This window comes from Panthera leo, chromosome F2, assembly GCF_018350215.1.
Source record: "Panthera leo isolate Ple1 chromosome F2, P.leo_Ple1_pat1.1, whole genome shotgun sequence".
Classification (NCBI taxonomy): Eukaryota; Metazoa; Chordata; class Mammalia; order Carnivora; family Felidae; genus Panthera; species Panthera leo.
The window spans coordinates 49,732,802-49,866,953 of record NC_056695.1 but is presented as its reverse complement, the minus strand read 5'-3'; the positions used below and the strand labels follow the sequence as shown (position 1 = coordinate 49,866,953).

Genomic DNA, 134,152 nt, shown 5'->3' with positions numbered 1-134,152 from the left:
TTTGTGGTTGTTTCCTTTAGACATGTTTCGCATTTTACTTTATAGAGATCATCTTCGTTCTTAAGAGTTTATTCTTAGGACTTTCAGTGTTTTTGTTATCAATATTAAGGAAGTCCTTTTTATAATTCAATCTGCGTTTAGTATATGTTAAGCCTAATGATTTCTTTACATTAATTTTCTCCACAGCTACCAGACTACCATTTTCTTATAGCTAGTAATATTTTTTTCTTTTGTGTTCTCTAGTTACACAATCATATTTTCCAGCTTGCATACCTCTTTACATTTTAATTGCATTGTCTAGTACTTCTAGAATAATGTTAAATATATCAGTCAATCACGTTAAGGAGAATCAATTGATCCACCGATCTCTATATTTAAAAAAAAACTTAACCAAGAATGCATGTTGAATTTTATCACATGCCTTTTCACTATGGAGATGATCATATGATTCTTCTCCTTTGATCTTTTAATACGTTGAATTTTATTAATATATTTTGTAATTTTGAACCATTCTTGCATTCCTGAAATGAACTACTTGGCCATGTGTATATTTTTAATATATTGCTACGTTATATTTTATTTAGCATATTTGCAACTGTATTCATCAGTGATATTAGTCTGTAGTTTTTATATGTGTGTGCTGTCTTTTAAGAAGTTTGGTTTTTAGTTTTATGCCGGTTAATTTGGAAACTTCCTTTTCCTTTGGTCCAGAACAGCTTACATTGCATTGGAATATTCTGTTCCTTAAAATTTCAGTGAAATGATCTGATGGATGTTTGGCTAGCAGCTCTTTAACAACTTTGTTGCTATCTTCTGTAGTAATTGGTCTGTGTAGTTTTTATATCTTAGCTGACATCATAAATCTTCCATTTCATCCAAGTTTACAAATTTAGTTGCATAGCGTTGAGCAAAGTTCTCTCTTTCTCTTTTGTGCATATGGCTCTCCCTTGTGTATTATGTTTGCCCTATTATCTTCTTAAATAAGATAGCTAACAGTTGACATTTTGAACTTTTTGTTTGTTTCTCCCAGAGTGGTATGTTTTGAATATCTCTGTTCTATAATTTTTCTGTTTTCCAATTAACTGACTTCCACTTTAATAAATTTCCTACTTTTTGCTCTCCTTAGTTCATTTGTTGTTTTTTCCCTGACTCCTTGAGTTAGCACTTCATTCATTCATTTTTATTTTCTAATTATTAATGTGAGATTTAAGGTGTAGACAATTCTAAGCACTGTTTAAACTGAATTACTTAGATGTATTGGTGTTGTCATGACTCTTATATTCTAGGTATTGTGATATTTCAGTGTTTATTTCTACTTTAATCCAAAAGTTGTTTTACAGAAGAAAATTTTTTTTCCTTTTTTCTTTTCTTTGTTCCTTTTTTCCTCAGATAATGGAATTTTGGTGTGAATAGTAGTTTTGTTTTCTGGTTCTTACATTAATTTTCATTTTTATGGCATCAAGATCAGAAAATGTTGTATGTATTATTTGGGGAGATTTGAGTTTCTTGTCCTTTCTCATTTTTTTTAAGTGTTCCAGGAACACTGTTAAGTACATTCTCTGTTTATGGATACAGATTTTAGTAGATATTACTCAGATTATCATGACATAGTACTTTGTCTTGCCTTATCAGTCCATCAGTCAGGGCTCCAGGATTAGTTTGGAAGAGACTAGAAACCAAGGAGGCTGTGTTAGGATTCTTTGGGCCAGCAGCCCTGCCTTAGCGCTTGTCATCAGCCGGGACTGAGAACATAAGCACAGGATGAAGGGGAGTCTTTCTACAAGCTCTGGAGTTTCAGTTTCTACCACTGCTACCCCCATCATCCACTGTTCAGCTGGAAATAAATGGGTGAGACAGGTTAAAAGGACAAGGAAAAAGGTACTATACATTCAATTTGCTAGGTATTTGTTGAGTACCTACCACAAACCCATTGATGATGACGGTGATGATAAGAGCTCCATTCTAGCTGCTTGCTGGTTCCTTCACGCCCTTGCCCCTGAACTTCAAGGGAGACAATGACAGCAACTTCATAGGACCTGTTTTACTTACCCTGTGTAACAATTGATAGGCAGTAGAGAGGTTGGTTCTTGGAGTAACTGCACCCTCGTTCAGAAATAGCACACAAATTACAAGTTGCATGTGGCTACTACCAGGGGCTGGAGGTTGGCTGATTGTATCTTTTTCTGAGGCCCTCAACATTCAAGGTAGAATGAGGCAAAGTAAAATTCACAGAATTTCAGAGCTGGAAGGAATCTTTTGAAGGGAAGTAACAGATGTAGCTGATTAATCAGGAATGTTTTCCAATTCAATGAAATCTGTATTTTTTCTATGCCTTGTAACATAAGCCATATATGCACACATGGTTTAACCATTATGTGATGTTATGGATTTTTTTTAAAGGTCATTCTTTTTGACATGTTTTAGCACATACCTGACCTAAATGAGTGTATCCCCATGTTCACACTATCAAAAACCATTTCTAAGAGTCCTTTACCACCAGCTGTTTTTTTGTCATAGGAAAGAATTCTCAAAGCACATACTTATTTACCCCTTGTTGAATGACTACCATCTGTCAAGCCCATTATATGGATCTTTGGATCCTCACAGCCCTGTGCCAATAGGGCAGAAGTCCTAGAAGGACTTAAACTAAGACAATGGGACAAAACTAAGAGTTGACCTTAGTCTTGTCTGCCTCAACAGTTGTCTTTTGAATAAGATGAACCATAGAATGAAGTAATATCAGTAAAGAAAAATACCCATATTCAAATTGGAGCTAACAAACCTGGATTATTATGCAAACTCACTGAGCCGCAGCTTCCTCATTTTAAAATAAGGATAATAGCAGTTACCCCATAAGATTATTGTGAGGAATAAATTAAGATAACATTTGTAAAGGCCTTAGCACATGTTCTAGTCATCTATTGCTGTGTAACAAACTTCTCCCAAACTTTATACTTAAAGCAACCACAAGTCATTCAGTTTGCTCACAAATCAGTAACTTGGGCAGAGCTCAGTACAATTGGTTCATCCTACTCCTTGCATCCACGGAGCTGTAGGATATACTCACAAAAAAAGCTCACCTATATGACTGACAAGTCTGCTGGCTGTTGGCTGGGAGCTCAGCCAGGACACTTGAATCCTGTCCACGTGGGCCTCTCCATGGGGCTGCTTGTGTTGCCTTAAATATGGAAACCGGGATCCAAGAATGAGTGTCCCAAGGCACCTGCAGAAGCTACAAGGCTTCTTATGACCTAGTCTCAGAAGGCCCAGGATGTCACTTCTGCCGTCTCCTATTGGCCAAACAAATCACTGAAGCCAAACCAGATCCAATAGAGAGAGTGCTAGACCCCACTCTCAATAGTGGACACAGCAAAGAATTCGTGGCATTTGCAATCTACCACAGGACCGGACACATAAACACTAACTTGCCAGTGAATATTTTAAGAATAACAGTGTTACAGTCCCAGGAAGAAGCTCATTTGCCAAAAGGATCAAATCAACTCAGCTCTCCTATCATATGTCAAGTACATCAATTGTCCACATATTGATTACAACTACGAAGGTAAGGGGCGTCAGGGTGGCTCGGTCAATTAAGCAACTGACTTGATTTTGGCTCAGGTTGTGATCTCACATATCATGAGATCAAGCCCCACTTTGGGCTCTGTGCTGACAGCACAGAGCCTGCTTGGGATTCTCTCTCTCTCTCTCTCTCTCTCTCTCTCTCTCCTTCTGAAATCTTTATTTTTAAATTTATTAGAGGTGAATGGTGGGTAATCTTTCTCTGACTTATTTTGCTTAGCATAATATACTCTAGTTCCATCCATGTTGTTTCAAACAGCAAGATTTCATTCTTTTTGATTGCCGAATATTCCATTACACACACACACACACGCACACACACACCCCACATCTTCTTTATCCATTCATCAGTCAATGGACATTTGGACTTTTTCCACACTTTGGCTATTGTTGATAGCACTATTATAAACATTGGGGTACATGTGCCCCTTTGAATCAGCACCACTATATCCTTTGATTGAAAACCTAGTAGTACAATTGCTAGGTCATAGGGTAGTTTTATTTTTTGAAGAACTTCCCCACCGTTTTCCAGAGTGGCTGCACCAGTTTGCATTTCCAACACCAGTGCAAAAGGAGGAGCCTCATTTTAAAGGTTTGGGGAAAGGAAGAGAAAAAGTCTCCTATCTCTGAGCAACGGCACAAGCCTTGGTTGGCTTGGCTACCTCGACTTCTGCTTGCATGATGCACCGGTCACAGGCTTCTCCATTACCCACAGAGTAATACCTTCCCAACTTGTCGACTGGTTCCTAAATTGGAAATAACAGTGGATTGGAGGATTAAATGAAATAATATATGTAAGCAAGTTAGACAGGAGAGGTTAAATGTAGTGTCATGCTCAATAAGCATAGTTATGGTTGATGGTCAGGTTATCAATAAACTGCTGGCCCTGTTCTCTGCCAAAAGTAACTAAGATTTCATTTAACAAAAGGTTTTCGGGATTAATAAATTTGGAAACCAGTGCTAGAACATTGTAGGACCAAGTCACCCTATGCTAACCTAGGGCACATACGGTTTATTTAAGATACTGAAATAAATATATTCGCAAAGAATTTACTAAGACTGACTTCAAGTGAAGTTACTGAGATGTCAACTAGGGTAGATCTTCCCATGTGCTGAAAGAAGGCTCAAGCCCTAAGAAGCTTAATGTTTTCCTAAAAGTGACATGGAAGCTTTACTAGGGACAAATAGAGTGAGCTGGAAAAGCATGGGCTTTGGAGTCTGACACATCACAGTCTGAATCCTGACTCTGCTGCTAAAGAGTTTTAGAACTGAATACATCATCTGATCTCAGCCAGCCGTGCTGTCTCATCTGGAACATGGGATAATACCTACCCTTAAGAGTTACTACTATAAGGATTAAACAAAAGAAAAAGAAAGAAAAAAAAAAACAGACTATGCAGAAGACTTTCCCAGAGCATAACAGGTTGAAAATACATTTTAGTTGTCAATATTACAGATTCATTTTCCAAATTAATACCTTTGTTTTGTTCTCCCCTCCACTATGTGTTATGTGTTATGTATATTAGTAGAGCTTCTCAAAAGAGCAGATTTACAACAGCCACGGTCCTATTTTCTTGATTACAGGGCCACTTATGTCTGCATCTCAATGAAAAGTGGTATCTTGGCAGAGACATCTATTTTACTTTACAAAGGCCAAAGTGAAGAATTTCCACAGGGCCCTGAACAGAAAAGATGTGGCTACATGCTATGGACTTAGTAACATGCATTGAGCTAATATAAATAGTATAAATAACAGGCTTTCAGGGAAATTATTTGTATCCAGAAACTATGGTAATAAGCAACATATAAATAATATTCTAAAACTTTTTTCACTTTCACTACAATAGGATCATGTATATTTCCCTTATCTGCTGAGCCCTGATTTTAAAGAACATAGAAGTTTCTCAGGCGCCCAAGTGGCTCAGTCAGTTAAGTGTCCCAACTCTTGGTATCAGCTCAGGTCATGATCTCACGGTTTTGTGGGTTTGAGTCCCATATTGGGCTCTGCGCTGGCCCCACAGAGCCTGCTTGGGATTCTCTGTCTCCCTCTCTCTCTACCCCTCTCCCACTCTCACTGTCTCTCTCTCTCAAAATAAATTTAAAAAAAAAGAACATTGAAATTTCTTTTGGCTTTTAGATTTAGTTTTTCCAAGTCTGACTTAAATACAGACTTTGTATTGGTTATTATGCATCGTATGAGTGTTAACATCATTGTGTTCCTATTAGTTTCCTTTGGCTGGATTTGCATTATTACTGTTTTTTATGGAGATTTCACCATACAATATAATTTCCATTCCTCTAGCTCATGAGTTGCCATTAGAATTGTTTGCCACGTGTGCAAAGTGATTCTTTGTAACCATTTTCTTGAATGGAGTGAGTGAAAATAAGCATCCATGTGTTGAGTACTTCCTGAGCACCAACAGTAGTACTAGATGCCTTATGTACATCATTTCTAATCCTCAGAACATGTCTGGGTGGTAGATATTGTCCTCTGAAGCAGCAGTATCGGCAGCAGCAGTAAGTGCCTTTGTCATTGATGTTGGAAGGAGTATAATTCTTGGAACATGAACTAATTCTTTACTACATGTTCGCACAGAGAATAATGGAGAAATTTTACTTTATATTTAAGATTTTATTACAGTCACATAGTGAGCATTTCTGTTTTCTTTGGAACCATATTTGCTTTATTAAAAAATAACAAAAAGATTAGGGGTTCCTGGGTGACTCAGTTGGTTAAGCATCCAACTCTTGGTTTCAGCTCAGGTCATGATGTCATGGTTTGTGAATCTGAGCCCTGCATCAGGCTCCACGCTGACAGCGCAGAGCTTGCTTAGGATTCTCTCTCTCTCTCCCCCTCTCTCTCTGCGTCCCCCCACCTCAAAATAAATAAATAAACTTTTTAAAAAATAACAAAAATTTTAAAACAACCACTTCACAATCTAGGATGGCTATTGTCAAGCAGAGAGGGAACTGCAAGCATTGGCAAGGATATAGAAAAACGACCTTCCATACATCACTGGCAGTAATATAAAATGGTGCAGTCACTTTGGAAAGCAGTTTCTCAGTACTTTAAAAGTTAACTATAAAGTTACCATCTGACCCTGAAATCTCACTCTTAGGTACATACCCAAAGAAATGAAAACATATGTCCACATAAAAACTTGTATGTGAATTATTATAGTAGCATTATTCATAATAACCCAAAAGTAGAAACAACCAAATGTACATGATTTGATAAATGGATGAAAGCATGATATATCCAGAAAATGAAATACTACTTGGCAATAAGAAGGAATGAAGTGGAAAACATCCTACAACATGAAGGAACTTGAAACCATCATGCCAAGTGAAAGAAGTCAGTAAGAAAAGACCACCAATTAATTGTATGATCCTATTTATATGAAATGTCCTGAAATCTGTAGAGACAAAAAGTAGATTATTGGTTACGTAGGGCTAGGGAATGGGGAGATGGGAGAGTTAGGATTGGCGACTTCTAATGGGTACAAGTTTCTTTTGGGGTTGATAAAAAACATTCTGAAGTTAGATTAGGTGAATATTTTTAAAATATTGTAAATATATTAAAAAACCATTGAATTGAACACTTCAATGTGGTGAACTTTGTGATGTATAATTTATCTCCATAAAGCAATTAACAATTAGAGAACAAAAACACAATATTCCCTTTCTCCTTTTGCTTTTAGAATTAGGTCTATGCTATTCGTGTACAAATATTCTTGCTTATTATTCTGCAAGATAAAAGTAATTGTTTTATCAAATTAAAGACAGAAAATACTGTCTTCATCTATTTAGCCATATAATATAGTGGTTGTCGGTTCCATTGGCCTTGAAATCTGATCAACTAACTGTGTGACTCTGGCAGTTAACCCCTCTGAACCATAGTTTTTACATCTGTAAAATGGAAGTAATGCTTTCTACCTCATGGAGTTCCTGTCAAGATGAGATAACATTTATAAGAACCTCAGCCCAGTACCTATTGGATTCAAGCTCAGCAATTAACTATTCCATAAATATTTATGGAGGGACTATGTTTGCTCACTCTATATGCTCTTTAAATCATAATGTGAAGACTTTATTTAATATGAAGCATATATTTTGTAAATCTAGAAAATCATAATTTTATAATATGAAATTATACTTATATATAAGTATATATATAAGTATATATATAATTTGAAATATATAATATGAATTTTGAATATATAATATGAAATTATTATATGAAATTATTATATAAATATGAATTTATATAATATAAAATTATATGAATGTGTACATTAACATGTCCACAAAAGGATTCATTAGTCCTATTCAAGGGAACAAGGAAACTATTTTCCTTTCCAACTTTAAAGAGAGGATAATAACTATATATAAATACAGATACAAGGTTACCAGGAGTGGCTTATCTGTTATTCACAAAAGTTTCTGAACCAAAGAACAGTTGGTCTTTTCGAGATGCCATCTAGTGGTGTATTCTAGCATTACAGTCATTTATTTTGGAACGCAATTAGTCGAATACTTGTTTTTAGTAACACTCCAATGAACTTCTTTGAAGGCAAATGTGTGAATGGAAAAGTAAATAAGGCTGAAGCTCAGTTTGGAGCTCCAAAGAAGTCTAAAAGAAACTTTTAACTGTGATCTAATTAATGTGGACCCAACGCTGAACATTTCCTCCATGTGCTGTGCTGTGATACTGACAAAGTGAACATGAAGTTAGTGAGCTCTTTTTATGTGCCATCGATAGGTTTTTGATTACACAGGTAAATAACATCACAGATTAGTGGCCATAAATACACAGTTACATAGTAGATGGGTAGTTAGGTATTATCCTTGACCTACAGCATTTTCACTGTGTTTGTCATGTCTAGTACTAAGTACCGCTTAACAGCAAAGGAATAATTTTTTCCCAAGAATTTAAGATGCACAACGTTTTTAATGAAGTAGGAAGAGCAACTCCACTACCTTATGTGAGAGAAGTAAGAGCATAAAATGAGATGGCATGGCCAGTGCAGAGGTCGAAAGTCTCTGCTTCAGAGGGCGTGGGTGTCGATGAGACCAGTGCATGTAAGAGGGACCGCACCCAGACTGTTGTGTCTGTATTTCATCTTCTTGCCTGTACACTGATTCCTCCCACACCTGGGGCATCAGAATCTCAACACTGTCATGTCTGCATAACTTTATACAGTGTTGGGAGGGTTCCAGCAGAGCGCCTGCTATCCCTGCCTCAGCCCCAGCTGGGGTCTGGACTAAATTCCAGTAAGGTCTGCCTTAAATCCCTTTTGCTTTGTATCTTGATGGCATCAAAGGGGAAGGGAGTGGGGTTGCTTTAGATGTACAGCACAGGAAGAACGCTACTAAGTTGAAGATGACTTTTAGAACCAAAGTAGGTAAACCCTGCAGATACTCTACACCTCACTTTGTATCCAAGTCGAAAGTCAACAAAATTCAAAGGACAGAAAGAAGATAGTGGTTGCCAGGGGCCAGAGCTGGGGGCAGAGAAGACTGACTGTAAAGAGGCACAAGGAAACTTTTGGGGCTGACGGAAATACTCTCCATTTTGATTGCGATGGTAGTTGCCTGCAAAAGATTGCATGTCTTTGTCAAAATTCATAGCACTATATACTTAAACAAGATGAATTTTACTGTATGTATTTTACTGTTTTTATTTTTTAAACTTTTAAATATAAAATACAGTATTCAAACCCTATTTTGGTCTATGCAACAAAAATCCAAGTGGCATTTTTTTTTAATGATTTGCTCTTGTTTAGAATGGCCAAGAAATTTAGCCAAGAATCCATAGGTGATAGGTGATAAGCCAGAACTCATATGCAGATCAGCTCATTTATTTACTCATTTATTTATTTTTTATACCCTTTGTAACCCAGGGTACACTTTCACTATTTCCTTACATATTATCATATTGCTGCAATAAGTTTTGCTAAGAAAGATTAAAATAACTCGGAAACCGTGGCACATTCTGAGTGAGTTAAAGGAGCAGGAGGGTTTCTGTAGGCACAAGCTAGTGAAGCTGGCAGATGGGCAGAAGAAACCTCTGAACCCAGCCTGGTGTTCCCAGCCCTTCGCTTGAGAAAGCAGTGTCTTTTTGTTCAGGGGAATGATGATAGGCACTATCTTAGGCTGAATTAGGGGCCCCGAAGATACCCGGATATCTTCCTAGACCCTGGAACTTGTGGATGTTGCCTTATAGGGCAAAAGGGACTCTGTAGATATGAAATCGAGGGGTTTGAAATGGGGGAAGTTATCCCGGGTTACCTAGCTGGGCCCTGACTGTAATCACAGTGTCCTTATAAGAGGGAGGCTGCGGAAGGCAATTGCAATCATGGACCAAGACTGGAGTGATGAGGCCACAGCCAAAGAATGCTGGCACCCACCAAAAGCTGGAAGAGGCTAGGAAGCAAATTCTCCCTCGGAGACCCCAGAAGGAAACAACACTGCCAAGAGCTTGACTACAGTCCAGGGAAACGGATTTTGGAGTTCTGGCTCCATGACCAAGAGAAAACAAAGTTGTGTTCTTTCAAGCTGTCACCTTTGTGGTGCTTTGTTCGAGCAGCCAGAGGAAATGCAGAAGGACTGTCCTACGTTTCCAAGACATGCCTGAACTTCCAGTTCAGCATCAGAATAGTTTAACAAACAAACCAGAAGCAGAACAAACAAAAATTATGTTAATACCAGACTGTATAGGAGACAAGAACGTTTGCAAAGTATTTTTCCTCGAGTTTCTTGGAATCACACCAGAACATGTCTGAAAGTTTTCCCCCAAGGCAGGTCGGTGTTGCCTGCTTTATAAATTGTTTTAACCACTCATGTCCTTGGTGACCTGAACAAGAACACAGAATCACTCCACAATACAGTCATCACAATCTAGGCGACTGTGCAGCAGCTTTGAAACAGCTCATCACGGGTGCTATAGGTCAGAAGTCACTGTCAGGGAGGTAGGATTTCATTTCTGGGTCATCATGTATCCATTTACGTCACCTGAGGCCCCAGTGCAGCCGGGATCTGAACCTGGCTTTGGAATCCGGAGTCACATAATGGGCAAATCACAGGTTCCAGAATGGCTTACTGCCAACATTTACTGCTAGGCGGCCTTGGGCAAATCATTTGACCTCAAAAAGGGAAAAACAGTACTCAGTTCAGAGAGTTGTGAGAGTGAAGTAAAATAAGGTGCATAAAGCATTTGGCCAGTCCTGACTTGACGTGAGTGCTGGATAAATCTTTGTTACCGGTGCTGGTATTGTTATCCAGGGCAAGCATCCTTCCTTCCGGCCAAGACTGGTGCTTCAGGGAAGGGTGCCCTCTGGAGTTGTCCAATGGCCAGTTCTCTCACTCTCTCTTTCTTTCTCTCTCTCTCTCTGGCCCTCCACAGGCAGGGGACCGTTCCCACCTGTCATGCATGTCATTGCTGAGCAGTGATAAACATGTTGCCCCTGGGCATCAGCACACAGACTTCAGGATCAGTTCCATCAAGCATCATTCCCTGATGATGACTGCAGGCTTCACACTCTGTATATGGCACCCTTTCCATGAAGGGCATCCAATGAAGTGGAGGGACCAGAAATAAAATAGTCCCGGATCTCAAAGGCAAGTCTTACTTTGTCTCCAATTCACACACCTTGACCCAAGAAGAGTTAAACTCGAAGACTCTGCCAGGCACTCTCTGAATGAGCTTCTGTCCCTGTTCCCAGAGTCACAAAACTCTAAAAGCCCAGAGGGTGGGTCTTACAAGCTCCTGTCAACCTCACTCCTTGTGTTTCAGTTGAGAAGATTCCTTCCCTCTGCCCATAAACAGTGGCTTGGAACCCTCTCAGGGCCACAGGGTCCTAGAGCAGGAGCCGGCCAGTTCAGGAGAATAGGGAAAGCAAACTCCTGGACTCTGGGCTTGCTGAGGACTTAAATACCCCTGGGTCTGATGGATTTGTTTTCCCAAAAACTCAAGCTACTCAGTGAAGGAAGTCGCCATTTTCTCCTCTACCTTGCTGCCCTTTGAAATCATCAGTCAGGGCTGATTTCTGTGGTTAAGCATCGATCTTTGTAATCTTCTGGGTGACAGTGAGTCCTCCACTCTTTGTTCTGTGAGTCAACCAACCCAACTCTTCCCCCAGCAAGAAAAAGGCAAAATGACAGTCTTGCTTCCCACCAGTATCGCGTCTCTCTCTCCCAAATCCTTGTTACTGCCCAGTGAGGCCTTAAGTAGACCTCTGGGTAAGGAGGAGGCTGAACAGGACAAAGCGAAGAGAGGAGGAGCTGTTCTGAGGACAAGCTTCCTCCAAGGATCACTTTTGTCCAGGCTCATCCCACCTGGTGAATCAGGGAGAGCTCTTTCTGTGAACTAACACTTCTCCTTGAACTTCCCCACTCTGTCTCGTGTTGCTGTCGGTGAATCTCCATGAGCCACTTCCTCCTGCTTCAGCGACATTCTACAAAGCCCTTTTTCTGATAAAAGTTTGAGTTAATTAAACATGGGAAGTTGGTTTGATGTAAAGTATCTAAAATAGGGGCACGTGGGTGGCTCAGTCGGTTAAGCGTCCGACTCTTGATTTTGACTCAGGTCATAATCTCACTGTATGTGAGCTCAACCCCCGCATCTGACTTCGGATCCTCTTTGTCTCTCTCTGCCCATCCCCCATGAGTGCTCTCTCTCTCTCTCTTTTCTCTCTCTCTCTCTCCCTCAAAAATTAATAAACATGGGGGGAAAAAGACTCTGTGGGGCGCCTGGGTGGCTCAGTCAGTTGAGCATCAGACTCTTGATTTCAGATCATGTCATGATCTCAGGGTTGTGGGATCGACTGACCCTATGTTGGCCTCCATGCTGAGCATGGAGCCTGCTTAAGATTCTCTCTCTCTCTCTGTGTTTCTCTATCCCTCTGCCTCTTTCCCCCACTCGTGATCAAGCTCTCTCTCTAAAATAAAATTAAAAGGGAAAAAAGGGGGGAAAAGACTCTACTAAAAAAAATAAAATAAAGAAACCTTTGAAGTCATTCACCTGGACAGTTTCAGAAAGGATGTCGCAACCACCCTGGCATCCCATCTTATTTTCCTACAGTGGTGTGTTATTTCGATAGCTTACAGGAGTTTCATTACATTTATAATTATTCCTTTCACCTTTACACAGCAGCCTTTTCACAATAATTGCATAACCTTCTTGGATTTCTTGTTTCTGGCTTGATGGCCAAATCAGGAATCTGAAATTACTGAGGCTTTCTAATTTTTTAATCACTTAGACGTATGTGTAATCTGAGAGATGAGGAAATTTGCAACGATACCGTCCATTCCACTATTGGAAACACCATCCCTGAGGTCACATGTGACCGCCTTGTCTTTAAACTCAAAAGATATCTTCCCAGTCTCTGTCAGTTGACTGCTGAAAGTGAAATCGGAAGAAGACCCGAAGTCAACCAACTGCCACAGAGTGGAAAGTCTAGAGGAGGGGGGACTTGAGGCACGGGTGGTTCCGGAAGTTCCAACCATGTTGTGAGAAACCAGCCTCTCTCCATCTCTCCTGCATGTCCTCTGTGTTGGCTCTGTTTACAAGACTGTTTCCCTGTGTTGTCTACACGGCTCCCAGAAGCCTCTTGTTTATAACCTTCCAGGTTCAAGTCCAGCAGGAAGGAATAAGGTCCCCATCTGCTCCATCTAACAAAAGTCTTGGAATCTGCTCTTACTAGGCACAGTCAGCTGGCCTGGGACATGTGCCCATCCCATCAATGTGAGGACTCCTGGGTGAAGGATTTCCCACAGAGAAACTCCAGGGCCTGTTAGCAGAATAAGGACAAGAACAGGTGCTGGAACAGCAGATGTCTACCACACTCTCCGACCCTTCTACAGCATTCAGCTCTGCTGCCCTTCTTGAAATTCTGTATTGCTGTCTTCCCTCACACGTTGCTTTCCCATACCCCTTCTGACTACCCCTCTTCTGTCTCTGCTTCCTCCTCCTCCCCTGTAGGGTGCAGGGCTGGTCCAAGGTTGTCTAGCTCTATCAGACTCAACTTTGCCATCCTTCCTCTGTGCCTTTACATACTCTGTTCCCATGGCCTAGCATGCCATTCCTTTCCCCACCCCTCATCTCTTTATGTCTGTGTCCTCTATATCCTGGTTCAAATACCTCTCTGTGAATCTTCTAGATCCAATTGTCTTCAAGACAGAAGTCGACCCTCCCTTTCCCCCAAACTCTTATCTTTATCCTCTCTCAAAGGTAGAATTTTCTGTTTTATATATTTTGTCATCTATTGAAGTATCGAATGTGTGTCACCATTGGCTGGCTCCTTGAGGACAAGATGATATTTATCTTTATCCCTTACCCCCACCCCCCACCCCCTTGCCCATCCAATCCCCTCCATGGTCAGTCCTTACAAAGCCAGTATTTGTTCATTAGGTTTCTATGGTATTTCCCATTTTATTAAGGTACATTCACATCCATCACCATATCCGCTTCTCAAAGAAGTCTGCAAGGGTGGAGGGGGAGAACAAATATCTCAGTTTTATGTATGAGAAAACTGAGGACCCAAGAGGGTGAAAGACTTAACAGAAGACCTCTAAACCAGTCTTGTGAAAAATCGGACTAAAACCCGGATCTTTAGAATTACATTACTTGCTATTTTCCAAGAAAAACTTGCTGGTACCTATTGCATTCTTAAAATCTGGAGAATCATTGATACCAAGCTGCTTTAGTTTCAAAGAGATTAAATATTTCACTCCGAACTTTCACTCCGTGTCTGCCAATTACTGGGGTTGTGTGATGGATGATTTGCTCCTCATAAAAAATATTTTTTTTTAATTTTTTTTTTTTAACGTTTATTTATTTTTGAGACAGAGAGAGACAGACCATGAACGGGGAGGGTCAGAGAGAGAGGGAGACACAGAATCGGAAGCAGGCTCCAGGCTCTGAGCCGTCAGCACAGAGCCCGACGCGGGGCTGGAACCCACGGACAGTGAGATCGTGACCTGAGCCGAAGTCGGACGCTTAGCCGACTGAGCCACCCAGGCGCCCCTAAAAAATATTTTTAAAAGGAAATCCAGATCAAGTATCAAGTGGTTCTTTCTGGCGTGGGTATTTTCATTGTTGCTGCTGCAGGTGATGTGTGTGTGTGTGTGTGTGTGTGTGTGTGTGTGTGTGTGTGTGAGAGAGAGAGAGAGAGAGAAAGAGAGAGAGAGAGAGAGTGTCTGCCTGTGTCTATGTGTTTTGGGACAGGCACGTTCTTCTTTAAGGGGCAGAATAAGGTGGATTTCTTTCCCCAAAGTGCCTTTTCTTACAAGGGAAAACAAACGCTTAAAACTCCAAGACTCTCGCTCCCAGTGACCCGGACCCCTAGACTCGGGACGACGGAACAGTCGGGGTGGTGACCGAGCGCAGCCGGCCTGCCCCAGCCTGCCAGCGCCAGCCTCGCCTCCCGGGGTGGAGCCCGCCCCGCGGCCAGCAAATAAACAGGCGGGCGGGTGCGCCCGGGCTGCGCGCTCCCCTGGGGTCCCGGAGCCAAGGCCGTCGGCCGCTCTCGGGGACCGCGAAGGAGGCCACCCCGCATGCGCGGTCGGCAGCCCTTGCCCCCCTCGCCATGGCGGCGCCGTCGCGGCTCCTGATCCGCGGGGGGCGCGTGGTCAACGACGACCTCTCGCAGGTGGCCGACGTGCTGGTGGAGGACGGCGTGGTGCGGGCGCTCGGCCGCGACCTGCTGCCGCCCGGGGGCGCGCCCGCCGGCCTGCGGGTCCTCGACGCCGCCGGCAAGCTGGTCCTGCCCGGCGGCATCGACACGCACACGCACATGCAGTTCCCCTTCATGGGCGCGCGGTCTGTGGACGACTTCCACCAGGGCACCAAGGTATCCGCGCCGCCGCGCCCTGCACCCCGGGTGCCCCGCCGAGCCCGCGGGCCTCCCCCAGCTGCCCCGGAGCCCCCGGGCCGCCGCCTGCGCCGCGCCGAGGGGCCCGCGGGGCCGGAGCGAGCCTTGCAGCCGCGACCGAGCGGCCGTAGGGCCGGGGTGGGCGGTCCCTTGCGAGCGCCCTTCTACCAGGCTCCCCTTCCCGCTGGCTTCCCCCCAGCTTAGGCCAAGCCACACGCCCGCTACTCCTCGCTTTGGGTAATTTGACACGTTTAAGTCAGCCTATCCTCTCGCCCTCAGTTCTCTGCACCCTATACTCCCCAACTACCCCCTTCCCTCCCCGCGCCTTCCCCATTGTCGCTGCTGTCCTATGGAAGTCCGCAAGTGTTCCATACTATCTCTACAATCTCTCTGTTTACCCGGCACCCCCAGCCATTTCTCCCCATCTTCCACCCCCAGCCAAAACCAAATGAAAAATCCGTTCCCCTAGTAGATACTGCCTGACTCCAAGTAGGCAGCGTATGCTGGGTAGTGGATGACAAGTCTGGGCAGGCTGGTAGCCTACTGGGTCCACAATCTTTGCCTCCACCCTCCAGTGGAAAAGACACAGCCCTGACAAGAATTTATTTATTTATTTTTAATGTTTATTTATGTATTTTGAGGAAGTAGGGAAAGGGCAGAGAGAAGGGGAGAGAGAGAATCCCAAGCAGGCTGTGAACTGTCAGCACAGAGCCGGAGGTGGGGGGCTTGAACTGAGGAACTGTGAGATCATGACTCAAGCTAAAATCCGGAGTCAGACATTGACCCGACTGAGGCCCCCAGGCGCCCCCTGACAAGAATTTAGAAGAGAAATATTCCAGGAATGGTCTCCCCAGCACTCACACGGGTGCCCAGGCAACCTGGCCCCATTTCTTCTTAATCAGCTGGCCCAGGAGATACAGAATATGGACCTCCTTCTTGATGCTTGAGCACCTGGGGCTTGGCTGATGGTGCAGGAGGATCAGATCATCAAACCAAGGTGGGAGAGGGTTGGGTTTCTCTAGACACAAAGGCCTAGAGGCTCTGCTCAATGAAAAGAACCTTGAACGTTTCTCCAAAGCTCCTGAAAATAAGATCTGGAGACAAACTGGGCTGCCTTACAGCTACATAAAGTTACAACCCCACTCAGCACTTTGGTTAAAGCTAAGCCCATGCCCTCCTTGAGGCTTGCATTTTGGGGTGAAGGTATTGATATCCTTAAGGCCTAAACTCTTGTGTGTGAAACAAATCAGGCTATTCGTCAAGATATTAATTGTACAGGCTTTCAAAGTAGTTTGAACTGTAGTTTGTTTACCTTACTAACTTCTTTCCAATAGTTTTATTCTCCTCACACACACTCTGTCCACATTTCTCAATCATCTATGATTGACCACACTGTTTAATAGAAAAAAAGAACAATTTGATCCAGAGAGAAGGGTCTGGGCAGGCTGTTCACATCGATGTTTGGAAAGCTTACTCCTAGTTACTGATTATTAACCTTTATCATCAGGGCAGTGGTCAAAGTGTTTTGTGGGACATATCATTTCTGTTGGGGAAAAGTGAACATTCATTGCCCTTTACTTTAAAAGTAAACTTTCCCAAACTTATTTTTTACGTTTTAAGTGAATCTTTCATATATAAAAGCAATACATGATTGTACAAAATTGGAAAAAAAGTATTAGGAAAGTAGAAAGAAAAATAGTACCCATAATCTCTAACTCCATTGACAACTCCTGTGTCCGTATATTGCTTTTGTGCTTTCTAATATGCTTTATTTTACATAATTGATGTGGTATTATGCATGTGTGTATGGGCCTGTGTGCATACCTGTCCATAATTTGCAACCTGTTGTTTTTGGTTACAGTACATACTCTTGCTGTTACCACAGGCTCATCATTAACAAAGTGCTTTGCTAAAGGCAGGGCATTCATTGACACCCCCATTTGCCAGGTGCAGAGCCTCTCTTTCTGGCCATCTGCCAGGACCACTAGTGTCATTACCCCACATCATCTCCCTTTTTCTCAGCAAGGTTCTAGAATGAGAAGCAGCCAGGATGCGGGGTTGGAATGCTGTTGGGGAGAAACATTCCTTCGCTTTCTCAAGATCATCCGTGTATGCCCCAAGGCCCTGGAAGGTGGTTCTTAGTCTTCTGTCTGTCGTTCTTTGGCCATTCAGGGATTCCTAGCATGGAGAGATGTGCAATTCTATTGTGAGAAGGAAGGTCTTTGAAGCATATCACAATATTATAGTCATCAACATCTGAAAGAACTTATCCACCAGCTGATTCTCTAGGCATCTCTGTATTTAAACGTTGTCAAGCTATTAAACAGACACATGTTCTTCATGAGCTTAGGATCTTAATTAAACCGAAAACAATATGGTCAGAGATGTTAAGGTCAAAGATTTAGTAAAGGCTAAATTCATGTTGAACACGAAAACAGTCCTCACAAAGACACTAAGTTACAGAAGTCTACTTCAAAATCAGTTGGATCCCAGGAGATCACCTCTCCTGCCCCCCAAAACAGAGGAGACTCCACATGGGTAAACACAGATACACAGGAGCATTAAAGCGTTGGCCTGAGTTCTGGAAGGACAACATTATTGACTCACTTTGCCCTCTTTTATAGAGTCTTTCATAATTCCCAAGGCAGTGTTGGTGGAGTTTCTGGTTTGGGGAAATAGGGGCAAAGAAATCTTTTGTAGATGTTGATTGGGCTGTATATTAATCTTGAAAAAATCTTATTAATACCATTACATAACGTTTATTTTATCAAGCACCTACCATGTGCTGGAACTGTGCTGAGTTGTCCACCATCTTCCAACAATCTCAGGGGTTGTTCTTTCATTTTGCAGCTGAGGAAATTGAAATTTAAGTCACTTGCCTAAGGCCACACACCAGTCAGTGACCAAGTGGCTCTTCAAATTCCTTACTGCCTGCCATTGCTAGAGCTCTTACCTACCTACTAGGCTCACTTCCTTTCTGAAACTATTGGGAAAATGTGTGATGTTTGTCCGTGTGGCAGGTGCTGGGATGAAAATGCTGGGTACGTCACATGCCGATGTGAGATGGCTTTTCTCAAAAACAGAGCAGGGTCATCCTTAAGAAATACAGGAGCTCTTCACTCTCCCAAAGCTGGAGGCAGTTAAGGTTATCAAAATAAATACATATTTCAGGAGTTAGGTTTGTGAGGCATTTGTACTTGAATTTATGGCTGCATCATTTCTAAGGGTAAGAAATGGGTACCTTGCATACAGAAAGCTATAAAGTAGAAATGATATATTATGCTTTCAGAGATGGGCCCCAAATGTTAAGACCAATAGCTTTTACTTTCTGCATGCACCAGGCAGATCATTTATAATATCTAACACATAGAAGGGATACTGTTCATGGTATTCTATTTATTGGTCACCAGATTGTGATGGGGCCCAATTTAAAAAATGAAATATAGGTCAACCAAAGGTTACATATTTTGTAAGTCTAATTTATGGCATAGGTTGGGTTTCAAGCCTAGAATTGATTTACTTAATTACAGGTAAAAGCTTTCTATCTGATGTAACTAATGGAAATAATTTTCTGCTTTAAAGAAATCATATTTCATTTTGTTGAAATATACTAGATGTACAGTGGTTTTCCAATATTCAATATCCATGAGGAAAAACAATGGGATTTTTTAAATGCAAATGGATATTGTGAGTTAGGTAAAGTTGAAGGAATTACGACTTTGCTTTTACTATATCCTGTGATAAGAGAGTAAATTATGAAAGCCTGGCCAGTTTCTAGATAGATAGATAGATAGATAGATAGATAGATAGATATAGATATAGATATTCAGACATATGCAGCTTGGAGTGGGTGGGCTCACATTAAAAATCTGGCAGCATCAGTAGCTGGTATAAGGATCTTTTTTTTTTTTTTTAATTGGGAAAACACACAGAACACTTTTTTCTTTTTCTTTTGTAGGACAAAAGTCTTCAAAACTGTCAAGAAAGGAAATTACGCTTTGCTCTGGGACTTTTTGGTAAATTGCCATCAAGATGATTGCTTATAATAAGGCAGTGGAAGGTGTATGATTAAGCATGCGTGTGTGGTGTATTTATAGAATTTCTTCACGTTGTAGAACTGCACTTCAGAAAACTTGGTCGCAAGTCAGATCCCTTTCTCTGTTGCTTGTGGGAGCTCCAGGCTGGGCTTTGGAAGCTGTGTGGGCTGACAGTGTGACCTTGGGCAAGTCACTTCTTCTCTCAGAGTTGTTAACATTTCCTTATCTATATTATGATGCCTTGGTTGGAAGAACAATCTCAATTTAAAAAAAAAAAAGTGAAAGTAATGAAAACAATATATATTATTCATTATCCAGCCCTCAGGAAAATGCTGGAGCGTTATAGTTGCTCAATATATATTGCTTGAATAACTGCCTTTTTTTAAAAAAAGGAAAATACAGTTGAACGTAAAGAAAAATAATATTTAAATCACCTATAATGTTTAACATCTTGCTTCCCGTATTTTCACGGTTTTCTCTTTGGGGCGCACATTTTTCCTTCTACTAAATTTTGTGTGCTCTCTGGAGACAGCCTCATTCATTACACATTTCCCCCAGAACCTTAACTGCCGTTGGAGAATGTGATTTCCAGGGCCCTGTTGTCCTCGCCAAGGCTAAGCCTCACAGGTTTCTCTCTGTGTTCTTGTCTCTGTGCATCAGGTTTCTATTTCGGCCTGTCTGAGGATATCACAACCTCAATGTCCCACAAGCACTTTGCACTCAGCATGTTCCGAACCAATTCATCCTTCCTTCAACTACGCTACCCGTTTTTCATCCTGTTTCATAAACTGTTAAAAGCTCCCTTCCTGTCTTCTCAGTGGTTGACATTTTGGTGGTTTCTGGGTTCTTGGGGGTTTTTTTGTTTGTTTTTTGTTTTTTGTTTTTTTGCTTGTGTAACAATGTTGGGACATAAATTATCATACGGATTCTTGATAATTGACTTAGAAATCACCCTTCAGAGTGAAATGACTGGACCAAAGAGTCTTAGATTGATCTTAAAGGAGTTTAATACATATTCCCAGATCAGTTCATGCTCCCATGAGCAACGCATACAATTCTCATTTCACTGAATCCTGGTTAATTGTAACTACTGCCTTAAACAAAAAAATCAATGCCAATTTAATAGGAAAAACAGAATTTCTTAATGTTTTTAAATGAGCTTTTTTTTCATTGCTGGTGAAGCTGAGCTTTGAATGCTCTTCCTGTGCTAATAGCTTGCATGCTCCAGCTCTAAGAGTTTATAATTCTGTGATTTTCTCGAGTAGCTCTTTACTGATTACAAAGTTAATCTTTGCACTAATCAGAGGAAGAAAAAAAAATCTCAAAGATTAATTAGAAACCGCTTGATGTTAAATAGGGCCCCATTAAGGGTGTTGTTTGTTAGGAATTCTTTCGCTGAACTTGACAGAATCTAGGACTTGCCTTCTTACAGTTTTCATACTTGAGTTCTCCCTGCTTTTCAGTTCCACTGCATGTTTCCTCCTCATTTGCCTGAGGGTTTTTAATGTCCAACAGAAGTAGTGTGTAAATCAAGGTTTCCATGATGCTACTGTCAGGAAGGAAAAAGTTTTCCTATATCCTCTTATGTTTAGTAACTGGGACATGCAAATTAACTGACAAAAGACACATTAACAAGAGAAAAGACAGATCTTTAAAATTCAGGTATATGCAGGTTCACAGAAAAATGTGACCCAAGAGGTGGTTAGAATTTGGGGTTTATATACCACCTTAACAGGGGAGAGGAAAGGAGAGGGCATGTATGGGAACATAAATGACTTCTTAATAAGAGAAGAGGGGGAGTAGAGAGGACACTGATGGGGAAACAAATGACTTTTAGGAAAAACAGATGGGCTCTTAAGAAAATCGGTGGGAAATATGATGGTTTGTGACAAGGTCTATTGAGGTGTGGTGCAAGTTTCTAGTCTCAGGTGTTAAGAGTCAATCTTCCCTGGTGGTGAAACTTCCTAGAAGGGGATTTATTACAGTTGAGTTTTGGGAGGCTTTGCTTTTAGGCAGATAAGGGTATTCGCACACACACAGACACACACTCTCACACACCTATTCTTAAATACCTTCAGCTCAAAATGATTTTTATGCCACAGAGGCATACTCTGGACCCTGGCACCACAATTTAAAATGGAATGATCCTAAACTAAGGATTTTTCAAGTTGATGATTAGATTTTATTATTTCAGCCAACAATATTTCTTGGAAACCCACAAAGTGGCTGGCACTGTGGCTGGGGTAGAGATGAAAACCATGCTCTCTGTTCCCAATGGCAGACAGACTAGAGGTATATGGGGCTCTAATGTATGTTGGCCTTCATAATAAATTATATACAGTAGACTTTGAGCTTGTGGGCTTAACTTTGATGATTGTGACTATTTTTGAGTGAATGCTTAAGGTCTGGCATTTTCCCTTTCACCAGGTCACCAGTCCTAATGGCTTGCTGCATCACAAACTATGTTTCTGAGCAAGTTATTTAGCAGATAAGAGAGCAGCTGCCCAGAGTCTACTGCTCGCTTCCACTTTGTGCTTCTCCTGTCATAGGTCAAGTAACAAACTGAGGGAGGACACTTCAGTTCTTCAGTTATGTTTCATTGCAAGTACTAGAGAAATTGATATGGTGATACTCATGAATTCCCAAATCCTGAGGATCTGTTCACACATAAAAACAAAGACCTTAAAAGTTAAAGTACAATAAAGTGTAATCTTTTTTATAAAACAAGAAATCACTTGGGGTGCCTGGGTGGCACATTTGGTTAAGCATCCAGCTCTTGATCTCAGCTTAGGTCATGACCTCATGGTGCAGTCGTGAAATCAAGCCCTACATCAGGTTCTGCACTGATGGTGCAGAGCCTACTTGGGATTCTCTCTCTCTCTCCCTCTCTCTGTCCCTCCCCTGCCCTTGTGTACTCTGTCTCGAAAGAATGAAAGAGAGAGAGGGAGAAAGAAAAAAGAAAGAAAGAAAGAAAGAAAGAAAGAAAGAAAGAAAGAAAGAAAGAAGTCATTTGAGGCCAATATAGATTCTAATCTGTTAATTAACACTGATTAGGTGATGAGCTTTGGAGAAAACTGAGCATTCAGCTTTCATATTTGCTCAGTCTACATTCCACATTAACATGTTCATAGAAGGATCCAGAAAGCTCCATGGCCAGGGCTAGCAATATTTTTAAGAAATGAAATGTCACATTAACATGCAAATTACACTGCTTTCTCATTTTGCTATTGGAAAAGTGAATCATCATAATTACTCCATCTCATAGCTACTGGAGGAAATTCATTGATCCCTCCCTTCCTTTCTCCTGTTAAAGAACAGAAATTCAGCTGAGTAAATTTGAAGATCTAATTGGCTTTATTAAGCGATTCATGAATCAGGCAGCATCCCATCTGTCAGGTAGAAAGAAGCTCCAAGTAGTTTACAAAATAGAAGGTTTGTATAGGAAGGAGAGTGGAGAGGGAAATTATTTAGCAAAAGAAAAGAAAGGATTGGTTCCTGAAAGGTCACTCTCTCTTAGGGGGAAGGGCAGGGGGTCTTATCCTGAAGATTACCTCATCTTACTTTGGGGGATGGAGAGGGTCCAGATGACAGATTACCTCATTGGTGCCAACCAGGAAATTCCTGACTACATTTCTGAGGCAGAGCTGAGATTGCGGTAAGGTTAGGTATTAAACTCTGGTTTGTGACTTGGCCTAGCTAGCATTAGTGACTCCCTCTTGGGCCTGTGCTTTTCTTTTTAACATTCCCTTAAACATTTAAAGAATATTTGTGTACCAGGCACTGTAATAGGCACAGAACATACAGAGTTGAAACTACATCCATCCAGTCAGGATCTCTGAGGGATGGGATAAATTTCCCTAGATGATGCTGGTGTGTACCCAGGGTTAAGAGTCACTGGACCAAGTAGAGGAGGGGCTGGGGAGGAGAGAGCAGGAGTGACATCTCTCTCTGAGGTAGAACGGAGCTCAGAGCTCTCCAAGGAGAGGGAGGAACAGTGTCATTGAAATGGGTCAAATGGGTTGGAAGGGAGGTGACTCAATAGCAAACAGAGGAGTCAGCTAAAGTTTCAGCCTTATGGGATGTGTAATAATTGTGTTTTCTCCATTGTAAGAGCAAAAGGGAAATCAATATAAGATCAGAAGTGGTGAGCATGGCTAGGGACAAGGTGACAGTGAAGAGGCTACTGCTCTAGTCCAGTCAGAGGATGTAGGTGGCACTGGGCAGTGGAGGTATAGACGCAAGAAGTAAGGAGATTCACGGACGATGTAGGAGGCAGCCTGGGGAAGAGCTGGGCTTGCCAATGGGTTGGCTCTGGCAATGTTGAGAAGAAGAGAGAAAAATGCCAAGGGTGACTCTTCAGTCTGGTTTGCACAATTGGATGGACGATGGTGTGGCTAATATTTCAGACTTGGGGAGACAAGGAGCCGGGCACGGAGCAGCAGTGCGGAGGACATCTTTACAAAGCCAAATGGGCTTCTGGAATCGGAACATAAATTGGGATCCTGAAGTTTGTTTTCATACGTCTTAGTGACTATAGGAAAGCTGAGAATTCAGCCCCCTTCCCTAAGGCTCAAATTGCCCTCTTCCATCTCCTTCTGCTTTACTTGGGTTGATTAAGCAGGTCCTATGATTGATTTTCATAAGACAAACTCATTGGTTCCAGGATGAGCTTAGAAATGAAAATTCGGTGACACCATCAAAAGGAAGACGATGCTTGGGATGCCTTCAATAGTGATATACAACCTAATACATTCTTAAATAGAATCTTGTGTTATATAATATTGTGACCCCGCTGTTGGAGTTTATCTCAATTTATGTTCTATCACATTTGCACCTGATACAGCACATGCTCTCCTCCACCCCCCCCCCCCACCCCTGAAGAAGGCTTTAGATAAATTGGAAGGTTTTCAAGGGAGAACAGCCAAAGTAATTAGGAGCTGAAAGAATTGATTTATGAGCCAAGATTAGATAAGGTAAATACATTTTGTTTGGCTCTCTGACAAATAAAAGTGGCGTGAAGTCTATCAGCAGCAAAAACGAAGGAGACAGTTGAGGTTCACACAGAAATATGAGAGAAATTTTCACCCTCTACGGGTTCTCCCTCCCCTGCCTAAACTCTCTCCATTCCTCAAATGTTAGGTAAACCCTGAACATCTGTGACATGAACCTAAAAGCCTCCGATGATAAAAGCAGTTAAACAGACGCTGTGGCTACCTGAGGTGGGCTGGGAATGTGATGTTCTGACCGGTCGGTTTGTTGAATCAAGGAGATTATTCCAGGGGCAATAGGTCTGTGAAGGGGAAGCAGCAGCAGTGTGGGGCCCTTCCTTGTAGACCTTCTAGGGACGTATTACTTCCACAGTGATTGTCACAGTGACGAATATCTAGTGAGCTAAATAAAGTTCTGTTGCATTTGTGGATTTCCAATTCACAGTTTGACAGTTGTTTTGTTTCGTAAGGCTTTTGGTTTCTTAAGTGCTTGATTCGTTTTATCAACCTGTGCCTCTCTCCAAGTAATGATTCACTGATGACCAGAGCAACTGGCTGGAAATCAGATCGCACTCTACCGAAGAGTGGCTCAGGTGAACCAGCCGGCGTAGGGCCGAGGCCCAGAGTAGGCTGAATGTCAGACTTACCCCTCAGAGTCCTGTGCCCCTCCGTGTTGCCTTGGAGAATCATACCACATCTCTGAGCCCCCATATCCTCAACTGTGAAGTAAGAAAAACAACTCCTACCTGTTCCAGACTGTAGAAAGGCTTAATTAAACGAGCTAATGTGTATAATAAGATGCTTAACCCAGGCCTGGGCATTCACAAGCCCTTCTTTGAACAGGCAAATAGTGGGGTGCCTGGGTGGCTCAGTGGGTTGAGCCTTAGACTCTTGATTGCAGCTCAGGTCATGACCCCAGGGTTGTGGGATTGAGCCCTGTGGCGGATTCCTTGCTTAGTGTGGAGCCTGTTTAAGATTCTCTCCCTTTCTCTCTCTGCCCCCTCCCCTGCTCTTTCTCTCTCTCTCCAAAAAAATAAATAAATAAAAATGAAGAGGCAAATACCTCCTAGGAGGAGCACATCTCCTTTACCTCTACTTGGGATTGTACATCCTCAGTTCTGGCACACACGTGACTCCCCAGATCCAGTAGAACAAGGAAGGGCCATTTCAGGTCTTGAAATAATATTCAAGGATTTGAGATCCCTTTGGGCAGTGAAAGGAGCATGGGTAACCAGACAGACCAGGGAGATCAGGAGATGAGGGGAGAAAAGAGGCTCTGTCGGTTGAGGGTCTGACTTGGCTCAGGTCATGACTTCACGGTTCATGAGTTCGAGCCTCGCATCGGGCTGGCTGCTGTCAGCACATTTTAGATCCTCTGCCCTCTCTCTCTTTCTGCCCCTCCCTCACTTGCGCTCTCTCTCTCAAAAATAAGTAAAACATTATTTTTTTAAAAAAAGAGGTTCAGAGGAGGCTGGGGTGCAGACAGTGGCTGGTGCCTGTTTGCCAGGACCCAGGGTGGCAGCGGGATCCCGGAGGCCAGTGGCTCATGCCCCCCGGTGGTTTGGTAACAGGTAGATTTTGTTGTCCATACATCTTCCCACACCCTTTCCCATTCACTAGGGTTTCTCGAAATTTGTTCCCATTTTGGGGGGAGGACAGGGAGAAAGAGAGTGGAGGAGAAACAGAACCAGAAGCAACAAAGAAGAGGTAAAGGGTGGTTCTCGGTTCCCTTTCCTGCTCCCGGGTAATGAGGGAGGTGGGGCAGGTGTGAAGAATCCTGATTGGGGAGCTTCAAATTGTAACCCCAGGACTTTTGGTCTGCTGTTGTTTTAGTAAATGGTCCTTTGACTATCACATCTACAGTCTGGCAAGAAGACCATCTACAGTCTCCATGTAATTACCTAGCATGTGCATGTATTTTTATCATCTGTCCATGAAGTCTTGTTTTCTTCTTATAAAGCTTGTGCTTTGTTATAGAAAAGTTAGCAAATATTAAAAATAAAATTTAACTAGAGGGAAATTAAAGCAACCTGCAATTATGCCCACCCAGAAACAGCCACTGTAAATGGTTGTCTGGGCATGGTACTGTTGCTTTTGTGCTAAGTGTTGGAATGTTCCGGAACAGGTATTATGATTTAGATTATCCTGTGTCACTTCTCTCTCCTGGGGTCGTTTCGGCCAACCTCAGGACCCCTCTGGCATCCTCTCCAAGGTGACTGCCCCAACTCTCCCCTGCCTTCAGCGTCAGGTCTGTGTTTCCTTCTGTGTGCAAATACACAAAGTCCACATGTGCCCAAGCACCTCACACTCAGGATGTTGCACACCACACTCGCCAGAGCTGCCTTCCTCCGGTGTCCCCTCATCTGCCACCATCAGCCATCCCTGTCAGAATCAGTTCACGGACTCCCGCCACCCCTGCTGAAGGTGCAGCCTTCCTCTTGTCGGAACCAATGCTTTGCTCCAACCCTAGTCCAGGTCTTAATTCTGCCCCTTACCAGTTTCTGCTGAGGGGCTGGCTCTTCCTCACGGGCCCTTCCTCAGAGCATCCCCCATGCTGTTGGCTGTTCCTCAGAGCACAGGCCCTGGCACCTGATGACCTGACTCCAGTCCGGCCTCTGTCAAGTTATTTGGTAGTGCTGTGTTGGGTTCCCTCCACCCTAAACAGGGGCTGATAATATTCCCTGCTGCAGATCTGGTGAGAGGATTACAAAAGTTAGAACATCCAGAACGTCAGCAGTTCCTGGCACATTAGAAGTACACACTGCCAGTTAGATATTATTAGCCGGCTGGCAACTTCACGTGTGTGTCCTAACGCTAATTTAAATCCATGCCTCCTCTGGCCTCTGTTCATCCTTCCCTCTTCTGAATTCCCAGTAGTCTTTCCCCGGGACCTCTTCCAAGGAGCTTAGCGATTTTTACCTACCCTTAGCAATTTCTAGACTACCATTTATTGTAGAAATATACTTGCTACCTGGTATTACAAACTGAGTATTTTGTCATAATTATTTATTCTTATTTCCATCGCCCGCTGCAGTCTATAAACACCGAACGGGAGAACCTCTGTCTGATTATTTGTGGGCCCTCCCACCCCTCTCATTCCATAGCTTACATGTAGTAAACTTTTTTTTTTGGTAATAATTTCACTAAGACATAATTCATATATGATACAATTCAGCCATTTAAGGTGTACATTTAAGGTCAGTGGTTTCTAGTATATTCCTGGAATTGTGCAATCATCACCACAACCAATGTTAGAGCATTTTTATCAGCCCAAAAAGAAGCCCTGTGCCCGTGAGCTGGCACCTCGACTCAACCCCTCCAGCCCAAGGCAACCACTGTTCTCCTTACTGTCTCTAAGCATTTGCCTCTCCTGGATATTGCGTACAAGTGGAATCATATACTACATGATCTGTGACTGGCTTCTCTCACCGAGCGTAACATTTGCAAGGTTCATGCACATCGCAGCATGTGTCAGTGCTTCCTCTTTATGGCCGAATAATATTCCACAGTGTTCACATGCTGCATTCTGCTGTCGATCCATCCGTTATGGACACGTGGGTTGGTTCCGGTTTGGGGCTATTATAAATATTGCTGCTCTGAATATTTGTGTACAGGGTTTTGTGTGGACATGTTTTTATTTCCCACCCATAGATGCCTAGGATTAGAATTACTGGCTCACATGGTAACTCTATGTTTAACTTTCTGAAAAAGTGTCACACTGCTTTCCAAGGTAGCTACACCATTTATTTTATTTCCACCAGCATCGTATCTAGTTTGCCTACATCCTGAATGTGGAAGACTTTTAATATGGAAAGAATGGAAAGGATAGTTCTTTAAGCTTGATTTTGTAGTTCAGTAGGCACTAAAAAAAGTACTTTTCTTCTAACACTTGAATTAACAGCATTTCTGTTAGAAAGATGCCCTTCATCCTCAAGGGATATCCGCATCGCACTGGGAAGACACGTTAGGAAGGAAGACGGCAAGAAGATTAATCTGCATTCAAATAAAAATACAGAGCTTGAGGATTTTTTTCCTAGTATTGTCATTACACCAATAGTGATTTCTTAAGAAATGCAAATGTGTATTGTTTGCCAAGAATAAGGCACTGTTATCTAAAGGTGGAGACAAAGTATAGGCTTCTGTACAAAAAGTGAGATTTTTCAGAGCAAAAAGAATTGGAGTGGGGCCAAGTGACTTAGGAAAAAAAAAATCTATTGAAGTAAGATGAGAGCCAGCAAACCAGGGGGGACACATGGAGTCTGGGCGGCTTTGCAGGGAGGCTGATGGGGGTGCAATTGGAGGGACCTGGGAGAGGGGCTCTTGGCCTCTCAGGTACTGCAGATGACAGGTGCTGAATCTAACCTCTATGCTCTGAAGTCTGTCAGCCTCCTTGGCCAGTGCCTTTACCGCACCACCACACTTCCTGGCTACGTTTGTTTTCTTCACCTACCTTGTTTGACTGCAACACTTAAAGCACATTAACCACCCTGTGATTTTAGTTTAAGTAAAATCAATTTCAGTAGTTCATCAAAGACGCTTGGTTAAGCAACTTACTTTTAAATTTAGTCATAAGGCAATGTCATATAATGTAATGTGCCAAGGAAAATACGAGTTGAGGCAGATCACGTGGGGCCTCGTAGACCATGTTGAGAAGACTCAACTTCAGTCCAGAGGTGGTTAAAAGCATTTGGTTTTAACCTTTGGAGTCAAGTTGTCACATTTGTGCTGTGGAACGTGCTTCCAGTTGCACCAAGGAGTCTGTGGAGGGGGTGGGATATAAAGATCAAGCTGAAGGAGGAGAAGAGGCTGGACCAGGACCAGGGGGATGGATTAGAGGGGACAGTCGGGAGTTAAGGAAAGACGAAGGGTCCCCAGTTGGTTGTGGGGAATGTAGGCGAAGCAGGCATCACGTGAGTCTCCAGGATTCTGTGTGGAGCACGAGGCAGTTGGAGATCCAGTTCACTGAGACTGATGCTAATGCATTGGGATTTTCACAGTGATGAATACAGTCTTCTTGAGAAGAAAAAGTTTTGAGTCTTCTCCATTTTTCCATTTCGGTTTTTCCTTGCAATCCTCACTCTGTTTTGTTTGGGCCACAGCCATTTTCTTCTCACCAGACATGGCATTCTTTTTATGGAAGCAAGTCCAGCAAGTTTAGCACTTCAAACTTTAATTTATGGAAAGTCTATTCATGTCCCTCTGGGTCTTTTAAACAGGCAGCAGCGTTGTGCAATTTCGTGGACCCACAAGTGCTTGCAAACGCACAGCGTTCAAGGAGATAAGTGACTCGGCTGAAAAATTGATGGCTAACCGTTGAAACCCTCTTGTGATTCCAGGCTGCCCTGGCAGGAGGCACCACCATGATCATTGATTTTGCCATTCCTCAGAAGGGCAGTTCCCTCATCAAGGCCTTTGAGACCTGGCGAAGCTGGGCTGATCCCAAAGTCTGCTGTGACTACAGTCTTCACGTGGCAGTAACATGGTGGAGTGACCAGGTGAACCAATGAGGGTCCATTTCTTCCATGTAGTCCCCTAATCCTTGCTCCGTACAAGATCAAGAAACTGGTAGTGGCAGGGGCGCCTGAGACTCTCTCTGTCTCTCTCTCTCTCTCAAAATAAATAAATAAACATTTAAAAAAAGAAGGAAAGAAAGAAACAGGGGCGCCTTCATGGCTCAGTTGGTTAAGCGTTGGATTTTGCCTCAGGACATGATCTCAGGTTTCTTGGGTTCAAGTTCCGAGTCATGCTCTGTGCTGACAGTGTGGAGCCTGCTTGGGATTCGCTGTCTCCCTCACTCTCTGCTCCTTCCTTGCTCTCTCTCTCAAAAAATAAGCTAAAACATTTGTTTTAGTTATTAAAAAAAAGAAACAAACGTTACCACGTAAGAAATTGGTGATACCGGTTGCTTCCTGGATGACTGGAAGTCAGAATTAGAGGGGGTGCTTTTCCTTGCATATTCTTTTTACCTTTTGAATTTGGAGTCCTGTGAAGAGTTATCAATTTGAAAAACCAGAAAAAATGTTTAAAGCGTATAAAGATGATAGGATAAATCCTTTATAGTCATTCACAATAGCCTTTCATGATATGTAATCCATGAACTGTAACATTGTTAACTGTAATTTTTTAAAGTACTGAACTCAATTTTAACACCTCCAGGCTCTTTTAGGCAGTATTTTCCCACAGAATAGAACTTCAGTCAGAAATGTTTAATATCAGGGGAAAACCAGGGAAGGGACAGACCAGGAAGGTTATGAAGGTCACCTCCCAGCTGTATTCTAACCTGGGCCATTCCTGGTCTCTTCCACTAACATCAACACCAGGTCAGATCATTTCATAGCAGAGCTAAAGCCAGCCCTCCCTATCTGCTGATCATTTAGGCCATGGCAGAAATGACAACATAATTCAGATAGAAAAGATAGTTTTGAGAGATGTTAAAATATGTTTATTTCTCCTCATTAAAAACATGTATGCATACTTTGGAAGAAATTTTTACTTGAATTTCAATTGCCAACATGTTTTTTTAATCATTTTTAATGTTTTATTTATTTTTGAGAGAGATAGAGTATAAGTGGGGGAGGGGCAGAGAGGGAGACACAGAATCTGAAGCAGGCTCCAGGCTCTGGGCTGTCAGCCCGATGAGGTACTCGAACTCACGAACCGTGAGATCATGACTGGAGCTGAAGGCAGGTGTTTAACCAACTGAGCCACCCGGGAGCCCCTCAGTTGCCAACATGGACCTAATTCAGAAATCCTTTTACCAGGAAGGGCTCAGGAGGGTGACTTTATTTGAAGTTACCATGTAACTTATGTCCCCACTTCCCCCTAAAAGTTGGGCTTCAGGCACCAAATTAATATAAAACTAGTAATCAATCTTTAACAGATAGCTCAGCAAACATAATAGCAAGGTTTATAGTCCACAGCAAAAGTTAATTTTTCTCCAAGAACACCATTCTAAGTGATGAATCTAGTCTCTTTTGTGCTATTAGGGTCTTTTGGCTTTCCGCCTTTCTCCCTTCCTTCCTCTTTCTCTCCTTCTTTCCTTCCCCCCACTCTCATTTTTTTTTAAACATTTTATTTTCTTTTTTTCAATATTTATTTTTGAGAGAGACAGAGACAGAGACAGAGAGAGAATGCGTGTGTGAGTGGGGGGAGGGGGGTAGAGAGAGAGGGAGACAGAGAATCCCAAGCAGGCTCTGAGATGTCGGTACAGAGCTCAACTCAGGGCTCAAATCCATGAACTGTGATACCATGACCTGAGCTGAAGTCAGATGCTCAACCGACTGAGCCTTCCAGGCACCCCCCTCACCCCTGTTTTATAAGACAGAGTCAAGGTGAGGATGTTTGCCCTCAGCAGTGTTTCTCACACTTTAATATGCAAATGCTTACCTGGAGAAATTGTCTAACTACAGATTATGTTCAGTAAACATATTAGTTTGTTGGGGCTGCTGGGACAAAGAACCACACACTGAGCGGCTTAGAAATTCGCTGTCTCAGCCTCCTGGAGACAAGAAGCCTGAGATCAAGGTGTTGGAGGGCTGTTGCTTCCTTCTGGGGACTGTGAGGGAGAACCTGGCACATGCCTCTCCCTGGCTTCTCATGCTTCGCTGGTAATCTCGGCTGTTCCTTGATTTGTAGAAGCAGCACCCCAGCTTCTGCTCTCATCTTCACGCGGCGTTCTCCCTGTGTGCACGTCTGTGTTCACGTTTCCCCCTTTTATGAAGACACCAACATACTGGATTAGGCCCACCCAAATGGCCTCGTCTCCACTGATTAGATTGGCAGTGCCCCTGTTTCCAGAAGGTCACCTTTTGAAGTACTGGGGGAAGGACTTAAACAACATGTGAACTTTAAGGGGGTGCACAAGTCAACCCATAGCAGCAGGTCTGGGGCAAGCCTGAGAATCTGCATTTCCAGCAAACTCCCAGCCGATGCCAGTGTGGCTGGTTTACGTACCACATTGTTGGAACGGCAAGGCTAAGGTATGGCGCCTGCATATGGAAGTCCACGTGTGCATATGCGAAATGTTTAAGGCATTTTTTTTCTGACCGTGAAAATAATAGACTCACAGTAGAAAGTTTGACACTGTAGAAAAGTAAAACAAAAACAAAACAAACAAACCCGAGGCACTTTATATCATGCTCTGCCCCTTGCTGTTGTTCCTTAACATATCTTAGAGCTCATTCCATCACTTCAGTGATGACCATGTCAGCATTTCAGTGTTATTTCCAGTTCTTCATGGGGCTGAAATTCTAGTGGGGGAAGGCGTTAACCAGTAAATACATAATGTGCCGGACCATAAAGCACCATAGAGAAAAGTAAGAAAGACCAGTAAGGAAATAAAGAACAATGGGAGTGAGTAATTTAATATGTAATAGAGTCATTTATAAACTTTGCTGATTCAATAGAAAAAATTGCATTGTTTTATTTTGCACTTTTTAAAAATTTTTTAAAAATGTTTATTTATTTTTGAGACAGAGAGAGACAGAGCATGAACAGAGGAGGGTCAGAGAGAGAGGGAGACACAGAATCAGAAGCAGGCTCCAGGCTCTGAGCTGTCAGCACAGAGCCCGACGCGGGGCTCGAACTCACGGACCGCGAGATCATGACCTGAGCCAAAGTCGGACGCTTAACCGACTGAGCCACCCAGGCTCCCCTATTTTGCACTTTTTAATCAGCAGAAAGGTTAACATTTTTTCATGTTTTTAGTCATTCGTGTTTACTGTTTGAATTGTTGGTAATATTTTTTACCTGGACCGTTAGAGCTTCTCTTAAGTTGATGGATAACAACTAAGAACAATAATCCTATGCCTAGAACGTGTTTTGGCATGTGTGTGTGTGCGTGCATGTGTGTGTGAACATACAGAAATTCAAACAATTTTACCGGCTCAAATCCACCAATTTTTTCTTTGACGTTATTAGTTTTTATCGCGACTCCAACTGGACCCGCACGGCGGTTACTAAGCTTGTTTTGATCTTGTCTTTTACCTTTGGCACCCCTGAAGGCTCCTGAGGATTCCGACCGGTCCAGAGTCTCTCACCTCCTAGCAGCTGCCTGTGGCTCAGTGCACGTCTACCTGCTCCTTCTGAGAGCCCATCCTGTGGGTTTCAGATCTGAGCCCAAAGCTTTACCTTACGTGAGCTTCGATTCCTCCTGGAGACATGATTGCTTCTGTTACTGCCAAGTGGCTTTGTTTTCATTTTCTAAAATAATTTCCTCCCATCAGGAGATAGATGCTGAGAATTTTACATACAAGTAAAGACGTGCAGTACTTTGGGAAAACTATGAACTCTCTCCTGATTTAAAAGTATCATACCAGTAATAGTCATCAGATGAAGTGAGTTCTCACCTGTGGGGAGAGTTCAAGGCCTTAACTGCATTTTTTTTCTGGAATTAGACTGTTGTCCCTACTTTACTTAATTCTCTTCTGAATGCAGCATTTTGAACGTGGAAGAGAACGTTGAAATAAATTTGAAATTTATTATTATTAATAAATAATAACAAAACAATAATTTATAAATAATAAAATAATAAAAAATAAAATAAATTTAATTTAATTTAAATAATTTAAATAAAATTAAAAATAAAATAAAATAAAATAATAATAATAAATATTATTATTTAAAGTGTGACATTGTATGGGGCGCCTGGGTGGCTCAGTCAGTTGAGTGTCCGACTTCGGCTCAGGTCATGATCTCACGGTTTGTCAATTCGAGCCCCACATCGGGCTCTGCGCTGACAGCTCAGAGGCTGGAGTCTGCTTCGGATTCTGTGTCCCTCTCTCGCTGTGCCTCTCCCTCACTCATGCCCTGTCTCTTTCTCTTAAGAATAAATAAAACATTTTAAAAAATAGTAATAAAGTGTGACTGTGTGTGTGTGTGTGTGTGTTTGGCTACTGCTCCCCTTTAGGTTAAAGAAGAAATGAAAATCCTTACCCAAGACAAAGGTGTGAACTCTTTCAAGATGTTTATGGCCTATAAAGACCTGTACATGGTGAGGGACGAGGAGCTGTATGCCGCCTTCTCTCAGTGCAAGGAGATCGGAGCAATTGCTCAAGTCCACGCGGAAAACGGAGACCTGATTGCGGAGGTAAGCATCCCAGAGCTTCGCCACAAATGAGAACGGCCACGACTGAAGCTGAAGACAATGGGACCCAAGTAGGTGAACTCATTCGGTGCACTGGAAGAATGGAGATCCAGAAACTAATGTTCTGTGGCTTGGAAACCCTTGACTCAGTTTACTTAACTCCATGCTCTGACTTTTACTCAGGTGGTATATGAAGGGAATGAAGATTTCCCTTTTTCAACTCAGTTATCAGACCCCAAACATGTTTCTCAAACAAACAATTGTCTTTGTGTGTCCTAGCACTTTCTTTTTTTTTTTTTTCTTCTTTTTTTGAAGTAGCTCCTCCTGCTGGTTCAGAATGCCAAAGTGTGGACATCAGCGGATCTGATGACTTAAGCAGTGTGTTAAGTGCTGTTTAAAGCCCCACTCTTTTCAGAAACTGGGTATTAAAATGTGCTCTGGAGGAATCTAGATGTTATTTATTTCTTCTGTGAGTTCCATTCTTAATGCCCGAAGGGACACCATCTGCAGGATTTTAAGAGCTGTCTCTTACCCTTCATATTAGCTGATTTTTTTTCCGCTCCTAGGCTCGGTTCCCATTTAAGTCGGTGAGAGTGAGGCTGGGTGGCCGTGAGGCAGTCAGGGATCATGAGAAACGGGCATGAGCCGTAAACTCAATTAGACCAGAGTTTAAATGGTACTCTTCTGCTTCCTCAGTGTGACACCTGGCCAGTCATTTTACCATTTACCAACAGTCACAGTGTTGATTTCCTGCCTTTTTTGTAAGGAAGAAGTAATATTTTGGAGAGGGCAAATGACGGTCCAGTATCATTTGGTAGTGGAACAGAGGGCAGTGAGGACTATGATTCAGCAAAAAGCACAACTAATTGCAATAATGTGACATAAGACACTTTAATAATATTGGGGGTTAGAATGTTTGGTTTTATTTTATTTTATACTAAACCAGTCATAAGACTGGGACTAGAATTAGCCTCATTTCTTTTTTTAGCTTTTCAGTCAAAATAATGTAATTGTGAAATGTGTGTATGAAAAACTAACATATACTCTCAGAGTGTTAAAATTATATTTCCCAAATATACACACCACACACACACACACACACACACACACACACACCTCTCTTCCTAACAGGTCTGAAAGCCTGGCTGTGTACTTAATTTGCAATAAGATAATGGTAGCTGTCATTAGTAAACCTTCCTTGCACATGTGTCTGTCTCTGCTGTCTCTCTAGGGAGCAAAGAAGATGCTGGCATTGGGGATAACAGGCCCTGAGGGCCATGAGCTGTGCCGCCCGGAAGCAGTGGAGGCAGAGGCCACACTGAGAGCCATCACCATAGCCAGCGCTGTGAACTGCCCTCTCTACATCGTGCACGTGATGAGCAAATCTGCAGCAAAGGTGATAGCCGATGCAAGGAGAGACGGTAATTCCCGAGCGAGACCCTCACTTGTAACTCAGTAGTAGCTGAAGAGGGACGTAGATCGACTGCAGCCCCTGCTTTGCTTATGAGAAGGTTGCAGGTGAATTTCCGCAGCTTTTCTTCCTCCCTTTTTATTAGCATCCTTTCTGTTTTCCTCCATCTCACACATGTCCACTTTTGCCCTTCTTTTTGTTCATCTTCATGACTGCTTCTCTGCCTTGGGTCATTTCTCTACCGTCCTTGGAGCCTCAAGACCTTTCCTTCAGCCGTAGGTCCCCCCTCTTTAATCTGCAGCCCACTTTTTAATCTGATGGCTGAATGCAGACTCTCCAGTTAACTTTAAAGAACCTTATCTGTCTCTGGGGCATCACCACTATCCCTCCTAGGACCTGAATCAGGACGGTGCCGGGTACAGAGTAGTTGCTCAGCAAATATCTTTAGAGTTGAGTTGATTTGTCTGATAGCACCTTGGGTGTTGTAGCTATTAAAGCAATTATCCAAATAGTGTTTGTATGACAATTATTTTACAACTTAATTTAATTTTTTAATTTTTTAAAGTTTATTTTGAGAGAGAGAGTGTGAGCAGGAGAGGGGCAGAGAGAGAGAGAGAGAGAGAGAGAAAGAATCCCAAGCACATTCCATACTAACAAAACAGAGGCCGATGCAGGGCTCAAGCTCACAAACCATGAGATCATGATCTGAGCCAAAATCAAGAGTCAGACACTTAACCAACTGAGCCACCCAGGCGCCCCTGTTCTAAGGTTTTAAAACCAAGTCCTTCCCCCTTCCATATAAAATAATAGACCTTCCTAAGATGTGCTAGTGGTTTTGCCATCTCACTTTTTTTTATTTTTATTTTTTTTAATAGTTTTTTTTTTTTAACGTTTATTTATTTTTGAGACAGAGAGAGACAGAGCATGAACGGGAGAGGGTCAGAGAGAGGGAGACACAGAATCTGAAACAGGCTCCAGGCTCTGAGCTGTCAGCACAGAGCCCGACGCGGGGCTCGAACTCATGGACCTCGAGATCATGACCTGAGCCGAAGTCGGCTGCTTAACCGACTGAGCCAACCAGGCGCCCCTCCATCTCACTTTTAAAAACCAGGAAATCAGAAATAGTCTTATAAATCCTCCTGGCTCTTTGTTGTTGTTTTTCTCAACACTGAAACCGACCGTATTTTTAAAATATGGATTGTGAGAATAGGTTTGACATGTCTTTAACTCTAAAATTAGTTTTGCCAAAATTGCTTCTTATCACATGAAGGTTCAATCAGGATTTTTGTGCAATGTAATCCATTGATGTCTTGTGTGAAGAGTAAACTCAGTTTCACACAGGCGCTCTTAATAGGGGCTACCAACCGTTTCTGGTTACCTCTCTCTGCTCGCCTTCCACAATAGAATTTCAGTATAAAAGAGCACAGCAGTTCAAAAAGAAAGCACTGCGGTTTTAAAGGTACAGTGCTAGTTTCTGCCACCAGGTGGCTCTGTTGCCAACTCTATGGAATTGGTTGTTCTGTAATTTGCTTTGTAAATCATGTACCCTGTCCTTCCTGTCAGTCAGGTCCATAATGTCAGAATATGATTTAAAAAATAGCAAAGTCAGTGGAAATTGTCAATCTTAATCCACTATCAAGCTGCAATTTTGAGGGTTCTGTCAGGAAACAGTTTCTTGATCTAAGGGATACATTTTGTACTGGGATAGAATTCCCTTAGGCACAGAGTAAAAGTCTAGAAAATGTTTTGGAATAAATCACAGGCAGAAAACTATTAAACTTAACTGTGGGCATTTTCATTTTATTGTAAATTTTAAATTGAATTTTATTTTTTGAATATGTAAAACATTTACATGGTCCAAAAGTCAAAATTATAAATTTAAAAAAAGTATTCTCAGAGAAGTCCTGCTTCCTTCCCTAGCACCTTCATCCTATATCCCCATTAGTAATTATTTTTATTATTTTTTTCCCGACCTACCTCTAACGTGTTTCTCTTTATTAAAAAAATATATGCATATTCTTATTTTTCTTTTCTTTCCTACTTGAGAGGTAAAATAGTATACCTCGTGTTCTGTATTTTGCTTTTTTTCCCTGCTTGAAAATAGGTCCTAAAGGTCAGCTCACCTTAGGTATGGAGAGTTTCATCATTCTTTCCTACAGGTGCAGAGTATGTCGCTGTATCTGCTCAACTACTCCCCTACTGATGGATACGTGAGCTGTTGTCAGTCTTTAGCTCTTTCGTATGAAACCACAGTGGTGGACTTATGCATGTGCTATTTTATATGTGGACGGTATATTAGTTTTCTGTTGCTGCCATAAAAGATTGTCACAAGCTTCATAGTTTAAGACAACACGAATGTGTTCTCTTACAGTTCTGGAGGTCGGAAGTCTAACACACGTCTCACTGTGCCACAACCAAGCTGTCAGCCATGCTTACTCTTTCCCGGAGGCTTACTCTCTCCCGGAGCTCCCGGAGGCTCCCGGACTCTCCAGGGGGAGAATCCCTTTCCTTGCCTTTTCTAGCTTCCAGAGACCACCCACATTCCTTGGTTCATACTTCCCTTGCTCCACCTCCAAAGCTGCAGTGGTGGGTGGAGAACATTGCATCATTCTGCTCTCCTCGTCTGCCCCTCTCTTCTATTTCAAGGACCCTTGGATTACATTGAACCCACCCGTTTAATCCGGGATAAAGTCCTTATTTCAAAGTTCTTAATTTAATCACATCTGCAAAGTCCTTTCTGCAATGTAGGATAACATATTCACAGGTTTTAGGGATGAGGACACGGACATCTGTGGGACGCCACTAGTCTGTGCCACAGAAGAGAATCCTCAGAGTAGAGTCCTAAAAGTAAGACTCCTGGTTCAAAGGGTAAATGCTCAGACGTACTTTTTGGATACTGGTAAATCCCTTTCCAAAGGGGTTGTAAATGAGATATCTAAAATGTCAACCCAGATATTTTAGCTGGGTCAGACTTACTGTAGTAACACTTGTGAAAATCCTCTATTGCACCACTGTCAGAAGCAGCAAAAGTCCAGAATAAATTGGCATAAGAGGGTTCCCCCCCCCGGCATACGACCTCTCACATGTGATCAAGCAGGAACCCAGAGGGAGAAGGGAGTGGGTTGGACATAAATGATGCTAAACTGTTCACATGGTGACTGTATCAGTCAACCCAAGGGCAGGTTCCTGGGGAGTATAGAGCGACAAGCACTTTTGGACCACACTGACCTTTTATTCATTTATTATCTAACATAATTTCTGAACACAAAAGAACAATACACATCTATTCATTGTTATCATGTTTAAATAAGAAACAATTCAGCCTATAGATTTATGCTATGAACACTTCCTATCTGTAAATACCTTTGCCAGCCCATTCTATCACCAGGGCCTTACCATCAGAGTGTGGTCCCTAGAATGCAGCATCAGCATCCCCTGAAGCTCTTTAGAAATTCGGAGCCTTGGAGCCCATCCCAGACCCACTGAATCAGAATGTACACTTATAACTGCAACCCCAGGTGATTCATATGCATATTAAAGTTTGAGAATCACTGCTCCAGGAAGCACGAACGAGATCCAATTATTAATTCTTTATTGTAGTAGCCTAACAGTACAATGCTATTAAGTTGGATATTATTATTAAATTGCCAATTATCTACCCAGAAGAGAGCAACATGATGGTCATTGATGATATAACAACCAACATTACTTGTTGAGTGCTTAATATGTCCCTGGCACATATTTTGATGTCTTAAATCATTTCCTGTTTTGCTATATGTTTTGTCATTAATGCATTTTGATATATGCTATCTTTTTAAATTATCATAACAATGCTTGAGCTAAGTTTTATCACTTTTGTGACTGATAAAATTGAGGCTTGGAAAAGTTTGGTAAATTAAGCCCAGTATCACTTACTAGTAGGTGTTAAACCTGGAATTCAGGCCCACGTCCATCTGACCCCAAAGCCCCAATTTTTTCCCATTTTCTCCACTCTGTTCAAGAAGAAATTGATTTACAGAGTTTGGAAATGCAGATATCAGGTTCGTATTTAATTGGCTTTGGTGTTTGGCCTTCCATTGAAGTTTTTATTTAAAGCGTTATCATCAGTGTGTCATTTTTTATCATTATTAAAAGAGAAACCTGTAGTTGGATGGACGGCACCAAGATGGCAACATTCCTGATTTCGCTCCCCCTCACGAGAACAGCTAACATCTATTCAAAGATAAGACGCCACTGAGAGAATCCCAAACACAGGGCTGAGGCTGAAGCACCCCCTGCACCTCACAGACCAAGACAGACTGCGTTACAAGAGTAAGAAAAGAAAGGGCACCTGGGTGGCTCAGTCAGTTAAGCGTCTGACTTCGGCTCAGGTCGTGATCTCGCGGTCCGTGAGTTCAAGCCCCGTGTCGGGCTCTGTGCTGACAGCTCAGAGCCTGGAGCCTGTTTCAGATTCTGTGTCTCCCTCTCTCTGACCCTCCCCCGTTCATGCTCTGTCTCTCTCTCTGTCTCAAAAATAAATAAACGTTAAAAAAAAAAAAAAAAAAAAAAAAAAAACAAGAGTAAGAAAAGTGGCTACATGTTGACCGCATTGTGCCACTCCCAGGCCAGTGCAGTAGAGACAATGAGTAGAGGTCTCCCTGGGCCTCTGGTTCCTCCAGGGGGAAAAGAGGATTTCAGGGGACTCTGCAGGGCTTCACTGTTGGGAATCTGACTGTGGTAAAGAAGGGAAGGGCTGCAGCAGCCAGCACTCAGATCTTGACAGAGAATTCGTACCTGCAGTACCCAAGTAATAGTCCCAAACAGCAGCTTGACTCATCTGTACAACCAAGTTGGGGGCACACTCTGACTCTGACCACGGACCTCTGTGGGGTGCAGATCTGCCTGATTTAGATCTGTAAGCAAGGAGGTTTGCTGACCCTAGAGCCCAGTTCGCTCATGCCCAGGCAAGGAGCTGAGTCACAACTCCACCTGCTGAGGGACTGCCTTCCAACCCTGCCTGACGGGACAGGCTGGCAGCAGCTCCTGGAAGCTGTGTGGCCCAGCAGTGCTCAAGCCGAGAGGTAGACAGGTAGACCCGAGCCAGTACCACGCATGGAGGCTCCCCATGCTGTGCATAGGCAGGGGATTAATTCATAGCCAAGGCTGAGGGTAGCTCCTGGCCCCTTGCAACCAGAGAGCCTGTTTGGGAAATTGAGAATAGCTTCGAGTGGCCCCAACCTCTCCTGCGCAGGCAGTGGGGCTGTGACAGAACCCCACCCACTGTGGAGAGTGTCTTCTGGTCTCATCTGGCGAGAGGAATGGCGTAGAAAACACCTGGAAGCTGTGTGGTCCAGCAGCTCTCAGACCAAGAGAAGAGCAGACAGAAGCAATAGTTTGCCGAGCAAAGCCGATGAATGGCACTGTTTGGCCAGGGAATGTGGGGTGCAGTATGGCATGAGTTAAGGCAGCAAACAGAAAGCTTTACCAGTTTTAGGGCTACTTTGCCCCCTGTGCCTGGCCAAGGAATCTCATTTATAGCCCCACTTGTCACTGAATACAGTCTTTAGCCTGTCTAACCAGAAAGCTTAACCAGAGCACACAGGAAGGTGCTCTGCCCATTCAACAGCCTTACAGTGGCACTTGAACAGAGAGCACAGCCAGTGGCTTCCCCCACCTGCAGAGTAAAACCAGTAGCCTCACCTGACAGAGAATTCAGCGCACACCCAGGCTTGATTTGGACCCTCAGACAATGAGCTGTAATGGCCTCGAGTCCAGGCCTGCTGCCCTGCCAGGGCAGGGAAGCTAAGTCGTAGTTCCACTGGCTTCTGAATATAGTATCCTGACCATCTAGGAAGGCTGACCACAGATTTCAGGCCAACCACAGAGCCCATCCTACAGCCTCACTTGGGTAGAGAACCAAGCCAGCAGTCTTATCCAACCAACTGTCCTCAGCCAGTGGCACACCCCATCCCTGTCCCCAGAACCCAAACAGTTGCGTCAGCCAAAAATAGACCTTAATAGCTGGCCCCCACTGGCCCAGACTCATTACCAGCAGACACACTCAGAAACCCAAACTGAGCGGACTGGTGAATTGTCTCTGTCAAAGCAACCCTGTAAGGTCTGGAAGAGGACCCCAATTACTCTAATGTGCAGACTACCAACATAAGAAATCAAAGATCACAAAAAAATTGGGTAAATATGATACCATCAAAGGAAACTAATAAAGCTCCAACAATTGACCTTAACAAAAATGGAGACCTATGAAACGTCAGACAAAGAATTCAGAATAATCCTATTAAGGAAATTTAGTGAACTACAAGAAACAGACGGGCAACTAAATGAAATTAGGAAAACAGGGCATGAACAAAACATTTGATGAAGGCAATAGCAACCATCAAAAAACAAACAAAACCCAAAAATCTTAGAGTTAATAAAATAGAATAATTGAACTGAAGAGTTCAACAGGGAGTTTCAGAAGTAGACTCGACCAGGCAGAGGAAAGAATCAAGGGCTGGATGATAGAACCTGGGACATTACCCAGTGGGAAGACTAAAGAGGAAAAAAAGAATGAAAGAGTGAAGAAAGCCAACAGGCATTATGGAACACAGTGAAAGAATCAAAAACAACATTCACGTTATGGCCATTCCAGAAGGAGAAGAGAAAGAGGTGCCAAGTGCCCTTCCCACCCTGGGAAAAATGCTCACCATGACTTCCTCTACTTTGAGTTCAAGCTATAGTGGAGGCTCCCTCTACTTTTCTTCATAAAGCTATTGCCATCTCTCTGCTTTCTGTCTTCCTAAAATCTACCCAGACTTCTGGCCAGCCCCGGTCCCTCCTTCATTCTCAGAGCAGTTGTGGGTATGGGCCATCTCTTGTACAGCTTTGCCAGGGTTTGGGTGTGAACTGGGAAGAAAGATAGAAATGCACATTCGGTCCACCAACTTTAACTTGAAGCCTGAGGTTTCCCTTTGTTCATACCTTGATGTTTTCTTTTAACACTTGCGATAAAAAGCAAAACGCGGGTTACAGGAAAAAGAATAAGAATGTCATGGGCAAGCCATTGAAATTGGAGTTGCTTTTGACAGTTTGCAAGGAATTTAAATTTCATGCTTATTTCTAGTCTTAGTTCCTCTAAATTGAGTAACCAGAACTAGGTTAGTTCTCATCCTTCGTGTGAGAAACCACTTTTGCAAAAATGAGGTAAGGGAACCAGAAGGCTGTACCTAGAATGATATCCTTTTTTCTTTTAGAAGCAGAATCTGCTGCCCTTGCTTCATACCCCACACATAAAGTTGGACCAACCAGCTGGATTTGTGTCACATATAGAAGTTCCCATCTGCCCGGCCCCAGACCGCTTTCACTCACTGCAGTCTTTGTCCAAATAGTGTATGTGTCAATATGTGCCATTGGCTTCAGTGACACTTTTTATTTTGGTTTGAGTAGCTTTGGTTATACACGTTCCTTTTCTCCATATATTGGCATCTGGAATTATTAATGGCCTTTCAAAAAAAATATATCGTTTACCTTCCCCTCCCTTTCCAATAGAACATGGATTCACTGTTTTTCTGGTGCTTTATTTGTAATAGTGGTGACTTCTCTCAGAACTTACTTGATGTTCTACTTATGCATATCTGTTATAATTTATTTCCCAACTATGACTGAAATTTTTAATCCCTTTTTTTAGTTTCCAGTTTAACTCGTCTCAATAGAGTTCAACTCTATTTTGTATCCATATTCCTGACTATAGGGTACAAATAGGACTCTCATCTGAATTTGTTAATAAAATGTTTTCTTTATACTTTTTACGTAAAGAAAACCAAATTATTGGACACCAGATATATGCTAGTCACAGGGCTCTAGGCATTGGATTTGCAAAAATGATGAAGTTAATTTTGATCCTCAAGTAACTTATGGTGAACTGGGCTACACTGTGGTTGGGGTTTTTTTGTTTGTTTGGTGTGATTTGGCTTTCCTTATTGGAGAAAGCTTTACTTTCCAAGTTTATTGCTGTAAAATATAAACTTCTATTACAGAGAGGTTTTAAATGTCTTATTTTCCACTTTATTTAAACTCTGTCTTTATTTAAACTCTGGGTTATTTACCTCTCCTCCCCCTGCCCAGCCATATTCCTTTTGTGTTTTAAAAGATGGGGAGAAAGGTCCATCCAGGGGCCTTTCTCTCTCTCTGTGTTTGAGTTGACCGCTGTTTGTTAGAGCTGAACAAGAGTAAGTCAGATCTTGTTATCTTATCACAAGCATGTTTTACTGATGCTTAGTAACCCGTGCTGTTCCTAAGGAAGGATTAATATGCAGCTCAATCAAGGTGATCTGAATCTCAGGCTTTCTTTTTTTGTACGTGAACATCTAAACACTCCCTTGGCCTTTAAATTTAGAGCAAGGTGATCTACCTTACGACCAACTGCAAGGCAGTTGAAGATTGGCCATTTTAAAACACTTTTTAAAAAGAATTGTGTAACCATAAGGAAACTAACATTTGTGGAATGTATTTGCTGCAGTAACAAAGTACCACAGATTGGGCAGTTTAAGCGACAGAAACAAATTTTCTTACAGTATCAGAGATTAGAAGATCAAAGTGTTGACAGGGTTGGTTCTGAGGGCAGCAAAGGATGTACTGCGGACCTCTGTCCTTTGTCTGTAGACGACTATCTTCTCCCTGTGCCTTCACAGTGTCTTCCCTCTGTATGTATCTGTGTCCAAATTTCCTCTTCTTAGAAGACCCCTCTCATATTGGATTAGGGCTTACCCTAATGACCTCATTTTAACTTAATTACCTTTATAAAGGACCCTCCAAATACAATCACATTGTGACATACTGAAGGTTAGGACTTTACCATTTGAATTTTGGCAAGGGGCACAATCCAGCCCATAACATGAAGTGAACCCAGAGTCCCAAGAAGATGCTAAGTACGTTCATATATATTGATGTATTTGATCCTCACAAAATTGCCACACTGGAGAGACATTGTGACCCCACTTCATAGAGGAGAAAAACTGAGACTAAGAACAATCAGTCATCTTGCATACGGTCGCCGTCTAAAAAGTAGCAAAATCAGGATTTGAACCCAAATCTGTGTGATCTACTCTATTATGTTGCTTCTATGTGTTTTCCTTCTCAGTGTTTTCCTTTCTGTGTAAATGTAATATTTTGAACCAAAACAGAGCCCAGAAATGTTATACTCTATCCTTCTTGCTAGGAAAAAAATAGTTTTATAGATGTGCTTGGCTTTCTGTTGGTAGCCAGTGCTTCTACTCCGGGCCACCTGTGCTGGCTTCTCTGCATTTTCCAACCTTTTATAACAGATCTTGGGACTTGACTAAGTGCTATTCACAAATCTAGACAAGGTGTGAACATCTGCTCTATCACTTTCATCTGATAAATGCCTTGACATGTTTCATCATTTGGAAATCTTTAGAATCTCTTAGAGGGCAGAAGTCCTTAACGTAGGAGATAGCATCATAAGTGCAGAGACTTTTTTGGTTTTGGGCCAAACGATGGAGAAAGAAAGAGAGAACCTGTATGGGTAGACAGGAAATGATACAATGTGAACCTTGCTGAGACAGTGGGAGGAGATTAATGACGAAGATGCCCTATCTCCGGAGAGTTGTTGAAACCATGTGCCTCAAATGTAATCAGGAGAGCACCAGACTAGGACAGATATAGCACTTTTCATTACCAACCTGCTAAGCGTAGTAAATGACACCAGTAAATGAAATTGGAAAATTTCCCAGCCACAACCACAAAGACCTTGTGGTTGATTTAAACATTTAAAAACACATGCTCTTAACCAAGAAATGAAGAATAACACTTTTCCTGGTAACGCAATGTGTATGTACGATAAGTCAAGATACTAGGATTCTAATTCTGGTTATCATTTACTACCTGTGTGACTTGGGCAAATTAGTTTGTCTCATTGAGCATCAGATGCTTTATCTGTCACACCAGCTTGAGGGTTGCTATGAAAGCCAAATGAGATACGTGAATTTCCAACTGTATTTGCAGTGCTATAAGATGTTAGATATTTTTGTTTTTCTTATTTTATTTTTGGCCTAAATCTAATAAAGCCCACAATTATGCTGAATTATCTAGTGTGATTCTCCAATTTACGAACTACCCAGTCCCTTCATTTTCCTTCCCTTTTTTACTTCTTGCATACTATCTGTTTTGTTGTTGTTGTTGTTGTTGTTGTTGTTGTTGTTGTTAATGTCTTAGAACCATTGTGAAATAGGAGGTAGAGTAGTTAGGAATTTTTACCTTTTATTTAATTTTTTAATATATTTGCAGATGCTTAATGAATGGGGAGACAGTTGGAAATAGCCCAGTTAATGAAGAGTTTGTTATGTATACCAACACAGTGGCCTGTCACATTTTAAAGGTGTTAAAGCCTTCCAAGGAGATTACATGTCATCTGGTTTCAAAACAGTCCTGGCAGACTCCTGCTAGTTGCTGACGCTTTTAATTTTTCCTGAGAGCTAATAAATTTGTAGAACTTTGAAACTGTGTTCCCATCTCACCTTGATGGGCCAAATGATTGAATAGAGCATGTGATAAGAATCGTTCCCACATGATGAAGCACCACGGAAAATCCTGAGTTGACAGTTTGTAAACTGATTGCAGATCAAGTCTCTGAGTTTTTCAGTGTCTGAGCATCTGTATGTTCTCTTGGGATAGGAAGGTCACTACATGCCTGCAAGTCAGATATTGGGTCCATCTTTCTATCCCTCCAGCAAATAGTACATTACCTCTTAGTTCACATGAAAAAGGATTGCTTCTTGTTCTACACACCAGAACGAGATACAAGTGGCATTTCTTCTTTCCTGGGAGCAGGGCAGTAGGCAAGAGGATGCGGGTGGGATTCAGCATGTGTGTGTGCTGTGTGTTTGTGTGTGTGTGTGTGTGTGTGTGTATGTCTGTGTGTGTGTGTGTGTGTGTGTGTGTGTGTGTGTGTGTGATGAAAGTGAAAGATCTTAGCCATGGCTATCTTGGGGCATAACTTTTATTGACCATGTTTGGTACTTGGTTACTTAAGAAGCAAGGTTTGTTAGGCTTCAGTAAGCCTTGTTTCGTGGTTTGCAAGAGGAAAGCGGGAAGAGATGATTTGGGAGGTAATAGGATGCTACATTCTAGTAGTACCGGACGAAAGCAACTGGTGGCCATCCGCTGTCAGTACTCTCTGAAGAAATGAGTTAATTTCAGTTCTATATCGAGGATTTGAGCTGAAATCCGGTGACTGACTAGCCAGAGTGAGCTAGTTAGGTGTGCCAGGATCTGTTTACTCTGCGTTCACCTCTGTGGCTGCTTGGGGATGATCAGCTTGATGTCGGTGTATCTATTATTCCAACAAATGCTAATCAGAGATAGGATTCTGATTTTAAATTCAAATTTACTCTGCACTATTAGCTTTTCTAACACCGTTTGCTTTTGATGGCCTCATTTGCATGATTTTTAGAATATGCATTGCTGGCTACAATTATATTATCTGAGTGTTCTTTCTATTTAACATAAGTTTTTGGAGGAGGTTTTTTGTTTTTTGTTTTTTTCTCAAGGGTGTGAAGAGATTCTCGGTGTATTTGCAGTAGAGATATACTGTGGTTAAACTCCATATGACCATGTGGTAATTGTCATCAGGGGTATAGCACAGAAGTTAGGAGTGAAAAATGCCCAGATTCAGATCCTGACTCCTCCACTTCATTGATGGCATGTGGAGTACATGTAATGCAACTGTGCAGAAGTCATTTCACTTCTGTTATAATAACAGAAGCTATTTAAAAGACAAGCTTTTTCTTCATCTTTTAATGGAGATAATGATCGCACTTCCCCGGTAGGGTTTTGAGATCCTTTCATTAGAATGGCACACATATCAGCCAGCATTTGCTAGATCATGCTGCACTAACAGATACATCTAAAATATCAATGGTTTATAACTGCAGAGATTTATTTCTCATTCATACTCGTGTCCGTCATTGGTCGGCTCTACCTCTGTTCCATATTCTCTTCATCCTGAGGGACAACTGAAGAAGCAGTCTCTGATAGTCTAAGGTCAGAAAGAAAACTCACTGTGGCTTTAACAGCTTCTGCTTGGAAGCAGCCCATGTTACTTCCATTCATGTTTAATTGGCCAAAGTAAGCCACGTGGTCAAGCCTAGTATCAGTGAAAGCATATAATCGTCTACCACAACACGCATGGACATTGACTGGAACATAGTAGATGCTCAATAAGCAGTAGCTTTAATTTTTTTTTTTTTAAACCAGGTATCTTTCTTTTTTTTTTTTTTTTAATGTTTATTTTTGAGCAAGCAAGAGAGAGAGTGCGCATGAATGGGGAAGGGGCAGAGAGATAGGGAGACAGAAGATCTGAAACGGGCTCTGTGCTGATAGCAGAGAGCCCGGTACGGGGCTTAAACACACAAACTGTGAGATCAAGACCTGAGCCGAAGTTGGACGCTTACCCGACTGAGCCACCCAGGTGCCCAAACAGTAGTTTTAATTTTTAAATCCTGTTCACAAAAGGTAAATTCTAGTTTGGGATTCCTATCATCTCTCACTAGCCCAGAGAAGACTAATATTTATGTTTGTCAGATGGTTCTCTTGAGAGCAAATTAAAGTACTGAATGTGTCCTTTGAAATTTCCAGGGAAAGTGGTCTATGGAGAACCCATAGCGGCAAGTCTCGGCACAGATGGCACTCACTACTGGCATAAAGACTGGCACCATGCAGCCCACCATGTTATGGGCCCACCCCTGCGACCAGACCCATCAACGCCTGACTTCCTCATGAATCTATTGGCTAAGTAATCTTTGAGCAGATGGGTGTGAAGTGTTTGGCCAAAATAAGGTGTTAGATGAGTCTCAGATTTGAATGTAGGACATCTTGTCCACCATCTGACCTTCCATCGACCTCCAGTGTCCTGCTCTACTTGACATGATAGGTGCTGGGGACTCCCTTACCTGAGACCAACGAGCAGTGGCTTAATTATGATATGGTGTCAAAATCTCTCCTGGACGCAGAGAAATCACATAATTTTTACTGAAGTTTGACTCTCTTCTAATTGTTTCCTTGCCCTTTCTATCCCGTATAGAACCGGGTCTCTTCACTGTGCTTTGTTTCTATCATTCACATATTCTTGAATATTTTTCTGTGCTGCTGTAACCCAAGAACCAGATGTGCCTGTATAGGTACATCTCTGAGATTATTCGCAAGTCAAAGCAGGCTATCTGTTGCTGGTGACACGAACATCCTCAGCCAGTTGTCACATGCCTGCCCATCACAACATTGCCATTTGGGCAGGAGCTGCCTCTGTCCATGCGGGTCACTGAGGCTCATCTTTGTGTAATGCTCTACTCACAAGGAATTTTCCCTTACGTTATTGCCAGTGACCCTAATATAATTGTCATCTAGTACATGTCATCACTAATTTCTAGATAAGAAACTGAGCACTGAACAAACTCATAACCACAGAACCTACAAGTGAGGGAGCCTGGAACCAGTTTTTCTGGCCTGCACGTGATGGTGCATCAGGCTTCTTGTAAGGGTCTTATTTTCTAAAAGCGCTTCCTAGAATACAGATGAGTATGGATGAAACACATACTTGAAACAGCTTCTCGTTCTCCACTGCAGTTTTCTGACTTTCAGTTGAGGAGCATCAGGAGAACCGGAAAGTTCTGGTAGTTTCCTCTTGACGTCTTTTATGTATTTATCGCACACTCTGGTGTGTTCTTCTTTTCCAGTGGTGATCTAACCACAACAGGAACTGACCACTGCACTTTCAACACCTGCCAGAAAGCTCTTGGGAAGGATGATTTCACGAAGATTCCCAATGGGGTGAATGGTGTTGAGGACCGGATGTCAGTAATATGGGAAAAAGGCGTGGTGAGTTTCACGGGACCCAGCTTGTTTTGCTGAACTCTGTCACCAGGATCTGGCTTGTTTCAGGATCAGAGTGTTGCAAACTGTCAGAGAAAGGCTTTTTGATTGTTTTTATTACGGTGGAGACTCGGAATGCAGCACCGTGACCACGGCCACCCCATTCCTCCAGGGTAACAATAAGAAATAATTTTCTTCTCACATAATTTAGTTCAGAAGATACATTGCATCATTATGCAGACATTAGGAGGTAGATTTAGACTGGGTACCAGGGGGATTACTCTCCAAGTCAGTGAAATGTTATAGCCCTTCTACTTGATTTCTCATGGTTTTGAATCCCAGTTCCTCATGTGTCATTGGTGTAGACACTTGGAATGACTGAAAATACATGAAGGATTTTTATTATGTTCATAATAAAGGAGAAATTTTTCTTTCTCATGAAATTTTTGTGGATGTCTCTTTTTGAGGACCGTTGAATATCATATTTTTGAAACTTCTGTGTAAAGTCACATAAATAATAATCCAAAGTCTAGAACCAGAGATTATTGTAAATACCCACAATTTAAAATGTTCTCCCTGAGCATGGAGAAGAATCAAGTGGCTAAATGTCCATATGTCAACCTGTCCAGCCATTTGACATGTGCAGTCGTAAAGATCAGCAGGGGGAGACTTGCCTGGTTACCCCTGGGGCCACCATTGTCACACCATTCTCACCCATCTCTCAGAAACCCTCCCTTAGATGACACATTAACGGTATCTCACACCTCAGAATCCCCTCCACATACCATTCATGTCTAACTCTTAATTATTTACCAGTTCTTGTCAATTCTATTTCTAACATGTCTCCTTATTTTTATCTTCGTGTTTACTACTCTAGTTTGAGGCCCGTCCCTTGTTTGGACTATTGCAGTAGTCTCACAGCTGGTGCCCCTGCTGCCGGTCTCTCATTTGCTACGGCCTATGCTATAGTTTAGGACCAGAGCTGCCTTCCAAAGCCAAAGGACTATTCATGCTTTCTTCTCCAAAATCCTTCAATATCCTCCATTATTTATGGGATGATATTTGAACAATTAATTTACATGTGAGGATCTTCAAAACATCTTGACAGCCCTATCTTCTGCTAATCATCCTTTCAGCCCTTTTCACCTCTACCCAAACTCTAATCAACCCAGATGACTCTTCTGCTCTTCCTGTTTGCATAGATTTTCTTGCTGAAGTTTCAACCTTTTTCTCTGAACTTGTGCTATTACAATGAGTATGTGCATTACAGCAAACTTTCATACTACATCAAGTGCATAAATGACTTCAAAGTGATAGACTATTTCTTAATAGCATCCAGGAACTGTTATTTTATGAAACATTAAGGGGGTTTGCTCATGGGAATATTACTCTCAGGATGTGGTTCTTCATCATTTTGTGAAACATTGACACACTGATAATTAAATAACCCTTAAGAATGCTTCTAACCATATAAATGTGCATAGGGATAAACTCTCAACATTAAAAAAAAAAACAAATCATATCAGTTTAGAGAGACCACATTTATCCAAAGTTTGTTCATATGAAAATCTTTTATAGTAGACTGTCCATGATTATTGGTTCATGTACATTTCAATAGCGCAAAATTTAACCTCTTGAATTGATTTTTTCCTCTTTCTAGAAGTGTTGTCATTGATTTAAAGGTCTGTCTTATTTTAACTCTATCATATTCTTCGTATTGTCTACATGATCATCTCATACATTTTAGGTCTGCCATAAACAAGCCAGATTAAAATTGTAGTGGGTGGCAGTAGTAAACTCTAAACAAAAATTGAAACCACTATTGCTAACATTTAGCTGTTGTCTGTGTGATTCTGGGAAGGATGGGGGCAATTAGTGGGGGGTGGGCGTTAAACTGATAGGTTTTTGAAAAGTTGTCTTCAGGCTTCCATGTGTTACCCCATCATCCCCATCATTATCATTGTGATAATTTAAGACCTACCAGTATCCACAGATGTGTTATGCTCCCCAATATAAGAAATTAACTACAGTTCTGTTGAGTTTTAAGAGGCAAATCTTGCACCTTAATTGATAGGAGATTTTTAAGCATATGGTCATTAAAGCAAATGCATTTTCTTTCTTGGATTGTTTTACAGCATAGTGGCAAAATGGATGAAAATCGATTTGTGGCAGTTACCAGCACAAATGCAGCTAAAGTCTTTAATCTCTATCCAAGAAAAGGAAGAATCGCGGTGGGATCAGATGCAGACATTGTGATTTGGGACCCAAAAGCCACAAGGTAGGTCTAAGTTCTTGTATTCCTTAGCTTCTCCAGGGAGAAGAAGCGCTAACTTGCAAAGAAATGATTTATTGGTCTTAATCAGACTCTTCTTGTGGGTGACTTATTTAGCCTGTATTTTGAGCCTGTGCACAAGATAAAAGTTTTGATGTACAAATATCCCTTTGTTTTCCTGGACACAGAGGACAAAAAAGTTGTGTTGCTTACCATTCCTTGGATAATGCATCTGGGTATAAAACCAGTATGAATTTACCGCTTCAATGGTAAGCTTGGCAGACACCTGAGTTCACATGGAGGGACGGTATGGCGCAATGAAGAAACTAGAAGGCTTAGTTTGGAAAGGGCTGAATTGAAAACCCAAAATAATTATAGCCTTTTTAAAGCTTTCAGATAGAAAAATTCCAGCACAAAGGATGTCACTTTTAGTTAGCCAGATTTTCCACTTGATTTCATCTTGAGCTTGTCATTCCCAGTAGACTCCAGCTTTTTGTTTCCTATTTCTGTAATTCTATGTTAATATTGCAGATTTCACAAATTCCACCAACTCAGGAAAGCATTCAACAGAGGCCAAAGCTCTGGTAATTTCTCCTTGTAAGACATCAGCAGAGACAACACCTGCATCCCAATTTGTGTTTTCTATAGCCTTTGCATTTGTAATGGAGAAAACACCACCTACTTTAATATTGTATGTGTGTGCATGTGTGTAAATAGGGATATATACACCTTCTACCCCCACTGAATGGCATTTATTCAAAGTCTACTGGGTTTATATGTTGTACTAAGCAGAAGTCTTTAGTTTCTTGGAGGTGCTGTTGTCACAAAGACCCAGCTTCAGTTGAAATGCTCCTGGACTACTCTCTGGGGAAAAGAAGACTGAGAAGCATGAGAGCTACCATTGCTATGAGCTTAAAAAATAAGCACCAGGTATTCCTGTAGAAAAGGCTTGTCTTTTTTAGTTTAGCACTCTCTGGGGATTCCCTCAGAACCCAAGCACCAGTTCACACCACTGGCCATCCATAGTCATTGCAAGCAGCCTGTACTGAATGTGTACCATCTTGTTTCTGGTTTACAGTCAAGCAGTGCAGGGCATGGTGGTATGAACATCTTATTTAAGACGATGTCCTAAGATGCCAACGAGGAACAACTCAGGGTCTTTGTTGCTATGATATTAACAAGGAACTGTTGCTTACTTAAGGACAAAATATCTGGTTGTCAAATCATCTTAGGCCCCTCTCTACGCAGAAGAAATGATGATAAATAAACTCACATTTGGAGCAGCTTCTCTACTAGACTAGAAAAAAAAAAATGTCCTTGGGGAGACAAAGGGAAAAAAATTGCTTGGTCTTGGGTTGGTTTGCGGACAAATTGAGCATGCTGTGTTTAGAGAGCTCCTGGTGTCTTAAATGTCACTCTACTCACGCTCTTGTACACCCAGCAGGGACCCGCCCAGCATCATTTCTGCTGTGATTCAAACGGTTTTGATTGCCCCCAAGTACTGGGACAGATAGGTCTTTTGAAATGATTTGTGGCTTATGGAGATGATGAGACTTAATCAGGAAACCTCGAAAATTTCAAAAGGAAGAACACTATCATGCAGAAAAATATTTGTGAGAAATGGTGTTTTTGAAGCATTGCATCTGGGCGAGTCCTAATAATGATATTAATTTGCAACCATTTCTATTTGCACAGTTCTCCATGGTTTAAAAACATATTTTTGTATCTAAAACGTGATCTCAAGGGAAAACAAACGGGACTCCCCCTTACGGTAATGGGAAGACCTTAGCACAAGGGCGTCCATGACAGGTTTGATACAAGGATCCGTGATCCAGTGTCTTTGACTTTGCAAACTTTTAGGTCTTTCAGGAGATTTGGTACCATGCTATCTCCTAATGCCAAAGCAGAGAGCACTTTATACCATACTTGTTTGTTCATGTTCCGTTTTTTCTTCCAATCAAGTGGTCCAGTCACGAAGAGACTTCCTGGATTTGATTCTATTCTGTATTCATTTTCAAAAGTGAGGGAGAAATGAAAATCATCAATTTAGTGATGCAGTGTCTAATAGAGTGAAGAACCATGGGAGGCCATTCCTGTGGTTCTTTTTAACCCTGCACCTGGCTCTCTCTGGCAGGATTCACCTTAAGCATATCCTTGGCTGTTTTAATCTGTGAGGGTGACACCAGCTCAGGGGTAGAGCATTGTCTTCCTTAGACAACTGGACAAAGAGAAATGATCCAAACCTATGGGTGTGAATAATTCACTTACTTTATTTCCACATATATTGTTGCTCGGTGGATATTTATAGGCTGTGATTATGTCTCTTTGAGTCATGTTTTCAGACGATATAAATTTAGAGCACTTTCGCACAAGTTTTAGTTGCTGATTTCTGTAACATTGTTTTGTCCTTCCTTTCCTATTCAGTTGTTGCAGAATAGCGCTTAATGATCCAGATGTTTACTTCTTATTTTTTCAGGTCTATATATTACCTGCTTGCTGCCCCTCATTTCTAGCCTAAGGTCAATCTAAAAAGTTTCTGTGCTTTTAAGTTTCTTTCTATCTCTCTTATCAAGTCTTTAATTTTCTTATTTGATGTTTGTCCTTCACTTTATAGCGGTCATGATAGCAGGAAATTAACTATTTACATTTTCATATACAAATCTTTTGAGATAAAGATACATATTGGCGTTTAATTATTAGCTCAATGTCCTCTTTACCTACGTCTGCTTACTGCGCATGCCTGGGCACAGGGCTACATAGAAACAACACAGGGGCGCCTGGGTGGCTCAGTCGGTTAAGCATCCAACTGCAGCTCGGGTCACGATCTCAGAGTTTGTGGGTTCGAACCCCGCGTCGGGCTCTGTGCTGACAGCTTGGAGCTTGGAGCCTGCTTCGGATTCTGTGTCTCCCTCTCCCACTCTCTCTCTCTGCCCTTCCCCCGCTCACACTCTGTCTCTGTCTCTCAAAAATAAAATAAAACATTAAAAAAAAAAAAAACTTTTAAAAACAGCGCAGCCTAAGAGCCTGCTGAGTAGGTGCTGGTCACAGCTCCATCAGTGCCAAGCTGGGGACCCAGGCAGGTCAGTTAGGGTTCCTGAATAGCCTCTGTCTCATTTGTAAAATGAGATTATTAATAATTGTTAAGCCTACCTCATAAGATTTTTTGTCAGAATCCCATGAGATAATTTATGCGAAAATGTGTTGTAAATCAAGAAGGCACTCCACAGAGACAAGATTTGTGTTGTTTTGGTTACTTCCTATTTATCTAGTTTAGCTGGTGTCGTTTCTTGCTTCAGTCTTCATTTTCAGGTGGTCACGGCTGTTCTCCTGAGGTGACCAGGGAGGTCGGTGAACCACTAGGTTCTCTGACCCTCAGATTCTTTTTAAAAACTGGAGACGTTTGTTTGTTTGTTTGCTTTTCTTTTGCATTTTGCTGTCCTTTTAAAAAATGGGGAAATGTTATCTTTACTTGGCAGGATATACTGAAATGATCCAGCCCCCTTTGGATTTCTTTGACTTCTCCTTGCTTCTCCAACCCTTTAGTTTAAGAATTTTCTGTAAGCCACCCCCCCTCCATTTTTTTTTGCACTATCATTATTCATCCTTTTCAATGTGAAAATTGCAGAATGTGGGAAACAGGAGAGAAGGGGTGTTTGAAGAGGGAGCTTCACAGAATAACGAATCTGCAAGAATATTTGAACAAAGAGAAAGTGTGTTTATTGTGCTTCCTATCAAAAGAGAGAATTTTGTGGGAATGGTATGCGGATTCCTTATCTAGGTCAGTCATAGCTCCGGCTCCCTCTATTCCTGGCCTGGTTGTTATGAGAAAGTTGCTCATCTGGGCTGGCTGTTCCTGACCAAAATTTATGCTGATGACCTCAACGAGGACCTTTCTGGTGCACAACAATATTTTTAGCCTTCCCTGACTGCCCGTACAGCACCCGTAGCTTCCCACTATCCTTAGCTGCTGCCCTGCCCCTGTCTGCGTCTGCCTCTTCCCACCTTGCAGACTGAGCTCACTGACTCCTGCACACCCACGTACAGTACCAGACCACAGTCCTTACTCACTGTCTTTCTCCCTCATTAACATTCTTGAAGTAGAATTCAGTCTTTAAGATCAATGTTTTATTTCAGAATAGTTTTAGATTTACATAAAAATTGCAAAGCTAGCACAGAGAGTTCCCATATACCCCACACTCGGTTTCCGTTATTATTATCTTATATCCCTCTGGTGTATTTGTTATAATTAATAAACCAATACTGATATTTTACTATTAATTAGAGCCCATACTTTGAGGCTTCCTTAGATTTTACTTAATTTCCTTTTTCTTATTCTGGATCCCATCTAGGATACCACATGGCATTCAGTCATCATGGTTCCTTAGGCTCCAGTGGTCCATGAGTTTCTGTAACTTGTTTTTGATGACCTTGAAAGTTTTGAGGAGTACTGGTCAGGCATTTTGTAGAATGTCTCTCTATTACGGTTTTTCTGGTGTTTTTCTCATTATTAGCCTTGGGTTATGGGTATAGAGTGCCATTTTCATCCCATCCTTTGAAGGATATATGCTATCAACACGACTGTCACTGCTGATGTTGGCCTGGATCTGCTGGCTGTACAATTTACTCATTTTCCCCCCTCCCATATTGTACTTTGTAGAAGGAAGTCACTGTGCACAGCTCACACTTAGGGAGTGGAGAATTATGCTCTAGTTTTATGTGGTTTTATAAGTTTATTTTGAGAGAGAGAGAGAGAGAGAGAGCGAACACGAGTGGGTTGGGGCAGAGAGAGAGAAAGACAGAACCCCAAGGAGACTCTGAGCTGTCAGCTCAGAACCCAACTTGGAGCTCAATCCCATGAACTGTGAGATCATGACCTGAGCTGAAATCAAGAGTTGGATGCTTAACTGACTGAGCCACCCAGGCACCCCTCTAGTTTTATGTCTTAATTGATTCTATATCTTCAGGGCCTGGCCCAGTTCAGCACAGAGTAGAAGCACAATAAATGTTGAACGGGCAAGCAAGATGGATCCAGCCTTCCACACTGCATGCAAGATTCGTGTAATTAAGAAATGGCTGCAAGTGCCTTATACGCTTAAAGTTCCCAAGAGAGTAGATCTTAAATGTTCTTACCGTGAAAAGGAAGTGGCAATTATGTTACAGGATGGTGGGGTCAGCTCATGCTTGGTGGTAAGCGTTTTGCACTATGTAAGTGTATCAAGTCACCTTAAATTCATACTATGTTACAGGTCAGTTATACATTTTTTCATGTTTATTTATGTTGAGAGAGAGATTGAGAATGCAGGCAGAGGAGGGGCAGAGAGAGAATCTCAAGCAGGCTCCGTGCTGTCAGAGCAGAGCCCAGTGTGGAGCTCGAACTCAGGAACTGGGAGATCATGACCTGAGCCAAAACCAAGAGTTGATGCTTAACCAGCTGAGCCACCCAGGCACCCCTGTGTCAATTATATCTTAAGGTAACTGGTGAAAAATAAAGAAATGACATGAGGGAAAGTTGGAAAGATTCTATTCAGCAACGATTACAGTGAAAGGAAAAGTACAAAGAGCAGCATTTCCTCACCTTATGCTTTTAACTTATTGCAAGTTATCAATAAATGATTGTTGAATGAATGAAGGTGAATGTGAGTAGAAAGGATCTCCCAAGGAGAGGAGGAAGAATTGCTTCACTGGTCTTATTTTCTCTGTGTCTTTTTCATTTTTGAAGTTGGGAGCAATTAGCTTGTTAAGCAGCTCTTATAGAGAAGAAAATGAAGTGAATACAGTTTCCTTACTGCATTTCTTCATTCCCACGGCCACTCATCATGGGAGCACCACCATGAGCCAGACACGAGGGTCCAGACTGTGTCAGAGCCAGGCCCTGCTTTTAGGAAGCTGGCAGTGGAGGGAGAGGGGATGAGATACAAAGTCAAATACTCTCAGTCTTAGCAGGAATGGGTTAAGAATATCGGGAGCAAGAAGTTCAAAGATCATTCTCACCTTAGCGCCGTCATTGGCATGGGACCACATTGGCCCTGAGTGTCAAGACTAAACATGGAGGCAAGGTAAACCAAGGCAGTGCTGGGAGAGTCTGGGAGGAGACAGTTAAGGCTGGCCTTAACTTATGTGAGAGAGAGAACAGGTTCAGGTCATGGAAGCAAGTAGGGAGGTGAGGGGGTCATGGGCTGCCTGTCTCCAGCTTTCATGTTGTTCATTACAGACAGAGGCAATTATAAACAGAGCTCATCTGGTGGAAAGCATTGTTGAATCCAATGAATAAAATGGATCTATCTGTAGGTTTTTTTTTTTTTTCTTGAATGACACTGCCTTTTATTTTACCTACCTGGTTTAAATATTAGCTGAAGCCTGGTGATGTGAGGGCTTTCTGTCTGACCACACCATTAGAGGTTGGCCAGAATTTTCCTTTGAAATTTTCTTGAAAGGTTTTAGCAAAAACAACTGCCCAGCTGACTAGTTAGCATCTCAAATGAGAGCAGCATGCATTTCACCCCAGACCCTGAAGGGGGCACCCGCAGCCCACACTGAGACCCAACGAGGCCAGTTGAGGTGTTGGTTATGCAAGAACAAGCCAGCCTCTGGAGAATGGATGTGTTTGCTAATGATTTTTGGCTTCATGGTACATAGATGTTTCCCCCTTTCTCTAAATTCTCATTATTTATTAATGGCATGTAGAAGTAAGTATGCTTGCGACACAATCTGTAACCTTAAAAATGAGCCGCATTATAGTTACCGAGGGCAACCAGAGCCAAGAAAAGGCAGTGCAGCCATGTTTTTTGTGTTGTTTTTTTTTTTTTTAAACCTGTGAAAAGCCCGATGATTCCAGGATGAGAAATCTGACATGTGGGATGGATGGTGAGAGGGAATTGGGGGTCTGTAGAGAAGGTTTGGACATCCTAATGCAAGATGACCTAAGATGTTACTAGCCTGTACAAAGTTCTCACAAAAATCAACTGCGGTGGTTCTTCTGTGTCATTGCACAATAAAAACAAACTGCATTTGGTGCATATGGAGCGTCCACCTTTTCCAGAAGTAAAAAGAATCTGCTGTATTCAGCTTGATGGCTCACTGAACCAGTGTCTATTGCTTGTGACAGAGGTATGTGTCCCAACGCGTCACTACTCGGGTCAAAGATTCCAATTTCAGGACACATTCCTTATCTAAATGTGTGGCTCGTTTCTGTAGAATGTTTTGGTACTTAGAGTCAAGGGGAAGAAACCAGGGGTAGGATTTTCATGCGGAGTCAAGAGAGAATCTGGCCGTGTCATGTGGTCAAGACAGAGACCAGTCAAATCAGCCAACTTGTTAAAAAATCGTGTTAGAGAGGATGGCACGTAAGTTACTTGCAAGCTCCCAGCAGCAGCAGTAACTCACGTTCCGGCAATTTAAGACTATCCTATGAGCTTCGGTTCTTCGGTATTCATTAAATAGCACTTAGTTACTATGGCAACTGTCCCTTTTCAGTATTTATGAGCTACAGGATATCTCGCAGAATCTCCAGCACACATACGCATAGCTAACACATTGTGCGCACTGGAACATTTAATGAAGACTTCTAGCTGGACCGTATTCTGCAAAGCAGGCATATTTTGCTCACAGCTATTTTCATTTATTATTTTTTAACTCAATTATAGTGGGCTTTGACCTTGAATACACCATTCGTAAAGGCATTGTGCTGTCCTTCCTGCTTAATTTCCTTCCCTTTCTCAGCAACGATAGAGATGAATGAATTTTACTGTATATTCAGTGAAGAGGAATAACTTGCCGCCTGTGAAAGTGCCCCCTGGATTCTGGAGGGGGCATTGTGTGTGCAGGAAAGTGGGGTGAGAATGACTATTTCATCCTTGGGTAATTGGGCTGTGGGTGTGGGGACAAAGAAGAGATAAGGAGTAAGGTGCCTGTTGGCAAATAGTGGCGGCTTATGATTATAGCTATATTATCAATGACTGTTTCACGGAAACCTTAGGCATTTTCCCCTGAAGTTGCACATTGTGTATGATTTGACCTTTAGTCTTCCTGCTCCTCAAAAGAAGTCTGCACACACACACATACTTGCACAGATGTGCACATGAACACAGCAGCTGCGTTTCTGCTTATAAGCGTCGGTCAGCCTGATGACTCTGCTTTTAACGCCCATTTCTAAGAGTGTTTATGACTAACTCCTCCCTCGGTTCCCAAACGCACACCATGGCAGTGCATATGTGTGGGAGGAAAGAGTGGGGGCCCAGGTCTCAGACCAGGCATGCAGGTGGAAATGGCAGTTCATGCCATGATTTTTCACTGTGTTGCCTCGCATACATTCATGGCGTCAGGTTAAGGTTGTGCAAGCTGTGCTTTGCACCACTCCAGGGGCACCCTTCACATGCTACGGTCATAGCAGTGACCATAGCTGTATGTAGTACTTATGGCCATTTTCCCACGGATCATGGCACAGTATCTTGAGGAATAATTGTCTTTTGCTAATCCACACAAAATCCTGCCCATCTTCCTGGTTCCTTGGGGGCAGGAGCAGAAAGAGAGTGTAAAGAGAAAGGCTTTGGGGTTTAACTCCTACCCTGCCTCTTAGTAACTAGATGGGACCTTGGGAATTGTGACCTAATTTTTCTGAATTTCAGTCTCTTTATTTGTAAAATGGGGATGACGATGATGATGGTGGTGGTGATATTTATTTTATAGCATAGTCATGCGTATCTAAGATAGTATAATGAAAAAACAAAACACAAAATAATTAAAGCGCTTAGTACATGATTAATGTTCAGTGGTTCTTGGCTTACCTGCTGACGATGTAGTGGTAGGTGGTCAGTGGCAGTCAATTTATTGAGTAAGTGGAAGCTGTGATCAGCTCCAGTTGTGATCCACAAGTCCTTGCAGTAGTGACCTAATTCAGCCATGACCAAAGTCACTAGAATTCTATTTCATGTAAAAGCTCCATCTCTTGTACTTCATGCACACTTCTAATTTTCACCAAGAATGACTAAAATGGAGAAGCTTGGATGAGTTCTTCTGGCTGAGATAACCTGATTAAAGCAGAACTCTTCAGTGGCCCCAGAGGTGACTCCTTTGAAAAGTTGTTTGCTGTGAAACCATTCCAACAAATCACCTAAGATTTATTCTGTGGCCTTCGGAAGAGGCTTTAAAAAAAACACCTTTGTGCTTTTAAAAAAAAAGGCTTTGACTACGCATTAAAAAAAAAACCTAGTTTTGCTGATTACAGATGGGTAAAATTTTAACCACTGTTTATTCCAACTTGTTTATTTAAACATGTTCTTATGCAACTGAACTTTTCAAGTGAACTAGAAAATGATTTCCAGGGACTTCACTACTATTAGTGGCATTTTTGCTAATTATAAAAGAAAATCAGCTTAGGAACAGATCACAGTAACCCATTCTATCATTGATCATTTGCCTTTGCCAGAGTAAGCACAGTTTATTTTAAGCATTAGGATTTGGAAAAGAATAAGTATCAAGGGGAGGTGGTTGTGTGAAAGGCATAGGCTCTTCCAACTAAGCACCTGCTATATTGTTCTTCCTGCCCAACATATATTACCTATTTTCCTATCTTTGGCATTTGTCCCTCTTATTTACAGCTGCATCCCTAAGTCTCAAAGCAGTGCCAGGAGACCACATCTAGGAACTCAGTAATTATTTGTTGAATGAATAAACCAGATACTAATAATGGTCTTGGGCCAATGAGCAAATGTGTGATTTAAAAATTTTGGTTAGGCTTTGTTTATTATCTGTTCCTTGAACTGGTTTAAGATTGGTCTTACATTTCTTCCCTTTGAGTTAAACAAACAAACAAACCAGAGAATTCTTGGCACTTCTACCTTCTCCTTCCCCAAAGCAGTGCTTGGCCAAGACGCATTCCAGACTCAGTGGCCAGCAGCATTGCCAGATCTGGCCAGGAATGTGGCCTAAGCTAGGTTGGATCTTTTTGTGGGTCAAACAATTCTGGTTTTGGCCCAGACTCACTCTTAATTCTGGCCACTTATCTTAAAAACATGGGAATCTTGGCTATGGAGGAAACAGAAGACGAAATGAAGATGGATCAAAAGAAATATAATGTCAGTACCTGGAGAGAATCCCAGGGTCCTTATATTCTTAAAGCACAGCAAAGAGCCATGGCTTTTTACAAAGGACTTTGGAGAAAGCATCAATTTAAATATGCCCTTCCCATCAGAAGAGGACCACTGTGGAAGTCTATTTGGAGGCAGTGAGTGGTGTAGGGAGAAGCAGTCTTTTCTAATGGCTTGGAGAAAAAAAAAAAACTCCAAAAAATTTAACTGAAGCTTATCTACCTCTTCTTTTTAAGAGCACATGTTCTCAAAGACCAGCAACTTCAACATCATTTAGGAATTTATTAGAAATGCAAATTCTCAAGTACCACCCAGACCTGTTGCCTCAGAAACTCCATGGGTTTTAACAAGTACCCCAGGGGATTCTGATGCACACCCAAGTTTGAGAACCACTGGTTCTCATAGAATTGGAGAGGGCTTTGGAACTCATAATATCCAGCTAACTCCTCAGAGTTCTCTATGGCCTTGCTTGATTACTACTATTTTTAGAGAAGTTACTACCTAACTAAACCATTCAGTTCTCTCTGGGATAGCTGTAACTGTTAAGATGTTCTTCCTTTGGTTCCATTAAAAATTACCTCTGTTGTGCTCCTCAACTGTTTGCCTCTGGAACTATGCAGAATATATCTGTGCTCTCATAAGATAGTTCATTCATTCAAACATTTAGAGAAAGTCATTGGCCCCCAGTAAGCTTTCCCATCACCAAATAAGCTTTCTCAGTTCCTCAGTAGATCCTTAGGTCCTTGATTAGCAGACTCCCAATGTCCTGACCACACTTCTATTCACCCTTCTCTTGACACACACTTGTCCCTGTCCTACAAAGATGTGAGTCTCAGAACTGCACATGATTCTGCCTGGAATAGCACCAGAGCAGGAACATGTGAGCTAATTAGTTTTATACTAAATGTAAAACTTTGCATTTCCTTTGTTACATTTTTTTGCAATAACACCTTATGAAATTGCCATTTGCAGGTTAAAAACAGTGAAATGCGGGGCGCACCTGGGTGGCTCAGTCGGTTAAGTGTCCAACTCCTGGTTTCGGCTCAGGTCACGATATCACCTCTCGTGATATCAAGCCCTGTCCAGCTCTGCACTGACAGCATGGAGCCTGCTTGGGATTCTCTCTCTCCTCTCTCTCTCTCTCTCTGCTCCTCCCTGCTCATGCTTTATCTCTCTCTCAATATAAATAAAAAAACTTAAAAAAACAAACAGCGAAATGTAAACCATTGCATGAAGTTCCAATATTTTATCACATTTGTGCAGTCGCTAATTTAAAAACTTGTATTGGGTCTTCGTCTCTGATGTTTATGTTAAAATGACTAGGATTATATTAAATGGATTCTTTTCTATATTATACTTTTAAGTCCACTTGAACAGACAGTAATTTATAATGACCATAATTTTTAGAAGATGCAAAATTTAATATAAAGAGAAAGTACAAAAAATAATGCCCTTGTATTCACTCCCAACAACCACCTTGGGTCCTGTATTTGATGTTTATTACTCCCATGCATTTCTTTCTATTTTTACTATATACAGATGCAGTCCCAAGCCGTTATATATATATATACATATATGTATATATATGTATACATATATACGTATACATGTATACGTATATATGTATACATATATATACATACATATATATACACATATATATACATATATATAATTATATAATTTTGTGTATTTTTAGCTTTATATGAATTTATTGCACTATGTGTATTATTGTGCAATGTTCTCAGTACTGTCTTTCTGGGACTTATCCATGTCGAAATACGTAGGTTTTTCATTCAGTTTCACTGCTATATAGTGTTCTGTATATGAATACAGCATAATTAATTATATATTCTCTTGCTCAAGGACATTTAGGTCATTTTCAGTCTCTCACTATCCCAGACACTGTGTACATCCTTATGTACATGTGTCAGAGCTTCTCAAGGACAAGCATCTAGTCCCTGATTTCCTTGGCATCAAATGATGTCAAATTTTGCCAGTAGAAGCATATGAAATGGCTTGATTTTTGTAACTAAATGCAGAACTTTCCATTTGTCCCCATTATATTTTATCTTGTCCCACATTCATTTGCTCAGTTATTAAGAACAGTATATTGGGCCCCTGCCATGCTCCAGAGAGCCCAGGAGGCAGCTGAAGACAAAGCGAATGAAGTATAATCTCACTTTTTACCCACGGTAGCACGTGCAGGGCTAGTAGAGAAGTGATGGCTTTATTTCTAGCTGCAGTCACTGATTTTTGAGTTGTGAGTCCAACATTCCAGGTATTAGCTGTCACTTCCAGAAAGATTTCCTCTCTCTCACCATATATAAATGCAGAGTGATGAGCTGGGTGTGCTGAGTGAGCTGCCCGTCTGCCTGTGAATCCAAGGTCAGAGCTACCTCAGTGTTCTGCAGGGCAGCAGATTGCATGCTCTGTCCTCGGTGATGAGCACACACTTGGCCGGTGTGTGAAATGGGTCCCTGTAAATCTGCCAGCATTCCTGGACATCACTCCCCAGCACGTTTTGCTGGCAGTGGGATTCTTTGGACATGAGAGGACAGTTGACCTGTTCGTTTCAAAGATACCCATGTGCCTGCGAGCACCTCTCAGTGCCACCCCCCCACCCGCACCCCAAAGAGTGGCCTGTGCAAACCAGAGAGAGCTCAGGAAGGAGAGTCAGGGTACGTTACGTTGATTTTGCCATTGCAGTTGGAGTCATATGAAACCTATTGCCTAATTTCCTTTGTCTAACTTGATTTCTTTTTGGCCGGGAGGCAAATGGATCAATATTGTTTTTTATGCCGAGATTATGTTGCCTGAAGGAAATTTTCCATCGGTGTAGTGTGCCTGCCTTCAGGCCTGTAACTGGGGCTGCGTGCTGTCTGGGCGATGAGGGGCCTCCCCAGACAGGCACGTGAAGCCCGCCATCTGTGCAGAGCCCCCCAGGAGCACTCTTCTGGAGGGGCTCAGGCGGGCCGCCCCTCGCCGGGCAGAGCTTGGCCTTTGTGTTGGGCCCTTTTGCACCTGTTTCTCTGGCCATACTCTAATATAGACAGCTTTATTTTTGTTTTCTTTATTTCCTGTGTGAAGCCCTTTCCTCCCCATCTTTTCTCTGTGTCTTTTCCTATGTTTGGCACGCTCTATGTCTCTCCAAAATTTCATTAAAATCGTTTCTTTACATTTTTTTTTTCAAATGTTTTATTTATTTTTGAGAGAGAGAGAGCGCGCGCGTGTGCCCGTGCACGCGGGGGAGGGGCAAAGAGAGAAGGGGACAGAGGTTCCAAGGTGGGCTCCGTGGTGATGGCAGGGAGCCTGATGTGGGGCTCAAACTCATGAACTGTAAAATCATGACCTAATCTGAGATGGTACAGTGAACTGACTGGGCCACGAGGCATGCCTCTTTACCTTTCTGTGATATTTTCTTCCTGTCTTCCTTCTCCCCATCCCTCCACACTGTGGTTTTGCCAATACTCATCATCCAGCAGAGGGAAATGTTCATACTTTTCTCTCAGTTCCATTCTTCTACCAGGCATTTAAGGAAAGCTAAGATTCTGGAGGCAGAATAATGAGAAGGCAATTTACCCCCACACACAAAAAAATTGGAGCATTTATCTGTGTGCAAGTGTTGTGGAATTCCTCCTGTGGTGGGGGAAGAAAGACAGTAGTAATCAATTATCTTTAAACATATATTTATTGCACCCTCACTCTGTGTAAGAAATGGCATTGCTGAGTGCCATGGGGGTCATAAATAAGGTGCCATACCTACCATCAAAGAAGCTGTATTCTGCTTGGGCAGACAAGAGGTTCGTGTGGGAAGCGATAACTCTTGGAAGAGGAAAATATTAACAGCTCAACACATCAGTTCAAGAAGTGACCAGGGTCTGGTGTGCTTCACTCCTCCACAAAGGAAGAGTCAAAATAATTGTCCTGACTTGAGGTCATCAAGACCTCACAGAAGGCTGGGTTGGGCTCGTGAAAAGACTTTGAATTAACTGAACCCTTGAGGTGGCTCTGGGTAAATAGACGGGGGCAATAAAGTTATCCAGATGAAGAAGTCAGTGCTAAATAAGGGGAAATTGAAAAGAGACATTCAAGGGGCGATCGAGGGACCAGAGAGCCTGGGCAGAGGGGTCAGGATGGCAGGTAGTTGAAGATAAGATCTCTCCTGGCCCGACTGCCAAAGGCTTTGAATGTTAGTTGAAGTATAGATTTTCTGCGGCAGGGAGCACCACTGAATGTCTTTGAATGAGGATTGAATTGATCTGCATCTTTTTTTTTCAGGTTAGTTAACATGCAATGTAGTATTGGTTTCAGGCAGGAGTAGAATCCAGGGATTCATCACTTACGTATGACACCTAGTGCTCATCCCAACAAGTGCCCTCCTTAATGCCCATCACCTACTTAGCCCATCCGCCTACCTACCTCCCCTCTAGCAACCCTCAGTTTGTTCTCTGTAATTAAGAATCTCTTATGGTTTGCCTCCCTCTCTGTTTTTATCTTATTTTTCCTTCCCTTCCCCTATGTTTATCTGTGGTGTTTCTTAAATTCTACGTATGGGTGAAATCGTATATTTGTCTTTCTCTGACTGACTTATTTCACTTAGCAAAATACACTCTAGTTCCATCCACGTTGTTGCAAATGACAAGATTTCATTCTTTTTGATCACCGAGTAGTATTCCATTGTGTGTGTGTGTGTGTGTGTGTGTGTGTGTGTGTGTAACATATCTCTCCTTTATCCATTCATCCATCGATGGGCATTTGGGCTCCTTTCCATACTTTGGCTATTGTGGATAGTGCTGCTATAAACACTGGGGTGCATGTGCCCCTTCAAAACTCCTATATCCTTTGGATAAACACCTCGTAGTGCAATTGCTGGGTCATAGGGAGTTCTATTTTTAATTTTTTGAGGAACCTCCATACTGTTTTCCAGAGTGGCTGTACCAGTTTGCATTCCCACCACAGAGCAAAAGGGTTCCCCTTTCTCCACATTCTTGCCAACATCTGTTGTTTCCTGAGTTGTTAATTTTAGCCATTCTGACTGGAGTAAGGTGGTATCTCATTGTGTCTTTGAAAGATGTTGAGCATCTTTTCATGTGTCTATTAGCCATCTAGATGTCTTCTTTGGAAAAGTGTCTGTTCACGTCTTGTGCCCATTTCTTCACTGGATTATTTGTTTTTCAAGTGTTGGGTTTGGTAAGTTCTATATAGATTTTGGATACTAACCCTTTATCTGATATGTCATTTGCAAATATCTACTCCCATTCCATTGGTTGCCTTTTAGTTTTGTTGACTGTTTCCTTCACTGTGCAGAAGGGGTTTTTTTTTGTTTGTTTTTGTTTTTTTTTATCTTGATGAGGTACCAATATTTCATTTTTGCTTTTATTTCCCTTGCCTCTGGAGACATGTCTAGTAGGAAGTTGCTGCGGCCAAGGTTAAAGAGGTTTTCTTCTCTAGTATTTTGATGGTTTCCTGTCTCCACATTTAGGTCTTTCATGCATTTTGAGTTTATTCTTGTGTGTGGTGTAAGAAAGTGGTCCAGGTTCATTCTTCTGCATGTCACTGTCCGGTTTTCCCAACACCATTTGCTGAAGAGACTATCTTGTTTCCATTGGATAATCTTTCCTGCTTTGTCAAAGATTAGTTGGACATAAATTTGTGGGTCCATTTCTGGGCTCTCTGTTCTGTTCCATTGATCTGAGTGTCTGTTTTTGTGCCAGTGCCATGCAATTTTGATGATTACAGCTTTGTAAAACAGCTTAAAGTCCAAGAGTGTGATGCCTCCAGCTTTGGTTTTCTTTTTCAACATTACTTTGGCTATTCAGGGTCTTTTCTGGTTCCATACAGATTTTAGGATTGTTTGTTCTAGCTCTGTGAAGAATGCTGGTGTTATTCTGTGCTTCCTGATTTTTACATGGCATAAGTAGAAACTGGTTTTATTTGTAGGGTATGTGGTAGTGAAAGGAATTTGGAGACTGTGAGGAGAATGTAACATAATCAACTTGTCTTGGTTTGGCCAGAACTTTCCCAGGTTTAGCACTGGAAGTCCTACATCCCAACAAATCCTTCAACCTAACCCTACACCAGGACTGCTTGCCTGTCACCTGGGAAGGTGCTTTTGGCCACCAGTGACTAACCTCGGAGCTCTACCCCGACCTGGTCACCATGGGATCTGAGGGTTTCAATCTTGCATCTGGGCTCATCACTTGGGAAAGCTCGATGACTTTAGGGTAATGAGTGTGCAGGACTGGTTGGAGTCTGATAGAACGGTCAGGAGACTGTTGGTGAAGTCCGATTTGCAGGGATAAAGCCTCATACAAGATGATGACAACAAAAGTGGAACTGATTTAATGTGTTTTTTTTCCCCCGGAAGGAAAACTTTTCCCTGACAACTTGGTGAAAAACTGGAAATCGAATGAAGTGGAAGAGTCAACTGTAGCTTTGTTGCTTTATGACCCAAGCATTTATTGAGTGCCAACTGGGTGCCATATACTGTGCTCAAAGCTAAACGAGAAATGTCTTCCTCTAATGTAACTCAGGACTTAAGTGGACAGAGAAAAAAAAGTACTCCACATAACTATTGTATAAAGTAATAGATCAGGATGTGTGGCTCAGTGGCTAAGGGGCATGGGATCCAGAGCAGAACTGGGTCACTGGATTCAAATCTCAACTCTGCCAATACTGTCTGAATGACCTTGGACAAGTTCCTTATCTCTCTGAGGCTCAGTTTCCTGTCAGTAAAATGTAGATATGCTAATAATAATACCAAGCTCTGCAGGTCACTGGAAGGAGATAATACCTTCAACAGAAGCATGGCATATAGCAAAACTCCAAGAGACATTAATATCATTATTATCATTATCACATACAAAAGATAGCCATGAGAGATTTACAAACTAGCAGGGAGGCATCAAAGTAAATGACTTTTATAATATGGGATCCTAGAGGGAAAAAAGCTTAGAGAAATCAACCATAGCCTCAGAATTCCAGTTTGTTTTGTCAGTCACTGCTTATACATATCCTCCTCTGCACATTGAATTTGTAACTGGCATGTCAACGAGGCACAATTGTAACTGCAATTTCAGTGGGAACCCCTTAGATGTCACATGGCACAGAGCTGTTCAGTATTTTTGAATGTCTGACTTCTCAAGGAAAGTCTCTCTCTCTAATGACTTTGTGTTAGGCCCTTTATCCAGGTTTCATACACTTGAATAACTTTGACAGTTTTCACTTTCATTTTTCTGCTACTTTAAATCTAGATTTGGGATTATTTCTATGGGCCAGATTACTGACAGCAGAGTTATTGTATCAGAGTGTATGTGCTTTTAAGGGCTTTCTGCATATGTGGTTACCACCTCATAGTTCCTCACCAGCTCCGGATACAATCTTTTTTTCCCTTTGCTTCTTGTTATTTTTGCAAGTAAAAATTATTACCTTTCAGCTACAAATTGCATATTTTTGAGCACTAGGAAAGTTGAATGCTTTTTCATGTGTATTAGTCATTGCTTTTTTTTTTCTTATAGAGAAATGTCTGTTCATGCCCTTTGTTCATTTTTCTTTTGGTAAAGTTATATTATTTGTCTCTTTATTTAAATGGTCTGTCATATTTCTTGCAAACTCCCCAAAGTTCTTTTGAGGAATAAATGCTGTGTTTATGGGGAAGTGTTTCATGGAAACTGTAAAGCATTGTGTGTGTGTGTGTGTGTGTGTGTGTGTGTATTATTGTTATTAAAAAGTTGACCTTGTTCGTATGTTAGAATCACATTTATAACAAGCAGGTCCTTGCACATTCAGAAATAGGCACGACAAGGAGTGTGAGCGCCATTCAGGTGAGGATTTCTGTTTTCTTCCCTGCTGCATCCCCATGGCCTAGAACAGTACATGACATGGAATCAATCAATAAATTGGTAATCAGTAGATACATGTTGGGAATCAATTAGTATGCAGGTAATAAATAAATTTATGTTAAACGGGTGAATATAAGAGAAACACAAAGATGGAAAGGGATTTTCTACATTGTTCCACCACGATGACTTCTTCATTTCCTTTTCTTTTTTGCCTCAAACCAGAGTGAATAGAACTGTAGACATGTTGGTAGGTCAGAACTTTGAAATAGTGGCCTCACAGTTCTGGGCTTATGAAACTCATTTCTTAGAACCTAACTTTAGGTATGGTAGCATTGTAAGCCTAATTAGCAATTCTTACCTCATTTACTTAAGTGATAAACCAGAGACAAGAAGAGCTTAATGACCCAAGTATGGCTTTCAGCAATATGACAAAAGACCCCGGCTGTTGTTTTGTTTTTCATATGAGAGCATTTTTAGTTCCTAAATACATGGAACCTCTGAGTCCTCACGTGATTCATTTGTTGTTTTCTGGCACCTATGGGAATTAATTGTACACAAAGTCTAAAAGAAAACATGACCGTATTCCTTAAAATTGATTCATTCTTTGGGTGACTATTTTGGGGGAAGCATTTTGCATAGAAATTTATGCTGCTGAGTATAATCTCATGTATAGACATATATTCAACTACCCACCCAAGAGTCTGGTACCATATTCTTTCATACAGTTTTTCCGTTCTGTTTTTAACCCTAATTATCCTACTTCACATTGTGTTTTCCTTTCAAAGTGCTTTAGTATTTCTGGAAGAAGATGGTGTAAAATCTCATATAAATGTGGGTTTCATTCAAGGCCTGGGTCCTGGATGGATCTCTTACAGTGAGAGGCAATATATAGTGGTTAAGTGAGAGGCAATATATAGTATTTGACTCTTACTTATGATATTATGTGAGCTACTCAGCTTTCCTGGGCCTCAATTTCTTCATTTATAAACCAGGTATTAAAAACAGCTTGCTTCTACAGGGCTGTAAGGAGGATTAAGTGAAATAATCTATGAAAAGATGCTAGCATATGGTTTGACGTGTAAGCGTGCAGTAAATAGAAGCTGCGTTATTTATCATCACCATACTCACCATAGATGACTTGGCCATGACTCCTAGCCACTGAGGCGCTATCAGTAGATGTAAGAAGACCCGATGAAAATGTCAAAGGTGAATGCTTTCGGATAGCAAAAAGGAAAAGAGATCCTGGCAAGAAACTATCCCGGAAGTAACCCACCCAAGATACATCAGTCAGGGCTCAAACAGAGAAGTAGGACCACCTGGAGATAGATATAGACACAGATACTTGTACAAACACACCAATGCACATATAGGCATATGTATATAAGGATGTGTATGTGTGTGTATATATACATATGCACACATACATATACAGATAGATATGGACATTCACCACATGCACGTACAATACATGTATGTATATATAATTTGACCTTCCACAGTTGTAGGAGCTGGTTGGACAGTGTCTCAAGGCTGCTGTCTTTGTGTCTGATGCTGGAGCCTGAAGTCCAGAGGGCAGGCCATTTGTGAGGGCCAGATGGGGTAAAGCAGGCAGAGCAATGACAGGATGGAGCCATAGTAGGAGCTGGGCCCCGCGGGGAGGATGGAGTGAAACCATCCTGTTCTCGTGACCTCCGCCCTTGGCAGTGTGGTGTGCAGGTCTGCCTTTGGTCATAGGACTGGACACACAGGAGTCAGAGCTGCTGAAAGAAGATCCAAGTGGGTGCAGCTATGGTGGCACCTCATGCCGGGAGAGGAGCCTGCAGATAACCAGAGCTGCAAGGTGGTTTCTGCTTCAGTTCCATCCCCGTCCTGTGAGGCCTAGATGCCATTGTCAGTGTGAGTATCTGTTTCAAGGTGAAGACACTGAGGTTTAAAAAGGTTAGTTATTTGCCCCAAATCGTACAGCTGGAAAGGGCAGAGCTGGGATTCAGAGCAGGCCTGGTTGACTCAAGTCCAATCTCTTAAGCACTGCAAAGCTCCAGCCTCCTGAGAGGGCAGGGAAGGGAAGGGCACTGCAGCCTAGAGGTGAGTCTTGGCCTCTGGAGTCAGACCTCCTGGCTTCAAAATGTGGCTTCTCCACAGAATGGCAGTGTAACCTGGGCCGAGTTGCCTGACCTCGGTTTGCTTCAATTTCCTCCTTGGTTTGCTTCGGTTTCCTCATCTGACAAACAAGCATCCTGGGAATGTTAGCAGTTCTTACCCCGGTGTGCTCCAGTCAGAAGGTTTGGGTGTGCCTGCAGCAGCAGAGAGCTGGTCAGGCCCTCCTGGGGTGCCAGTGGTCCCTGCCTCCTTACTGGCTGAGTTTGCCCTTAGGCGTGCTGGGTGTTGCGGCTGAGTCTGTTTCACTGGCTGCCTTGCCCCAGCTTCCCAGTATCATCACCGCCTTGCATTCTGAGCCTCTCGCCTGCTCCAGGGGACAGAGATGACATTGTAGTGATGACATTAGCCCTGGAGCCTGCCTCTGTGACCCGACAGTGCTTCCTAGAAAACAGGTGCCTTTTGGGTCGGGCCACGTTTGAACTATACAACCTCATTGCCAATTGGGACTCTGGGGCTGTGCTTCTCACTCTGGCAGCACTTCCAAAGTCCTCTATTCTCGGAGGGTCGTTGGACTGCTGGCGTGCACCATGGCTGAACTAGATGATTGATTAGCTGCCGCCATGTTCTGGCCCAGATGGAAGGCAGATGATGTCTGTTACAATTCCAAGTGTTCTGATACATTTTAATGAGTGAAGAAACGTAGTGCTTTCCTCCTCTGATCAGGGGAGTGGTCACTGATGGCCTGGGGTGTGGGAGAGAGAGACGAGTGGGGGATCAGCCTGCTTGTGTTTTATTTCTGGCCTCGCCACTTCTCAGGCAAGTTCCTCACCTCTCAGTCTCCATTTCTTCATCTGGTCAACAAGGATAATAACATGGGTTGTTGAGAGATTAAGTGAGGCAGTGTGCATGGAAGTACCTGGAATACAGCAGATGCTTAATGGGTAGTGATGAAATCTGGAACTTGCTGGGATGGTCACTGGCGTCGCTCTGCCCCACAACTCTTGGGTCATGTTTCTGTCTTCCTTTACACTCTCTTAATTATTTCTTTGTTTTTATTTTTTGCCCCTCCTTTTCTCTCTCCCTCTCTCTTTCTCTCTCTCTTGGCCTCTCATCTTTTTTTTTTTTTGTAGCTCTCTCCCTTGCCAAGGTTTTAGGTCTTGCAGATCTTTCAAGGGCCTGGTGTTTTGTTTGTTGTTGTTGTTGTTGTCGTCACTGGAGGCATTTAGAGGAGGGGTCGGCAAACTCCTTTTATAAAGGGTCACAGAGCAAATGTTTTAGGCTTCATGGGCCAGAGGGTCTCTGTTTCCACTATTCAATTCTGCCATTGTAGTACAAAAGCAGCCACAGATAATACACAAATGAATGAACATGGCTGTGTTCCAATAAAACTTTATTTACAAAAACAGACCGTGGGCCTGATTTGACCTGCAAGTTATAATTTTCCAACCTCTGATTCAGACTTTTGGAGATTAAGACTCCTCTCACTGAACACTGATGTCCTCTGATGGACATTCTAGACCTCCAGTTCACACAATGACAACTGAGGAAGACTTTGGTAACTCATTGACTCTTGGTCCGTATTTTTCCACAGCACAGTCTTACACAGTGAATCAAGAAATGATGGAAAAGATGACTTTGTTATTGACAACTGAATGACACTCAAGTCTAGAACATTCTAAAGAAATTCCATTTAGACAGTTGGATCATAAGTAGCTCCATCAATTCAAAAGCAGTCAAGGTTAAGTAAAACTTGCTGGCCGCAGCAGAAATAGATAAGCATAGTGCTGGTACCATGCTCTCTGCAGTTATTGACTGATTGTCTCAGGCCACTTCCAAAAGAGCTTGTAGACCCTGCACTGTGGTTAAAACGAGCTGCTTTCCATCATTAATGGGAAGCCTTTTTACTCCACAGACCTAAGTTCCAGACCTGCCTTGGCCATACACTAGCTGGGTCGTAGGCAATGTAACCTCTTCCACACTCAGTTTTTCTTACCCATAAAACAGGGATAATAATAAATATGTCAATATCATAGCCTTACTGTGAGGATTAAATGAAATGATGCTTTCTACGTCTATCACAGAGTAAAAAGTCCATCAGTATCTGTTATGGTTATTGTGAGATCATGTGTTTGACAAGTTTGACATTTCTGAGAGCCCCTAATTGAAATGACTCAGGAATAGAATCATGCAACATTATGCTTGCCTCATCACCTTCCCAGAAATCCTGGAGGCCAGGCCGCCCTTCTTCAGATTGCAGAGCTGGAAATTCTCTCTGACTCTTGCCGGGGTATCACCCAGGTCTGTGGCAGCCTGCCTTCACGGTGTTCTCACCTAGCCACAGCTTTTGCCTCCCTTCTTCCCGAACACACCTCACTCTCCGTTGTCAAGCAGTGATTTTCCAGTGTCAAACTATATTTCATCTTCCCGTGTTTATGCTTCCTACCTCTTTTTATTCCCCTCGATAGGGATGGAGGGAAAATAGGTCATCTTCCTTTCAAAAAAAAAAAAAAAAGAGTAAGTTTAAAAGTCCCCCAGACATTTCGCTTACCCAGCCTTCTCTTTTCCATCCCTTTGGAGAACTCAGCTGTCTTTTCTCTATATTCCAGGCATTCCTTTCTCTCCCTAAAATATAGCATTACAGCTGAACATCATAAGCACCGGGCCTACTCTGACTTTTCAAGAAGGATATTGTGTGAATTGTAGCCAGTATATTCCTGCGTAGAAAACCAACATCTTGTTTCTGCCCAGGTTGTGCCCATAGATAGTCTGTCAAACAATGTCATCAGGCAAGGGCAAGGCAACTTCCCAGCATGGGGACAATGTAATTACAAGCCCAAGTCCACACACCACCCCAGAAAGTTATTTTTAACTCTGACCAATATGTTAGGCCAACAGCCTTGCTTGCAAAAGCTAATAATCATATCTCACCTATAAGCATGTATCTGTTTAATATTCATGGAACATACATCCTAGAATCATGCTAGCTTTTGCTGATTCACATTCAGTTCCTGTTCCTTTAAGACACTAAATTATTTTCAGTTGCCCACCTTCTGAAAACTAGTGTATAGGACATGAAATATTTATGTTAAGTAATAATATAGAAATTTACTAATAAGTTATTTTCAGATAAACAAATGTGTATATAAAATGCCTTCAATTTGCTCAGTGCTGTGCGAGACATAGGAGGTGAAAGATGTGATACCTACTTCCAAGGTCAACTTTCCAGTGTCCAAATTCAGTCTCTCTAACCACGATCCACACCACCATTTGTGACCTATACGATATAACTTCAAAGACAAAATAGCAGGGCTACCTTGTGGGTTTATTTCTTTAAGTCAATGTTGGGGAGTTTTTGTGAACTTGCATTAAATGTCTTGTCATCCATTGAGCACCAATACAGTTCCAAGTTATTGTCCAATTTAGATTTAATAACGTGGCTGAAGCAATTCCCATTTTCTCTTCTGTGGGAGGCAGGTGGAAAACTCTGAATAGAGGGTGGAAGATTGATGGGTGCAGTGAGCAGCAATTTTGCTTAATAATGACAATGTACTTGAAGTAGCACCATTTAGCATTTCCAGAGATGTGGCTGCTTTGCCCCCCATTTATATAACTTGTCAGGTCCAAGAAATTGACAGAAGAGGTAGTTTGAAATAGACAGTTGGAACACATGTCAAAAAAAAATCTTCTATCGTGATCACATTGAGAATGACCGGCCAATTTTGGTTTAAGAACTTTTTTAATAGCATACTGAATCCCTTGCTGCTAAATGGAAAACAAACTAAGAATCATCAGGATGTATGGAACGAGTTGCTTCTCATTTGTTTTCTGGTTGATGAAAAAATGCTTTCGTTGATTGCCCGCTGTCTAGGTGGCTTCCCATAAAGCTTTCAAGGGCAATATTGTCTAGAGGCTAAGACCTCAACGTTTTATCTCACCTGACCTACATGAACTGTGCAGTGTGGGGTGAATTATATAAACCTTTTTGCATCTCATCTTCCTCACTTAATTGCACGGGAGTAATAATAGCACTTACTTCACAGTGTTGAGATTTAACGATGATTATTCTTTCATGTGATACATGAGGTGTCATATAACCCAATGTAAAGAGATGAGGTGTATTTTTAAAGAAGCCGCCAAGCGACCTGATGAGACTTTTAAAAACTTTTTTGGGCTCTCATGGTGACCTGATAAGAATGCACTCGTGCCACAGACAGAATGGCTGAGTTGGAGAAAATGTAACAAAATAAACAAGTCATTTCTCTGGGGCCAAGAAGACCCACGTTGCTCTCAGAAATTCTCTTCCTCTCCAGTGTTCTCTCTGAATGCACATCGACGGGGCTGCAGTCTCCTGCAGGCTTTGCTTCAGTGATTTTCTCATCTATAACCGCACGCGGCTCTTTGATAGAAAGCTATTTGCAAAGGGACAGAATGTTTTTCTGCAGCTGTGATGTGAGTGGTATCAAAGTTATTGACTAAGTTGGAAAATAGCTTAATGTTATCTTCAGGGCTTCTGCTTCCCTGTCGGCTTGAGCCTTGGAGATGTGTATAATTGGGACTCAGTAAGACAACCTTGACACCCCTCTGCAGAGAGACGTGCCCTTTGATACAGGCTCAAAGCGAGCTTAACAAAGAGCAGCTTTTCCCTCGGGGCAGAGTGACCACTGAGAACACCCTTCCTGTGAATCTGCTAATGAAGAGGCAAAGGCCCAGGAACCCCATCCTCCCTTACCAGCTGGGAAGGTTTTAATCATTCCTACCCTTCCTGTCACCACCCAGACAGGACAACAGCCTAGCCATCCAATCAGTAATTACAGAGAAGAGATTTCTCACAAATGCTAGTCTCCTAAGCTACCTGGCATATTGTTAAATTTGAAAAAATATTTGATGATAAATCTTGCAGCTCTTTGGTTTTGCTTACAAATGGAATCAGAGCATCGTCCCACATCTGCATCTGTTCTGCAGACACATTTGGTTGAACGTAGCTTCTAAGTTCCTTCTGAATCACAGAATTTTTTAACTTTGCCTCGGAGATATCCATGAGCTCTTTATTAAGGGAATTACTCTCCAAGGGACAAAGTCTTTATCAGTTGGAATCTTTGGCTGCAAATCATAGTGACCAACTTGCTGTCACTTAAGCAAAGGCACACTCTGTGGAAAGGCTATGAGGAGCTTACAGACCAAAAGAACAGTCAATGCTGAGGGCTCTGCAAGGGTGGAGCCCGGGGCAGCCTTGGACAGCCTGTAGCATGAATTGGTTTGCCATCAGGATTGTACCCACCAATCACTTTTAATTTTTGTGGTCACTCTGCCAATGATTCAGGTTACTAGGAAACAAAAGGCAATTGCCCATCCTTTGGTTAGGTAAGAACAGGGCACCATATCTAACTGTCTTACCAGATTATCTCTAATGAGGGAGAGAGATGGCTTAAAGAAAAATGGGGGTGCTGACACCAGAGGAAGGGAGAATGAAAGCCAAGGGACAAAATTACAGTGCTTGCTACCCTGCATTTCTCAGGACGGGATTATTTGTGTGGCCCACTTAAGAGCCAAATGCACCTCCAACTTCCATGACCCCTGCTCCAATTTATCTCACAGTGTTGCTGAACCTTACAACGATGATGAATGAGTCCATTGACTCAATCTCTCTTTTAGCCAGAGTCTGGGTACCTCCATTCTTGCTTTCTTCCAAAATGGTCTCTCAGTGTTCCACTCACTGCCAGCCCACCAGGTGACATGAGATCCGCCAGCTTTGTAAGGGAGGATAAATGAGTCTGACTTTGTCTTTCACACCTGGGCTTGGGCTGCATCTGAGGGAGCCCCTCTGAGCAACTTATGAAAACCTAGGGAATATTTCATTATTTTTCCGTAAAGTTCTAGGACGAATGGGTCTGCTCCTGTGTCTTGCAGGGCAGTGGCCTGAGTTAGACTTGAAGAGACAGTGCTTAATGCTCACCTCTGCTCAGGATCTGTTACAGAGACAAGACCTGAAGGGCAGTTGGGCTCAGGCTTCATGCTCAAGAAAGGCCTCAGTTTTATACTTTTGAGATTACCACAAACGATTTTTCTAAAAGTCCCAGAAATACACTGCAAATATTGAAAGAAAAAGATGTATCTGGCGAAGTTCTTACTGCAACCAGGAGAAATCTACTCTAGATAGTTAAACAAAAGGGAAACGTATTAAGGGACACTGAGTGGCTCAGAGAATCTCCAGAAGGACCAGAGGACCAGGCTAAGAGGCTATACAACCAGGACCAATGCTCTAGGCCTACCACAGGGCAAGAGAGAGCCACGGTGCTGCCCCTGGGCACAGTTCCCATGGATGGCTTCAATGAAACAAGGTTGGACTCTGCTGCTAAACTTCTGTCACAGCTGGCCCTAAAAGCAGGATTTATCTGTCTCCACCCTCACCAACATGAGTTCCTGTGACACCTGCATCCTGAGTCAGCAGCTCGCATGCAAAGTCTGGTGCTGGGGCACTATTTTGGAGGAGACAAGGTCTCATAACTGGGCCCCAGCTGCAAAGGAGGCTGGGAAGGCATGTTCTTGGCTTTTGCCTTAACAGAAGGTCTCTGCCTTTAAGGGAGCATGTTCAAAGGAACAACAGGTATCCTCGCAAAGGCAATTGTGTGACTTGGAACTTGTGTTCATTCCATCAATGGACCACATCTCCCATACTGCACTGGTGGTGAATAGATTTTAGATACATTTTGTAATAATTTTATAAATCTTGTGATGATATTGAATTCTATTTTTCTTTAAAACAATGAAATATTGAAACGCACCGCAATTTTTTTAACCTTCTTATGGCAGCATTACAAATATACCAGTATTCTTAAGTGAGAGTTATTCTGTCCTGTTAGAGGTTCATTCATTATCAAACTGAGTGACCCTTGGGCAAGCTCTCACACAGCTCTAATCCAGCATTATCAACAGGGATGTGGGGTGACAACAGTTACCTGTGAATTTATAACTGTCGGTAATATTGGCATCGCTAAATATTGCTAGGTATGGATGAGCAAGCGTTTCATATGACTTGATAAGATGCAATTAACAATGATAATTATAACAATTTACCTTATGCATTTATTTATGTATTGCTAATGAACTGGTACAGCTCACCAGAAATGTTAAGTAAACAATGAAACTCTGGGATTAGATGTTTCTATCTCATGTAATGTGGTGCTCTATTTCCAAAACACAGTCACGTCCTAGAGGTTGGTGGAGGCAGGAAATAAAACACACAGAAGGAAAATCGTGGCGATTCTTTTTGGTCATTTCATACATATTTATTAAGCACCTACTGTGTGCTGGGGATGAAACGACATGGACTCAGTCTTAAAGTGTGCACTAAGTAGGAAGAGAGGGTCTTGTCAAGAGATCATTGGATCATTTAGCATTCAGATAGGGCTAAGCCACAGAGGAAGATACTTGGTTTTGCTGGGGGTCATCGGGGTCAGGATTCTCTTCCCACCGCCACCCTCCACCACCTGCTTTATTGAAATGTAATCGACATGGCACCGGGATTCTTGAGTGGAGTCTTAGGGAAGGGAGGGGAACAGATGTGAACAGGGAGGAGGGTAATCAGAGTGATGAGAACTGCATGCATCAAGATCCATAAGTGTGAAAGTTCCTAAAAGACTGGAGAATTGCAGCTCTGGCTGGAAGGCAAGAGTTGGGCGAGGACTGACACCCTGTCAGACACCTTCCGATGTATAAGTGGAAGCACATTCTTTTTGCTGCTGGTGATACTGCCTAGAATTTACATTTTGTGTTAATTGCACCTCATTTACATAATGCCTTATTATAAAGAATCACTTAGATGCTGCCTAATTGTCTTCTTTCTCTTAGAACCCTTGAGAAAGTCAAGGTCATGATCTTTATTTGTCTGAGGCAGAGAAATCTGATTTGACATTTTGCTGTCACAGACCTTTTGCTTTCATATTTGTTTCTTTTTTTTGCATATTCATTTATTCCCAGCCCACAAAAACACTTTACTTTGTGTATTTCCTTTTGTATTTGTCTACCTGCATATGTATTTTCCTTGTAGATATAATATACATGCTTTGTATAACTTTTTTCCATTTATTATTATGTAATTATCATTTTATTTGCTTCCCTATCATATTCTTAATTGTAGGCTTTCATAGATGCCCAATAGTCCACCAGATAGTCATTAGAAAATTGTTATGCTTCAGATTTTGAATAGTTTAGGCAGTACTGCAATGACAGTCTTTGTGTATAGAGCTTATTTCTTCTCTTAGATTATTTCCCTAAGAGCGTCAGTAATTTTTAATTTCCCATCGGGAAAATAGACTTTTATGATTTAGGGCTTCCCCTTTTTTGCCTCCCATTCTTGTATTTCAGGAACCATTTCAGCATGAATTTTTATGCATTTTACTTCCTCCATTTAGTAGACTTACTAATGCATTCGTCCAGACATTTTTATGTAACATTTTACAAAGCAAGCCGGAGAGTTTCTGCCATCAGTGTAACTGATACTTAGGAAAACACAGCCCAGACAGACTATGGAAGTATCACAAAGAGACTGTGATGGTCGTAAAAACACTTTAACCTGCAGATTTGAAGCTCCTTTATATTGTTCCTTAGATTTATCTTGAGTTTGTATCTTTCATCACCAACTCATAACTCATCATAACTCATCCTATTCTTAGTAACCCTTTAAATATTTTATTCATTTTCCTATTTCCTATCAAACATCACTATTTGATCAGTAGCCCCCCTCCTCCTTAGTGTTTGAAATTATTGTTACTGTGTTTGTATCTACCTCTTATTCATTGTGATCTTTTCAACTTTTCTATCAGTCAGTTGGTTCTTAAGGCCCCTCTTTGTGGACAGTGGTGAGGAGTGTATGAAGGTAACAGGGGAAACAAAGAGGGCTGTAGGAGGTGTTGGGTCGTCCAGATGAGAGATGATGGTGGCATGGGACTTGGGTGGGAACAGTGGAGAGCTACCAAAGCGTGCAGGTTTGGGATTTCTTTATTTATTTTTGGGGAGGTAGAACCAATAGGCTTAATGATATCTTGAGGGAGGAGGAAAGGCGGATGGTAGTATCATTTACTGAGTTGAGAAACTCAAGGGAGAAGCAAACTTGAGTGGGAGTGTTGTGGGAGACATTGAAAATCAAGAATTCTGTTTGGACATGTTAGGGTTGGAAACCATTCCAACCATAGGGTTGGAAACCCAATATCCAGGCCAGCACCATCTCGTTCATTTCTAGGGTGGCAGCACACAAAAGCTCTGAATCTCCGAGCTCCATCCTTCCAGATTAGGGTTGGGGGAGCCTTGGGCTACTGTTCCTTCGACCCAGCCTTGGGGATTTTAGCAAAGAACTTCTCTCAATCCATCTTGAGAGGGCTTATAGAGACTTGTACAGAATTCAGATGATGCTCATGTTATTCACTGCTGCCAGATCACTCCCCCCACCCCCGCCCCTTTCCACCAAATGAGATTTAGGGAAGAAGTCACTCAACTTTCAAGGATCCAGCCTGGAAGTCATCGATCATATTGTATAAGATTGAACGTACTAATAAACTACTAAGAATAATGATGAATATACAAATAGATGACATAGACCCTGCTAAGTGATTATATTCTAACATGCTTTGTTATTTTTATCATCTCAAATTTTTCAAGTTTTGCCTCAGACAAGGGAAAGAAGTTCCAGATACAATTTTCCTTGATAACGACCAAGTTCAATTTGACAACCACCAATTTCTGATTCCGTCTGGGAAAGGAGGGACAGGGATGGGATTTGGGGAGTGGGAATGAAGAAGCCTCAGATGCATCTGCCAAAAGTTACACTTCTGTAAAGCTGGGTGGGTACTGAATCAGTGTGTTCATCAGACTCATGTGTGTTGTAAAAATTAATTTAAAAATCTAACCGTGAGAGACAATATCTTCCTTTCACCCACTTCATCCTCATTAATCACCATAAGGAGTGATCTATTGGGTTTTTCTCTCAGAAAATGTAATTACTTTGTAATGAAATGTTAATGCTATGTTCTATTCTTGAAGTCGCTTGTTCAAATGATAAAGCTTAATATGGCTTAATAGAGTTGCTAAATTTTCTTCTAAAGTCATTCTTTGAATATTGTATATTTGTCAGGTGAGCTGGTGATGATGTGGAGGGTCTTTGTCTTTACAAACAGGACTATTTCGGCAAGAACTCATCATCAGGCTGTTAACTTCAATATCTTCGAGGGCATGGTTTGCCACGGGGTGCCCCTTGTGACCATTTCCAGAGGCAAAGTGGTGTATGAAGCTGGAGTTCTTAGTGTCACAGCAGGAGATGGAAAGTTTATTCCTCGCAAACCATTTGCTGAGTATATTTACAAACGGATCAAGCAGCGAGACCAGGTGAGTTGTGCAGAAATAGGTTATTACCGGGGGCTGAACCGTCACCTGTTTCTGGATGTTGTTTTTGGCGTTTTCACATATGCTCGCCTTAACACATTCTTGGGAGTCAGGATTGAGAGGAGAGGTTCCAGCTAAATTCCAGTTTTCTAAGAGAGAATCATTATTGGATGTATGCATTTTCCCTTGAAGATAGGTGTATCTACCAAGGGTTTCCTCATGGACCAAGTCACTTTTCCCCAGGCAGATTCAGGGTCTCTGGGGAGTTTTGGCAATTGTGTTAGTCGGCGTCCTCTAGGAAGCAGATACTCATGTTTTTATTAGGGGTAACACCTGTGTGAGAAGATTGGAAGGAGTCAGAAAGTGCTGGGAGAGCCTTCAGACTGAAATTCAAGTCTGACTCTGGTGAAGGACCGAGAAAAAAGAAAGCAAACATCCTAGTCTACCATTCAATCTAAGATAGGTAGAGCAAGGCCTTGGGCAGCCCTTGAACCAAGTCTCCTGTCAACCAGCTACATGGCATGCTGTCATTGGCTGGGAGCAGCTATGGGAGGCGTGGCCTGTGTGCAAAATGGAGGTGGAGTTTGGAGCTCAGCAATGAATGGTGCTTAGCAATGAATGGTGCTTCAAAAAATTACACTCCTTATAGTAGAATGTATGAAAGCTCATTTTAATGGCCATGAGAGCAGTGGTGGAGTTTTGAGCAGGTAGATCTAAATATGAATTCTACCTTGCCCTTCCATTTCCTAGCTATGTGGCCAACAGCAAGATCTCTCATCCTTCTGCTCAGTTGTCTGATCTAGAGAAAGGCAACATTTCCTCCTTAACAAATTGCTAAGACTGAAATAAGAGTTTTAAATATAAGGCACATAGTATGGGTCAAATGTTAGTTTTGTCTCTTTGTTTTCCTCTTTTGATGACCAAATCTATGACAAAGTTTCCCTAAATCTTTGTTTGTAATAAATGTATAAAAGAAACATTTGTTCTTAATGTATCATGGGGTTTTATACCTTTGTTTACTTTACACTGTTTTAAAAATTCATTTTACTAAATACACTAACATGTCAGAAGATTTCAAATGAAAACCATATAAATTGCTAGACTTGGGGTGTCAGGGAGGCAACCTGTGCCCTCGACCCCACGTGAGGACAATAGGCCATGGCTGGATGCCCGAGATCTTCTAAGACTGCCTTTCTGGTTTTTACTCAGTAGGCTTCACTCACTGTGTTCCTCATCTGGCCTAGAGACAGTAGAGTTTGAAACCCTTGGATCAATTCTAAGGCTTCTCTCTCTTCTTTCCATTTTAAAATATATTTCTATTTTTCCAAAGTTCTCTGGCTGTTTTTCAATGCATTCCATTTGGATCATGTAGTCTGTTTGATTCTTCCTCTTATGTCTTGTGAGAAATTTTTTACTTGTGGATTCTCAGAGTCCCTTATACAGGATTCATCCTGTTTTGTTTGGTGTTTTTCTTTTAACACTTCCTAAAGCTTTGATTAAGTAAACAGGCACTCTAGAATGTTTTAAATTCTCAGGGTGCCATAGTTCTTTATATACTGTATTTTAGTCAAAATGTTTAAGATTACAGTTCATTTTGCTAGGGTTAATTTGTAAATGTTGACATTGACAGGTACCAGGTAGATAGTGACTGTAAGAATCCCCTGTGTTTCTGACCACGTGTGTGATAGATAATAGCAATACTAACATTTGCTGATGCTAACTGAATGCAAGTCAGGGCATGAGTTCTTTCACTGTAAAATTCTGTGAGGGAAGGAACTATTATTTTCCCCCATTTTAAAGATTAGGAAACAAGCTTTAGAAATTTAGACACTGATCCAGGTCATACAGCTCGTATATGGCAGGGCCAGAACATAAACTCTGGTTGTCTGACTCCAAAAACTGTACAGGTGAGCAATGAACGATATTGTAAATCATAAAGATTGAGTTAAATGAGTTAATGGGAGACAAATGATTCAGCATTTGGTTTGGAAAACAATAGTCTCTCAAAAACTAATCTGAATTGGAGACATTGTTGGCGGCTAACGCATTCACGAAGCTGTAATAGTAATCCAAGGTATAAGCAGAAAGGGATTGGGTTAGGGAACCATAAGGAGCCAGAATCAGCAGAACTGGGTGATAGGTTAGGTCACATGTGAATTGGATTCAAGACAGCATCAGTGCCAATGCTCTCCAACAGGGGCGCTAGACTAACCGGGAACGCCTGATAGACTGTATTTAAATGGCTGACGTTACCTAAGTTGTCTTCTTGTAGAGAAAATGTTTGAGGCAGCAGAGATCACCAAATGACTGGCGTCATCAATTATCCTTTCCAAATTGTCATTTTAGGGTTTGTTGGCAAAATTCTTATCAACTTCCCTTTTCAAGAGTTCACTTTGTGAGTCATCTTAGTTTCTTAATATTTTCTTCTGATATCACCAACTTTTTTTTCCTTTTTTTAAAAATTTTTATTGTTTATTTATTTTTGAAACACAGAGAGATGGAGCGTGAGTGGGGGAAGGGCAGAGAGAAAGGGAGACCCAGAATCGGAAGCAGGCTCCAGGCTCTGAGCTGTCAGCACAGAGCCCGATGCAGGGCTTGAACCCACAGACTGTGAGATTCATGACCTGAGCTGGAGTGGGGTGCTGAACCTACTGAACCACCCAGGCACCCCTGATATCACCAACTTTTAAGGCATTCAAGGGCATTATTGTTTTTGCAGTAACAATAGGTGATAGCTGTTATCATTATTGTCATGTGCTGTTCTGAGCACTTACTATCTGCCAGGCACTGTACTAGATGGTTTACAGTCATTATTTTACTCAACCTGCATAACAAGTCATATGGTAGATATTATCAACCTCATTTTACAAAATAGAAAGCTGAGTCTCAGCAAGATTAAATAACTTCCCTGTGATAAGCAGTAAGTAAACGTAAGAGCCAGGATTTGTAACATGGCCTTTCTGATTCCCGCTGTATCATGGGACCTCCATACATCAAGAAAAGAGAAGAAAGTGATTGTGAAACTCAAAGTGTGGGGAAACTCATTATTTTGGAAAACGGTGGTGTGGGAAAAATATCAAAGAAAATGGATAAAATGAGGTTTGAAGGCTGCCTGGAGACATTTCAAACATTTTTTTCTCTCCATGAAGCAAAGATAATTTCATAGAAGAAAAATATCACACTAAGGTTAATAAAGAGAGTTGTTAGGCATTCTAGTTTTAAATTGACATTAGGTTATTAGAGCTCTTGCTTTGGTTTCCATTTAAAATATTCTGGTTATTTTTGTAAGGATAGGAGTTTGAAGGCAAGCAGAAAAGTAAGAAAAGGAATCCCTTACCCTTCTGTGGTAGAGACACATCAGCGTTTGCCTGCTCCATAACTTGGCTGACTTGGCTGGAGTGTTGGTTCCTTAAGGACACCATCGTATATTCTCATGCCCAGTACTTGGTACATAGTAAGAATTTGATGCATAAACAAACTGCAGGGGCATCTGGAGGGCTCGGTGGGTTAAGCATCCCACTTCGGCTCAGGTCATGATCTTGCGGTTCATGAGTTTGAGCCCTGCATCGGGCTCTGTGCTGACAGTTTGGAACCCGCTTCAGATCCTCTTTCTCCTTCTGTTTCTGCCCCTCCCCCACTCATGCTCTGTCTCTCTCTGTAAAAAATAAACATTAAAAAATTTTTAAAAATAAAAAAAAACTGCAAATAGAAAGAGCAAAGACTATAGTTTTAGAGGTCTTAGAAAAAATTTTAAATCAACTTACCCAGGAGATTGCCCCCTGACTCATCCCAAATTGTGGAATTATCTGTGAGCTTGATTCTTGTCCATGAGTTTATTACTTAACAAAAGTTACCAGCATCATGCCAGGCACCTACCACTGTTATCAGATACAGTAAGGAATTTCAAAGGAAAGAAACAACATTTTTATCCAATTTGACAGCTTTTGGGAATTGTTTCTTTATTTATTTTAACATTTAAGCAGCTGATCCTTAAGGGAAAAAAATTTAAATCAGAAGATGAGGCATCAAACTATTTGATAAATATAACATAATAAAATATATATTACAGTATTTTATAAAAAGTCACTTAAGTGACTCTTGGGGGATGAAGGAAGGAGAAAAAAAAGAGTAACAAAACTTAGATGTTCAAGAGCATCTGGAAAGAATAAAATCAACTTACATACTGTTAATTCCTTACCCCAAAAAATATAGCTCGTGAAACTCAAATGAATTACTTTTTCTAGAATTTTTTGTGTGTTTAGACTTGTAATTTTCACCCAAATTTGGAAGTACAGAGTTGCTTTAAGTCATCTCTTTTTCTCTTTTTTCAGTATTAAGCAACCCAATCTATTCTGGGAAATCAGGGTCACATTGCATTTTATAGAGAAACAGGAATAGCTTCACGGAGCAATGCATGGCTTCAGAGTTGTGCCAAAGCTTTGAAACTTTTAAAGCCTTGCAACAATAAGCATAATTTGCCTTTTAGATAAGATAAAATTGAATGGATGGCTGATCTGGTCCTTGAAATGAGTGTTCTCCACTTCTGAAGGAACAGTTTGTCAACGTCTTTCTCAATGTGGTAGCTCAGAGAAAATAATTTAAGGGATGTCGGTAACTGTCACGTATCCTCATTTCCTCAGATTGATTGTTAATAATAATCAAAGGTGATACCTCCGTTGGAGTCGGCTCATTTTGGTTCATGAGAGACATTTGTGTGTGCCTCTTCCCAGCTCCTCATTCAGTGACGTCACTTCAGTAGCCTGAAATCTGCTGTGGTGGGAGCATTTACACCCCAGAAATAGGCAGGTGCTATAAATCAGGGCTTTGGGGGGGCTGCTGAGAAAAGGGAAGGCAGCGCTGGTTGTTGACATTGACCAGTGCACCACTGTATACGGGGACTTCCTAAATACTCTCTTTTTGCACTTTAACCACTCAGCATTTATTCAATAAATATTTATTGATAACCAATTATGTGCCTGGCATAGTTTAATCCTTACAACCTTCTGAGGCAAGTAGTGGTATTCCAATTTTATAAAGTAAGAAACTGAGGCATTTTTTTAAGTTTATTTACTTATTTTGAGAGAGGCTGAGACAACATGAGCGGAGGAGGGGCAGAAAGAGAGAGAGAGGGAGAGAATTCCAAGCATGCTCTGCACTATGAGTGCAGAGCCCGACATGGGGCTTGAACTCACAAAACCATGAGATCATGACCTAAACCAAAATCAAGAGTTTGACCCTTAACTGACTGAGCCACAAGGTGTCCCAGAATCAGAGGCTTAAGGAGGTCACATAGCTACTAAGTGGCCGCCTTAGAACCCAGACCCAGATTTTTCTACCTCCAAAGCCAATCCCCTTAGCCTCTATTGCTGCAGTGTACTGATCAGGAAGTTTACTCCCCCCCCACACACAAAGCCACCTGCCCCCATCCTCAGAATGTCACCCCACTAGTCTGCCTTCCTGTACATGGCGTTCACTTACCCTCAGGCTGGCAAACTTATTACCAGAGGAACCATCCCTGAAATGAGAGGGCCCAGCTTTGTCACATTGTCCTTGAGAAATAGCTCAGCAGATATGTTGAAGGTTAAAAGGAAATAATTGGTGGATTGCAAAAGATTTTCAAAATGCAGGTTTTCACTGTTACAGGTCATCTCTAATGAACCTAGGGGTTCTTCGTGCCCTAGGGATTCACAGCCCTGAAGGGCTCAGTTCATTGTGTGCTGAGTGTTCACCAGACAGGCATGGACTTCATTTGCTGCTCATTTGGACTGCTAAGTATTGGATCAGTACCTGCTGTTTGGAATCTGGAAATTCTGTTGTCTCAACTGATATTTTAGTTTCTTAGTCTCCATGTTTGGCATCGTATCAGAACTTCCTCTGGGGCCCAGGATTCTTCTCCGTTGGTCTTCCTAGTCTCAGAAAAGCTAGCATCCCAGCACACAACTCTCTGCAAACAATACAATTACATTTTCTTTCAACTTACAACTTCCTGTTTCCCCTGGTCAGCTAACCAAAAAGCATTTCTGCAATTACCTGGGTATAATAATGATGATTGCGATTCATATTTATTCATAGTGCTGCACATTGTGATATAGTTCTCTTTTTTGTCTATTAACTCATCATAATGACAGTCATCATTAAATGCTGTAAACCTTGAACTTTACCAATGCAAGCACCAGCACCCTGCCAGACGAGGTGCCATCTGTGATCCCTATATTACCTAAGAGAGCCTCTCACACAGTTTTACACTCGAGCCACTTTATTGGATTGTGATATCATCAGGATGGAAAGATCTGGTGGTGGGTGAAATCATTGGATTTTGACCCACCTGTACTGAGGGGAACAGATGCCACAACCCAGTTCACCCCTCTGAAGGTGCGTTCTCAGGACACTAGCCTCACACTAGTTTCTCTCTCTCTTTCTCTCTCTCTCTCTCTCTCTCTTTAGGACACTAGTCTCTTGAGGTGCACCTTGAGAAAGGTGTCACATAATTTTAGATAATGCTGCTCTCAGACTGATTCTATTGCCCAATATCATACAAAAGTTCTAAGAAGTCCTACAGTTGAGAAACCTTTCATTTAACAAATATTTCTCGAGCACCAGGTACTATCCTAGGCCCTGGGGATACAGGCGTAATATAACACCAGTGTTCGTTCTCAAAGACCTTAAATCCTATTTCCGTTTCACCTACAGTTCCTTGTGCCTAAGTCCCAATTTTGCTGGAGACCCTTATTACATCCCCCTGCGATGAGGTCTATTAGCCACTTGAACAAAGGAGTCTGGAGGTTAGGAGAGATCAGGGCTGCAATTAAAATTTGGGAATCGCAACATGTAGATTTAAAACCATAAGTCTGAGGCCACCGAGAAGAAGAAAGGAGGCTTCAGACGGAGCTCTGGGACTGCCAACCTTCAGAGGTTGAGGAGCAGAAGAGCCAGCAAAGGAGCCTGAGAAAGGGGCCGGTGAGGTAGGAAGAAAACCAGGAGAACATGGAGGAGAGAAGGCAAGAAGAGAAGAGACCTGCCCTCTTTGTTCAATCCAGAGCCCTCTGCTTCTTTGTCCGGCTCTTCCATAAATGTCCGCGAAGAATTAGGTATGGGTTTAGCTGGGAGACTCAGGGCGGAGTCCGTGTTAATCACTGTACTCATCTGAGATCCTAGGGAACGAAACCCACTTTATTTTGGACCCCACCACTTAGGGTAACCCATGAGCATGACACATTGGTCTCACCAGACGCTAGGGGCCATGTCAGGGCAGGGCACTTCACACTTCAGATGGAGATCTGTTATTGTCACTAGAGAGAAGTAACAAGAGTTGTAGGTTGGGTCTACTGAGAAAACACATGTGCAACTGAACTTCTGAATAACACAGTGACGGCTTGAGATTTTGCAGGACGAGTGCCATCACTCTCTGTTTTGTCGCAGTGAATATCTACTGAGGTTCTGAAATAGACGGAGTGCAATGCCAGGGGCAATAGGCAGTACAAAGATGAACAAGATGTGGGGCTAGCATTAAAGAGTTTATGTAACCCACCTCTAAGGATAAGAAGATTTTACAAGGTGAGAGTACTGGGAGGCTTGGGACCAGAACTTGAATTGTCTTTGATTTCTGTCAAATCATCTATCAAAGCGGAAGGCTGTGAAGTGTGGAGCAGCAAAGCCTCCCCAGAAAGGGCCGGTTTGTCTCTGAGGCGGCGGCGTGGGCAGGGGTGGTTAATGCCCCACGGCAGTTCTGGCGGGAAATCGTGCCCTGCCTACCCAGAGCCTCAGAGGCAGATACAGAGCAGGACCACGTGCAGATTAGACCTGGCCAGTCAGGTCAGAGATACACGGTGGCCACTGTGACCAGAGTGACCAGCAAGGCTACGAGGGGCCTAGTGGCACTGCTAGTGAAGTGACTGAGCAGCCAGAAGGTGGTTCGTGGACAACCAGGTGAGCCGAGGCCTGCCCACAGGAGACAGTCGGCCAAAGAGGAAGGGCAGCCTAGAGAACAGATAAACGGTGAAACACAGCAAAGGAGTGTGAGGGAAACGGAGTTACCCCAGGCCAGGATGACCCACACAAGGAGGAGACAAAGCTCAGATGGGGATCTCCTTCCCATCATACCCTGGGCAGAAATTGATCAACTGTGTATTGAGTACTTGTTATGGAAAAACAGAGCAGTACCCCAGCCCTGAATCTGCTGGAAGGGATAGATGAGTAAACAGATAATTACAGGAAACCATGGTAAACAGGGTGGTGGATGTGTCAGGGAGGGCTAAAGCATCCTGGACGGACAATCCTCTGGACTTGAGTGAGAGAAGATAAATCAGAGATATTTAGGCCAAGGAGGTGGTAATGCCAGCATGGGCAAGGTCTAGCCCTGGCGGGAGGATCTGGGAAGGACCCTGGTCATCTGTTGAGTCTCGTGATCCCCACCAAGTCTGCAGCTGGGGTCAGGGAAGGATCCTCCAAGGGACTGATCAGGTTGTGAAGCAAGCCCACCCCTGAATGAGGAGGACTGTGCCTGGGCGTGATGGCTCTGCTTAAATCACTGCTTTTAGCCACCCCTTCCCAGGAAGGAGTCCAGGAGAGACAAAAAAGTAATAGCTGAAAACCACAAGCAGTGAAGTTTCAAAGGAACTGTTGGGTGAAGAGGGAGACAGAGTGGGGCTGATGAAGGGCACGCAGCATGAAGGCAGGTGACACCAAGATCTGCCCACTTATGTCACTTTTTCCAGGGGATCTTAGCTGTGGAAAAGGCTGGCCACAGGTTTTACTGAGTGCCAGTGCTAACAGAAAAGAGAGAAAGGAAAGACCCTTCCGATTATAGGCAACATATGGACATGAATCCTGGTTTTCCTAGCTAGTTCTTTTTTTCAAAGTTTATTTATTTATTTTTGAGAGAAACAAAGAGCACACATACAAGTGGGGGAGGGGCAGGGAGAGAGGGAGAGAGAATCCAAAGCAGACTCCATGCTGTCAGTGCAGAGCCTGATGCAGGGCTTGAACCCACGAACCGTGTGATCATGACCTGAGCCAAAACCAAGTCGCTTAACCGACTGAGCCATCCAGGCACCCTGTTATTAGCCAGTTCTGATGATGCCCGTTAATTATGTTTAGTTCCCTTTACAGTCTCAGTCGTGTTTGGATTCAATTATATGGTCAGCCAAAGTTTAAGTGATACATCATACAGTCTGACTTGGAAAGTAAACCAGGAGAGGAAAAAACATGAAGACCTCCCTGAAAGGTCATAGAGTGGGACAGTAAGTAGATGTAAGTTTCAGGTGTGGCTTAGCTCCAGGTAACACAAGGTCCAGGGGCTGGGTGGCAGAAATAGGAAGTTGGTCCTTCATTTCTTGGTGTCGATGTTCCTCAAGATGACAACAGGATCCAGGGCAAAGTAAAGGACAGAGATAGTCAAAATGAAAGTGCAGCAAAGCATCCAACCAGACACAGAAAACGGACAGAGGCTGGGACTGGTGAGCGGAGGGCAGGGGTCCCCCCCTCCCACCCCCTAAGTGCTCTGTGTGTACCCTGACACTACACTTCAAATGTCACAACTGTAGGGACTGTCTCTGTGTTGCTCTTTGTTTTGTCCTCTGTGCCTGGCAAAATATCTGGGACTGTGTGTGTTCAATAAATATCCATAAAATGAAGGAAGGTAACGCTTTGTATCTGGGAGATGGCTTTCATTCCCTCCGTTTCCTAGATGAGTGAGTAGGCTCATCTGGCCTTTATGGCAAAGCTAGAACTCAAACATAGGGCCGGTGTCTGGCAGAGCTCACATTGTTGATCACCACAGTATATTGGTTTTGGTGGTCAAAACAAGGCAAATGTTATTGGAGGGGGGATCTACATACTTATGTGTACACACATACTTATTTATTAAGAGCTTATTCTACACTAGGCATTATTCTAAATGATTTACTTATTTTTAATCCTCTCCCAACCATACCCAAAAGCCGGTGCTGTTACTATTCCCAGCTTAAACTGAGGCAGCAGGAATACAGTGTTCAGGAACATGCCCAAACAGTCTGGTTTCAGAGCCCATGCCCTTAATCACTGTGGCTTGCTGCCTCTTGACTTGCCAGTGAATTTGTGTCCATGTTTATAAACAGTGTGACTTATTTCTTGTGAATGCCTTTGTTTATCCAGTCCAGATTTCTAAACTCTGAGCAAGCACTGAATTAACTCAAGCTGAATCCAGCCGGCGGGTTCTGCTCTCAGCGGGCCACCCGAGAGGTGTAGTTAGAGATGTGAGATTCTGTGGACAGCCTGTTACACACAGGGGCAAGTGAGAAAATGAGAAAACACATACACAGATTGCTAGACTCAGAAGAAAATGCTCAGAGTCTTAGGAGAGGTACCACAAAGCGGTCTAGGAATATAGATGTCTAAGATTGAAATGAGAAGGAAAGGTAGAATGTCCGAAGGACCATGAGGTGGTTAATACAACCAGAAGGGTGTGGGGATGGGGTAGAGGCTCCAATTTAAGTTTCAGTGAAAGGACAATCAGAGCGTGCTTCCTGGGTCTTTGTTGGACACAGATTAGCGCCAGCAAAGAGTGGGGCACAGCTCAGGTACTTGAGGTTGCCAGGAACTTCAGTGAAAGGGCAAGGGGCGGGAGGCACATGAGAGGTCAATTAGCAAGATTCGTTTTGCTCTCGCTAAGATTCGTTTTGCTCATTAAGGGAGCTGCGCTTAGCTTTGAATTCAGGAAATCAGTAAACCACAAGAGGAAAATGAACTGTTCTGTTTCAGACTTGCACACCTACCCCTGTGGAGCGTGAACCCTACAAGGGAGAAGTCGTCACACTGAAAACTAGAGAGACAAAAGAAGACGCCGCAGCAGGGACCAGGAAACAGGCCCACCCCTGAGCTGGGTGCTGTGGGTAAGGGACGGTGGGCAGAGAAAGTATTCCTGCATGAAATCAGCAGCTCTGTCTTCATAAGCTTTTGAAGAGTCCAAGGTCAATGTCAAAGGCTTCAAAGTGACAAAAGACTCAAGGACAGGTTAGCCAAGGGAAGACTGATAAAAGACCTCTTAACACGGAACACTTAGTTGAGCCTGCAGATTGAAGAAGGCCTTGGTCTATTTCGAGATTTATTTTAGGAAACATTCAGCAAAGCCTTGAAGTATCAAATATGAGCAAGAGGCAAATAGACGGGTAGCATACAGAGGGACCTGTTAGTGAGGAAATTTGACACGTCTTAAAACAGTGTAATTTTGTGGTCAAAATTTATAAACTATTTAATTAGGATCTTATCTAGAAAACAAATCTTCGTATTGTAAATGCAATTATGTTCTAGAACTTAGAATGAATGAAAAAAATCAATCAAATGTTGCTTTTGGGTGTATAATTTTTCAGGAAAATTATTTGATAGTCTTTGATGTACTTTATTGCACACTTAATTCTTGGAATAGTATTGTAGATATGGTCATTTTGAAAAAATATTTCAGTGCTTCCTCAGTTTTCTCTTAGTCTTTTGATACCCAGATCTTTCTTTTTTTTCAAGTATCTATTATCACCATTCTTGTCAATTTCTTTCCTTCCTTCTTCCTTCCTCCCTCCCTTCTCTTCCCTTCCCTTCCTCTTCCTTCCTTTCTCCCTCTCTTTCCTTCCTTCCTTCCTCCCTCCCTCCCTCTGTCTCCCTTCCTCCTTTCTTTCCTCCCTCCCTCTCTCCCTCCCTTCCTTCCTTCCTTCCTTCCCTCCTTTTCTTTCTTTCTTTCTTTCTTTCTTTCTTTCTTTCTTTCTTTCCTATTATTTTCTGATCCTGCTCTGGCAGCCTCTCTCCAACACCACTTCCACTGGCTTCATGAAATCTGCATGTTTTGCCAGCTTTAAATTTTATTGGGCTCTAAAATTTTTTTTTAATTTGTGATGTTTTTGGCTGTTTCAACACATAGTGATCTGCAAAAGACTTGTACGAGGCGTCGACATGGTAAACGGGGTTAGGTGTTTGTGCTAATTGGGACACTGTCAAAGGACTACTTTTATACATACCCACTTAGGAGTTGCACATTTTTACACTAGGACAACCTGTACTTCCCTAAACCCCATGACTTGAATCATGAGGTCCTGTGTACTCTGGGTTATATTCTCTTTATTATGGAGTGCTGTCTTTAACAATGCTATGCAGCCGAAGCTTCAAGTTTTTTGTCATTTCCTGACTACTGGAATTCTTTTTCCAATCCAGGAAGATTGTGTTAAAAATTCAGAGGAAGATTAGCAAGAGGGAGAGATTCTGTTGAATGCTATAACATGCTATTAACATCATTTATAGGAGCAGGATTAGTGTTTACTTTGATTATAGCATTTCTTGGGGGTTAGGCTTGAGTTCTGCATCTCTTTATGAGGGAGAATGTTATACTGAGTTCCTTTTGTTCTGTTCAAAGGTAAAATCAGAGAAAAGAATTCTGCTGTTCCCATCACTGTTAAGTGTCGTCAGCCCGTGGAGAAACAGGCCTCATTTCAACTCCCCAAGATGCTTTTGAAAAAATAATCGCTCAAGGCCTCTTTGATTTCCTTTCAGAAGCAATTGCTGTCTTTCTCACTGTGACTTTGTTGCTGCGTAAGATGGAAGATATAAATGACTATTATTGTGATGGAAAGTCCATGTGAAAATTCATTGATGATACTTTAAAATGACATCTTTGCTTGTACCGGATTTCTTGCTTTGAAATTTTAAAAATCACTTTCTTGTTTAAGGTTGTTTTAATGGCTACCATTTGTTTAAAAATAGCAAACTCTGTGGTTTTACATCCTATTCTAATTAATAAACATTGAGATCTGCATTTTATATCCTGTTTTCTGGGTCATGTGTATCTTCTAACTTACAGGGTTGAGACCCTGAGAGGTTGGTTTCGATTCAAAAGCACAATTTCCTCTGTGACATCTGTTTCAGTAACTCCTGGAAATCGGATCCCTGAACAAACCTCATGTAATTAAATTGGATACTCAACCTTAGATTAAGTCTGAACCAAATTATCCAATCACACTGATGAGTGCAGGATTTGGAGGAATTAACAAGAATCAGCATGGCTGAAAGATGTTACAGTGATACCTTCCCTCCCCTATGCTTCCGGGTCTGTCCTGTGATCCTTCTGTGTATGCAGAGAAGCTGAGCTTCTATTTCTTCTCCTAAGTAACTAGGTCAAGAGGAATTTTTAAAACATGGAGTAAAATCAGGGCAATTATGCTCTCACTGCAGATACTTCTGCCCCTGACTTAACTTAGATCAGGAGTGTACCCACACCTTTGACAAAGGGTGATAGGAATCCAGTTTATCCAATTCTAATTTGTTTTGAACACACAGGAAAAAATGACGGTGAGCTACACCTGAAGAAGAATCATGGGTCTTTTTTGTCAGGGTAGAGGTACCTTAAAATATTTGATTAGTATTCTCCTCTGCTTTGGTTGACAATGGAAACCCCTCAATAAAATGTCTGAATCCTCTGAAAAGAAATAGTGAAATTGCTTTCTTACCTGGAAGCCAGCTCCCACTCATCCTTCAGTCTCCGGCCTAAATATCACCCCTTCTTAGAGGCTTTTTCAGATCCAACATGAGAGGTCACGTTGGGTCATACTCGTCCTTACCAGAGCCCGGCTTATGCCCAGTCACAGTGCCTGTGTCAATGTGCTATAATCACTGCTTTACATGACTTCTCCTCCCGGAAACTGAATGCTCATTCAGGGCAGGGCCTGTCCAGTTCAGATCATTTCCCCAGCATTTAACAGAGTGCCTAGAAATTGATGAGCATTCTATGCATATTTATTAATTTTTAAATAAAGGAGGAAACGAAGGAGTTCCTGCTACGTTCCTCAATTGAGAGAGATGAAGTTAGTAAGAAGTCTGAACAAAATAGGGACAAACTTTGTGGAGTATTTTAGTCTATGGCCATACCACCATGAACGCACCCAATCTCGTCTGATCACGGAAGCTAAGCAGGGTCGGACCTGGTCAGTACCTGGATGGAGTATTTGAGTGTAAGCTTGCTTTAAATGAAGAGTACCTGGGGCGGGGGGGGGGGGGGGGGGGGTGCTGGGTGGCTCAGTCGTTGAGCATCCAACTTTGGCTCAGGTCACGATCTCAGGGGTTCGTGAGTGCCAGCCCCACATAGGACTCGACTGTCTGCCCTGAGCCCACTTCGGGTCCTCTGTCTCCCTCTCTCTCTGCCCCTCCCCTACTCATACTCTCTCTCTCAAAAATAAATAAACATTTACAAAAAATAAATGAAGAGTACAAATTCATTGTCTGTTTGATAGATCCTTTTTTGGAGAATGAAATCTGTGTCAACAAAGTCATTTGAAATGAATGTGGGGATCCCTTTGTTGCTTTTATGAGACTTGTCATGAATATTTTTGCAGAAACGTAATTCTAACTAATATTATAAAGCCATAAGAAAACATGATTCAAGCTATTAATATTTAATACCATGTTTTTCAGGATTGCCTCTGGTATACAAAGCGAGGTACCTTTGTCACCAAACAATTGCATTTTCAAGGTCTGTGCAAAAAATAGATGGAATGAGTAGCATTCCATTTTTAAAATTAAAATATGAGTTTATTAAAACATACAAAAAGCAAAACAATTAACATAACCACACCTATGTACCTACCATCCCATTTAAGAAATAAAACTTTACCGATACAGTGCAAGTGCCATTTCCACATCTCCTACCTGCCCCAAGGTAACCAGAGCTCTGAATCTGGAGTTTTATTCCCACGCACATCTTCCATACCTTTGCGATACCTGCCCATATCTCTAAGCATTGTGCTGTATGGGGTTAAATCTTATAGAAACATTATATAGTATGTATTGGGGGGTTTTTGTTTGTTTTCTAGTGCCTATGGTATTGATTCCTGCTTTTTTTTTTTTTTTTTTCTTTTACAGCCAAGGTGTTTGGGAGTTATTTGTTTTGATTGGTCTAGCTCTCATGATCCATTTTAGCAACATAATTTCCATCATGTAACCACACCACAGTCTATTGACCCATTGTCCTCTTGACAGGCATTTACGCTGTTGCCATTGTTTTGCTATCACAAACGATGCTGCTACACGCATTTCTGTGCAGGTTTCCTGGGACGCAATTCGAGCTCCTCCAGGGGACATGCCTGTGGTGCAGAAGAGTGGGGCTGGTGGGTCTTACAGTGTGCACATCCTCCCCTTACTTCAATACTGGCAAATTGTTCTCTAAGTGAAAAGTTGTGCTAATGAGGCTGAGCTCCTTTTCACTGTGCAGTTTCATCGGTCTAACTGAGCCTCAGTATCTTCATATATAAGATAAGATAGTATCAGCCTAACACCTGAGGCTGCTGCAAGGATCAGGAAGCCTGTACTGTAGGGTCTGCACAAGCTTGCTACAATTTCTGTGCCATATGACGAATTAACACCCAGAGATTGTCTAAGTCTTGACCTTGCTGTCTCTGTGGGAAGGAAGCTCACCAGGCTTCGAAAGAAGCCGGCCGCTTTGGCAGCCTCAGGAGCATGGAAGCCTAGACTAGGAGGCAGTTACAGAGGGCACAGCCGGGGGGGGGGGGGGGGGGGGGGGTGGTGAGCACAGCAGGGGTCTGCAGAGAGCTCAGAGGTCAAAATGCTTGGTAGCTCCCAGCAGGCAGCGCGTGAACAAGGGGCACAAGCTGAAAAATGAGGATGGGTGGAGACTGGCTCTCAAGCGCCCCCTGCAGGTCCAACAGGTCCCGATGTGCGCTTCTGCAGCTGCAGCTGGTACCCTCTTCTCCCAACGTTCCTCTCCCCTATGCCTGCCCACTGGACAGGGGAGGCAGCATCCTCTAGGGGAAGGATCGTGGGCATGTCACAGTCCTTAAAGTCACAAAAGCTGAATTCGTACCAGTTGATTGAGACCCTTGACTTTCCTGAGCCTCAGTTTCTTTCTTGGTAAGGTAGTAATAATAAACACCTCCTTTGCAGAGGTTCTTTGAAAATATGAATTGAGAGGGTAAGTGTAAAGCCTCTGGCTCTCCACCAGTGGAAGGTCAGATTTGCCCGCTGCTCCTTGCCCCTCCTCCATACCAACTTTAACTCTCCTCTTTACCTTCTTTCCCAGCTACTTGCTACGGAACCCCCTCAAGCCCCTAATCGATTAATTTAGATTTCTTTTTGTCAAACCCACTCTCTCCTTTTCCTTCTTTTTGAATAATATCTGTAGACACGTTTTTAAGACAACAAGAACGGATCTATCATTTAGTAAACACCCACTGTTTATAGAACACTGAACAAAATCCCTTAGTTCAGGCTGCCATTGTCCCTCAAATGCACACTGAGTGGCACAGTGAGGGCCTCAGTGAATTCATCTTGAGAATAAAAGACAAAAGATGCCAAGAGAAAGAACTCACAAATGAAAATTCACACTACAGCAAATTATTGGTTGTGTTCAGAGGTCAGGACTGCATCCACTATGTGTCGAGGGAGCTTCTAAAAATATAAATGGCCGGTTTTGAAATATATGTGCCCATGTTTTATTGAAGCCTGAACGATAATCTAATATGACCAAATAATTATGTTATACTTACTGTGCAAAATACTTGCAGCCGCATGGTAATTGTCAGTTCCTTGAGGACAGGGACAAGTTCTTCACAGCTTGGGTCCCAGACAGCACCAGCACAGTGATTTCCACAGGGTGGGCCTTCGTGATGGGCTTGGTAAGTTGAAATTAACGTACCATAGCTGGGGGGATTTAGAGGAAACTGTCTGAATTGGGAAAGACTTTCTGAAGAAAAAGGATTTCAAATCCTGCGTTTTTGAAGACACGCCTGTCTGCCAGAGAGAAAGGAGCAAGTTTTAGAAAGGGGAACAGAACAACAAAATCACAGGTGAGCTCAACTGTCAGCCTTGGAAATACACCTTGCACTGGCCCTCGAGGCTCCTCAGGGGGCAGTCGGCTTTACGTAACAAGCCCTTGGAGTAGGGAAGCATCAACAGGCTTTCTAAAGACTGCTTTTTGCCTAAAAATAGTATGTAGTCTCCACAAGAATACAGGACCTTTGACTTTTTCCATAATGAAACCCATAAATGTGCTCAGTAGATTCTTAATATTTGTCAGGCCCTTATTAGATGTCTGGACCAGTGCTAAGCTCTCTGTATACATGCTGTCACTCCATTCTGTCGGCAGCCCTATGAGATAGATGCTATTATCACCCTGACTGAACAGATGAGAAAACAAAGCCTCAGAGAAGTTAAATAATTGTCCAAAGGCACTTCGCTGGTCAGTGGGTGACCCAGGATGTGAATCCCAGCCCACTTGACTCCAGTTGACCATGATAGTGTATTCCTTCGTCAAGATTTTCAAAGGAACCCACCCCTGGATGATGTACAGTTGTCTGAACCTCATTAAAGCTCAGAAAAAATCAAGGCAGCTATCAGTCATTAAGAGTCTACCTATGAAGACCTTATGTACTTTAATAATCTGTTTTTAATGTTCATTTATTTTTGAAAGAGAGTGAGAGCTGGGCAGGGGCAGAGAGAGGGGGAAAGGATCCAGAGCGGGCTCTGTGCTGACAGCAGAGAGCCCGATGCGGGGCTGGAACTCACGAACTACAAGATCGTGACCTGAAGTTGGACACATAACTGACTGAGCCACCCGGGTGCCCCAAGGCTCTACATACTTTACGAGTATTAGTTCACACCATCCTTCCGACATCACTCTGAGGAGGGGGCTGTGGTTACCTCCATTTTATACGTGGTGAAACCGAGGTACGTTAATTATAACTTCTCAGTTCCTAGATAACGTCAGGGGATGACCTGGGAGGGGGTTCCCAATGTGCGTTATGTCTTCTCGGTAAACGGTTTCTGAACCGCCCAAGACAGTCCTGGTGAAAGTGCATCACCTCACCCCTAGATAGTGCTAGACTCTCCCTAACTAATAATACACAACACAGGAGGAGCAGAAGACAGGATTTTCAGAAATCAATGGCTGTTGTCATGGAATTAGATTCAATTCTTTCTAAGAACTCTAGCATCCTACATAAGGACATTTCTCTTGGAGCAGCCAGAAGGTTGGGTTATCTTTCTTTTGTTCATTTTGTTGAAAAGAATTGAATCCTGATTTGTCGTCTTTCCTCCTTGAACCTGAAGTCAAGAGCACAGGTGGGAAGCACAGGCCAGCGAGTGACTCATGGACACTCCTCCCGGTGTCCTGAGTGGGCTGCCTCTCCCCGTGCCAGGGACCCGTGGGAGCTCCCCTGGGCTGGCCCTTCCAGCCATGGGGAAAGACACCTGAAGCAGTGTTAACCTGGCCCTACCACTCCTGGGATTGCTCACATCCGTCGGTGCCTCTGCCTGATGGGACACCTTGCATGATGCAGCGTGGGGTTGACATTAGAAACCCGGTGTCAGTACCAGCTCTGCCCTTTTACCTGTGTGGCTTCCGCAAATGACACTCGGCTCCAAGCCTCCTTGACTTCATCTTCCCACAGAGGAGGTGGGTACACTGGCTGTGTACGGAAGCATTCAAGAACGGGGGCTCCGGAATCAAATGGACTGAGTTTCAAAACTTGCCTCCGTCACTACCTGTATAGTCTGGCAAATTACCTAAATTCTCCTGGCCTCATATGTTCCATCTGTAAAATGGGGGGAATATAAATGCTTACCTGCAAGATTTGGGGGAGAACTAAATGGGTTAAGGCATAACCACTTAACGCTGTAAATCCTCAGTCAGCATTAGCTACTGTCATTTCTTTGCGCTCGACTGCTTTAGTGTTCTACATCAAGGTAGAATGAAGCCATCTAATGCCATTGTAGGAGCTTCTGGCCTCCTCTGGGTCACAGTTCATGGCCATTGCTGCTCAATAGCACAGTCGCACAACTAAAACTGAGAGATGAAAGAAACGCTTGTGCAAAGGCAGTCCCGTAGTGATTGGTGGACTGCTCATCCTCCTCTTTACTTCGATTGGCTCTCCGAAAAGTGACTACGTTGTTAGCCGCTGAGGGGCAGGTGAGTGTTGCTTTTGCTTCAGTAATTTATGAAGCCACTTGAGAAATAAGCCTTGCTGTTTTTCCTTCAAATTTTCCCATGAGCCGCCTAAACATACATCTTTCCGTCTCATAGAACATATTATTTGAGTTAATTATTGGGGAATGAGATGTCACCAATTAAATGAAATGAATACATTTCTGCAACTAGTCCTTCCAAAGTCATAAATGTGTTGAAATTTTATTTTCACAAAAACCAAACTTAAACTCTGGGTGTTTATGCCTCAAAACTTGTATTAGAATAGAAAGAGAGAGAGAGAGAGAGAGAGAGAGAGAGAGAGAGAGAGAGAGCTGTTTGCTGGATGAAATCTTCATAACATTCAAGATCAGACTTAAACTTCATTCAGACAGGAAATGAAAGCTTCATAGAGACTTAAAGCCAGAAAGACCTTGTAGCGCCCCCATAAGCAAGATGAGGAAATAAAGCCCTCCAGGCTATATTGCCCTAGGTCCCACTCCTGGCTCATGCCCTTGGGCAACTAACATTTATTGAGTATTCCTCATGCGCCAGATATTGGCACCAAAGATAAAATTGTGAGTAAAAGCAGATACAGTCCCTGCCCTCCTGAGAAAAACAGAGATTGGTCAAATAATCACAAACCATCCTAAATTTGTAACTGTTCAAGCACTACAAAGAAGAGGTATACAGTGAAACAAGAACCTGAGAGGAAAGATTTCATGACTTGGAGAATGATCAGGGAGGGCTTCCCAGAGAAGGTGACTGATGAGCTGAGACCAGAAGTAAGAATATAAGCAGGCAACACAGGGCAGGAGGAGTCTGCAGAGACTAGTGTGTGTGGCTAGGGCTGGGGAGGGCAAGGACCCGGAAGTATGAATAAAGGAGCAAAGGCTGAGATATCTGGTGGGAGAGGGACAGAGAGACAGAGAGAAAGAGAGCACTTGAGAGGGAGGCAGGAGCCAGAACAAGCAACCAGAAGCCTCTGAAGGGTCTTCAGCCAAAACACGACCTCACCAGATTTGAGAGACAGAGCAGAGGCTGGGGTTTGGCCACGTTATGTCTGAGATGCTAGTGAGCTATCCAAGTGGAAAGATCAAAGAGACCGTTGCACGTACTAGAGGAGAAAGCAGCGCCCGAGATTTCAATTTGCAGACGCCTCCAAACAGAATAGCTTGTTTCCTTACCTTTAAATTGGAGTCGTCACGGTGTCTACCTCAGGCTTAAAAGAGATAATGTAAAGAAATCCCTTAGCACAATGGCAACACCCAGTAGGTATTCAGTAGAAGTCAGCTCTGGCCGTGATTATTATCAGGAAACTTATTTCCTGAAGTCTATAGCTAGTCAATCACCTGAGAATAGGGGCCCTATCGTCAATGGTGAGATTCAAAAGCTCTGCTGTGGCACTCTTTTTCTTTTTTTTAATCTTCTTAATGTTTATTTATTTTTGAGAGAGCGAGAGAGAGAGAGAGAGAGAGAGAGAGTGGGGGGGAGGGCAGAGAGAGAGGGAGTCACAGAATCTATGAGCTGTCAGCACAGAGCCCGACGCGGGGCTCGAACTCACGAACCGTGAGATCACGACCCGAGCTGACATTGGACGCTTAACCGACTGAGCCACCCAGGCGCCCCAGCTGTGGCAGACTCTTAACTTACTACAAGAACAAAATCTAAAGGTGAATTCTCTGGCCTAGAAACTCTAGCTTCTGGGCAGTACCATCTGACTCTACTGACATGACCCACGTAAAAGATCTCAAATCACCAGTGCCTCAAGATAACCCAAAGTACTGGGCCACTGATTCTGCCTCCGTTTTGTGATCTGGAAATACAAATAATCGTAACACCAGCACCCAAGCAACGGTGAGAGGATGAAGTGAGACGGTATTTCTTCAAGCCTCTTCTGAAACGAGGTGGGTATAAATAACTAAATACATTTTTATACGTGACACGGTGGGTGTGAAGGCCCGGTGTCGCGTCTGACGTGCAGAAGGCTCTGGGCTCTTCTCTGTGACGTAACCACATGGTACTGTACTGAGCACTTCACTCATTTGTCTCCGCAGCACATGTTCGCTGGCTTTTACTTGGTGCCGGTAACGTGCTAGGCTCCAGGAATATGAAATCACCCCTTTATGAATGAGCTGGGCTTGGTAGAGTGCAGTCACAAAGCAACTGTCTCCTTCTCCTAGGGTCTGAATCCCTTCTCCCCTCTCTCTCCGGTTAAATATTGGGCAGTTGCCGTAGCTCTGATGACCCAGCTCAGATCACAGGACAATAGGAGTCTTGTTTCGGCGTTAGAAAATCAATTCCAGTCTAATTATCCCCAAACTGCAGTCCAGTCTAGGGTAATAATGGAACCTCGGGAGCCGGTTAATCAGTTGAGCCTTCTCAGCAACCACGTCCATTGTCTTCTCTCGTCTGCACCCACCTTCTCCCCCTCACCTGGTGCAGTTTCTGACCATCCTGCCTCCTGTCGTCCACGCAGCCCCACCTGTGTGGCTTTGGGCAAATCACTGAATCGCTGTGCCACAGTGTCATCAACTCTCAAATGCTGAAAGTATTTTGTCTCCCTCATTGGATTGTCGGGAGGCTTAAATGAAAATATTTCAATCGACGTCTAACATATGATAAACCTTCAGTAAATGTCAGCAATTACTATTATTGTGCCTTCCCTTTTGCCTACAAGTATGCTTAAGTTTCTCCTTCATTTTTTTGTTTGTTTGTTTAATTGTTATTTATTTTTGAGAGAGAGAGAGAGACAGAGCGTGAGCGGGCAGGGGCAGAAAGAGACAGAGACACAGAATCTGAAGCAGGCTCCAGGCCCTGAGCTGTCAGCACAGAGCCTGACGCGGGGCTCGAACTCACACACCATGAGAACGTGACCTGAGCCAAAGTTGGACGCTCAACCGACTGAGCCACCCAGGCATCCCAAGTTCCTCCTATCTTACAGAAATTTCTTGACCAATTTATTTTTGACTCAAGCTATTTTGATTCTAGTGGTCTTTTCTTCCCAGCCCAGTTTGGAAGAGGAACCCGTATTTACATTCTCACTTTAAATCCACTCCTCAAAACCTTGCATTCTTGGATCCACCCACAACAGCTGGACCAAGCCTTGTCCCCAGTGTTCGCCAGTCACCGCATCCCAAGACAGCCCACTCACCCTATTAGGCGACACAAACATTCTCTTGTTGAAACTCACATTTCTATTGTCTTCAATGACATTGTACTGATTAATTCCCCAATTAATTTAACAAAGAGCCTTAAGGTACGTGCTACATTTCCTTTTGTTAAACCTCACCAGGAAGGAGCTCAGGCAGGGTTTTATTCAAGTAGGGAAAATGAGGAACCGAGAATGGAAAAGACATCGAGGCCGCATGCAGTGACGGAAAGGACAGGTTGAACACCAGCCTCTGAGCACGTGGTCCAAAGCCCTACTCTGCAGCTTCAGCTGTAACATAGCAGAGAATGCACTCAGTCCTCTTGTTGCAGAAAGCTTTAATGTTTTTTTGGTGACATGTGCCAGGCACTGAACTACGTGCCAGGATATAATGAAGCCCCTGAGCCTAGACAGACAAGGACATCAGTACAGTGTGGGAAGGACCGTGGCGGCGGCAGGAGGATGGCAAAGATCCCCCTGTAGCTCCAGCAAGCCCTTCCCAATCTTCTCAATCTTCTGTGCAAGCCTCTCTTCCTTGGCCCCCCCTCCTGAAGCCTCCTCCAGATGCTGCAAACCTTGAGCCACACTGCCGTTCTATTCAGCCCACACCCAGAAAGAACCAAGAGCCAGATCTTTTGCTTCCCTTCTATCCCTCATAGCAACCAGCACCTCAATGGGTAAATTCATCGCTGTTCCCAAGTGTCTAACACAGCACCTGGAACATAGTAGGAGTCAGGAAAAGCTTGTTGCATACACATATGTTAGCAATGAATCATAATGAAACAGAATCGGTGTAATTAACTGAATATTTTGAGACCTCTTGAGGATAGAATTAACCCTTCCTTCTCTAGGACTGTGGGTCCTTTTATGTCTTGTTATGTGTGGTGCGGGGAGGAGTGGTGGCGATAAGTCAATGGTTAGTGCCCCCTGTTGCTATGGCATTCCAAGCCCCCAAGCAATTCTTGACTTTCGCCGGCTGCTCTCTGAGTTTCTAAGGCATACAGTATACAATTCTGACAACTGCCAGCCATGAGTATTCTGGAAGACTTTGGAGTTCTAATATCCCATAGCACCGTCCCCAGCAGAGTCCTTGTCTTGAGAGAGCCTCTAAAAGGTTGGAGTTTGACCAAACCAAGTCACCAGTTACACACTCCTGTGGCCGCCCCTACCTGTGCCTAACAGGAGTGTGTAACTGGTGACTCAGTTTGCTCAAACTCACCCTTTCAGACGACTGCTTCATGGGTCTGAGATCTCTTTGGGGGGGATGATAAAAATGTTCTGAAATTAGAAAGTTGTGTTGGTTGCACAGCTTTATGAGTACGAAAAGCCACTAAATTGTACACTTTTAAATGGTTACAACAGTCAATTTTATGTTGTATTATTTTACCACAAGAAAACACTAAAAAAAAGGAGGCACATGTGACCGTTTTCAAAATACACTGATTCATGTAAGTGAGGGATTTGGGAGTTTTGCTGGTTGGAAAGTTAGGAGGCAAGATGGAGAGAGGGGTGGAACAGCAGGTGTCCTCATGACAATGGCTTACTTTAAGGAGCCCGGCTGTGACACCCTCAGCTGTCTCCCCAGAGGTAAGAAACCAAATCCTTGCAGATGATAGGTGACAGACTGTGAAATGGCCAGAGATTAGGACTCAGCAACCGTCACTATGAAAACACTATTAAAACCAGAGCTGCTTATGTTAACAGTTGGGTTAGGGCAAAGTTGTAATAAGCATCCTGGCGATAAATTCATTTGTTAATTCCAGGAGAACTTCTAGATCAGCTGTCTGTGCCAGGCATTGGGCCCACATGCTTTATCCTTATCGGCTCTCCAGTGGTCCACAATCCACCCACTCCCCAGGCTGAACCCCTGTGAGATGGAACCTCCCAGTGACTTGGCTCATGGTCATGAGACATGACCACCGAGTTAGATTTACTGTGAACAGGCTCTTGGGCTCAGTGTCCAAGGGCCTGTGCTGGTCGCCCTCGTCTGCCCCTTTCCAGCTGAGCGGCTTGAGGCCTATCTGAACCTCCATTTCAACGGAGAACATTCATCCAGTCCATGTCATAGGCTGGTTGCGAGGCACACACAAGATAAAATGTGAAATCTTTGAAACCCATCAGATGCCCGGTAAAAGCGCGTTTTTAGAGTAGGTGAAGGGCACAGGTTTTTGGAGTCAGACAACCAGCGTTCACCGGCGGGAAGATCGTTGACAAGAAACTTCCCGGGTCTGAGCCTCAGTTTCCTCCTACGTAATGGAGGCGGCAGCACCTGCACAAGTCTGCGGGGAGGTGCGGCTGAGACGGTGCACACACAGCAGCCCGCGGGGAGTGCGCGATCGGTAGCAAATTCTCCCGGCAGCGCCATCTCCCTGAGTCATGCAGGGCCCGCCGGGACGCGGCTGCAGGAAACCGGGCGGGACAGCGCCGCCTCCCACACGGCCCGCGGGGGCGCCCGGCACGGCCCGCCGAGCGAGGCGCCGCCGCAGCCCAGGTGGGTGCAGCCCCCGCGGGGTGGGGGGGGGGGGGAAGGGGGGAGGAAGCGCGGCGGGGTGCGGCGCAGGGAGCGCGGCTGGCGGGCGGGGCGAGCCGAGCTCGCCCGCCGCCCTCTGCCTCCCGCGCCGGAGCTTTCTAGACTCCCCTCGCCGCAGGCCGCCGTCCCGGGACTCATTTACTCCCCGCGCCCCGCCCCGCCCGGTTCTGCCTTCTTTTCTTAAGTGGTTTACAATACCCTGAGTTGCTTTACACCGTATGGCCAGGCTCGCTGTAAATAATTCTCTTGCCCTGGGAATTCTAGTAACAAGACGGCTGGCTTGCTTTCTAAAGGAACACGCTGCCCCGCTCCCCGCGCCCGGCCTCCCCCCTGCCCCCCCCCCCCCACCTCCCCAATCAATATTTACTGGCTCTGCACAGGCCCGCCTGGAGGGAGAGAGCTTTACAGCACATTAGGAAGATGTCGACGCGGCCCTCGGGGAGCTTGTGATAAAAACGTTACAGGGAGAGGAGTCTGAGAATCGCTAGGCTTCTGGGGAGTGTGCACGGATACTCTGCACGCGGCGCTGCCATTTCTAGAGTTCCCGAGAAAAGGGTTTTCTTGTGTAGGGTTTGCTTTGGTTATCCCCCCACCCCCCACCCCCTTTGTAGGCAACAAAGGAAGAATGGAGCTTCCTAAATCTTAGGATCTACAATTATGCCACCGGATCTAAAGGGAAACGGGAAAATGAAGGCACAAGTCGCTGTTTCTGTTTATTCAGATTCTTCGGAGGACACTGGCTTCACACAAGGAAGCACCCTGAGGATCACAGTGAGCCACGGTGTGGACGAAGACTCAGGGCCCAGGGCTCAGAGCTTTCAGTGTGTGGCCTGGGGAAAGCTGCAGCACTTCTCTGACCCTCAATTTCTGGATCCGTGTAATGGACATGATAACACCTGCCCTGCTTACGGTACTGCGTTGCCAGAAGAACTGCGCCAAGTGAAGTTTGTGAACAGTGAAACTTCATGCATGTCATGAGTACAATAGGATTGTGATATCAGTGTCACGCTCAAAAACACACTCTGGAAGGTCGGTTTGTGGTTAAAAATGATTCAGACTGAGAGAGAGATTATAAAGGCCGCGGGGATTTACAAATAGATCGGTGAGATCACAGCAGGCACGGAAGGGCACTTTTGAGCGGATGGTGGAGACACTGAACAGGAAGTCTGGCAGTGGCACCAGAGGAGGAAGAGGTGTTGCTGGGTGCTATTGGAGGAGGCTGGAGGATTTGTTCCCTGACATGCAGGGGAAAGCGGTTGAGGAAACCGCTTATGCTGTGAGCTTATGATTTCGTGAGTCACTGTACCATCCATGTTGAAGGTCACGTGCAAAAGCCAGAGACAGGAATAGGTGTGCCTTGCCGAGGTGATGACCGTGCCCGAGGGCCTGTGGAGAAGACACGCAGGGCTGGGTGGTCCAGGAAGTGAAATGAGTTGGACACTCCAGGCAGGTTCTGAGAAAGCCCAGCAAGAGGCGGTGGGAGGAGGTCAGAATGAGCAACCGATGTCTGGGCAGAGGCAGCTGACGGCTGTGGTCGGAGGCCAAGAAAACCAGTTCTGAAGGAGCTGGAATCCTAGGCAAGGTGGCAAGGATGCCACTTGGCAGGAAGGAGACCTGGCAGTCACCCTGGAACAGAACCAGAGCTGCAGGGCTCCGGGAGGCTTGATGCCTGGGAGAGAGAAAGGAGGACTGTGTTTAGGTCTTGCTCCTCCAGACAGCAGGTTGGGGTAGCAGGATCCTTGAGAGGTGGGACATATCTCATTCCTCTCTGTAGCCTCGCTACCTAGTACAGTGCCTGGCCTATGGAAGACACTCGCCAGTGTTCGTTGGCATGAACCGACAGATGAACAGCAAATGAATAAGGCCAAATTCAAGATTCCCAACGAGCTTGGAATTTTTATTCCCTCTTTTGGTGGCTTTTGACTGCCTTAGGCTCTTTTCTAGTGCCATATAGCTAATGCCAGGACTACCCTCAGTGTCCCTCCTGAGAACTCTTGGCCATCTGGCATGTCTCCAGTCTCCTTCCTTTCTCTTTATAGGGTGTCTGCATTCAAGATGGCTGCGGTCCACTTAGTGGCTTGTTTCCATGGCAATGTGCTTCTTCATTAAGCTATACCCAACCCCTCTCTAGTTACTAGCCTTTGCTGTACCTTATTCAGTTCCCAGCCGTGTTTACATCCTGTCCTGATACAGAATGTCTTTCATTAAGGGAACATTGTCTTCTCAGAATTAACTTAAAAAATGCACTTAAACACATTATGGTATGACTTTTTTTTTTCCAACTAGAAATATAAAATTTCTCCACAACTTCTGTGCCAAAAAATTAAGTTTCCTTGTCAGCCGTTTTCACTGACTCTTTTCAAAACTGTTTCCTCCGCACATAGTGTATGCCAGCCCTGGAAAGAGTCTCCGGGAGAAGCATGTGGCTCCCAACATAATGTCTGGCTCTCACGTTTTCACCTACATCTGGGGACTCTGCCCCCTGCTGGTCGTTGTCATGATTATAATTGCCAGCAGTCTCGCCCTCAGTACTGACGAATATGAACACTAACTCAAGAAAATAGAGGAACAAGAGTCACAGTGCGCATTTAATTTTATGTTACCGTGTCATTTTTATTAGACCCATCCATTTCTGTTTTTAAGGCTCCTGATATGGTTTTCATCACTTTAATGAAGAAGGCTCTATCTGACCCATTATTAGAATCCATCTTGCTCTACTCACAGAGTGTGGCTTGCCCGTAGCTTTTTTCTCAGCTGTAAACTTGTAAGACTCAAGAAACACCGAGGTGGTGCCCGCTACTGCCAGTTCAAGTTCTACCTTTCTTTTTGACATGGATTTTCACATCCGCTGGCAGAATTTCTGCCATGCAATCACCACTTGCAGCCAGTGAGGGTAGGCTTGTCCTTGGTCCAACAGCTAGTCCCATTTCTCAGTTGGGGCCCGTCACCACTCTTCCTCACCTTCCCATGAAGCACCATATTGATTCCCACATTCGGTATCTCCCACTTACTAGGCCTCTCATGGCTCAGCTCAGTGCATTGCCAAGATCTTCCACCCGGATCCTTTCCTCAAAGCTCTGTGGGACTCTACACAGCAGAACATTCATTGTGGCTAGGGTATAAACCCAAGTTCCTTAGAACAGCTTGCCTCTGTGCATTGAAAATCCAGTTTTGATTGCCCCTGCTCTTTCCATGCCTGCATTTAGAGCTAAAGTGCACCAGCAGATATGCAAAGTTCATCCTAACCGTGCAGTTGTGCTATGACCAATTTAGAAAAAAACATTGTCTAAAGAGGTGGTTCTGTATACTGTGCGTGGTGTAATTCTTATAGGGAAAGTGAAAGTCTTTGTCGTACTGGGTTGATCCGTGTCCCCTTCAAAAATACGTTTCAGTCCTTAGTCCCCGACACCCTGAACGTGACCTTATTTGGAATTGAGTCTCTGAAGGTATCATCAAATGAAAATGAGATCATGGTGGATTATGGTGGGCGCTAGCCCAATGACAGCTGTTCCTATAATAAGCGAGAATAGGAAAGAAACCTGTCAGTGTGAAGACAGAAGAGAAAGCGGAGTTAAGCTACCATAAGCCAAGGAATGCAGAAGATTGCCAGCAACCACCCAGAAGGTAGAAGAGACAAGGAAGGATTCTTCTGTAGAGACTTTCTTTATTCAGCTTCTAGCTGCGAGAGTGTACATTTCTGTTGTTTTAAGGCACTCAGTTTGTGATAATTTGTTATAGCAGCCCTAGCAAACAATACATTCACCAACCAGAAAACTAGAAAGAGGTGAGAGGTTTGACTCTCAAATGCTGTCATCGTTTTGCCTCCAATGTTCAGCTTCCCCCAAGGATAGATGGGAATTTGCCCGTTTGGTTCTTGGAAGAGAATACTTTCTGTACTTTTGGACATTAGGGGAAAAAAATGCAGCGATTTCTTTCTCCCCTGACATTGGTAACATTATTACCCATAATGCATTAGACACTTAGATTTGAGATACTACCTAAATATTTACAGCTCTTCCTAGAGTGTGACTGCGTGATATCCCAAAGAGAGGCTACTTGTGAACCACCCCTGACCGCACCACAGCCTGCCGGACCCTCCTCTGGTGCCCAGCTAATGAATTAAATGTGGCTGCTTGAGTGGATTCATTAGCCTGCGAGGGCGGCAAAGCAACTTGGAGGTTGCATGTGATAAGTAATGCAGGTTATAAATGGCCATTAAATGTTCTTCCAGGGAAAATTGCTGAACAAAATGCTTTTAAACTTATTTTTTTTATTTTTTGTCTTTGGAGAAAGAGTTCTAGAGCTGGGGGTGATGGAGAAGCTCAAGCAGGGATGGATCCAAATCCACTGGTTTGGTAGGGAAATGATAGGAGCAGTCAGCACTGGTCAGAAGGGAAATTTAAGGGATGTGGCAGCAGTAGACTTGGTCGGACGTTGCACGGAAGCAGAGTTACAAACAAGGCTGACTCCTAGGCTGAGGAAATCTGAAAAACTTTTGGGTCACTGAGTGTGGTAGCGAATTCAAGATCAAGAAAAGCAAGAAAGAGGAGGTGAAGAGGAGGGTCTGTCAGACTCACAGGCTCATAATCATTGGCTCCAAGTGCCACATCCTACAGACGAGGCCACTTGGGGCCCAGAGAGATGAAGCGGTCAACCAGAGTTCCACGGCTAGCAAAGGGGTGGAGCCAAAATCAGAATCCAAGGCCCCTCTCGTCATCCAAATTAGAGACCAAGAACTGGAGAAAGACCTATGGATGTAGATTTTGGAGAACCCCACTTTCTAGCTGGCAACCCACAAAGGAGAATATATGGAACAGAGATGACAAACCACAAACTCATGCTGTGACCTTTACTCTAGTTTTTAAAATTAGTATTTAAATTTGTTTCTAACACCTAAGGGTCAGGTGAGTTCCCATGGCACTCTAGGTTGCTGGCTGCTCCGGGAAAAGTCAGTTGGTCTGTGAGAAACTAAGGAAGAGCTCCTTCGTGTCAGATGGGCCACAGGCTGGTGTACCTGCCCACCTGGCGGGCTTCACAGCTGATATCCCCCACCTGGCCCCGCTGGGCCCTGGAGTTCACAACCCCTGGGAGAGGGGAAGAAAGGCAGGGGTCCTGAGCCTGCAGCTGAGAGGCAGAATTGGAAATGGTAGAGGGTGAAAGGAAGGAACCTGAAGACAAGAAGGCCCAGGGAGCCTAGGTCACAGAAGCAAAGGTCTCGTCCAGAAATCCAGGGGACGGGACGGACTTTTCATCTATTTTTGGATAAAGTAACAGGATGTGGAAACCAAAAAAAGTGGGCAATTCTCTGATCCTGCACAATGGTGATGACTTATGCAAAACATCCTCTTTCCTATTTTTAACTAGATCACAGAAGCTGCGTCAGAGGGCTCGTTGCTGACTAATCCTGTTGCGGTGCCTTTCTCTGAATTGCATAAATGCCATCTACATAGGCGAAAGAACATTTGAGAAGGAGAAAAAAGTCTGTAAAGACTACTGCACACAGGGCATTCTTATAAATAGTATTCTGAGTGAGATCAGGGTGTTCTGGGCCACCACTTTCTGGAAGTTGTCTAGGATTTCATGGTTGAATGATGCAGACATTCAGAGGAAACTATTCATTTAATTCAAGCTGAATTAGTGATCCCGCGACAGTTTTGTACTCCATAGCGACAACTCTTTTTCAGTAGGTAACATGGAGAATTATGCCGATTTTTCAGCAAAAGTATTTTCTAGTTGTATAAATATCCCTGTGCCAGGAATACGTCTTTTATTGGAGAAAAGGACTCAGGAATGAGAGTGAAGGGTTCTCAATGCTTTATAAGCAAGAACCACATGGTGACAATGGCAGGGATTTTTACTGAGACGGAGCTGTTGCAGATGCTGTGAGGGCCCTGCTCCAACCACCCCCCCCCCCCTCCTGCTTCAGTGCTCTCCAACTGACCGTCGGCTGCCAATCTCTGTGCCCCTCTGTGCCCTTTGCCCGGGGGCTTTTTTCATAACCGAGGAAAGCCAGCGTGCCAAGGAATGAAAACCACCCAAAAGCAGCAGCAGCCCCAACTGGCAACTGGTAGGAGTTGGTGTATAAATACCCTAGTCCCTAGCATGACCCCTCGCATGGGGTCTACAAGCCATTTAACACACAGAGTAAGTAGGCTGCTGGCTTTGCAAGGCAAATACCTTGCTAGAGTAATGCAGTAATATTATTGCTTTGTTTTCTGTGTGTGTGTGTGTGTGTGTGTGTGTGTGTATGTGTAGTATGTATAGTTTATATATATATAAACTATATATAGAGAAAGCTTATATATATATGTATGTTTCTATATGTAGTAGTATGTATAGTTCGTATATGTATATATGAAATGTATATACTCTGTGTATAATGTATATGTATATAATCTGTGTATATAACAAATAATGTATATGGTGTGTGTGTGCATATGGTACTTTATACTTTGGAAGATAATACTGTTTTCCACTTGCAATGGTGCTTATAAAGCTTCTTTTCAGAATGAACTTGTTTAAGTAAAAATGCTGAATTGATTTAAAGAACATTTAAGTAAATGATAGAGTATAACCTCCACCAATATGCCACAAAAGTGTAGAGGTTGTGCATGAATGACTAAAGCCACACTGGTGTCTTCTTGCTCTCTTCTGCAGATCCCTCAGGTGCCTCAGAGACTGCCAAGGCGGGCAAGAGGAGTGACAGTGGCTTCAGGTCACCCGCCTCTCCTTCAAGCAAGGCATCCTGGTGTACTGGCCTGGGAATCGGTGATCTAAGGAGTGAACTAGGGGAAGGGATCTACCATTTCAAAGAACAATAGTTCACAAGTTTGAAATGTTCACATGGAGTCCAGCACTCAATTTATCAAGAACTTGAGGCCAAGAGAGTTTAAATGACATTTCCCAGTTCCCGTACAGAGTTTGTGACAGAGCTGGGACATGGACCCATTCACGTGACCCCCACCCATGCTCTTCTGACTGTGCTCCCTCCCTCAGAGGCAGGGCTCAGGTAGGGCTTCAAAGGCAGGAGAAACCAGGGCAGGGAGTGGGGAGAGAAGATCCTGGAGAGCACAGCTCTGCAGGGGAATCAGGTGACACTTTCCCCGGGGCCAGGCAGGGAGAGCGTTTTAATAAAGGAAGGTGTTGGGCAGAGGCGGAACAAGGAATACAGTGGGGAAACATGTCGGGATCAGAGGAGAAGGAGCTTGAATGCCTGGTGGGGGGAGTGTGAACTCACAGGAAGTGTGGATCCGGGTCTCTGAGCTGGGAAGGGACGCATGAAAGCCATGCTTTGGGAGGCAGCACTGTAGAGAGCAATTAGGTTGAAATACTGCTTCCAGAGCCACTTACTTAGCCTCTCTGTGCTTTAGCTTCTTCTAACACACCCAGAACGGTATCTGGTACCTATTAAGGGCTCAATAATGAGCCCTACTAAGGGCTATTATGATGTTGTCTATGAAGGACTGAATAGTGCCAAGAGAGGGAAGCGGCCTGGCTGAGCTAGGTAGTAGCAGAGACAGAATTAGAAATCAGGACTGATTTCTAATTCAACACTCTTTTTCTCTGGCTCTTGTTTTAAAATGATGTCTTATTTATTTTCTTGTCTGCATTAGCATTTCCACTTGCAAAACATAATGCCTTTATTTAGTACAAACATACCTCCACAATGGTTTCCTTTTGGAAAAACAATTTTGATCGATGATTTCTCTCACTCCCTAATTAATATACCACAGTTAGAGTGAGCACTGCCTGCTTTGACAAAGCAGGGCTTTCAATTTTCAGATCTTCAGCCACTAACAGGGGAGTCTGACTTTAAACCGTATGAACTTGCGTATGACATTTAAATTTTAATAACTGTTCTGGTTGCTTCTTTGTGTCTGGAGAAAATAACGTTTATTTTGACCAAATGCTATCTTTTCCCTTTTTTCATCAGACAAATCATACTTATGACCTGAGAGCTTCTGTTGTTCTTTATGATTCACTGATCAACCGTGAACGAAGAAACAAATGCTGGAATTTTGGTGACAGCATATTGGTGATTCTCTCCAGGAGACTGCGGTCTCGCAAAGAATCAGAGACCAAGGGAGGGCAGCTTCCTCAGAGATTCTGTAGCCCAGCTCATTCATCTTTATAGATGACAAAATTCAGCTCAGAAAGGTGAAGTGAATTTTGCAAAGTCATCTAGCTACTTGGTGGTAAGAGGGATTTTGAACCCATTTGTTTTTTTGACTTGGAGTCCCCATTGCATCACGTCCTGCATCGACTCATGCGTTTCTAAAAAGTCTTCCTGTATTATTAGGCAGGCAAATCCAGCTTGTTGCTTGGTTTTGCAAATAAAGTTTTATTGAAACACAGTCCCTTCACAAAAGATGTCTGCCGATCCCTGTTGTGTATCAAGCCTGGTTGAAACCCCTTTGTTGTTGTTTGTTTTTGTGTTATGCTTTTTGTAAAAAATCTTGATGGATTAATAGGTCTTTCAGCAACAGGTAGAACGGAAGTTCTGTGTGCATGTCGCACAACTGATGACATCGATACCACATAGATGTGTTCTTATTCATTCAGCATTCCATCCTGTCCAAAGCTCGCCACAGTTCTCTAGAACAATGGTACCCCTATCTGCCTGATCATCTGCTCCATTCCATGAAATCCCTGAGAATACAGACTCCCAGGACCCTCCCCAAATCTCCAGTCAGTGTATCTGAGTTTAGGTTTGGAAATCTGTAATTTTATTATTATTTTTGTAACCTCTGGAGGCAATTTTGATGAGCAGCCAGCTTTGGGAACCTTTGCGCTGGGTAATGACTGGATGGACGTCTGTATCTTTGTTAGAGTCCTTTCCTTTCCTCCTGTGTGTTTCTAAGCCCATCCTCTTCCTGAGCCCCATGCTATGGGTCGTAGGTACATTGTTCCGCATCTTTGCTGAATGAGGCTGGGGGCAGGGGCGCCTTACACACCACACTAGTATTTCCTCAGTATCCAGTAAAGTAGTGCACTTTCTGCCTTCATTGTAGTTATCTGACTGGTTACACTTTTATTTCTGTCATTGCCTTGTTCGCTTTCCATTTGCATTTGCATAAAATTCCTCAAATGACAAATCCAACCCTGATTTCTTCTGCTTTCTGATTGTAAAAGTGAGGTGCATAGACAGCCAGAACTTAGATGAGAAAAGCTTCATATCCCCTGTACCCTGTTTTTCATCTTTCTTTCCTTTCCTGCTTTTAAGAATGTCACTGAAACCATTAGGGATTAAAACAAAAATAGATTTAGAACCCCGAAAGTTTGTTGGTCTCAGCCATCCATTAATTTAAATTTTTCCTCCCTGCTGTTTGAGGATTATGTTAGCCTAATAAAACAGGCTTTTAAATATATGTATATATATGTATGGCCACACTCAGTTCACATTCATTTTTTTTTTCTAAATTTTTTTTTTAATGTTTATTTTTGAGACAGAGAGAGACACAGCATGAGCAGGGAAGGGGCAGAGAGAGAGGGAGACACAGAATGTGAAGCAGGCTCCAGGCTCTGAGCTGTCAGCACAGAGCCCTACGCGGGGCTCGAACTCAGGAACTGTGAGATCATGACCTGAGCCGAAGTCGGAGGTTTAACCGACTGAGCCACCCAGGCGCCCCTCACATTCATTTCTTTAACCGGTTCCTCTCTCTTTCATTGCATAAATTAACTAAAATAATTGACCTCAATGGTCTTTTCGCTATGAATGACTTTGTGTGAGGAAGCTAGTTCTCACTTTCATAGAATGAGATAGGTTTATTTCTTTCTCTTAAGTGAATTAAGACAAAAATATATGATGTGCAAAGACTTCAATATGTCCCATGTTATAATTAGGATTGATGAAGTCCTAAGAAAGCAGCAGACATTGAATCAAAAGATAATGTTTAACCTGCCAAGTAGAACAATAAACAAGATCTATTACCGCAAAGGTGTTTAGAATTAGTGTATCTCACTCAGAGAGACATGACCAACAACAAATGCGAAACCAATGAGGACATCAGAATGACACTTGAAAGACCTTAACAAAATATGGCATCATGCTGGGATTCGCGAGATGAGAAATACTGACTTTGACCGTGATGCGATATCTTCTGTAAGCCATTACAATTAGAGGCGAAAATGGAAGGGCTATTCAATTACTTTGGGCAGTATCTTTCCACCTGCATGAGTTTAACAGGGCACATTTCACAATAGATGTCTCAAGAAATTTAACTAACCGTTCATTGAAATCTAAAGTGGATAGGCTGTAATTAAATAAGCATTTTATATCCCAGTTAGGCTGGCCCTAATGAGCAAGTCTAAATCTTGTTTTCAGGATCAAATTGCATTTTGTGACAGCACCTCCTTGCCAGTCTGTCCTTCCAATAGGGACAGGCATTTCAGAATAAGGGCAAACACCTAACAGATAAAGACAGCAGGGCCACTCTCCAGGCTTGTGCACTGTTCAAAATCACAGTGCATTGGAAACAACAGGGATTATGCTGACTTCAGGAAGGTAATTTTGGTTTCAAGGAAATTAGGACCGATTTAGTAATCTTGGTAAACCAGGCGTTCATAACAGGCCAGGGCAGAGAACTTGGCCATGGCACCCTAAAGGTACCCACCCTGTGCCTTTGGCACTTCCTAAGCCTAGTGCATATTGTTATTTATTGTCTAAGATCTGTCCGTCTTCCTGACTAGATTGAAGGCATCTCAAAGGCAGGGACCAAGTGAACTGTTTGGGTATCATCAGCACCTTCCATGTGGGCTGTTTGAATGTTTGTTCTAGTTGGTGGTGCTGCTCTTAGGTAGAATAAGTAAGTTAGTTAATTAACAGAATTTAGAAGCACAAAAGCATCCGATTCCTTCTAAAAATCTGGCAGTTCATTCTTTGCCTCTGTTAATATGGAACAGATTTCTCCGTAGGAGGAATAAATGTAAAATGAATACAGAAATTCACATATTGTATCCATTTGTTAATATATACATTTGTTTATTTAGAAAACACAACAAAGTACAAAATAATTGGATGATTTGATTTAAATAAATCAAAACTGCAAATGCATTTTCACCTTCTCAAATCCTTTTTTGGTTGGAAGTCATGCCGATTACATCAGCAATTGCCTGCGCGGGGGCTGCGGAACTGGTCCTACATGTTTCTTGTAGATATTGCAAGTTATTCCAAGGTTTAATAATTTGGGGGACATTCTGAGTGAAATGAGGTTTAAAGAGACTTCTTTATTATAGGGTTTCTCAAGTGTTTGAGTTGTGCCAACATCCTTTACGAGTCTTCAAAGTTAGAAGGCAGATGGTATGGATTTACTAACTCATGTAACTCTTTTTATGGAACAACTGAGAGACTGGTGTGGTCCGAGGAACACACTTTGGGAAATGTTGAATCAGACACATTTTTCATGTAGGCTCCTTCTGTTAGCGAAATCGCACAGTTGAATACCTGAGTTGAAAGACCTTCAATCTGTAAACCTTCTGGAATCATGGTTCTCAGTCTTGGCTGTCCATTAAAATCACCTGGGAGGTTTAAACAAGCCAGTGCTGAGGCCCTACCCTCAGCCAGCTAAAGTCAGGGTCTCTGAGGGTGAGTTTTCTGACCCATAAAATGGAAATAATAATACCTACCTCACAGAATTGTGAAACATAAATGAGCCATATATGGAAAATACCTGCTCTGTGCTTTCAACAATAGCCAAATTATGCAAAGAGCCCAATGTCCATCAACTGATGAATGGATAAAGAAGATGTAGTTTATAAATACAATGGAATACTACTTGGCAATGAGAAAGAATGAAATCTGGCCATTTGCAGTAATGTGGATGGGACTGGAGGGTAATATGCTAAGTGAAGTAAGTCAGTCAGAGAAAGATATCATATGCTTTCACTCATATGTGGATCTTGAGAAACTTAACAGAAGACCATGGGGGAAGGGAAGGGGAAAAATAGTTACAAACAAACAGGGAGGGAGGCAAACCATAAGAGACTTTTAAATACAGAGAACAAACTGAGGGTTGATGGGGGTTGGGAGGGAGGGGAAAGTGGGTGATGGGCATTGAGGGGGCACTTGTTGGGATGAGCACTGGGTGTTGTATGTAAGCCAATTTGACAACAAATCATATTTTAAAAAAATAAAAAAACATAAATAAACATAAAATAAAATAATGAAGATTAAAAAAATAATACATAGCATCTCCATTTAACTGTGAAAGAAAAAGAAAGAAAGAAAGAAAGAAAGAAAGAAAGAAAGAAAGAAAATACCTGCTCTGGTGCCCGAAACAAAGTTTAGGCTTTGAAAAAAATGTTTCTTTCTAAGGATAGTGTAAAATTCCAGTGAAGAAATATAGAAGATATTATGAAAAAAGAAAATCACTTTTTGGCCACACTATGGTTCTGCATCGACAGATGCTAACAATATATGATGAGAAACAGGATGTTTGCATAGCCTAAGTATTTCCCCACAGTATACTTATTAATTACAAAGGGAAAAAGAGTAATTTTACCATGGAAAAATCTGGCAGACTTCATCTTAACTAAACAATGAAAGGTAATCTCATCAGTAATGAGACATGTCAACACCATGTGCTCCCTGGTACAAGGGGACACCGAGGAGACCACATCATGACTTCTGTAGTGCTCTTGCTGAAAATACATTATCTGGAGAAAGTATACAAGGAAACATCAGCAAACCCAAGTCAAACAACGTTTTTCAAAATTACTGGCCAATACTTTTCAAAAGTGCCGAGGTCATAAAAGAAAAAGACTGAAGAACTGTCCCTGACTGGAGGAGGCTAAGAAGCTAAATGCACTGTGGGAGCCTGTATTGAATCAGGGACCAGAAAAGGAATATTAGTGGGACAACTGGCATGAACTCAATAAGTTCTGCTCATTATCCATTTTTTTTCAAGATGGTTTACTAAATTTGTATAATTATACTACACTTCTATAAGATGTTAACACTGGGGATGATGGATGAAGGTAAATGGAACTCTACTATTTTACAACTTTTCGGTAAGTCTGAAAAGTTTTCAAAATAAAAGCTTTCAAGATAATGGAATCAATATTTCAGGAGGTTTTCTTTCCCTCATGGGTGTTTGGAGTTTAGAGGAAATAGGCCTCTATATACTGTATAGTCTACATTGAGCGTGGGAGAAAGTGGCTCAAGATGGGCAATTTAACAAGTATTTCCTGTGATTTGGAAACATGTGCTCCTGAGGCAACACTGTCATAAATACCAGATAGAGGATTTGGTAAAAGAGGGGAAAAAAACAAGTGATCCAGGAAAGAAGAGAGTAGGAGCCCAGGTAGTGGTAAGGAGAAATTAGGAGCTGCTAGATATGGGTTTCAAAAAAAGGATTTGTTTTTTTGAATAGGAACAGGGGAAAGGGAGATAGTTCTGTGTATAGTGAATAGCTATGAGAGATATTTAAAAGGGCAGAGAGGGACAGAAGAGGTTAAAGATATTTTCCTGGCATTATATGTGTTATGTTCTCCTTGGCATTTGCCTATAAGTCAGCAGTAGAGATATTGATTTTTTTCTAATATTTGTTCTGTGTTTTTTTTTTCTTTGAATATTACTCCATGCTGAGGCTCATCCTCCAGGGGTCTGGTTATAATTCTGTTACACCGTGACATCGTCCAAATCATGTGCTTTGGAAGACAGATGACAAAGCCATTAGCCTGGTAGCCCTTCGGCCTTATGAAGAAAAGTGGTTTGGTCCGCAAACTCAAACACCCGAGGAATCACGCAACACAGTTCTCTGCTGTTGGGCAAAAATAGGGACCTGCCGTCAGCAGACCTGAGGAGAATTGCTGGAGCAGTGTGGCCGAGGAGCTGCTTGGCGTCTCTCATGGATTGTCTTCACCTGCAATGCCCATTGGTTTCTTCCTGATCATTTTCAGGACTGGAAGCCAGAAGTGAATCTGAAGAGACAAAAAGATCGATGAATGAGCATTAGAGTCATTTCAGATGCCTGTGACATAAACTTCTCATTGTGGGCTGCTGGCATCAGAAAAACATGCAAAAGACTTGGAAATGGCCAAGGGCGCCTACGTGGCTCAGTCGGTTAAGCGTTTGACTCTTGGTGTCGGCTCAAGTTATGATCTCACCGCTTTGTGGGTTTGAGTCCCACACTGGGCTCTGTGCTGGCAGCGCAGAGCCTGCTTGGGATTCTCTCTCTCTCCCTCTGTCTCTGCCCCTCTCACACTTGGGCTGTCTCTGTCTCTCTCAAAATAAATCAATAAACTTACCCAAAAAATAAAGAAATAAAATGGTCTTGTGCCATTATAAAAAGGAGAAAAAAAAGAGACTTGGAAATGGCCAGAAACTTATCCTTGTGGGTTACCTTAGCCTTTCATTGTTTCTAAGCCATTTCCCCATTCCCAGCTGTCGGGAGCTGATAGCAACAATGGGAATGATTCTTGTCCACAGACACGTGAAATGACTTTCACCCTGTAAAGTGCAATTAATCCTCCCATCCACCTTGTGGAAGAAGCCAGTTTTGCATCTAGTAAGCACATTCATTTGGGTATTCCTGGTGGCATATATATATATGTGTGTGTGTGTGTGTGTGTGTGTGTGTGTGCTTTGAACTGTTCTTTGAATTGGTTGGAATTTCTTACCGTCTCTTCATTAATTAATAAGTTAAACAAAACCTTCGATGAGCATTCATTTTATGTGTAGGAAGTCATTATCATATCTATGCATAAATATACATATATGTTATGCCTATAGAAATCCTCTTCATCATATGTACATCATACATATACTTTAATGCTGGAGCATGAACAAATTCTTTGAAGTTTACCAAGCTGTAGTAGATAGTTCCCTCTGTTAGTTATTTGTCCTCGACGTGATAAATCGCTCTTACTGGGCACGGTCCTTTAATAATAATTGCAGAGGGCCTTCCCAGTAGCCTCTCTACCTTGTGGCTGACTGTACCTACTTGAAACCAGCGTTGGGGCACCTGGGCGGCTCAGTCAGTTAAGTGGCCGACTTCAGCTCAGGTCATGATCTCGCAGTCTGTGAGTTCGAGCCCCACGTCGGGCTCTGTGCTGACAGCTCAGAGCCTGGAGCCTGTTTCAGATTCTGTGTCTCCCTCTCTCTGACTCTCCCCCGTTCATGCTCTGTCTCTCTCTGTCTCAAAAATAAATAAACGTTAAAAAAAATTAAAAAAAAAAATCAGCGTTTTGAAAAATATCTTGCAGACCCATCTGGCCCATTCAAAAGCACGAAGCGAAGAGCCTTAGCCACACATATCTATTAATTTTCTCCCCCTGGTGTCCTATCTATTGCTAGGGGTGTGAACCCTAACATGAAATTGAAGAGTGCTTTGCAAGTCCACTGGCCCTTCAAACCCAAAGTCTCCTTCATTACAGATTACATCGCCATCTTGGCTTGCCTTGCCTTTGTAAAGTAGAGATTCTGTTTACTGTTTCCTCCTCCCAGTGCCTGCTTTGCTCTCTTCTTCAGGAGCTTCACATGCAGGTGCCGGACGCGCTCCGTCTGCACGGTGGGGTAGAAGGACGCGGACACCAGGATTTTAAGCTGCGTCAGGATGGAGGACAGCAGTCCCAGCACCACTAGTATCACAAGAATAATGCTGAGAGGAACCCAGGTCTTAGACAGAAGGAGCTTTGGCTCGGGGATGCAGGTGGGTTCAAACAGAGATATGTTAAAGGAAGAGTCATGTATGATGTCTTGAGTTCCTTGCTCCTAAAATGAAAGAATAAGACCCTTAAGATCCATGCCATTTTTGCCCTCAGTCCTTGTCTTGCTCAATCCTGCCCTGCAATGCATAGCATTTAGCGTGAACCATGCAGGGACTTGGACTGGAGCAGCTCCTTTCGTGTGCTAGGATGGGAGCAAAGACAAGGGCCGAGTGTTCTTTGCAGCGGTTGCAGTGTTTTTCTAAAGCGGGTTTGTGGAAATACAGATTTCCTTGAGAGAAAACGTATCAGATAAGTTTGTCTACTCTGTCCTTTCTTTGGAGAGTCAGGATCCCCATGAGCCTGTTGAAGTCTCTGAGAAGAAGGCAGAGAAATCCATTTCACTTCAGCCAACACTTCTCCTCACACATTTGACCACATAACCCAGTTTTATGGAACACCTGTTTCTACACACTAGGAAACGTGGGACTGATGAAAGATGTTTTTAGCTTAACTGCAGGAGCCTTTTTTTGGGAGCATAGCCCCTTAAGACCCCACCATGTCCTCCCCATCTTGACAAATACCCCGACGGCAGACCACGAGGTCACAAAGATGCAGAAGCATTAAATTATGTTCTAAATCAACCTTCTAGACATTGGGGGCAGGGAATTATTCTTAGCGTAAGAATACTAAGAATAGTATTTGCTGAAGGTGGCTTTAAACCCTTTGTGTAGAGGTCTCAGACAGGACATTGTCTCATCTCTGCTGGATGCTCGGGGGGAATGTGTTCCTTTCTGCTTGAAGGCAAGAATACAAACCAGTTGCCCTCAGTGGACTGACAACAGAGGGCAAAAGATGACATCGTGCCGCCCAGCCAAGCCACCAGCAAAAGAGTGTGCTGATTCAGCACTTTGTTTTCCCTGACCTGAGAAAGTCATTTAATCTCTCGGTGGATTTGTTTTCTAATTTGGTAAAACAGGAATTAATGGAGCAGATCCTGCCCATGAACAAACTACTCCCAGTGTAAATTAAGCACCTTGGGGATGGAGCGTTAACCTTACAAACTGGAGTACTTAGTAAGTTATTATCACTGCAGCACCCCAGAGCTGGGGGGGCAGGGGCGGGCAGGAAGAGGGAAACGACTTCTCCAAAAGAACACAACCACACCTAGAGAACAGAGTGCACCTTGAGCTGCCCCAGTACCTGTGAAGACTCTGGAAACTTCAAACCTGGGGCGTCTCTATAGATGTCAAGTCAAATCTGTAATTTCTCCACCACTGTGCCTAAGCAATGAAAAGCCTTTCTGTTGCCTTTCATTTTCTCTTATTAAAAAGACAGTTCACCTACAATTAAATATAGAGATTTCAGTCCCCAGAGCAAGGCATGTGCTCTTTTTAATACTAGTGAAGAAACAAACACATCGAGTGAGTCAGTGATGAGAAATCTTGCAATAAGAAAGCAGCGGGTGTCCGGTCTTGGAAGAAGTTACTTAATCTAGGAATCTAACTGGGGATTTTGCATTTGGGACTCAGGGCTTCATAAAGATTGAGTCAACATTTTTGTACAGGGTTGGTGGAGGGTAATGTGGAAGAAAAATGAATTCTCTCAAAATGCTGAGCAATATGCTAAATGGTACCCTGATGCTTTAAAATGTGTTTACCTCTCATAAGTAAACAATTTGCCAAGACAGCGTTGAGTAATGGACCGAGGACCCGCTCTGGTATCAGACAGTCCTGAAAAGCTAATGCAGACAAATGCTGTGCACAATACGTGCTCAATAAGTTAACAATGCTGGCTACTTTTACTTATGATGCCCACCCATCCAGCTAGCTCCCTTTGGGTCATTTCCCTTCTTTCTTCTCTACTTAAAAGACTTATTTAAAATCATATGAAAGTGGGAGAGAAATATTGGCAAAACCCTGAGGTGATGTTTCTCTTCCTGCTCAACCTGCAGCAACAGAGGGACCCACGGCCACCAAGGGCATCCTGGGATAAGGGCAGGACACTGCAGGTCCCTGGAGCCAGTGGCTGATGGCAGTCTCCCAGGCACGGCAGGAGAGAGTTTGCGAGGAGCCCCCACAGCAGTCTCGTACCCACACCTGCCCCAGCACCCACCGCCCTGCTGTCGCTATGCGAGAGGGTGGCGGCCTCCCCCACCAGGATGTGAGTGTGCAGTGGCAGCTGGCAAAGCTTAGACATCTTTGCATCTCCAGTACCCTGTGATGCCCAAAAATGTATTTGTCAGGACATTGTCATTGGAAAGCTTCTGGGCTTTTTTTGGAAGGCAGAACTTGCCTTTTTCTCATTCTGTCTAAAATGGTGAGAATTCACAAAGCAGGCATGGGTATTGGCTGAGGGAGAAATGTGAGAGAGAAGCAAAAAGAGAAGGGGGGAGAGGAAGAACCGAGCAAGGAAAAAAGACAAAGGAGAATGGGTTGGGGGAGGGGAAGGGAGAGACCCTTTTCCCTGCCACCCCCAGGATTAAGCATGTCTGAAGAGTTAGTTTAGCTTTCACTGGAGACACCGCTTCCATTATTCCCCCTGCTCCAGATATCTAGAGCAACAGAGATCTTGTAATTAACTGAATTCTTCAGGGGCAGCAGAATGCTCAGGGTAATCAACTCTGAGAAGCAGCCCAGGATTAGAGGGGGCGGAGTAGACCTACCTGCTGAGCCAGAGGAAGCTGGGAAGAAAAGTGTGGATGCTACCAGAAGACCCCAGTTCCCGAGACAAAGAGAGCCCGTGGAAGAGTGGGGCTTCAAAGGAGGCCTTGCAGGCATCCTTTCTGCCGTTTCCTTCTAAGATTTCCGGGACTGTAGCTTGACCAAAAACAAGGGAAAATCAGACATGTGCAGACAGCTATTGGTGTTTTCACTAGCCCAGGCTGGCGCAATCTACCCCACCATGAGCAACACTCATGCCCACATACACACACTCACACACGCATGTACACACACATACATGCACATAAACACGCATGTCCCACCTAGCTCAGCTTCACAACCTCTGGGTTTAGAAAAAAATCAAGACAATGTCTGACAATACCCACATCCTCTGACATGCCCACATAATCACAAACTTCCCCACAGAAAAATGGAAAAGAAAAAAGGTGGGAGGCACAAAACTCATGGTCTTCTTGCTTGGGACACAGCTGCCAAGAGGAACAAGAACGAAGGAGAGAAAGGCAGATTCCCTGAGACTCAGGGGGCACCAGCTCAGAGAAACACACTATCTTGACCAATTAAGATTGTCATAGATCCATCCCATGGCTTTCAGCTCCCTTCTTTTGGGCGGAGTTTAGAACAGTGGTTCTCAATCTTGGCCGCAGGTCAGAACTACTTGGAGAGTTTTTAAAAATCCCTCACCCAGGCCTCACCCCAATCCACGTAAATCTGATTCCCGGGTGTTTGTTGGCTTGTTCAGGTCCACAGTGAAGGCACCGTGTGGCTATGGCAGATAATCACTGATTTAGAAAGTCCTTGCTTTTGGCGCCTGCACCAAATTTTCTCGAAATATGGTCTCTATAGACCACCTACTTTGAAATCCCATGGAGTGTTTATTAAAAGTACTCTCCCCGGGACACTTGGGCGGCTCAAGCATCTGACCCTTGATTTCAGCTCAGGTCACACTTAAGGTTGAGAACCACTGACCTAAAAAACCAAGGTAGCTCTTTTCTTTTCTTTTCTTTTCTTTTCTTTTCTTTTCTTTTCTTTTTCTTTCTTCTTTTCTTTTCTTTTCTTTTCTTTTCCTTTTCTTTTCTTTTTTAGGGGGTGTTATCATATACTAGCACCAGCCATAATATCTGGTCACTTAGGAGCCCATTTTTCAGCAACCCTCCTCTTAAATGCTCTGCTGATGCATTGACAGGCCTCCTATGTTGCATACGGACTCAAGATGCAAAGAAAAGAAGTTCTCATTCACAGAAGTTGCTCAAAGTCTACCTGCACAGGTCCAAGGGAGAGAAGAAGACAGACTCTAGGTTCATGCCAGGTACTCTTGCTTGAAAACCAACTTTATGTCCCATATCAGAGACACCTATTCTCCCAGTTCAGTGTTCGCTAACTATAGAAAGCTAAAAAATTCCCTCTCTCCAGAGATATAAGATCCTAAGGCCTGAAACCTATACATGTTACTTTATTTGGAAAAAAGGGACGTTGCAGTAGTGACCAAGATAAAGATCTCGAGATGGAGAATTTACCCTGATTATCTCAGTGAGCCTTAACACAATCACATTCATCCTGTAAGAGGAAAGCAGAGAGAGATTTTACATACACAGAGAAGACAATGTGAAGACATAAGTGAAGATGGGGGTTGCAGCCACAGCCAAGAAAAGCCAACAAGCCACCAGACGCTGTAAGAAGCAACAAGTAGATTCTTCCCTAGAGTCCAAAGTGATTGTGGCCCTGCTCGCACTTAATTTCAGCTCAGTGGTACTGATTTTGGACTTGTTACCCCCAGAACTATAAGAGAATAAATTTTTGTTCTTTCAAACCACCCAGTTTGGGTCAATTTGTTAGAGCAGCCACAGGAAACTGAAACGGTGACCAAAGATTTTCAGGATGACATCATACTCTAACAACAGGATTTCAAGTCAACTTAACCAACAATTGTTGGGCTCCTTCTACATGCCAGACGCTGTGCCATCATGGGAATCCCAAGGTGAATAAGGCAGTGCCCTGCTCTGGGAGGTTCACGATCTTTTTCAAGGCAAGCCAGCAAATAGCCGGGACGCATCGCAAGAAGCACCTGTGAACGCTTACCTCTCTGTGCAGTTTCAGGTGGACCTCCAGCCCTGGCAAGCCTTGGAAATGTTTGCCCACTGAGAAAATGAGCTGATACAGAAGATAATCTATGGCTGCAAACAGCACCCAGATGTAGAGGTGGGTAAGAATGGGGAGGAAAAACAGCCCCAGGTTCTTCCTCTCTTTAGGAGACGGCCAGAAAGATGGGATGACAACGTGTTTCTTCCTTTCCTTCTTATTCAGTGGGAGGACACAGGGCCTCTGTAGTTGCCTCTCCATTTCATCGAACCGAACAAATTGTTTAGTGATGAAGATATTTTCAAACTTCCAACCACAAGGGTCCAAAAATCGCTTCATGAAGAGGCCAGTGCCAAGTAGCACCAGCAAAAGCCCTGCTAGGGCAAGGAGCTGCCGTCCCAGGGAGGACAATACCTCTGTTGCCGTCACCATCTGGTACAAGACACCCAGGACTTGGCCTTTGGTGTCATTTAGCTGTGCCTCCAGGGCTTGGCTGGGACTGAAAAGAGAGACGGCCAGAGTCTGGTTCCAAGAAATAAGGTCATCAAATAGACTTAGGTGAGTGGCAAGGCCATAAATCCACTGAATGGCTTCAATATATTTTTTCAAAAGTGGAAAATGTATGGAAAAGCTCTTGGCCCTTAGGTTGCAAGTCATACTGTCCAGGAGACCTTTGAAGTTATGAAAAATATTTTCCACGTGTCCTAAGATTACTATCCCTGTGCCAGCTGCAATCAAAGCATTCCTGCCCTCCCGCAGGCCGCAGGAAAGGAAGAAGAGGAGAATGAAACATCGTGCATGCTTGGAGCAGCAAAGCAGAACACAAGTGACCATCCAGGAGGAGCTAAAGGCGATGAATGTGGACAGACACCCGGAAAAGGCCATAGACAAGAGGCCCACTGAAATGAGAGCAACAAAAGAGCAAACTCCCAAATGTTGGATAAAGTCCATCCATCCAGGGCTTCTTGGAGACACATACATCCCCCAGAGACCTAGGAAGATATCAGCGCCTGAGGTAAAGACACCCATGCTCCTTGTGTCCCTGGAAATCAAAAAGAAACCAGGGTCAGGCACTGCTTTCGAATGTCCTCTGTCACTGTGTAAAGGACATGGGGGTAGATTGGTTGCAAAAAATGGCCGTAATTCTTTACCCATCTCTACCTCCACACCCCCACCACCACCCCCTTTTTTAAAGTAGGCTTCACGCCCAGTGAAGAGCCAACACAGAGCCCGATGCGGGGTTTGAACTTATAACCCTGAGATCAGGACCCGAGCTGAGATTGAGAGTCAGATGCTTAACCAACAGAGCCACCTAGGCACCCCTCCTCATCCCTTTAAATGCCACTTTACAGCTTCTCCCGTCAAGAGGTGGGAGAAACAGAATCCAATAAGAGGTGGGTGAGTCTATTTCTCCAGCCCTTGAATTTGGAATGGCTTTGTGATGTCTTTGATCCATAGAACGCAGCAGAAGTGACAGTGTGCCAGTCCTGAGTCTATGATCCACTTCTTCTCCCTTGGAGCCTTACTACTGACTTTTTAACAGGTCCAGGTGTGTTAGTCTCCTGCAACAAATTGCCACAAGCTTAGGGGTTTATAGAAACACATATTTATTCTCTTACAGTTCTGCAAGTCAGAAGTCTAAAATGAGTCCAGAGAGCTAATGTTCCTTCTGGAGGCTCCAGGGAAGAATCCATTTCTCACCCTTTCCAGCATCTGGAAGCTCTTGGACTCTCCTCCATTTCAAAGCCAGCAATGTTGCACCTTCTTTCCTCTCAGACCTCTGCTGCCATCCTTATATCTTTTGGGACTCGGGTTCTCTTGCCTCCCTTTAGAAGGATCCCTGTGATTATATTGGGCCCACCCAGATGAACCTGGATCATCTCCCCATCTCAAGGTCCTTAGCTTAATCCCATATGTAGAGACCCTATCACTATGTAAAATAACATATTAATAGGCTCTGGGCCTTAGGACATGGACAGCTTGGGTGTGGGGGGACGTGAATGAGCCCATCTCACCAGATTTGGCTCTAACCAATAGCCAGCCAATAGCCAATCAACTGCCAAACACCTGAAGGGGGCCCTCCTAGACCAGCCAGTCACGAGGCAGCCCATCAGCTGAGCACAGCTACTTGAGTAGTAAGAAATGCTTATTTATCTTAAGTCACCGAATTCTGTGCTGCTTTCTCAGGCGCTGGTTGTGAATTGATAAAAACAGCAATACTGTATCATGGATCTTAATAATGGAAATAAACCCTAGGCTGAAGAATAGGCTAAAATTTCAACACATTGTGTTATGTAAGATCACTTTTTAATAGTCATCTATTTTTTTCTGCCCTAATCTTGCAGACCAGAAAGCATACCAAGGGCACCCAAACCTAAATGAGGCACCGGACTGAAGCCATTGTGTCTCTGCCCTGTAACAGTTGTGTCTTACCCACACCCTCCAGCCCGCCCTTACCCTCTGAGGGCAGTTGCTCTCTGAGAATCTTGCAAGGGAAATAAGAATGTTTTGTCACTGAACGGATCGCCTTTTCTTTATTCCCAGATCTGGCAGGATTAAAATGAAGGTGCTAATGAGCCTGCTACCACCCTGTCAGTCATGCATCTTTAGGTCTGTGATGCACTCAGACGGTCTTGGGTTCATTTGGAATGATATAAAATCAATTTGAGACGTTTCTTTCTTGATTGGCATGAAAGTATCTAAAGAGAGCATACGGTATGTGTGGGATTTTAAAGAAGATATTGATCAGTTTTTAAACACTGTCAAATGAGGGCGCCTGGGTGGCTCAGTTAAGCATCTGACTCTTGATTTCGGCTCAGGTCACGATCTCATGGTCATGAGATTGAGCCCCGAATTCAGCTCTGCACTGATGGTGTGGGGCCTGCTTGGAATTCTCTCTCTCTCTCTCTCTCTCTCTCTCTCTCTCTCCCCTTCTCTGTCCCTCCTCAATTTATGCATGTGTGCATGTGCTCTCTCTCTCTCTCTCTCTCAAAATAATAAGTAAACTTAAAAAAAAAAACAAAACACCGTCAAATACATCCCTTCTCACATCAGATAAGCTGGGGCTGGATTTCTGGAATAGCTGGACAAGTCAGGATTGTCCAGGATTGAGTCAGGATTATACTCAGTGTGTGAGAGGTGCCCAGGCATTGGCTAGTGGGCATGAACTGAGCAATTCAAGGAAAAGGAACGATTCTTTTTGTGTTCAGGCTGAATGAAGTTGTTGAAGAGTGGCAATGAGATGGACAAAGAGGCAAGTTAGGAACAAACCTGTGGATGTTTCTCCTACAATAACGTAGAGGGCGTATGGCTCCCGTCACGTGAGGGGAAACGCTCGGCACAGAAAAGAGACCTGGAGAGAAATGAAGTGTTGAAGAAGGGTGATTACCATGTGGGACCCGCCTTTTTAGAGATTCGGAATCCCACATAAGAGGATATTCTCACCCTGTCCAGAGGGGAATTGGAATAGCCGTTAGAACAGGGACCAGCAAAAGGACGGAGGTCTTTCCTCCTACACACTTGCCTCCTTTCAGATTTGGAAGCTGGTTTGGAGGTTGGTCGTTCTTCCATGCACTGACCCCTCTCCCACTCTGTTTTGACCCCTGGAAATCACCAAAGGGCTCCTGTGCCCCCGAACCTTCCCCAGCACTGCCAGCCAGAGTCAGCTGCCTCGTGGGCTGGACGGGAGAACAGCTGCTGTCAGCGGTGAGCAGGTGGGCAGGACACGATGCATCAGAGCAGGTCGGAAGTGCTGTCCCTCCTCGCAGCCATGTCCCTGTTCACTTTCTTTGCCATAGCTTTGGGTTTGACCCCCAAACCTTTATTTGTCTAAATGATCCACTAATAGGGATTAACGGCCCATTCCGTTCACTTTATGTAGAGCATCTCTCTCCCTGAAGCCCCCAAAGACAAATGCTCTTTGCATTTCACACAGAAGCCGAGGCTCAGAGGCTCGCGGAAATCCGAGCCTCAGAGCACCCAGAGAGTCGGTGGTGGGGTCCAGACCTGCTCTCCCTGCCTCCCGGTCCAGCTCCCTGCACCCCACACCATGGCCAGATTCCATGACTCCAGCTTATGTGACAGGACACTCAGCTCATTGTGTGTCTGCTGGAAAAGCATGACACGTTCTGCCAGTGACGTCATGTTTAAGAGTTGACCTGTGTATCACAAACCCATTTCTACCTGCTCACTTTTCCCCCTGCCGAAGATAGTTGGCCCTGTAAGGCTGTGTCTCGATTCAGCAGGTTTTTCTCTCAAGCAAATCAGAAATCCCAGCTGTTTTGGCTTTTTTTTCGAATATGCTTCGTGAGGCACCCTTCTCCTGGCTTCCTACAAAATTAATAATGTGTATTTTGGATTCATATTTCCCTTCTCTCGTCTTCATTCTTGCACAGTGTGTTCCTAATACAGATATTTCTCTGACAGTAAGAAACAGATTTACGGACACATTAAAAGTTTAACATTGGGCGATACAAACTAATAACAATTAAATAAGATATACAGCTGCAATTTTGTCCTGTAAGAGGCACATGTTTTCTTAATGAGCAACAGATTTAATATTATCCTCCTTATTTTTGTACTGAAAACAGCACATCACCAAAAGACACCAAAACTTTCTGCAGTGAGAGGATTGAGTGTCTCCTCTCTTATTTTACAGTTTAAGCCACAGACCTGGGCTTGGGACCACATGTCCAGAAGCTGGTGTCCAGTCTGCCGTTCCTGTCATTGTTGAACGTGGCCTTGATTTCTTCCCCAATCTGTTTCTCATTTTCCCTACTTGAATATCAGTTCCACCTGAGCTCCTTTCTGGTGTAGTTGGACGAGGAGAGTTTTAGCAAGCCCCTTAAGACGACCAGGACAGAAAGTGCCCAGTAAATGCAGCCCATTTCTTGTTTTTTTTTTTTTTTTGGCGGCCACAAAAAAAAAAAAAATTGAGAACTTGAGAACTTCTATTCTCTGAAGGTCTTCAAGCAACAACTGGATGCCCCAAGTTCAAAGGAGGCATAGCGACAGGAGTGGGATTGCACTGCCTTCCCAGGACTGCTGTTTCCATGGCTCCTTTAGAAGTCTGATGATTCCCTTCCTCTTCTGCAGAGGTATGATTGTCCTGTTAAAGTTTCCTTGGATGGCCCCAATTCTTCCCTTTGAGGCAAATCTGGGAATCCAGATTTGGAGAAGTCAGTTGCTCCTTTCTTTCCCATAGACTTTGTCAAGCAGAGACCCAGATTCCTAAATTTCATTTTGAGAGCCAAAAGGAATCTTACAGATCAGGGCATCTTAAACTTGAGTCTATGATCACTGGGGCAGCCTTGTTACAATGCAGATTTTGGTCCTAAAGGTCTAGAATGGCGCCTGAGACTTTGCCTTTCTGGCAAGTTCCCAGGTGGCTGATGCTGCTTATCTGAGGACAGGCACTGGGTAGCAAACTCTTGAATTCCGCCCTGTCTGATAGCACTTTCTGTGACTAGGGAAATGTTCTGTATCTGTGCTGTCCAACACAGCACTAGCCATATGCGATGATTGAGCACTTGAAATAGAGCCAGTGTGACTGAGGAGTTGAATTTTTAACTTGATTTAATTTTAATAATTCAAATTTAAATAGTCCCGTGTCGCTGGTGTCATGGTACTGAAGGGCACAGCTCTAGATGATTGACACCTTGCCAGCTCATTTCCACAGATGAGGAAACAAAATCCAACGAGGCGAAGGGACTAGCTGAGGCTGTCCTGGCAATGGAGACAGAGCTGCGGGGGGGAGGAGACCCCAGTTCTCCCCCACTTTTCCCATCACATCAGCATCTCACTTCTGACTCTTTGCGAACTCTGTTTCAAAATCCTTACCGGTGTTCCTGGGTAATGGAGTTAAAATTTCCCACATGCCAAAAAAAAGAAAAAAAGAAAAAAAAATTTTCCCATATACCAAGTTTGCCCTCAGGCACCCCAACACACATAAATAGAAAAGTGGACAAACTGTTGCTTGTGCCTCCCAGGCTTAGCAAAATAACAACAATAATAGGTAATGTCTCTCAATTTGTCCACCAAGTGCCTGGTCACTGTTTTTGCATCTGATGTACCTTATTTCTAATCTTCATGGCTCTAGATATTATAGATATTATTATAGCTATATATTTTAGATGAGAGAACTGAGGCTCAGAGAGGTTAAATAACTTGCCCAAGGTCACACAGCTGATAAGTAGATGAACTGGAATTCTGACCCGCATTTAAGCGCCACTGAGGGTTCAAGATGGGCAGCTTCCTAGACTCTCTTAAAACGGTCTTAAAGGAGTAGTTTGTTTGTTTTTTTTTTAACGTTTATCTTTGTTTTTCAGAGAGAGAGAGAGAGAGACAGAGCATGAGTGGGGGAGAGGCAGAGACAGAGGGAGACACAGAATCCGAAGCAGGCTCCAGGCTCTGAGCTGTCAGCACAGAGCCCGATGCAGGGCTCGAACTCATCAACTGTGAGGTCATGACCTGAGCCGAAGTCGGACGCTCACCCGACTGGGCCACCCAGGCGCCCCAAGGAGTAGTTTCTAAATTTGTTTGAAATATATTCCCAGAACCCTAATCACGCATGCATCCAGAAATGTGGATTTCACAGTGCTGGTGTCAGCTCTCCTAGCACTGTCGTCTGCATCTG

The 134,152-nt window shown here is 43.0% G+C and overlaps 2 protein-coding genes and 1 long non-coding RNA gene across 5 annotated transcripts; 2 read left to right on the top strand and 1 right to left on the bottom strand.

Moving 5' to 3' along the window:
• Positions 1-15,080: 15,080 nt before the first annotated feature.
• On the top strand, positions 15,081-95,284 carry DPYS (dihydropyrimidinase). Its single transcript, XM_042924310.1, has 10 exons — positions 15,081-15,431; positions 29,814-29,972; positions 34,385-34,564; positions 35,793-35,982; positions 48,603-48,759; positions 49,697-49,838; positions 51,968-52,110; positions 82,303-82,510; positions 93,245-93,375; positions 94,881-95,284. Exons 1-9 carry the CDS (start codon positions 15,168-15,170, stop codon positions 93,359-93,361), a joined length of 1,560 nt encoding a protein of 519 aa, XP_042780244.1. The 5' UTR covers positions 15,081-15,167; the 3' UTR covers positions 93,362-93,375; positions 94,881-95,284.
• An 11,736-nt stretch (positions 95,285-107,020) lies between these two features.
• Positions 107,021-115,905, top strand: LOC122210798. Of its 3 annotated transcripts, XR_006198252.1 has the most exons (4): positions 107,021-107,074; positions 107,835-108,142; positions 113,771-113,881; positions 115,047-115,905. It is a non-coding gene; the product is annotated as an uncharacterized LOC122210798 (long non-coding RNA). The 3 variants fall into 3 exon arrangements; XR_006198250.1 differs by lacking the exon at positions 107,835-108,142 and having other exon boundaries at positions 107,024-107,074; XR_006198251.1 differs by lacking the exon at positions 107,835-108,142 and having other exon boundaries at positions 107,024-107,074; positions 113,771-114,122.
• A 4,980-nt stretch (positions 115,906-120,885) lies between these two features.
• On the bottom strand, positions 120,886-128,547 carry LOC122210872 (dendrocyte expressed seven transmembrane protein). The gene is made up of 3 exons (XM_042923802.1): positions 127,519-128,547; positions 122,517-122,825; positions 120,886-121,033 (listed from the first exon to the last, which is right to left on the bottom strand). The coding sequence occupies exons 1-3, from the start codon at positions 128,545-128,547 to the stop codon at positions 120,959-120,961; spliced, it is 1,413 nt and encodes a 470-aa protein (XP_042779736.1). The 3' UTR covers positions 120,886-120,958.
• Between the last annotated feature and the right edge of the window lie 5,605 nt (positions 128,548-134,152).

What these genes read in the sequence shown, in the direction of transcription:
- LOC122210872 (XM_042923802.1), bottom strand. Translation starts at nt 128,547, where the DNA reads ATGGGTGTCTTTACCTCAGGCGCTGATATCTTCCTAGGTCTCTGGGGG. An exon ending in ACCTGAAACTGCACAGAGAG is followed by an intron (nt 122,826 to 127,518) that starts GTAAGCGTTCAC and finishes CTTTCATTTTAG; the next exon opens with GAGCAAGGAACTCAAGACAT. An exon ending in AGAATCTCTACTTTACAAAG is followed by an intron (nt 121,034 to 122,516) that starts GCAAGGCAAGCC and finishes TTGTCTCTTCAG; the next exon opens with ATTCACTTCTGGCTTCCAGT.
- DPYS (XM_042924310.1), top strand. Translation starts at nt 15,168, where the DNA reads ATGGCGGCGCCGTCGCGGCTCCTGATCCGCGGGGGGCGCGTGGTCAAC. An exon ending in TAACATGGTGGAGTGACCAG is followed by an intron (nt 29,973 to 34,384) that starts GTGAACCAATGA and finishes GCTCCCCTTTAG; the next exon opens with GTTAAAGAAGAAATGAAAAT. An exon ending in GGATCAAGCAGCGAGACCAG is followed by an intron (nt 82,511 to 93,244) that starts GTGAGTTGTGCA and finishes GTTCTGTTTCAG; the next exon opens with ACTTGCACACCTACCCCTGT.